The 144,179-nt window shown below is 42.2% G+C and overlaps 1 protein-coding gene across 1 annotated transcript; it reads left to right on the forward strand.

The window, feature by feature from the left end:
- The first annotated feature begins 5,983 nt into the window (after positions 1-5,983).
- Positions 5,984-103,544, forward strand: LOC124594970. The gene is made up of 5 exons (XM_047133491.1): positions 5,984-6,250; positions 57,536-57,827; positions 73,114-73,309; positions 80,480-80,622; positions 102,044-103,544. Exons 2-5 carry the CDS (start codon positions 57,630-57,632, stop codon positions 102,179-102,181), a joined length of 675 nt encoding a protein of 224 aa, XP_046989447.1. The 5' UTR covers positions 5,984-6,250; positions 57,536-57,629; the 3' UTR covers positions 102,182-103,544.
- Positions 103,545-144,179: the final 40,635 nt, after the last annotated feature.

Consider the following 144,179-nt stretch of genomic DNA (forward strand, 5'->3'; position numbering starts at 1 on the left):
ACTGTATTTAGTGTAGGTTACGGAGTGCTTGTTGCTCGCATATTTGACCTTCTTGAGGCTAATGGATTCTTAAACACTTGGTTTCTTACATCTCGAACCTTAACTGCCTATTAAACTGCGCCATTGTTCTCTTTCTTCGTTACGCTGTTCGAGAAGGCATACTAAAGAATTATGGGAGATCGTGGCTGTACTGGAAGTTTCCGACCATATTCCAGGAATCGTCTTATCACTGGTTCATCCTCAGGCACGTCGTAGAGATAGCAGGCTGGGAATTTGCTTGGTACGTAAGATGTGCGCCGCTGCGCCATATTTAGAATCCGCTGTAGTTTCCCAATGTGAGACTTTGCTGTATCGCAAACAGAGCAGGGCGGACAGAGGGAGGCCTTGTAAATTACCAGATCGCATTCAACGGAATAAACCTGTGTAATCGTACGGTGTGAGCTGTGTCGTCATTACATGTTGCAGAAAAATTTGTTGTCTGGCGTCCTGTTGACAAGGAGGCTATTAGAAACATAGCCCAAACTTGAATGGGAACCATCCCGACATTTATCTCCAACCATGAAAATCTAAATGAAAATTCGAAATGCTATCCTCGTGAATACGAGTCCTGTAAGAAGCTGTGGCTAGTATTCGTCATTCACTGAACAGTCACATCAATATTCAAGAAAGGCAGTAGAAGTAATCCACTAAATTACAGGCCCACATCGTTAACGTCAATATGCAGCAGGATTTTGGAACATATATTTTGTTCTAACATTATGAATTACCTCGAAGAAAACGGTCAATTGACTCACAGTCAACATGGGTTTAGAAAACATCCTTCCTGTGAAACACAACTAGCTCTTTATTCACATTAAGTGTTGAGTGCTATTGACAAGGGATTTCAGATCGATTCCGTATTTCTGGATTTCCGGAAGGCTTTTGACACCGTACCACACAAGCGGCTTGTAGTGAAATTGCCTGCTTATGAAATATCGTCTCAGTTATGTGACTGGATTTGTGATTTTCTGTCTGAGAGGTCACAGTTCATAGTAATTGACGGAAAGTCATCGAGTAAAACAGAAGTGATTTCTGGCGTTCCCCAAGGTAGTGTTGTAGGCCCTTTGCTGTTCCTTATCTATATAAACGATTTTGGAGACAATCTGAGCAGCCGTCTTCGGTTGTTTGCAGATGACGCTGTCGTTTATCGACTAATAAAGTCATGATAAAATTTAAAAAAACTGCAAAACGATTTAGAAGAAATGTCAAAATGCTGCGAAAAGTGGCAGTTGACCTTAAATAACGAAAAGTGAGAGGTCATCCACATGAGTTAAGTCCCATAGTGCTCAGAGCTCATCCACATGAGTGCTAAAACGAACTCTGTTAAACTTCGGTTACACGATAAATCAGTCTAATCTAAAAGCCGTAAATCCAACTAAATACCTAGGTATTACAATTACGAACAACTTAAATTGGAAGGAACACATAGAAAATGTTGTAGGGAAGGCTAACCAAAGACTGCGTTTTCTTGACAGGACACTTAGAAAATGGAACAGACCTACTAAGGAGACTGCCTACAATACGCTTGTCCGTCCTCTTTTAGAATACTTCTGCGTGGTGTTGGGTCCTTACCAGATAGGACTGACGGAGTACATCGAAACAGTTCAAAGAAAGGCAGCACGTTTTGTATCATCGCGAAATATGGGAGAGACTGTCACAGAAATGATACAGGATTTGGGCTGGAAATCATTAAAAGAGAGGCGTTTTTCGTTGCGACGGAATCTTCTCACGAAATTCCAATCACCAACTTTCTCCTCAGAATGCGAAAATATTTTGTTGATACCGACCTACATAGGGAGGAACGATCACCACGATAAAATAAGTGTAATCAGAGCTCGTACGGGAAGATATAGGTGTTCATTCTTTCCGCGCTCTATAGGAATAATTGAAAATTGTGAAGGTGGTTCGATGAACCCTCTGCCAGACACTTGAATGTGATTTGCAGGGCATCCGTGTAGACATGTTCAAGGTCAACGTGAAATAACCACTCACAGACCACAGGTGGCAGCTCTAGTATTGAAGTGTATGTAAAACGTGGCGGGGGAACGCGAAAAAAAGTGCAGTCATTGTCGTAATGCGGAAACGGAGCGATTTATCTGACGTCCAAAACGACACGGTCATTGACTTTTGGGCCAAGGATGGAAGCATTTCCGAAACTACTAAGTTTCCCGTGTCTTAGTGGTTAAAGTATATAGCGCATGGCAAAATGGCGCCATCCAAAACCGGCTCCGAGACAACTGTGGTGAACCATGGGCCACAGATGGACGAACGATTGCTGCGGAGATGTGTACGGGCGAATAGACGTGCCCAAATGAACCACGGGGCTAAGAACGGTATGATGTATCATGTAATAAGATTGCTATGCATGAATGTGACAGTACGATAGAGAGAGAGAGAGAGAGAGAGAGACAAAGATATTCTTTATTACTCTGTGGCGTAGTGCGCTTAGATAACTGTTCATTGATAATAAACTTTCGTTCTTGTTAAGATTTAATTTGATGAGAGAGAAGTCTGTCCATTATTGTGTTGTACAAATCGACGCCATTGTGATATTCCGAAGGAAATTTGTATATACACCTGCATATATGACAAAGAATCGCTAATTCACGTGCGAGAAGAATTTCATTGACACTAAGGTCAATAAAACTTCTTTCATTACAGAAAGGTACGTGTTATTTCCACAAACGACGTATACTCAAGTGTAATCTGTTAATGAATACCAGCTCGAGAACAATTGCGACGGGAGCGTTCAGTTCTAATTAAATAATATTATGCTTTCTTCGGAAAAGAGGTGATTTCACGGATCTTCTTTTTGCCCAAATGTTTCTAACTGAAGGCAAATCTGATTGCTATGCAACAGAGCCCCGACGAATATTTCTTCGCAACTTTCAGCTTAAATACAGCATCTGCAGCAGCTAGAGCAGATCGCAATAATAACGGAAGAGTATAGTGTGAAATCAGTTTCACCCATCGCTCTGGGTCCCACCAACGGTGTATGTATTTAGAACACACACACAGACAATCATCCATACATATAAAGCCACAACACAAGGTGGTGTGGGAAACATCTCAGTATAAAAGGCTCAGTATAGGCAAAATTGGTTCTATTGGCTCTGAGCACTATGGGACTTAACATCTGAGGTCATCAGTCCCCTAGAACTTAGAACTACTTAAACCTAACCAACCTAAGGACATCACACACATCCATGCCCGAGGCAGGATTCGAACCTGCGACCGTAGCGGTCGCGCGGTTCCAAGCTGAAGCGCCTCGAACCGCTTGGCCACAGCGGCCGGCATAGGCAAAATACAAATAACAGTAAGTGAAGATAGCTGAGTGATTTTATAACGGTGTCCCCTCGACTACTGTTCAGTGAACGGTGCTGCATATGGGCCGCCACAGTAGGTGCTGGTTCATGCGCCCATACTAACCGCTATTCATCAGCGACGAAGACTGAAATTTGCACGGCAGTACCGCTACCGGAAGTCCGCTGAGAGACGACAGGTCGCCAGAGAGGCGTTGGTGTGAACGGCGTGAAAGATGTGTAACCAAACATCCTGCAACAACCGTCGTTGCGGTCCAGCGCGGAGGAGGGAACGTCATGGTCTGGGGAATGTTTTCTTGGCATTCACAGGGTGATCTCGTCATTGTGGAAGGCGCAGTGGATCAACACAGGTATGTACCTATCCTTGGGGACCACGTCCACCGCCACGAGCACTTTATTTTTCCACAGCACGATAGCATCTACCAGCAGAACAATCAAGATGTCAAACAGCTTGCAGTGTACATCCGCGGTTCGAAGAGGGCCAGGATGAGTTTATCGTACTCCCCTGGCCATCAGAGTCCCCAGATTTTAACGCAGTCGAGGATCTGTGAGACCACCTCGACCGGGCTGTCCACGCCGTGGTTCCTCAACTGAGAGACCTAGCGCAACTGGCTACGGCACCAGGGTCTGCGTGTACTTTCGAGAACCTCACTGACTCTCTTCCTACACGTCTCGCAGCCGTCCATGCTGAAAAAGATGTTTTTTCAGTCTTTTGACGGGCGGTCACATTAACGTGATAGGACAGTGTATTTTCACTTGTTCAACATGTACCGCAACGGCCTTGCCGCAGTGGATCCACCGGTTCCCGTCAGATCACCGAAGTTAAGCGTTATCGGGCGTGGTCGGCACTTGGATGGGTGACCATCCGGGCCACCATGCCCTGTTGCCATTTTTCGGGATGCACTCAGCCTCATGATGCCAATTGAAGAGCTACTCGACCGAATAGTAGTGGTTCCGATCAAAGAAAACCATCATAACAGCGGGGAGAGCGGTGTGCTGACCACACGGCCCTCCTATCGGCACTCTCAGCTGAGGATGATGCGGCGGTCGGATGGTCCCAATCGGCCACTTGTGGCCTGAAGACGGAGTGCAACGTTTACTGGAAGTCTCTTCTGTTCTGGAGCATTGCTCCGCAACTTGTGATCCTTACCAGATAGAACTGACTGATTACATTGAAAAGTCTGGAACCGCGCGACCGCTACGATCGAAGGTTCGAATCCTGCCTCGGGCATGGATGTGTGTGATGTCCCTAGATTAGTTAGGTTTAAGTAGCTCTAAGTTCTAGGGGACTGATGACCTCATATGTTAAGTTCCATAGTGCTCAGAGCCATTTGAACCATGTTTACATTGTTACTATCACGAAGCAGCGTGAAGAGTGTCACAGACGTGATACGCGAGTTGAGGTGGCAGTCATTAAAACAATCGTGTTTTTCATTCCCGCGCGATTGTTCACGAAATTTAAAATACTAAATTACTCCTCCGATTAAGAAAATATTTTGTATCTTGTTGATTCCTACCTACATAGGCATAAATGGTCATCGCGATAAAATAAGAAGAATCAGAGCTCGCAGGCAAAGATTTGTGTGTTCATTTTTTCTACGAGCTATTCAAGAGTGGAACACTTGAGAAATACAGTAGTCTGAAAATGGTTCTATGAACCCTCAAGTACTTAAGAGTGAATTGCAGAGTAGATGTGTAAATATATTCTATAAATTCTAATGTAGCTGTTACGATAAAATATAACTAGCAATCGGTTTCCTCCTCTAGATGAGGCCTCAGAACACGAAATGTCGTAATGCACAAGTGGATAAAAGTGTAGTGACTGAGAGTTGCTTGTATATTAGTACACTTTCAATGTTTTCTACGAGTTGTATTCCGTTAGGTTAGGTTAGAAGTTTAATCGACAACTAACACGTTTCCCTTATGCAACATCTACGGAAATGGATTACTGGAGATGAAGTGCTGGAGTCTCAAGGTTAGACGTCACCAGAAATGAAGAAATCTCTCAAAGAATATGGTAGTGGAAGATGACGTAATGTGAGATTTAAGGATGTGCGATCGACGTCACAGAAGCTACGCTTCCAAGAAGTATCCAAGGGGGGCTGTGGGAAGGCCGTGAACTATGGAAGTTGAGACGTGAGAATCAGCCCTGGTTAAAAACAACTCGTAAACATACAAAAATACTTTCATTGTCCCACAAACTATCTTCAGCTGTCTTGATCCCGAAGTAGCAGGGAGCAGTGGACATGTGTTGGAACAGTATGTCCCAACATTTAGTCAAGTGTCTTCCATTTGGTTACTGAGTTACTTCTACATATAATTGCGGAACTTCTCCTGATTACATGAGTCCCTGGCCTTTTCACGATTGTCGCCCACTCAGTGTATTTTTCTGGTATTAACACAGACGGCAGTTACTGTTAGGACCCTCTGAACTTGTAGGGACGCCGTAGTTGTTTGTGTTTCGTTTTGGTTATGGAAGAAGCCGATCACCACGTGCCTGACCGGCACCTCTCATGAATGGCCGCAGAACGGCGCGCCGATTCGGCTTGCGTAGCCGCTGCGAAGAGGTCAAGAACACAGATATCGGCCGGCTGCGACGACAAAACAAACAAACTGTCCGCAGAGGTTTCACTTTTATGGCGGGGCCTTTCGTGTGCCGTCACAGGCGTCTTCATTCCATTTATGAGACTAGCTAGGACGCTCTGTGCGAAAAGACAGTCAGTGTGCACCATGGTCGCATCATCACATCACTCCCCTAACTAGTTCTCGCACGGGACGTTGAGAGTGGAGCTATTCTGTTTCTTGTGCTGGTGCAGTTTTCGCATTCTGTTTCTGTACAAAGTTTGCGTCACTAGTGCGTCCGCAGCTCGTTTCTCTACAGTCATTAGGTAAGTACAAAACTCCATATAAAGGGCAAAGGCGAGAAGTTCGACGGTGTCCTATTGTATTAGGGTGGTGCATAAGTTCGTAGCGTTATTGTTTTGCAAGTTGATATTCCAGTTGCTATGGGTTTATTTATCGATTGTCATTTTTTATTTTCACTGTTGCTATTTGAGTTTACATACTGTCATTCTGTTATTTGGGGGTAGTGAGTGGCTCTGTGGACGCTTGGAAACTGCGTGCCAAATGGAGAAATCGGAATATTTCCAACTTCTGTTTGAGTTCAGTAGAGGGGTGGCACCAGCGGAGACAGCCAGAAACATTTGTGCCGTGTTTGAGGATAATGGCATTGAACAGAGCAAGGCAAGTAAAGCGCTTTCTCGTTTCAAGGACGATCGTCTTGACATCAGTGGCCCTCCACTTTCAGGAAAACCTCCGGGGATTGATGAAGATCGTTTAAACCCATTAATCCACGAGGATTCACGTCAGGGTACTTGAGAACTGGCAGATGTGATGAACTGTGATCATTCCACCATCGTGCGACATTTGAGTGCACTGAGGGAGGTTCAAAAATCGGGTGTGCGGATACAGCATGCTCTAAGCCAAACCCACAAAAATCAGCAAGTGGCCGTATGTACATCTCCGCCTGTTCGTCATCAATTGACTCGTGAACGACACCGACCAGTCCTCCCATGTATCGTTACTGGTGGCGAGAAATGACATCTTTATAGTAACATAAGGAAAAGAAAGGAATGGTTGACCCTAACAAAGCAGCCATTCCCTGTGCGTATCGACAAAATAAAATCTTATGCATCTGGTGGAACAGCGATTGCGTGGTGTACTACGAATTGTTTCGCCGAGGTAGCCATCACTGCCGACATTTTTTGTCAACAGGTAAGCTGTCTTTCACACGCAGTCCAAGAATAACGACCAGGAAGACTGCGTGAAGTGATGCTATTCCACTAAAACGCCCGCGCGCTTTCTATTAGACTGAAAAAAAAACGCTATACAGGAGTTGGGTTGTCAAGTTATTCTGCACCCATCTTATTCGCCTGACCTTACGCCCTGAGATATTCACCTTTTCCCCCTCTCTTTCGAACAATCTTCTAGGAACATCCTTTCCGGATGAAAACGTACTCCAAACATGACTCGACGAGTTCTTCTCTTCAAAGCTACGTGATTTCTACAGTCACGGAATCGAAACTTACAACAGCATTGGCAGACTATTGTAAGCAGTGAAAGGATATATATTATTGATGACTGAAGTCTCTGTTATATATATATCTGTTGTCTTTATTTAACTTATTGGAAAACGCTATGACCTTACATTACATTTGGCATTAGGATGATTTAATGTAGATGTTCATCTTCCCTGCGAAAATTGTTTTAATCTGTCCTTTTGTCAACACGATGCACAAACATCTCTCACGGGGCAAGGGGAACACTGCTTAGGGCACTAGACTAGCATTTGGGAGGGGCTGGGTTTGAAGTCCCACACGGTCAACCAGATTTACCTCTTATTTCGTGAACCGTTCAAGATATCTAAACGAGATTTTTCGGATTTGGAACAGTACACTTTTTTTGACGGTATACGAAAGCTCTGTAAAAGGTGGTAATACCAATACGGACAATATTAGTAGCTTTAGATACAGGCTGTGGAATAATGGCTGGTTATTACAACATTAGTGTGACAGCAGTCAGCATGAAGAATGCAGATGTAAGCGAGGGAGATAGAATGAAAACGACGAAGACAGGATGTTAGTAAAATGTGGTCAATTAATTTGAAAGAGGCGGATAAAATAAGTAAGACAGACGTTAGAAAGAAAAAAGTAAACAGGGAAGAAACGAGGATTCCTTTGCTGAAAAAAGCCGTGTTTTTCATTGTTGTGACGGAGTTACTGGACACAGTGATGTAACAAGTTCGGTGATATAAGGTACGTTATCGCTGGCATTGCAAACATATGAAAAGTATCCGACAAATGAGGTAAAACTGTTTGTATTGGTTGCATGAGTTTACTGAACAGTTCTGCCAACAGCTTAGTACTTTGATAAAAAAACATCTATACCAATAGATAACAATATAAATTGTTTGAACTGTCCTTTATGATTATCCTACGCTACGCACACGGTGACAAAACATACCGTTAAATAATCTTGATATGATACCTATTGTGTAAAACAGAATATATAAAAGGAACCGAGATTGTGGAGCATGTACCTGAAGAGTAAAATGTCAGTGTAACCACAGACAGTATACACGTTATTAGCTAGCATCAAATCAGAAAGGGCTTAGTAACTTAAGTATTTTGATGACAAAGAAAACCAGAGCACTTGTTGGTTTTCAAAGGGCGTTGCAAAAGGTGATTTTGCTGTGTTTCTAAAAAACTACAGGAAAACAGATAGTTGTCTCAGTCTTCTTGATTTCATCTGAATGAGGCAGAAAGGATTATCCCTGATGCCCATATGACGCAAGTGGGAAGATAGGCCTTCATACTTAGGTAGTTATTTGCTTCCTGCTCACCTGAAATTTTCGGAATCAGGGGGAATTCTTAGTTACTGGTTCAATCGCAGCTTATGGCAGACTGAAGGCGCCGATCCTCTGGCCGTTCTTTCTCGGACAGTTTCCGTATTCATAACTTGAAATGCGAGCATATAACTTGTTGGAATACCTCTGCTAGGGAACAAGAAATGCACATCCTACTCCCCATTACGCTCAGGGTTGGGTTGTTTGGGGGAAGAGGCCAAACAGCTAGGTCATCGGTCTCATCGGATTAGGGAAGGAAGTCGACCGTGCCCTTTCAGGGGAACCATCCCAGCATTTGCCTGAAGCGATTTAGGGAAATCACGGAAAACCTAAATCAGGATGGCCGGACGCGGGATTGAACCGTCGTCCTCCCGAATGCGAGTCCAGTGTGCTAACCACTGCGCCACCTCGCTCGGTGCCATTAGGCTCAGAAAGCTTCCATATCAGTGTACTGAAATCGAAGAATAGTAGAAATACTGGTGTCCTTCACCAACTGGGGGAATTCTACGTAATGTGTGGACCATATCGAGGAGATTCGCACTCCTCTTCGTTTATTTTGGAGTGATTCTCTTATAATTTCCAGAATTTGGATGTTCATTTCAGTATGCCACTCCAGGTTTTCACTGAAATGAAATACACTTTTTAAGTCTGGTTCTTCTATACGTAGCTTTTGGAGCCCTGAATAACGACCACATTTTAGAGCTTGTCGGATGTGGGGACAGACGAAGTTGCTTGAAATATTTCTGATTGGGGACAAGGAATGTTCAGCCTATCACGTAAGTCACTTGATATCGACAGCCATCAGAAAACATATGAACAAAGTGCGAACAGTATGGAGTAAGACAGTTTTGGATTTTGAATGGTTTTCTGAATCGCTTGAGACGGATTCCGGAAACCTTCACACAGGACACGACCGATCTCCTTGCCCACCTTAGTCCAGAGCTCGTGTTCAGTATCAAATGACCTCATCAGGAAGGATACGTTAAGCGCTACTCCTCCTTCCTCCAAGTGTCTTACCACCATCTTACGGTGGAAGATATATTTGGTGGTGATCAGTCCGTTGGATGAAAGGAAGGAAGGAAGATCACAGTATATCATCCAATTATTTTTTTTTCCAAAGGGACCTCCTCTGAGTTCTCCTTGAGCAATTTAGGGAAACAGCGGGAAATGAATCCTTAACGACCCCAGACGGGGGGTTGCGCCCTGTCTCGCCAGTCTAAGGTCTGAACCACTGCGCTAGGTAGCTCGAGCCATCCACCAATCTGGGCCAATGTTGAGCTTCTCCTGAGTAGTAGGTAGCATTCCGACTGGCGTATTTCACAGTCAGTCTGCTTCCAGCACCGAACGCTGGATGGTATGTTCACACCAGAAGGACAATGATGGTTTATGGAGCATTTTAGTTTGCCATATCCATTCAGTGACGTAGCTGTCCCAACTGTGGACTCTACATTCAAAGACGATAATCTCTTAATTCACATTACTGGAAATGTTAAGATTGCTTCGATGCTAATGAGGGTGAAGTGATTTGTTCTTCTGAACTCTTTATTCCTCAGAATCGATTAGCATCGGGACATTGTGATAGGTATCTCCCACGGAATATGATATATTTGTTTGAGAGGAATGGTGTATAATTTTATTGGATGTATGCATTACTATTCTTGTTTACGTCGCCCTAAGGTCACGACGCTGTGCTGGCGCCTCAGTTTCAGATTTGGTGTGACTATCGACAACATCATTAATATCACGTCGTATCGCCAAGATTAGTTTCGTCGTATCTGATGATTTTTTAAATATACACTCCTGGAAATGGAAAAAAGAACACATTGACACCGGTATGTCAGACCCACCATACTTGCTCCGGACACTGCGAGAGGGCTGTACAAGCAATGAACACACGCACGGCACAGCGGACACACCAGGAACCGCGGTGTTGGCCGTCGAATGGCGCTAGCTGCGCAGCATTTGTGCACCGCCGCCGTCAGTGTCAGCCAGTTTGCCGTGGCATACGGAGCTCCATCGCAGTCTTTAACACTGGTAGCATGCCGCGACAGCGTGGACGTGAACAGTATGTGCAGTTGACGGACTTTGAGCGAGGGCGTATAGTGGGCATGCGGGAGGCCGGGTGGACGTACCGCCGAATTGCTCAACACGTGGGGCGTGAGGTCTCCACAGTACATCGATGTTGTCGCCAGTGGTCGGCGGAAGCTGCACGTGCCCGTCGACCTGGGACCGGACCGCAGCGACGCACGGATGCACGCCAAGACCGTAGGATCCTACGCAGTGCCGTAGGGGACCGCACCGCCACTTCCCAGCAAATTAGGGACACTGTTGCTCCTGGGGTATCGGCGAGGACCATTCGCAACCGTCTCCATGAAGCTGGGCTACGGTCCCGCACACCATTAGGCCGTCTTCCGCTCACGCCCCAACATCGTGCAGCCCGCCTCCAGTGGTGTCGCGACAGGCGTGAATGGAGGGACGAATGGAGACGTGTCGTCTTCAGCGATGAGAATCGCTTCTGCCTTGGTGCCAATTATGGTCGTATGCGTGTTTGGCGCCGTGCAGGTCAGAGCCACAATCAGGACTGCATACGACCGAGGCACACAGGGCCAACACCCGGCATCATGGTGTGGCGAGCGATCTCCTACACTGGCCGTACACCACTGGTGATCGTCGAGGGGACACTGAATAGTGCACGGTACATCCAAACCGTCATCGAACCCATCGTTCTACCATTCCTAGACCGGCAAGGGAACTTGCTGTTCCAACAGGACAATGCACGTCCGCATGTATCCCGTGCCACCCAACGTGCTCTAGAAGGTGTAAGTCAACTACCCTGGCCAGCAAGATCTCCGGATCTGTCCCCCATTGAGCATGTTTGGGACTGGATGAAGCGTCGTCTCACGCGGTCTGCACGTCCAGCACGAACGCTGGTCCAACTGAGGCGCCAGGTGGAAATGGCATGGCAAGCCGTTCCACAGGACTACATCCAGCATCTCTACGACCGTCTCCATGGGAGAATAGCAGCCTGCATTGCTGCGAAAGGTGGATATACACTGTACTAGTGCCGACATTGTGCATGCTCTGTTGCCTGTGTCTATGTGCCTGTGGTTCTGTCAGTGTGATCATGTGATGTATCTGACCCCAGGAATGTGTCAATAAAGTTTCCCCTTCCTGGGACAATGAATTCACGGTGTTCTTATTTCAATTTCCAGGAGTGTATTTTACCTTTAAATTTATGGTTTTTAGATACTCTGTTGTATTTAACTCAATGTAGTCTCTCTATATAAAAGGAATGCCCTGACTGACTGGTACACATCGCCCAGAGCAAACAGCTGAGGATAGAAACTTGAAATTACGAGGGGGTGTTTATCTTATACTGTAGGCATCGTTTAACAAGGAGTTTTTTTTTTAATTCCATCCCTATTTGGGTGAACTAGAGGATGAAAGGCTTTTTTTAAAAAATGTCACTATTAAAGGCTATTTTGAAGCCAGATCTACGAAAATTGGAATTTGGTTTCTCTGTCAGGAATAAAAAGTACATATTTCAGTATTTTTGGAAATTCAACTTCTGAGAAATGGAATAGGGGATGAAAGTATTTCTGAAAATAAATCATTGTTAAATAATTACTGAAGCGTTTTTAAAAGCTATAAATGCGAAAACTGATATGTGACTTCTCTGTTAAAAATTTAAAAAAATATGTGTTTCAGTGTTTTGGAAATTTAGGACCTAAGGTGGTGAAATAGAGGATGAAAATTATTTATGAAAATATTTCCTTATATTAAAACAATTTTAAAGCTAAATCAATGAAAACTTGTATTAGTCTTCCCAGTTAGAAATAAAGAAATGTGTGTTAGGGGATGAAAGCTTCTATGGGAATATGACCACTAGAACTAAAAGGCAGGATTAACATAAACCTCTGTCTCCATTAGCCTTAATTAGCTTGAAAGGTTTAGAAGGTATTGCAATTTCTGAACTCAATCAAAGAAAGTTATTTACCTGTCGTCACGACGAATCGGCTTTGTCAAAATTGCATATAAAAGAAACTCTTCTTTAATACATTATTTTTTCAGTAGGCCTAGTATTTGTTCACAAAATTATTTTTTCTGTGATTACTACGCAAACGCGAGCGAAGCAGTGGGCGCTAAGTTAGTATGGTATAAAAAGAGTGCAGCTCTCCTTAACCTGAAAGTTGTTTTGACTTCATCAGTCTCTTATTAGGCATAGATCTAATGGAAATAATATGTCCTTGCCTTCCTCTTAACTTTGAGCTGGCTGATCCAGCCAATTGTAGGCAGTCTACAGACTGAGATGGACTTACCGAAGGCAGTCATTAATATTTCATACATAAAAATTAAGAGAACAAGACTGAGTAAGTGACGAAAGGATAGCTTTCTATGAGTCCGGGCGTGGAATGTCAGAAGCCTGAACGTGGTAGGTAAGCTACATTATCTGAAAATGGAAATGCAAAAGCTCAATCTAGATATAACGGGTGTCAGCGAAATGAAATAGAAAGAAGACAAGGATTTCTCAGCAGATGAGTATAGGGTAATATCAACAGCAACAGAAAATGGTATTACGGGAGTAAGATTGGACCGAGCGAGGTGGCGCAGTGGTTAGCGTACTGGACTCGCATTCGGGAGGACGACGGTTCAAACCCGCGTCCGTTCATCCTGATTTAGGTTTTTCGCGATTTCCCTAAATCGCTTCAGACTAATGCCGGAACGATTCCTTCGAAAGGGCACGGCCGAATTCCTTTCCCATCCTTCCCTAATCCGATGGGACCGATGACGTCGCTGTCTGGTCCCTTCCCACAAATCGACCAACCAACTGGAATACGATTCGTTATGAATAGGAAGGTAGGAGAGAGAGTGTGTTACTGTAAGCAGTTCAGTGATAGAGTTGTTCTCATCAGAATCGACAGCAAACCAACACCGACAACAATAGTTCTGCCATACATGCCGACATCGCAAGCTGAAGATGAAGAGAGAAAGTATATGACGATATTGAACGAGTAATTCAGTACGTAAAGGGAGATCTAAATCAGTCATGGAGGCCTAGTAGGAGTAGAAGAAACGGGTACGGGAGAATATGGGCTTGGTGTAAGGAATGAGAGGGGAGAAAGACTAATTGAGTTTTGCAATAAATTTCAGCTAGTAATAGTGAATACTCTGTTCAAGAATGACAAGAGGAGGAGGTATACTTTGAAAATGCCGGGAGATAGAGAAGATTTCAGTTAGACTACATCATGATTAGGCAGAGATTCCGAAATAATATGCTGGACTGTAAGACGTACCCGGGAGCAGATATAGACTCGGATCGCAATTTAATAATGATAAAGAGTAAGCTGAAGTTTTAAGAGACTAGTCAGGAAGAATCAGTAGCAAAGAAGTGGGGGACGGAAGTACTGAGGAATGAAGAAGTACGCTTGACGTTCTCTAAGGCTATAGGTACTGCGATAAAGAATAGCTCAGTAGGCAGTTCAGTTGATAAGGAATGGACATCTCTAAAAAGAGCAATCACAGAAGTTGGAAAGAAAAAAATAGGTACAAAGAAGGTAACTGCGAAGAAACCTTGGATAACAGAAGAAATACTTCAAAAATTTTCAAGGAAATTCAGGAATACAGAAACACAAGTCACTGAGGAACGAAATAAATAAGAAGTAAAGGTAAGCAAAGGCGAAATGGTTGCAGGAAAAATATAAAGGAATCGAAAAAGAAATGATTGTCAGAAGGACCGACTCAGCATCCAGAAAAGCCAAAACAACCTTAGGTGACATTAAAAGCAAGGGTGGTAACACAGAGTGCAATGGGAATTTCACTGTTAAATGCGCAGGAGAGAGCGGATAGGTGGAAAGAGTACAATGAAGGTCTATATGAGGGGGAGACTTGTCTGATGTGGTTGAAGAACAAACAGGAATCGATGGGGAAGAGATATGAGATCCAATATTAGAATCAGAATTTAAAAGAGCGTTGGCAGACTTGAGATCAAATAAGGCAGAAGGGATAGATAACATTCCATCAGAATTTCTAAAATAACTGGAGGAACGGCAAAAAAATGACAATTCATGTTGGTGTGTAGAAATGTATGAGGCTAGTGATATACCCTCCGACTTTCGGAAAAAATATCGTCCGTACAATTCCGGAGACTGCAAGAACTGACAATCAGCTTAACACTCAAGCATCCAAAATGCTGACGAGAATAATATACAGAAGAGTGAAAAAGAAAATTTAGGATGTGTTAGATGACGATCAATTTAGCTTTAGGAAAGGTAAAGGCACCAGAAAGTCAATTCTGACGTTATTGTTGATAATGGAAGGAAGACTAATAGAATTTACCGACATGGAAAAAGCGTTCGACAACGTAAAATGGTGCAAGATGTTCGAAATTCTTTGGAAAGTAGGTGTAATCTATAAGGAGAGACGGGTAATACACAACATGTACAATAGCCAAGAGGTAATAATATAACTGGAAGATCAAGGACTAAGTGCTCGGATTAAAAAGGGTGTAATAGAGGGATGTAGTCTTTCTCCCCCCCCCCCCCCCCCCCACTCTGTTCAGTCCATACATCGAAGAAACAATGAAGGAAGTAAAAGAAAGGTTGAACAGCGGAATTAAAAATCAAGATGAAAGAATATCAATGATACGATTGACTGATGACATTGCTAACTTGAGTGAAAGTGAAGAAGAATTACAAGATCAGGTGAATGGAATGAACAGTCTACTGACTACATAATGTGGATTAACAATAAGTCGAAGAAAGACGAAAGTAAGGAGAAGAAGCAGAAATGAGAACAGCGAGAAACTTAACATTAGGATTGATGGTGACGAAGTAGACGAAGTTAAGGAATTCTGCTACCTGAGTAGTAAAACTACCCATGACGGACTGAGCAAGGAGGACATAAAAAGCGCTTTGGCACCGTAACCGGCATTCAAGCCAGTGTAACTCACGAGTTGAAGAACATTCCAAACAAGGACTTTTTTTAAAAAGTTTCACATGGTTGTACCAATATTCTGTGCGTTGTACTCAAGTTAGGGGGGACTATGTAGAACATCTAAAGCATTAAAACCACCATCTTAAGTTTTTTTTTTATTACTCTTGCCTCGAAATTTTTGGACTGACGCTGTAGGTTGAGGAGTATTGACTGGTTATAATAATGTGACAGCAGTGCGCACGAAAAATACAGAGGAAGAGAGCGAGTTGGAAGGATAAGAGAATCCAACGGTGAAGACGGAAAGAAAGCTAGTGAAATGGGGTTAACTGATTTGAAACGGAAGGACAAATAAATAAGGCAGACGATAAAATAGAAAAAAATAGCGAGAGAAGAAACGAGGATTCCTTCGCTGAAGAAAACCGTTTGTGGCAACATTGATACGTAGTTACTGAGAACGGAAATGCCAGAACTTTTTCTCAAATCAATTGTGCTGCTCGATCACACATATAAACTACGTCAAGTTTGTTTCGGAATCGTGGAGCAGCAACGGAAAAGTAACCAGATCGAATCTTTAATAGACAGACTGCTGAGATGATAGTAATTTGGTTTACGAGGCGAAGGCAGTGAGGAGAATACAAGACCTCGTAGAGAGAACACAGTGAATGGCAGACATGCTACTTGCCTGATTGCACCGAAAATAATTGACTATATGAGGCAGTAACGTGAGCAAAGAAATGAATATTGCCAACATTGTGGACACAAACACTCATGACTTTCCCAAAACGGCAGGAGCTTTCATTGCTCATGCCATGTTGATTTATGTAAATCAGTGTTAGCTACGAGTGGCATGTGACTGAACAAACCCTGTTTTAGTTCTGGTAATTATATCACCACTGAATATAAGAACTGTCTTATGTGTTGGAACCGTGCTTCCACACGACTAAAGAGTTATCTATGATGACAACGTTTTTTGACTTAACAAGACGTACCGTCCACAAAAAGGGGAGACGTACACTCGAGGATATGAATATTGACCAGCTCCCGGTGAAACAGTATGCACATTGAAAATATATGCTCGCACATAGTGGCGAACTGGGATGATGTAAACAACAGACGTAGATTGGAACTGAAATGGTGGTAACACTGCTGTGGAGACACTATGCCATGGAATCTACACGTTGTTGACATACCTACCGGCGTACGCACAATCGAGGGAAACACAGTCACTTGTGAGCGAGCGATCTAACGTAACGGTGTCACTATGTTTTCGAAACAGGGACAACGGAGTTGGATCAAGATGGAATGTGTCAGAGGTCGTACAGCACGACAGTATCACCTGCGACCAGCTTTGCGAAAAAGGCAGTGCGCGGGCGCATACAGCGCAAGCTGTGGCTGCTGTGTTCGGTCGATGGGACTGTGAAGTACTGTACCATCCACCATACTCCCCGGAGTTAAGTCCTTGTGACTTTGATTTGATTCCGAAGATGAAGGAACCGCTTCGTGGCATTCGCTTCAGAACTGTTCCAGAGATTCGACAGGCAGTAGGCCGCTCCATTCGCACCATCAACAGAACAAGTTCTGCTAACGGTATACTACGCCTTCCACATCGCTGGCAACGGGTTCTACACAACGCTGGTGAGTACTTTGAAGGACAGTAACAGGTGCAAACATGTAACTCTTTTGTATCGGTTGTAAATAAACAGTTTCCACTATTTACGTTCCAACTCTCGTACATATGTTCCAGTCTACTTTATTTAAGTGCACCAAAGTCTCGTTGAGCAATTAAAAGATTTCTGCTGCAATTTCATTCAGCACAATTTGAATACTTATTCCTTATCGTTTGGTCTCAGAGTTTTTTGACTAATCACAGGCTAAAGGTATTCCGTTACACGATTACTGATGGAGACTGCTTTTCTCGACAACGCTGGATTAACTCTAAAGCTGCTTGATGGTGTGGGTGAGATCGCTAAGGAAGGCTGGCACAGTGAGTTGCCTGCTTGAATTGCAGTTGTAGAAGAAAACACTAACGGCGAAGAAGTGAGAGATGGTAGCATACAGTTCCCAATCATCGGACTGTATTCCAATGTCCTGAATTCGATTTCAGACCTTTCCACTGTTTTATTTTTTTTAATTTTATTTATTTATTTCTTATTTATTGAAAAGGTACATAAGATTATGTTGTTGGCGATCCACCTGAACCTATCATCACTGATTTGTTGTTGCTATAGGCCACTACCGGATATCAACGTCATCTTTCGTTTCGTTTCAAAACTCATCCATAACAACGCAAAAATGAAATAGCAAGTCACATTCACCATAACTTTCCTCCGAGCGCAGTAAGATCGTTTCTGCGTTAAAATCACAGCGAGTACGGAAGTGATGTAAACTTTTCCTCAATCAAACACAAAAGGAAGGAAACCTGGAATATAACGTCCTGGCGACGCTAAAATCATTAGAGACAGATCACTAGTTCAGTTATTTGATGATGGGGAAGGAGAACAACTGTCGGTTTCAATGATTCAGGAAGAATGGAGAAAACGTAAATTAGTATAACCTGAACACAAATCTAGTACTGAACTATCTTCCTCAATTCGAAATAATATCCAGTGAAATTCTGGGTGAGTTGGTTTGGATTCTCACGAGTTATATGTACCCGTAGAACAACAGAAGCTTTAAAACGAACGAACTCTGCCGAAAGCGTTAGAGAGAAAAACTATTCATCGTTCTTATTTTATTACCAGAAGCAGCTTTTCACTCCCTTCTGGAGTGTGCACTGATTGGGAACTTCCTGGGAGATTAAAACTGTCAGGCAGGGAGAGGAAAATCCTCGCTTGTCTTCTATAGGCAACGTCATTACTTATTTCGAATCTGATGCCCATTCACCTGTCCTGGATTTGGTATTTACTTCTGCAGCCGGATATCCCTTCAGTTGCCAGAAAATCTTACTTGTCTTATGAGGGAGGAAGCCGTATAAACGGTAATGAAATCACCGCCCTGTATGCTTTCGTATCGAAACTTGTCCGCATAATTATGCACACGCGGTAGAAATGGGGAACCTTCCGACCATTCGATAAAATTTCTACGAAAGCTGGACATAAGATGGTGAATGTACCATGCTGGAGAAACTCAGTCTGCTTGTGAGTCGCTAACCACCATCGTTTAGCTATCGTTCTGTGTATTGCAACATGACAGATGACTGTTGATATCAATAGAGGCAAAATAAAACGAAACCTTTCGAAGTATTAGTATAAAGCTATAGTCTACATCACGAGCTATCCGTATGTATCGTGTTAATCCGAAAAAGCAAAGACCGCCTGTCAACAAGGATTTCTCAGTGTTGCCAAAGGAACTCGAATATGAGGGTTGTTCCGAACGCAAGGTCAGCACCGCCATAGCTAATTGTATGTCGCGCGAACATTGAAAGGCGCATGCACACCTGCTCCGGCATGCCTTGCTCGCCAAACGGCACCATTTGCAATGGTGTTGTCGCAGTGAGCTGTTTACAGTGTCAGTTCAAAATTTTTTAAACGATTGATCTGCACGGTGACTGCGAAATAGTGTTAGTGATTCGTTTTTTGACAGCAAGGAACTTTGCAGCTGCGGAACCTCATCGACAGGTAAGTGAGGCGTATGGTCCCAGTGCGATCAGCGACAGCAAAGTGCGTGAGTGAGAGCTTTTCAGGACGGAAGGGAAAATTTCAATGATGAACCACTGTCAGGTCGACCATCAGTGATCTCAGAGAATTTGGTTAAAGCCATGGACGATTAGATTCGTGAAATCCGACGATTCGCAATTTCAACTTTAGCACTGGAATTTCCGAATGTGTGTAGAACAACTCTGCATAAAATTGTCTGAAAAGTTGCATTTCGCAAACTGTATGTGCGCTAGGTTCACAGGCTACTTACCTAGAAATACAAAATGGAAAGCTAGCTCGTGCTCTTGATTTTTTTGGACCGATGGCGTAAGGAAGGCATCCAATTTTTAGAGAACGTTGTCACAGGGAACGAGACGTGGGTTGCTCACATGACCCCAGTGCCTAAGCGTCAGTCAATGGAACGGCGTCGTCACACGACATCCAATCAAAGTCAAGGCCAAGCAGACAACCTCAACATGCGAGGTTTTGTCAATCGTGTTTTAGGATAGACATAGAGTCTTGTTAGTCGAGTTTATGAAGCAAGGGACAACAATAAAAGCAACTACACTCCTGGAAATTGAAATAAGAACACCGTGAATTCATTGTCCCAGGAAAGGGAAACTTTATTGACACATTCCTGGGGTCAGATACATCACATGATCACACTGACAGAACCACAGGCACATAGACACAGGCAACAGAGCATGCACAATGTCGGCACTAGTACAGTGTATATCCACCTTTCGCAGCAATGCAGGCTGCTATTCTCCCATGGAGACGATCGTAGAGATGCTGGATGTAGTCCTGTGGAACGGCTTGCCATGCCATTTCCACCTGGCGCCTCAGTTGGACCAGCGTTCGTGCTGGACGTGCAGACCGCGTGAGACGACGCTTCATCCAGTCCCAAACATGCTCAATGGGGGACAGATCCGGAGATCTTGCTGGCCAGGGTAGTTGACTTACACCTTCTAGAGCACGTTGGGTGGCACGGGATACATGCGGACGTGCATTGTCCTGTTGGAACAGCAAGTTCCCTTGCCGGTCTAGGAATGGTAGAACGATGGGTTCGATGACGGTTTGGATGTACCGTGCACTATTCAGTGTCCCCTCGACGATCACCAGTGGTGTACGACCAGTGTAGGAGATCGCTCCCCACACCATGATGCCGAGTGTTGGCCCTGTGTGCCTCGGTCGTATGCAGTCCTGATTGTGGCGCTCACCTGCACGGCGCCAAACACGCATACGACCATCATTGGCACCAAGGTAGAAGCGACTCTCATCGCTGAAGACGACACGTCTCCATTCGTCCCTCCATTCACGCCTGTCGCGACACCACAGGAGGCGGGCTGCACGATGTTGGGGCGTGAGCGGAAGACGGCCTAACGGTGTGCGGGACCGTAGCCCAGCTTCATGGAGACGGTTGCGAATGGTCCTCGCCGATACCCCAGGAGCAACAGTGTCCCTAATTTGCTGGGAAGTGGCGGTGCGGTCCCCTACGGCACTGCGTAGGATCCTACGGTCTTGGCGTGCATCCGTGCGTCGCTGCGGTCCGGTCCCAGGTCGACGGGCACGTGCACCTTCCGCCGACCACTGGCGACAACATCGATGTACTGTGGAGACCTCACGCCCCACGTGTTGAGCAATTCGGCGGTACGTCCACCCGGCCTCCCGCATGCCCACTATACGCCCTCGCTCAAAGTCCGTCAACTGCACGTACGGTTCACGTCCACGCTGTCGCGGCATGCTACCAGTGTTAAAGACTGCGATGCAGCTCCGTATGCCACGGCAAACTGGCTGACACTGACGGCAGCGGTGCACTAATGCTGCGCAGCTAGCGCCATTCGACGGTCAACACCGCGGTTCCTGTGTGTCCGCTGTGCCGTGCGTGTGATCATTGCTTGTACAGCTCTCTCACAGTGTCCGGAGCAAGTATGGTGGGTCTGACACACCGGTGTCAATGTGTTCTTTTTTCCATTTCCAGGAGTGTATTTACTCAGGTACGCAGACCAAACTTCAACGTGCAATACAGAATAATCGACGTGCCCTTCTGACGTCTGTAGTGTTGTTGCTGTATGACAATGGGAGACCCCATTCTGCCATTCACACCCAAAATCTGATCAGATCTTTTGAATGACGGTATAGTCCACACTTGTCGCCGAGCGATTTTAACTTGTTCCGCTACTTAAAGGATGTTCTCGGCGGCAAGCGTTTCGCAACAGATGACGAGTTCAAGAAGCAGTTAAAAGACAGGTTATCTTCACAGGCCGCAGACGTCTATGACATAGGGATACAAAAGAATGTACAACTTTATGACAAATGTTTAAACAAGTATGGAAACTATGTAGATAAATAGTTAAACATGTAAGGAATTAAATAAAAATAATTTTTGAAAAATAATCTGTGATGGTTTGTGTTCCATAAAAGATCGGATCTTACTTTCCGAATAACCGTCGTATAACAGAAACTGTAAATAAACAAAGTGTTTCTATTACGACGGTGAGAGCTGTGCACAAATGATAAGAACTGTGAACAGCAGGCCAGTGTGGCCGTGCGGTTAAAGGCGCTGCAGTCTGGAGCCGCGCGACCGCTACGTCGCAGGTTCGAATCCTGCCTCGGGCATGGATGTGTGTGATGTCCTTAGGTTAGGACTGATGACCTTGGATGTTAAGTTCCATAGTGCTCAGAGCCATTTGAATCATTAAAACTGTTAACATGCCCAAACCTGTACGGGTTGAAATTGCGCAAAGTGTAATATGTCACATCAAGATGGTTTACAGGGCGTAACTTAAACACGAATTGTCCAGCCCTTCGCAAAATGAAATTTCATGACTGGCGTTTCTAATCGAATATACTGTACACAGAATTACTGTCAAGGCAACGCCGTGATGTGACTTCCTAATGTGCCGGATAGAGACTTAAATTGCTTCTTGTTCTTATGCAGAAAGTGTAAATCAGTAAGAGAAAAATTCACGCCACAACACGGTTTGTTAGATGTATATTTCGCAGAAAAAAATTTGGAATTGAGTCGAACACAATCAGGAATTTTTTACAGCACTTGTACCTAGAAGAGATGTTAATAGATGAATGTGTATGTAAATCTATAGTGTTAATTTGATATAAGACATCACACTGGAGAATCTGAAATGTAATAATATGGTTGTGAATTTTGGCTGACTGTCTGAGTGATGTTTGATTACGCTCTGAGAGCTTAAGACATTTTGTGAAATTCGTTTGAGGTGTAATAAATTCATTGCTGTATATCAATGCACAAACGTAATTATTGTAAGATCTCACTGAATCAAAGAACACTGTAATAAAAATTAATTATAGAAAAGGATGTTATCGATGCCTCTGGAATGCGATGATATTCACTTTTTACCAGACGGAGACGTGGACATCACGTGATATGCAGAAACCGAGCCATATACGCGACACGAGAAGGCCTTCCTTATCTCTTCCCGACCTTCAGCTGAACGCCTTAGCTGTCCCTCAGTACTGACCATAGGGCTATATACGACGACTATTTCACCTCTTTTTCTGAAGCCGTTATAAGATACACATTCGCTCATTACTTGCAACATTATGTGACTGAGATCTCTTTCGAAATCGTGGGGTGCGTAACATTAAATACGGCTAAACACGATTCATTTTAAACGTTTTAGCACGTTATTTATGTTTGCAGACTGTTGTTTGTTTCGTATTTTTTGATGAGGAACAGCCCTTATAATCAGCAGTTTAAAATGTAAGTTCAGAATATTTGGCTCTGTGATCTATTTCACTATATTGGCAAGTTACGAAGTTTTTTATGTTTCCATTCACCCTGACCTATGGAGTAAATACTGTGAAAAAAACAGCATAATCCTTTTAATTGCAGAAACTAGCAGCAAGACTGTTATGTTGAGTTAGTTATCGACGACTCGAAACAGAAATTCCCGGCACACAACGAATGAATATTCACATGTTTTTATTGACCAACAGTAATATTTTTCCGATTAGATTTCGCATCCACAACCACGGAATAACAGGAACGTTATTTTAGTAGAAATTGCGCTCGTCACACAAGAAATTAAAAACTTAGGAATAGTTTGTCTTACAGGCTACCTTCCATGATAATCACACATATAATGAAATTAATGATAACAACTGAAAGAATTTTGTATTAATATTTTCTGTGCTCTACAGACGTTCTAAGACCATAATGAAGTTTATTGATGTTCCTGTCGTCAGAAGAAGTTTGTCTCCACTTCTATTAAAAAGTCTTTGAACAGGAAATAACACACAGAATAAGTTAACAATACCCGTGCGAGTAGAATCTGATCGTAGGGTACCATTAAGCACATGAGGACTCCGTGATATAAATCTAAGAAATTTACATATGCATGCAAGATGCTTATAAGACCTTCCACAACGATACTTTGTCTCGAAACCTGGCAGAAAATCCAAAGAGATTGTGGTCGTATGTAAAGTATGCTAGTGGCAAGACACAATACCTTCTCTGGGCGATAGCAATGGAAATACTATCGATGACAGGGCTACTAAAGCAGAGTTACCGATCACAGCCTTCCGGAATTCCTTCACCAAAGAAGACGAAGTAAATATTCCAGAATTCGTATTAAGAAAAGTTGTCAACATGAGTAACTTAGAATTAGATATCCTCGGACTAGTAAAGCAACTTAAATCACTTAATGAAACCAAGTCTTCCGTTCCAGATGGTATACCAATTAGGTTCCTTCCGGAGCATGCTGATGCAATAGCTCCTTACTTGATAATCATATATAACCGCTCGCTCGACGAGGGATCCGTACCCAAAGACAGGAAAGGTACACAGACCACACCAATATTCGAGAAAGACAATAGGAGTAATTCACTAAATTACAGGCCCACATAATTAAAGTCGATATGCAGCAGGATTTTGGAACACATATTGCGATGGAACATTATGAATGTCTATTGGCACATAGTTAACACAGATTTAGAAAACATCGTTCTTGTAAAACGCAACTAGCTCTCTACTCACACGGAGTATTGAGTGCTATGACAATATATTTCAAATTGATTCCGTATTTATAGGTTTCCAGAAGGCTTTTGACACCGTACCTCACAATCGGTTTGTAATTATACTGCTTGCTGGTGGAATATCGTCTCAGTTATGCGACTGGATTCGTGATTTCCTGTCAGAGAGACCACTTTCGTAGTAATTGACGGAAAGTCATCGAGTAAAATACAAGTGATTTCTGGGGTTCTCCTAGGTAGTATTGTAGGACCTCTGCTGCTCCTTATCTATATAAACGATTTGGGAGACAACATGAGCAGCAGCCTTAGGTTGTTTGCAGATGATGCGGCCGTTTAACGTGTAGTAAAGTCATCAGAAGATCAAAACCAATTGCAAAACGATTTACGGAAAAATATCTGTACAGTGCGAAAATTGGCAGTTGCCTCTAAATAAATATGAAGTCATCCTCATGAGCGCTAAAAGGTACCCGTTAAACTTCGGTTATACGATAAATCAATCAACTCTAAAGGCTGTAAATTCAGCTAAATACCTAGGAACTACAACTGCAAAGAACATATAGAAAACGTTGCAAGGAAGGCGAACCAAAGACTGCGTTTTGTTGGTAGAACACTTAGAAGATTCAACACATCTACTAAAGTGACTGCCTACCTGCGCTTGTCCATTCTCTTTCGGAGTACTGCAATACGGTATGGGATCCTTACCAGGTAGAATTAACTTAATACATTGAGAAAGTTCAAAGAAAGACAGCACGTTTTGTATTATCGGGAAACGGGGGAAAGAGCGTCACGGACATGATACAGGATTTAGTGTGGACATCATTAAAACAAAGGCGTTTCTTGTCCTCGATGTGGTGGGATCTTCTCACGAAATTTCAATCACCAGATTTCTCCTCCGAATGCGAAAATAATTTGTTGACGGCGGCCTGTACAGTGGGAATCGATAATCATAACAAAATAAGGGAAATCAGAACTCACTTGGAAGGGTGTAGTTTTTCGTTTCTTCCGCGCGCTGTTGAGAGTGGACAAGTAGAGAATTGGTGCGAAGGTGCTTCGATGAACACTCTGCCAGGTATTTAAGTGTGATTTGCAGAGCAGCCATTTAGATGTAGATGTACTTATACAAAGTGAGCCACGAAGAAAGGTACGTACTTTGAGGGGTGATAGTATTTCTGAACAAAGAAACTGATAAGGGCATATGTTCTATTCCGAATAGATGCCGAGATATGAAACATTTAATGTCAAACGTTATTTATTTTTTGTGTTAATCAAACGTTATCATTATTTACAACGTATTGCAGCAGTGTAGAGGAAGTTGAGACGAGCGGTTTTCTGTGCTATCCCATTGGCATCTTCTCAAACCTACCCATTCTTCTTATACTGTATTCTTTTCCCCTTTTCTTGTCAATCATTCCCTAACGCTTTACCTATGGTAAAGGCAGATGCTGCCAACAGGAAAATTAAAGAACTCTTTGGAGACAAGAGAAGTACCTGTATGAATATCAAGAGCTTAGATGGAAAACCAGTCCTAAGGAAAGAAGGGAAAGCAAAAAATGGCTCTGAGCACTATGGGACTTAACATCTATGGTCATCAGTCCCCTAGAACTTAGAACTACTTAAACCTAACTAACCTAAGGACAGCACACAACACCCTGTCATCACGAGGCAGAGAAAACCCCTAACCCCGAAGGGGATTCGAACCCGGGAACCCGGGCGTGGGAAGCGAGAACGCTACCGCACGACCACGAGCAAGGGAAAGCAGAAAGGTGGAAGGAGTATATAGAGTCTCTATACAAGGGAGGTGTACTTAAGAGCAATAATATGGAAATGGAAGAGGACGTAAATGAAGATGAGATGGGAGATATGATACTGCGTGAAGAATTTTACAAAAGCACTGAAAGATCTAAGTCGAAACAAGGCCCCGGCAGTAGACAACATTCCATTAGAACTACTAATAGCCTTGGGAGAGCCAGCCTTGACAAAACTATTCCATCTGATGAGCAAGACGTATGGGACAGGCGAAATACCGTCAGACCTTAAGAAGAATGCAATAATTCCTATTCCAAAGAAAGCAGGTGTTGACAGATGTGAAAATTACCGAACTATCAGTTTAATATTCCATGGCTGGAAAACATTAACATGAATTCCTCACAGAAGAATGGGAAACATGGTGAAAGTTGCCCTTGGGGAAGTTAAGTTTGGACTCTGGAGAAATGTAGGAAAACGCGGGGCAATACTGGCTCTACGACTTCCCACAGCAGAAAGGTTAAGGAAAGGCAAACCTACGTTTGTAGCATTTGTAGACTTAAAGATATCTTTTGGCAATGTTGACTGGAATACTCTTTCAAATTCCAAAGGTGGCAATGATAAAACATAGGGAGCGAAAGGCTATTTACACTTTTTATATAAACTAGATGGCAGTTACAAGAGTCTAGGGGCATGAAAGAGAAGCAGTGGTTGAGAAGGAAGAGGAACTGAGGCAGGTTGTAGCCAGTGCCCGATGTTATTCAATCTGTATATTGAGCTAGCAGTAAAGGACACAAAAGAAAAATTTTGAGTATGAATTAAAATCCAGGAAGAAGAAATAAAAACTTTGAGGATTGCCGATGACATTGTAATTCTTTCAGAGACAGCAAAGGACTTGGAAGAACAGTTGAACGGAAGGGACAGTGTCTTGAAAGGAGGATATAAGACGAACATCAACAAGAAAACGAGGATAATGGAATGTGATCGAATTAAATCAGGTGATGCTGAGGGAATCAGATTAGTAAATGAGACACTTAAAGTAGTAGATGTGTTTTGCTATTTGGGCAGCAAAATAACTGACGATGGTCGAAGTAGTCAGGATATAAAATGTAGACTATCTACGGCAAGAAAAGCGTTTCTGAATAAGAGAAATTGTTAACATCGAGTATAGATTTAAGTGTCAGGAAGTCTTTTATGAAAGTGTTTGTATGGTGTGTAGCCGTGTATGGATCTGAAACATTTATTATAAACAGTTTAGACAAAAAGAAAATAAAAGCTTTTGAAACGTGGTGCTATAGAATGCTGAAGATTTGATAGGTAGATCACGTAACTAAGGAAGAAGTACTGAACAGAGTTCGGGAGATAAGAAATTTGTGGCACAACCTTACTAGAAGAAGGGATCGTTCGGTAAGCCACATTCTCATAAATCAAGGGATCACCAGTTTAGTACCAGATGGAAACATGGGTGGTGGGAGGGGGGAGGAGGATAAAAATTGTAGAGATGAATACAGTAAGCAGATTAAGAAGGATGTAGGTTACAGTAGTTACTCGGAGATGAGGAGGCTCGCATAGGATAGACTAGCATAGAGAGCTGCACCAATGCAGTCCTCAGACTGAAGACCACAACGACACCGATTCGTGTATCGAATGAGGGAGAAATATTTAAATGCCTCTGTATGTGCCTTAATCTTCTGAATTTATTCTCGTGATCTCAACGCGAAATATACTATGCTAGTAGCATAATTGTCGCACAGTATTCGTCGAATACAGGTTCTTCCAATTTATACGATAGTGCATCATCTCAAGGATTCCCATTAAAGGTCGCCAAACATTTCTGCTGCACTTTCATTTGGCCTGTATCGACCTGTTACAGTCCTGACAGCGCGTAACTGAGTTCGTTCGATGCCTTCTTGATAAGGCCGAAAAACACGGGGACAACACTCCATTTGATGGAGGAAGATTTAATACACGTAGTACTTTTGACATATGAGAAAATGCAGCGCAGTGTAAAAATTGCTTCTGTGTGTTTATTTGCAAAGATAAGCGCCTAGCTGGAAGAAACACATCCTAAGACAGAACTGAGTCATCGTTTCTCACAGGCATCAACTTCAGCTGTCATACGGCTGCATTTCTATGGGAAGCCTTCAAAATAGAAGTTACATGTGTCGTACCACGCTAAGACCATTGCGCAATAAGAGTGGCACATTGTACGCCGACCGGAGTGGCCATGCGGTTCTAGGCGCTACAGTCTGGAACCGAGCAACCGCTACGGTCGCAGGTTCGAATCCTGCTTGGGCATGGATGTGTGTGATGTCCTTAGGTTAGTTAGGTTTAATTAGTTCTAAGTTCTAGGCGACTGGTTACCTCAGAAGTTAAGCCGCATAGTGCTCAGAGCCATTTGAATCATTTTGGCACATTGTATGTGTTCTGGGTATCCTGCATGCAGAGTTCTGCTGCATTACGAATAACAGGTGCATTACAGTGTGGAATTGAAATGAAACGGCAACTAGGAACGTGCTTTAAAGATGATATGCAGTACAGCAGGGTTCTTGGGGCCAAACATCGAACTTGATACTAAATTGAAAGTGAGGGGTGAGAAAGGAAACGAATTACTGATGTCAGCTGCATCGGGACATTACACGGAATCAGCGGCGACGAGTTAAAATGTGTGCCAGACCGTGATTCGAATCAAGGATCTTCTGCTTACCTTTTATTTTAATCTCTTTTTTTCTCGTTATTGTTCATTGCGTCTTTTAGAGGTGGACGTCTCACGACAGCCGTTCAAGTTCATCGTTGATCTATTCAATCAGCTTTTTTATTACAGAGGGCAGATAACCCTCTGATCGCCCACGCTGAGATACCGTGCCGGCAAGACTAAACATGTGCGTTAACCAATGCGCCATCCGGGATACAGTGTTATCGTAACTGCGCGGATTACATCGGCACGCCTCGCGGCCGACATACTCTTACATTCCCACCGAGCACCACATATACGCAGTCCCTATCCATTTCCTCCAAGCTCGCTACTCTGAGATTCCTGCAGGACGTCGGACGTACTTGTGCATCCGCAGTGAAGATGATGATGATGATGATGATAGGTTTAAGGGGCACTCAACTCCGCGGTCATCAGCGCCCGTACAAAGTCCGACTTTTTATTTACACAGTCCAAACTAGCCATTGTCACGAATGATGGTGGTGGTGATGAAATGATGAGGACAACACAAACTCTTAGTCCCGGGGCAGAGAAAATCACCAACGAGGCCGGCACTCGAACTCGGGGTCCCGTGACCCAGAGGCTGCAACTCTAGCCATTAGACCACGAGCTGCGAGCGCAAGGAAGAAGGTCAATCCATTGACCATCTAGGGGAATCAGTTATGAGAATGCATGGAGTCTGTTCTTCCGGACATGTCCGAAAGAAAAGACACAACGCTTTCGTAAAACATCCAAATTGGACACAGATTCGCTGTGAAAGTGTGACGGTATGTGGACCAAATGCAATGTCGCCTCCAGCCGTTGTGAAATGGCGCCAACAATTTGAGCAAGGGCGCACAGACGTGGCTGATATTGAGCGCAAAGGAAGGCCATCGGATAGACCACAGACAACAATGTCCAGGCGTTCGAGGAACTCATAAGCAGCAATCGCAGATTTTCCGACGATGAGGATATCCACCCAGAACTTCTTGAACAGGGACGGATTTGTACCTTCGAGGAAGTGAAAGACTGACAGAAAGTTTCGACCAATGTTTACAGAGTCTGGCCGGCCGCTGTGGCCGAGCGGTTCTAGGCGCTTCAGTCTGGAACCGTGCGACCGCTACGGTCGCAGGTTCGAATCCTGCCTCGGGCATGGATGTGTGTGATGTCCTTAGGTTAGTTAGGTTTAGGTAGTTCTAAGTTCTAGGGGACTGATGGCATCAGATGTTAAGTCCCATAGTGCTCAGAGCCATTTGAACCATTAATTTTTTTACACAGTCTTGGTGACTATGCTGAAAAATAGTGCCATGTACCTGTGTCACTTTGATGTGTAATGCAGCATGCAATAAAAGTTACTTAGTCTGCCACAATAACTTGTAACTTACATTTTGAAGTTCTCTCGTGTATGCGGTTCTTTGGCACTGCACTTGAAGACTTGGTTTCACAGTTCTTTTTGCATGCGTTATTCCTTAAGAGTCAACTTTTTGATAGACGCGGTACGTGTGTGCGTAGTGTGAAGTATCAAGCAAAAGAATAATGGAAACTTTTATGTACAAAGATAGACCTGAGGCCTTTCAGCCAATAATGCCATACTTATGACTTCAGCAATCTCAGTTCCTCATTTTTTGAACTTTGATGAAGTGAAGCAGAACACAAATCCAATTGAATAGTTTATTGCAGAAACCAATCAAGCGCCAAATTCAGAAAAAATGAGTTAATGGCGCCGTATTTGACTTTGAGGGTAATTGCACATTTCAGTGCAGACAGCAGTCAATATCTCCAACTGTTGTTGTCTGGCATGACGTTTAATTTCGCGTTTACATCAGAAACCAGTCAAACGACTCCGTTTGTCTGGTTTCTGCAATAAAATGTGCGGACACTTATGTTTCTTTGTTGTCAGTTGGTACTCGTGTTCTGAATCAACAATAATCAGATATTCATTTGTTTTCATTGTCGTCACTGATCAGTTAGCTTGAGCTTTTCGAATAAGTCTGTTCTGTTTTCCAGTGCTCATAGGTTTGTGATAACAGTAAGTCTACATCAAAGTAAGATGTCTGCAAGTTCAGAAGACGAATGTCAACACAAAAGCAAGCGAGGAGTATTAAACGATGACTCATACAAACGTATTCGTATTCGGAATGCAAGGGTGAAAAGAGGTTATGCTTCTTCCTCTCACAAGGGAGTACCTACGAAAAAGAAGCCCTGCAGTATCTTTTGTAAGTGCAATGCAAATTATTTAAACATCAACCAGGACGTCATTAATGAAACGTGGAGATATTTTCATTCTCTTGAAAATAAAAACTGTCAAGATATCTATATTCATACTTTGATTGAGGTTAATGAAGTTAAGCGTCGATGGGAAAAACAAGGTCCAGAGAAAAGATCAAGCAGAGAAAGTGGTAGACATACTGAAGGCAGATCCATAAGATTTCTGGCGTGCAGCAGCACAACTTCGACTTCTTCTTCTTCTTTTTCTTCTAATACTTTGGCTGAATACCGTCCAGCCATCTTCAGAGATAGCCGAGGTGACTGACGCTCCAGCTTTATTTATTTATTTGGTACTTTTCATTCCCACCTCTGAAGGAGGGCATGCTGGCGTTCCTTTTCAGCCATAGGGTTTTTACACATTTATTTTTTTGATACAATTTATTTTCTCGCAAGTGCGTTGTTGCATATGGTTTACAATTTTGTTACAGCAGTTTTTTAGTTAAACAAAATCATAATAGAAATAAAATACATAATATACAAAATAAGAACAAACGGCATAATGTAACAAGACATGTTAAAAACAAAGGAAATAACTGTGTGTGTATATATACTGTTATCAGCAGTGTGCAAGTTGACTGAATGATTCTATCAATATGTGGCTTTACTGACACTTTTCCAGGCGTATTACTGTTGTAACATAATTGTTTGTGTGTGGATATCTTGAAATTCTCCTTTTGGTCTTTAGGAACACCTCCGCGAGATGTTTCGTCTGAGTTTGTAAGCTTTTTGCATGCATGAGGCTATCAATATGTGGCTTTACTGACACTTTTCCAGGCGTATTACTGTTGTAACATAATTGTTTGTGTGTGGATATCTTGAAATTCTCCTTTTGGTCTTTAGGAACACCTCCGCGAGATGTTTCGTCTGAGTTTGTAAGCTTTTTGCATGCATGAGGCCATCATGTTTTGAAACTTCTGATATCTTGGAAGGAAACTTTGTGTACAGTAAGAGGATTTGTTTTACTGGCTTTCAGTATAAGCACCATGTATTGCTCTGGTGTATAAATTCGATCCACTTTTTTCACGATAGCTTTATAGCCCCAAAGTCTGTGTCACACGGTGAATACGAGTGACCACGAACAGGGAAGCTGTGAGTGATATTGTCAAATCGCCGTTTGTCACAGATGTTTATCAAAAACGTAACAACTCACTAAAAAGAGTCAGTCTCTTTACTCTACTGCGTACTTCAGTCTCTATGTAATTCAATCAAAAAACTACGCACCTCATATGAAGACTTGTAACCTCCACCCTCATGATAAAGGTAGATTTTGGACTTACTGCTTTTCAAATTATGGATACTAAAAACGTTAACCCATAACTGCCGCATGTAAAAAATTTCCTGAACAGGAGTATTCGGGAGCGGCAAGTTTTGCATATAATCAAAACAAAGCGGCGGTTTCTTCGTCATCATTTTGAGACGCTTCTTTAATACTAGTATAAAACTTTTCGGACCTCCTCCTGTGTACAATGAGCTCTGCAGTTGCCGTACTTTCAGCATTAGCATTCAAGGATTTATCCTTGAATTTTGCGTTTAGGCTTTCACATTGACTGCATACATCAACCTGTGGTCGACCGAAGGAGTACCTAAGTTTTCATGAAAATAAGAGTAGTAAAAATGATACTTGACAGTATCTTTTAAGTCAGGGTTGTCATTAATGAACATCTCATGAAGTTTTGTGACATTTAAACGAGCATCCAAATACTTTTTGTGTTGCCCACCATAGTGGGTCTCTTCAAATTTTTCAATATGATCGTAGATACTTAAACAAATGTTGCCAGGAAGAGCATTGCCACTGCTGCTCTGGCTCCTTATGTCTTTAGGGGTATATTTTGAAAATAACTGGCAAATCCTCCCTAATCTGTTATTCGATATACCATGGATTTCGATAAACACATTCTTGCAAACATGTTTTAATACACTGCCGATCTTTACATTATGTCTGTAAGAGTGATTTCTGTTAAATCTGCCTTCAGTATGTGCACCTTCATATTTTCCCAGCGCAAAGACTGATCGACAAAATTTTGGGCGTGCAACCGCACAAATTCGACTTCTTCTTCGGCTGAATACTGTCCAGCCATCTTTAGAGATAGCCGAGTTGACTGACGCTCCAATAATTGCTCCGTACTTTTAAACCGGTGGACCACAAACATGCGAATGCGGCCACAGATATTGAAGGAAGCAATTGAAATTTGGTTGGCGAATAATTTAATTAATAGAGATAGCGATTCAGCTTGGACAAATCATGGACTCCAGCAATTTCTGCAACACAATCACAAAGAAGTCACGACGGTGCAGCTCACAGTGATACATCGATACCACCGTGTGGATGGACTGTGCAGCCACAGATCTAATTCCATGCCTATGTCAAACCCCTCTGCCGCCGATCAACGTCTCTGGCGCCTTGTATATCTGTGGCCGCATGCGCAGTGGTTCGGTCCACAGTTTTAAAGGAACGGAACAAATGCCCCCCACCAAAACACGAACAGTTATCTTCAAACACAGACATCTGACAAAAAAAGACAGCAAGAACACAACGATATCCAACTACCACTATGGAATACGCCCCTTTCACTGAACAACTCAGCTAGATACATTGGAGTACATCTAGACCGACACATTAACTGGAAAATACACTTGAATCACCTATTATAGAAAACACGACTAAGACAAAACTTAATAAGACACGTGCAAGGGCACTTCCACGACTGCAGCGATGAAACAGCCCTACATACGTATAAAACGTTCATAAGACCAATATTGGAGTATACAGTCGCCCCACTCGGGGGAATACAGGCCCACATAGCGGATAAACTATACAAACCAGAAAGAAGACTTATAAGCAGCATCACCAAGAAACCTCCCACAACCCCCGGCAATGAAGTGTGTACAATCTCAGGCATAGAACCACTACAAACAAGAATGGCCAAACTCAGGGCGAGATATGGAAAACACATACTCCACACCAGGCCGGACATGGAGGATATCCTCACCACAAATGGAAGAGAAAACAGGAAACCTAAGTACAAACACATACCACCCTCAACCACAATAGCCCAAAACACAGCCAAAGCATTCCGTGACCTCATCCCAATCCTGCAACCCCTAATTGAAAACACAACACTAATTTGGCTTACCCTTCAGGAAAAGTAAGTTTATAAATAATATAATACATTAGGCAACTTAAACAAAAGTTACTGTTAGATGTAACTATTTTATTTCATTCAAACGTTCACCTAAAATATTGTAGTGCAGTCTGAAATAATATATTTTTTGGCCATTCTTCATTAGTGTTTGGCCGGCCGGAGTAGCTGTGCGGTTCTAGGCGCTACAGTCTGGAACCGAGCGACCGCTACGCTCGCAGGTTCGAATCCTGCCTCGGGCATGGGTGTGTGTGATGTCCTTAGGTTAGTTAGGTTTAATTAGTTCTAAGTTCTAGGCTACTGATGACCTGAGAAATTAAGTCGCATAGTGCTCAGAGCCATTAGTGTTTAGGTCTGAACCCCAGTTCCTTCGTTATTGTTTTAGGTTCCTATCAATATCCAGAAGCTCGAGACCTAAATGCTCTAAGACCTTACTTAGTGTGGTATGAAACATTTTGTGTCAGCGTTTTACAATGGCCTACTACAGAGGCAGAATGTGCTGCGGAATTTGTATATGAGGACTGAGTAGCTTCTACTGTGATGATTGAAGTAGTTCATTATTTAATCTGTGTACTAGTAATATAGTCTCAATACCATTAAAAATTCTGTCCTTTTCCAAATATAGGAGTTTTATTTGTAAATCCTAAAAATATGGAGAATTATACCATGAAACTACGTTTGCTCTACTTGTTTACTGCAGAAACCAGTTAAGTAAAAGTTTTTTCGTTCCACTGACAGCAATGGTAATAAACCAAAATATTTTTTCTTTAATACAATGATTTGCAATATATACCACTTTCAGAAATAAATACCGAAGTCACTACTGAAACATATAGTATGATGGTAGCCAGTTTATTGTGTTCTCTCAAAATGTACAAACTTGGTGCTTGACTGGTTTCTGAAATAAGCGATTCAGTTGGGTCTTTCTGATTAAGCATCTCCTTTGTTTGCCGAAAACTCGGCCATTTCTTTAAAAATTGCCCCACAGCCTTTCTAGTGATTCCCAGACCTATTTTGTGATCCTTTTACTGGATGAGTGCATAGCATTGCCCAAGTACATATTCATTCCAGTCTTCTATTAGTCCTTCTCCTCCTCTCCTCCTTCCCTATCTCTCTGTCCATCTCCTCCTCCCCCTCTCTATCTCCTCTTTCTCTTTCCCTTTCTCTCTGTCCATCTCCTCCTAACCCCTCTCTATGTCCACTTTCTCTTTTCCTATCTCTCTGTCCGCTCCTCCTAACCCCACTCTATGTCCACTTTCTCTTTCCCTTTCTCTCTGTCCATCTCCTCCTAACCCCTCTCTATGTCCACTTTCTCTTTCCCTTTCTCTCTGTCCATCGCCTCATAACCCCTCTCTATGTCCACTTTCTCTTTCCCTTTCTCTCTGTCCATCTCCTCCTAACCCCTGTCTACATCCACTTCCTCCTTCCCTATCTCTCTGTCCCTCTCCTCCTCCCCCCTCTATGTTCTCTTCCTGCTTCCCTATCTTTCTGTCCATCTCCTCCTCTGCCCCTCTTTCTCCACTTCCTCCTTCCCTATCTGTCTGTCCATCTCCTCCTAACCCCTCTCTACGTCCACTTCCTCCTTCCCTATCTCTCTGTCCCTCTCCTCCTCCCCCCTCTATGTTCTCTTCCTGCTTCCCTATCTTTCTGTCCATCTCCTCCTCTGCCCCTCTTTCTCCACTTCCTCCTTCCCTATCTGTCTGTCCATCTCCTCCTAACCCCTCTCTATGTCCATTTCCTCCTTCCCTATCTCTCTGTCCATCTTCTCTTTCCCTCCTACATTCACTTTCTCCTCCCCCTATCTCTGATATGCTCCTCCCTCTCTACATCCATCTCCTCCTCCCTCCTCTCACTGTCCATCTCCTACACATACCCCTCTCTCTGTCCATCACCTCCTGACCGTCTCTCTATTCGACTCTTCCTCCCCTCTCTCTGCCCATCTCCATCTCTGCCCTTTCTCTGTGCAGTTCCTCCTTTTCCCCTTCTTTACCCATCTCCCCCTCTTCTCTTCCTCTGCCCATCTTTTCCTCTTTCCTTCCCCTGTTCATCTCCTCCTCCCCTTATCTCTTTCTGTTTCCACCCCTCCCCCCACACTCTGTCCATCTTCTCCCCCCCCCCCATCTGTGTGGATCTCCTCCTTCCACCTTTCTTCTCTCCACCTCCGCCTCCTCCAACTTTCTCTGTCCATCTCCCCCACCCCAATAGGATGTTGGTGGTTCTTACCTCCACAGTTTTTCTTTCCAGATAATAAGTAACATGTGTACCAAGTTTGGTTGAAATCGATCCAGAGGTTTAGGGGTAGCTTTTTACCCGTGGCTTCACCTGCAGACACAGATGTCACATGCATTTAACATGTTTCACACATGTCTGTACATGTATTTCACCTGTATCTTTAGCGAATATCTCTCAGCCTTTCGTTACGACGTCTAATATCTAAAACTATGTGTTGTACAATGACATACATTTGCAGTTACATTCAGCGGCATTTGTGAATAATGTCTGCGAAATGGGTTGGGAAAAGTGTTAGTGGCAACGAACTAATGAATTAAAAGTCGTGTGCGATGTGGTAGTTTTTCAGGCCTCTCAGTGCTTATGACAACATATCAACGCCATATCATCTGAAATATGTGCCGTATGATGATATAATTTCTCATATACATTTAGTGCTATATGTGAATACTGCCTGCAAAATGTGTCGCAAATAGAGTTAGTAATAACAAAGTAATAAATTGAAAAGCAATGACTGATGCTGTAGTTCTACTGGAGGAAAGGCGAAAATGTAGTAAGGGATAAGCTTTTTTTCTTTCGTCATTTCATGGGGAGTGTTAGCGAGAAAAAGTTTCTTGAAGGTTTGAAATTATGTGTAACGTTTGTTGCATATAACTAAGTGCTCTCATTCTCAAATACTGGATGAATAAAGTCCGCGAATTTGCGCCTTGGGGGCTACGCTTCTTTTTATCTCCACCCCTACCCCTTTGATAGGTAGGTGCCTCATAGCCTACAGCGCTTTTTTCCAGATAGTAAGCGATATATTTACGAAGTTTGATTCAAATCGATCCAGTAGTTTAGGATGAGGTGTGGAACGTATAATGTGTGTGGCTGTGGAAGAAATCGTAAATATTAATAAATGAAGTATTGTTTCATTGTCAATTAATATTTGCTTCAGTGCGTGATTATACACTTAAGTGCGCATCCGTGGTAAAGTGGTCAACGTAGAGGTTGCCATGCGGAGGACCCAGGTTTGATTCCGGATACTGCCAAGAAATTTTTCCTTGGTAGGTTGACTTGCAGGGATGCACTCAGCCTCGTGATGACATCACACACATCCATGCCCGAATCAGGATTCGAACCTGAGACTGTAGCAGCGCTGTTCCGGACTGAAGCGCCTAGAATCGCTCGGTCACAACAGCCGGCAGCATAATTTTATGTAAGAAATTCTACAACAGCAACATCAAATATTTGGTAAACGTTTCCAGTTTCCAATGGTGAGGGGGGGGGGGGGGGGGAAGAGGTTGATTTGGTGGAAGAGACCAGACAGAGAGGTCATTGGTCTCATCGGATTAGGGAAGGAAGTCAGCCGTGCCCTTCCAGAGGATCCATCACGGCATTTGTCTGAAGCGATTTAAGGAAATCGCGGAAAACCTGTCCGTCCCCGGTAGCTGAGTGGTCAGCGTGACAGAGTGTCAATCCTAAGAGCCCGGGTTCGATTCCCGGCTGGGTCGGAGATTTTCTCCGCTCGGGGACTGGGTGTTGTGTTGTCCTAATCATCATTTCATCCCCATCGACGCGCAAGTCGCCGAAGTGGCGTCAAACCGAAAGACTTGCACCCGGCGAACGGTCTACCCGACTGGAAGGCCTAGTCACACGACATTTATTTACGGAAAACCTAAATCAGGGTGGCAGGAGGCGGGATTGAGCCGTCGTGCTCCTAACCACTGCGTCACCTCGCTCGGTCGTTTCTAATGGTAAACAACATATTGACAATAGAAATTTTTGTCAAGGATTCTATGTTAGTGTGGCAGATTTCTTTTTCGTGTGACTCATGGACTATTAGTTTTACCTAAAGTATTTCGGTCACCAATTCTTAACCGTGTGATAAATGTAAATCTTTAAATTTCGACAAATAGTTTGTAGTTTTCTTTCTCTATTTAAGTAGTGATATATTGTTATTTCAAGATCTGACAATGATCATTACAATCGAAACCAGTCAACAGTTACTTATAACATGTAACTGAGGCAGTAAAAATAAAAATTTTTAAAACTACGCATTTGCAGCGTATCTCGCGTCGATTATTTAGTACAGTAGGGTGCCAGAAAACAAAATCTTCAACAAAGATCATTACCACGAAGTAAATAACCTCTGAGATAACGAAACGTTTAAATTAGCCGTGGAAAATGCCGTTGCATTACGTAATGCTTCTGTGACACTCGAGAAACTCGCGTTAATAACTAGCAGGCTAATTTCAAATGCAAAAACGCGTAAAGAACTCGATATCTTCTTAAGGTGTGCTTACTCTGCGTCAATACATTTCTCAACGCGAATATTACAATTCCAATAGATATAACTGAAATGAGTTCTGCTCCAGTCTCAGATAAAGACCATCTGAAAGTATAATTATTTTTGACACCTTTATACTATCAGGTAATTAAATAAGAACCATATTAATAAGCAGCATTTGCAGTGCCAATGAAAATACCGCGTAGGATTAATAGTTTGCATGTAGCGCCACTGTTGAATCTCAGAAACTAAATGCGTGTTATTACGGGGAGGCACTGTTATTCAGTTTACATGCCTATTCAATGTAGACGAAACGGTGCGGTATTATGTTCCGACAGAAATGACGCAATAAGAAGTGAAATTGCCTAACTGTGGAAGACAGAAATGCCACTTCTCTGTGTGTTTCAGAAACAGGTCCAGCAATATTACTGTGCAACTCACAGGGATTGGTACCTCTTAACGGATTGGCAATAAAGGGGTAAGCGAGAATGGCACTTCATAAGAAGAAAGGACTCCAGTTTACTAATAAGCTTTAGGAGGTGTTTAATAATTGAGTCTTATTTGAAAAATATTGACTGCTTATTAGGACCATACACTAGCATTATCAGCAGGAAAGAAGCAGTAGTAAATCTATTCAAAATGTACAACTTCTGGAACATGTACTGTATAGGAGTCTAGAAACTAGATGAGGCAATGCGAAACTGCTGAGGTAACTACACGATGCGTAGAGCTGTTTACAAGGCAGTCCCTTGAGTTTGATTATAGCTCCAGAGGTGTGCAAATCACTATGCAGGGTGATTCAGCTGCCCCTACCTAAAGGTTTTACGCAACCCGCAATGCCTTCAAATGCCACACTTAAATTTTCATATTCTCGAATAATCTATTAGTCATACAGAAAAAATGAACAGGACGTTTTTTTAAGAAATTTTACGTACTTACATTTGGTACTGAGATATGTTTTCGCTAGAGGCAATAGCTTTCAAATTATTCAGGAAGAACAAACAAAATCTACCATCAAACGCGTTTTTCTTCAATAACTAGAAAACTGTGGCCTCAAGCGAAAGCGTATCCCAGTACGAAATTTAACTACATTAAATTTATTACAAAGGTGTCATGTTCAGTTTTTCTGTAGGATTAATAATTTTCATGTACCGAACGAGAAAATATGAACATTTCACACATGTTTTTTGAAGTTGCTGCGGTGGAATAAAACCCGTGGGTAGGGGCAGCTCAATCACATCATACAGTCCCCAGCAAAAAGTCCTTGTTATTGCATAATGTCCTGAGGTTCCTTTTCACTGTAGTTTGTTCATTAGACCACTGAACTAAATTAAGTCGTTACGTGACAAATAAAGTGAAGTTACACATTTTGTCCCCTCTTACTTCCGTCAGATAATCAACTCTTTGACTTACTGTGTGACAGCTGGCATTGTGGTGATGAATGGTGAAGCGTTTTTGGACTTTTTCGTTATTTGATTGACCACTTATGGCAAACAAATTGATGTATATCATTCAGAATGAAATATTCTCCGATCTTCGTGAGATGTCCAGTGCAGTCAGCGAAACAAGCGACTATTTTTTTGAAGGTGCTTCGCTAGCAAACAACTCCTTTTAGGTTCAGTGCACCTTGGAACACAGAAATGGTTGATGGCTGCTTAGTTCTCAACACGTACGAATACGGGGTGTTCATAAAGTTCTGCTATCATTTAAAAAGTCATAGCTTGAAAAGTAGTAGAGAGAGAGAGAGAACATACTGGTTTATATAAACGTTCAGTAGCTCTCACAATTATTCTCTATTAGCTTTGCGCCCGCAGCTTCGCTCACGTAGACTGCATGGTTTGCAGAGTTTTTTTGTTCTCTTTAATCGAATTTTATGTTGTTCACAAATTGCAACATCTTCAAAACATTTCACTCTAATAAACGCCGTCCATAGAAGCATGGTCTTTTCCGAATGTACTTCTGGCCAAAAAGCGATTCTGGTAGTCGGAGTCCAAGATTTTTTGATAATCATGTCTCATTTATTCTTTTGGTGATATTTCCTTGGTAACTTTCATCTCTTAATATACACTCCTGGAAATGGAAAAAAGAACACATTGAGACCGGTGTGTCAGACCCACCATACTTGCCCCGGACACTGCGAGAGGGCTGTACAAGCAATGATCACACGCACGGCACAGCGGACACACCAGGAACCGCGGTGTTGGCCGTCGAATAGCGCTAGCTGCGCAGCATTTGTGCACCGCCGCCGTCAGTGTCAGCCAGTTTGCCGTGGCATACGGAGCTCCATCGCAGTCTTTAACACTGGTAGCATGCCGCGACAGCGTGGACGTGAACCGTATGTGCAGTTGACGGACTTTGAGCGAGGGCGTATAGTGGGCATGCGGGAGGCCGGGTGGACGTACCGCCGAATTGCCCAACACGTGGGGCGTGAGGTCTCCACAGTACATCGATGTTGTCGCCAGTGGTCGGCGGAAGGTGCACGTGCCCGTCGACCTGGGACCGGACCGCAGCGACGCACGGATGCACGCCAAGACCGTAGGATCCTACGCAGTGCCGTAGGGGACCGCACCGCCACTTCCCAGCAAATTAGGGACACTGTTGCTCCTGGGGTATCGGCGAGGACCATTCGCAACCGTCTCCATGAAGCTGGGCTACGGTCCCGCACACCGTTAGGCCGTCTTCCGCTCACGCCCCAACATCGTGCAGCCCGCCTCCAGTGGTGTCGCGACAGGCGTGAATGGAGGGACGAATGGAGACGTGTCGTCTTCAGCGATGAGAGTCGCTTCTGCCTTGGGGCCAATGATGGTCGTATGCGTGTTTGGCGCCGTGCAGGTGGGCGCCACAATCAGGACTGCATACGACCGAGGCACACAGGGCCAACACCCGGCATCATGGTGTGGGGAGCGATCTCCTACACTGGCCGTACACCACTGGTGATCGTCGAGGGGACACTGAATAGTGCACGGTACATCCAAACCGTCATCGAACCCATCGTTCTACCATTCCTAGACCGGCAAGGGAACTTGCTGTTCCAACAGGACAATGCACGTCCGCATGTATCCCGTGCCACCCAACGTGCTCTAGAAGGTGTAAGTCAACTACCCTGGCCAGCAAGATCTCCGGATCTGTCCCCCATTGAGCATGTTTGGGACTGGATGAAGCGTCGTCTCACGCGGTCTGCACGTCCAGCACGAACGCTGGTCCAACTGAGGCGCCAGGTGGAAATGGCACGGCAAGCCGTTCCACAGGACTACATCCAGCATCTCTACGATCGTCTCCATGGGAGAATAGCAGCCTGCATTGCTGCGAAAGGTGGATATACACTGTACTAGTGCCGACATTGTGCATGCTCTGTTGCCTGTGTCTATGTGCCTGTGGTTCTGTCAGTGTGATCATGTGATGAATCTGACCCCAGGAATGTGTCAATAAAGTTTCCCCTTCCTGGGACAATGAATTCACGGTGTTCTTATTTCAATTTCCAGGAGTGTATATTTCTTCGATCCTAACCGAGAAGTGAAATACCAGTTTTCATATATTTAGCTTTAAAAATTTTTTGTGTAATGAATTATTTTCTTTAAACTCTTGGTCTTCTATTTCACTCCCTCAGGGAGTCGAATTTCCAAAAACACTGAAACAAGGATTTTTTCCTTCTAAGCGGCAAGTCAAATACCAAATTTCATAGATTTACCTTCAAAAATCTGAGCATAATTAACTTTTTCCATAAAAACCCCATTTCCCCTATTTCACCTCTTTAGAGGTTAAATTTCCAAAAACAGTGAAAGACATTTTTTTTTAATTTCTAACCGAGAACTCAAATTCAAATTTTCAATTCTTACATAACGCAATATTTTCACCCACTATTGCACCCACATGGGAGCTAAATTTCCAAAGATGCTGAAACATTTATTTCTTTATTTCGTCTGAGAAATGAAATACCAATTTTCGTATGTCTAGCCTCAAATCTGCATTAATAGCGCCATATTTTCTAAAAACCTTTCATCTCATATCTCCTATTTAGAGGTTAAATTTCGAATTATCTCTTCTTAAGTGACGCTTATAGTATAAAGTCAATACACTCTCCAAATTTCCTGTACTTAGTGCATTGAGCTGCACGACGATGAGTCGATTAGTCAGGACACTATCTTTTATGTACGTAGATTATGATAGAATTTCAATGTGTGCCCCACTCGTCGCTTGTACAACATAATGGCGATATTCGAGTTCTGGTTATGTACGGGCCAACATTAAAGAAGTAAAAGTTCTAACAGCTTCATTGACTCGTGCACGCAGGGTAGAAATGTCATTGGCTGCTGCTGTCTCTACGCATTCTTTGAAGTAAACCCACAAAAATAATTTTAATGACGTGACCTCGGGAGAGAGCGGGGGGTCGTGCGAGGCCACTATCATGAGCTACTCACCTCTCAGGAAATGCGGCGTAACTCTCTCAACCCATGTTTAAGACACTGGCGGGCGTCTGCTTCGAGGAAAGTTTTTGATACGCTCTGGCTCTTTCCTGTTTTTGAACAAGCTGATTATGCTATTTTTTCCCAGTGGAGCCCTCCCTTAGCGGTGTCACACAGGTGACACACAGCGTCTCTATCTCTTTTCGTGTACTGTTACAATGTTGTATGTGGATTTTGAATTTTCTCCACGATACCAACTGACGCAAATCAGAAAGCGTCGGGAGAAGATGTTTTCACAGCTAAATGTTCCCGAAAATCGAATGTACTGCAGTCTTCGATATGGCTAACGATGCCGCTATCTCACGATAAGTCTCATGTCAACGCACTTCAGTCATGTTGAGAGCAGCATCGATATTTTTTGGGGCAACGACCGACGTTCACGAGATTCATCGCTGACTGAAATACGACTCAGTTCAATTCAGTTAAACATATTAGCATTATAAAGGGCGAGGCAACTAAGACATGACACCTGGATAACTAAGCCATTTTTAGTGATAGAAGAAAATCTTTCAAACAAAAGCTTCTTAGCTTGAAGGGGATCTAATGTTGTGTTCATAATTTTCTTCGCAGGTGGGAGAGTAGATGAGATATGGTAGTCAACTTTGTTGTTTTCAATGTTTTGGTATGTTACGTTACTTTAATAATACGTTTGAAAACGCGTACAAGGCGTTAGATTGTACAGTGATTATCTAACATCAGATAATGATGTTGACATTGAAAGGTAGTGGTTGGTTTAATCAGACCACTGGTAGTATAAATCATTGGCAATATCTAGGGCTTATCATTGATAAAGACTTGCAACTTAGCAACAGCTGATTGTTCCTGCCCTACAATAACACATTATCACCGTATCTACCCTGATATCTCACATTTTTTAATTTTGAATGGCCATCAACTATACGTTCACTGGTCATACTGGGTTCTATCCAAAATGAATCGTCTAAGCCCCGAAATTAAGGGAGAGAATTCTCAATCTAACCCTGTGCACAGTAGCTCTAACTCGGTACAGCCTTATGGAGACGGTTACTTGATCACTGGATGTCATTTGTACCTTTCTGATTTATACTACCGACTATGATTATGTTGGGACTAGGAAATTGGTAAATTAAAAAGGAACATTGCAAACTGACATTTATCAAAATTCTCTAGAACGGTTTCCTTGGATTGGACTGCAGAACTGTGGAAAATTACTACGCATTACGTAAGACACAATCGGGGAATGGCTAGTTACAGCACCGCTAATTAAAGCTTTGGTAGATAGCAGCAAGATGGACCATTCTTTCGTGAAAGAGCAAGCCGAACTTTTACACGAGCTGAAGGAAAACTCTAAATTTACTCATTATGTATGTGGATTCCTGGAGAGCAAAGGTGATATACTGACGAAGATATTAGTTACACTGAGGCTAAAATTCTACTCTAACTATGCTTACAACTACATCTACATCCATACTCCGCAAGCCACCTGACGGTGTGTGGCGGAGGGTACCTTGAGTACCTCTATCGCTTCTCCCTTATATTCCAGTCTCGTATGTTCGTGGAAAGAAGGATTATCGGTATGCCTCTGTGTGGGCTCTAATCTCTCTGATTTTAACCTCACGGTCTCTTCGCGAGATACACGTACGAGGGAGCAATATACTGGTTGACTCCTCGGTGAAGGTAAGTTCTCGAAACTTCAACAAAAGCCCGTACCGAGCTACTGAGCGTCTCTCCTACAGTCTTCCACTGGAGTTTATCTATCATCTCCGTAAGGCTTTCGCGATTACTAAATGATCCTGTAACGAAGCGCGCTGCTCTCCGCTGGATCTTCTCTCTCTCTCTTCTATCAACCCTATCTGGTATGGATCCCACACTGCTGAGTAGTATTCAAGCAGTGGGCGAAAAAGCGTACTGTAACCAGCTTCCTTTGTTTTCGGATTGCGTTTCCTTAGGATTCTTCCAATGAATCTCAGTCTGGCATCTACTTTACCGACGATCAACTTTATATGATCATTCCATTTTAAATCACTCCTAATGCGTACTCCCAGATAATTTATAGAATTAACTGCTTCCAGTTGCTGACCTGCTATATTGTAGCTAAATGATAAGGGATCTCTCTTTCTATGTATTCGCAGCACATTATATTTGTCTACATTGATATTCAATTGCCATTCCCTGCACCATGCGTCAATTCACTGCAGATCCTCCTGCATTACAGTACAGTTTTCCATTGTTACAACCTCTCGATATACCACAGCATCATCCGCAAAAAGCCTCAGTGAACTTCCATGTCATCCACAAGGTCATTTATGTATATTGTGAATAGCAACGGTCCTACGACACTCCCCTGCTGCACACCTGAAATCACTCTTACTTCGGAAGACTTCTCTCCATTGAGAATGACATGCTGCGTTCTGTTATCTAGGAACTCTTCAATCCAAGCACACAATTGGTCTGGAAGTCCATATGCTCTTACTTTGTTCATTAAACGACTGTGGGGAACTGAACTGAACGCCTTGCGGAAGTCAAGAAACACGGCATCTACCTATGAACCCGTGTCAATCTGTAATGAATGCGTACTGTCTGTTGTTTTAGACATTTCTGAAAGGATAGACACCACATATTCCTGTAACTGATTCGCCTCGATGGGCAATGAATCCACAACATTCAGTGCGGATCCGCGTTTACGTTCGACCTCCAGCGGAATCTAAAATTACCTAGCATGGAGAATATGGATGGGAACTGCGGATAGGTGGCGCTAGGTGGGAATATGACAGGCCAGGGGGGCGTGCCAAGATACTCTGCCCATATGCGATAACCACTGTGTCTGGGTGGCGCAGTGCCTAGTAAGCAGGAGATCCCAGTTCGAGTCCTGATCTGACACACATTTTTACTCGTCGCTGCCGATTCCGCATCAAGTCCCTACACACCTTATATCATTAGTTCCTTCCCTTTCATTTCTCCCCCCCCCCCCCCGCACCTTCAGTTTACATAATGATTGCATCTTTCTTACTATTTCAGCTTGCAGACTGAAGCAACTCCGCATGGCAGCAATGTCTGTTGTCATCCAACAGCCACTTGCTGCAGCCCACAAAAATCTGTTTTATGCAGCTCCCAATACCAGTCTGATAATCTCAGCATCGAAATCACACCCTATAAATTGCATTGTTATCTTACTGTACTCTGCATCAAAGTTATTCTTCATAATCTCTATTTCTCCCATAACACAATCTGACTGAACTTGATGCAACAACATACCTGTCTGACTGCACACTCTGAGATCGCATGGCTATCTGAATTCGCTCTCTCAAAGGCCCCAAAGGTATCTGGCTTCTAGCCAACGAAAAAGACAGCTCCATTCCTGCGTTTTTTGCTGTCCTAATTGACCAATCACCTGTCATGTTTTTCGGCGTGACGGTCTAGTCCAATCAGAGCTCGAGTAGAGCGCACATGAATGCATCCTTCTGGCGCCCTTGCTCATAGATAAATCTACCACTTGTTCCGAGTAGCTGCTCTCGAGAAATCTGCAGAGCTAGTGAAACCCCTCGCCTAAAAATGTATGGGGAACGACCGTTTCCCCATCCGTGCACGCACAGTGACTTAGGCCACACAGGACTGTGACGCTGTCCGTTCAAAAAAAATGGCTCTGAGCACAATGAGACTTAACTTCTGAGGTTATCAGTCCCCTAGAACTTAGAACTACTTAAACCTAACTAACCTAAGGACATCACACACATCCATGCCCGAGGCAAGATTCGAACCTGTGACCGTAGCGGTCGCGCAGTTCCAAACTGTAGCGCCTAGAACGTCTCTGCCGTCCGGCCGGCGCTGTCCGTTCCTCCTTTATTTTAGTGCGCCTATCCTGCCATTGTGTCACGAAATCTAACGGACACTCCAAGCCCTCCCCAACCAAGGCAGAGCATAAATACCTCCCAACACCTAGATAAACTTATATTGTCATGAAATGCAGTGAACAGACGCAGAGTATAAAATGCTGATCAGAAAGGGAACTTAAAATAAAATGTAGGTTATGCAGACACTTCCTCTGGGCATTAGAATCACACCATACAATTAAAAAACACAAAAATTAATATGATTCCTAGTTAAGTTAATTGATTCTACAATAAATAGCCAATGACACTGGTACACCTGCCTAATATCGTGTAGGGCCTTCGCGAGCACGCAGAAGTACCACAACACGACGTGGTATGGACTCGACTAGTCTGAAGTAATGCTGGAAGGAACTGACACAATGAATCCTGCAGGGTTGTCCGTAAATCCGTTAGAGTACGAGGGGAGGGGGTGGGGGGTGGGGGAAATCTCTTTTGAACACCACGTCTTGGGAGTTTGGTGACCAGCGGAAGTGTTTAAACTCAGAAGAAGATTCCTGGAGCCACTCTGTAGCAGTTCTGGGCGTGTGGGGCGTCGCATTGTCCTGCTGGAATTGCCCAAGTACGTCGGAATGCACAATGGACATGAATGGATGCAGGTGATCAGACAGGATACTTACGTACGTGTCACCTATCAGAGTCGTATCTAGACGTATCAGGGGCCCTGTTTCACCCGAACTACACACGCACCACACCATTACAGAGTTTTCACCAGCTTGAACAGTCCCTTGCTGATATGCAGGATCCATGGATTTCATACCCGAACACAATTTGCGGAAGGATTGCACTTCTGTCACGTTGAACGATTCTCTTCAGTCGTCGTTGTTCCCTTCTTGCAGGATCTTTTTCCGCTCGCAGCGATATCGGAGATTTGATGTTTCACCGGATTCATGATATTCACGGTACAAAAAAATGGTTCAAATGGCTCTAAGCACTATGGGACTTAACATCTGAGGTCATCAGTCCCCTAGACCTAGAACTACTTTAACCTAACTAACCTAAGGATATCACACACATCCAGGCCTGAGGCAGGATTCGAACCTGTAACCGTAGCAGCCGCGTGGTTCCGGACTGAAGCACCTAGAACCGATCGACCACAGCGGCCGGCATTCACGGTACACTCGTGTAATGGTCGTACAGGAAAATCGCCACTTCATCCCTACCGCGGAGATAGTGTGTCCCATCGCTCGTGCGCCGACTATAACACAACGTTCAAACTCACTTAAATCTTGAAACCTGCCATTGCAGCAGCAGTAACCGATCTAACACCTGCGCCAGACACTTGTCTTATACAGGGTTATTACAATTGAAGCGATTTCACAGCTCTACAATAACTTCATTATTTAAGATATTTTCACAATGCTTTGCACACACATACAAAAACTCAAAAAGTTTTTTTAGGCATTCACAAATGTTCGATATGTGCCCCTTTAGTGATTCGGCAGACATCAAGCCGATAATCAAGTTCCTCCCATACTCGGCGCAGCATGTCCCCATCAATGAGTTCGAAAGCATCGTTGATGCGAGCTCGCAGTTCTGGCACGTTTCTTGGTAGAGGACGTTTAAACACTGAATCTTTCACAAAACCCCACAGAAAGAAATCACATGGGGTTAAGTCGGGAGAGCGTGGAGGCCATGACATGAATTGCTGATCATGATCTCCACCACGACCGATCCATCGGTTTTCCAATCTTCTGTTTAAGAAATGCCGAACATCATGATGGAAGTGCGGTGGAGCACCATCCTATTGAAAGATGAAGTCGGCGCTGTCGGTCTCCAGTTGTGGAGATACACGTGTCCTGTAACGTTTTTTTCGCAGAAGAAAAAGGGGCCGTAAACTTTAAATCGTGAGATTGCACAAAACACGTTAACTTTTGGTGAATTACGAATTTGCTGCACGAATGCGTGAGGGTTCTCTACCGCCCAGATTCGCACATTGTGTTGTTCACTTCACCATGAACAAAAAATGTTGCTTCATCACTGAAAACAAGTTTCGCACTGAACGCATCCTCTTCCATCAGCTGTTGCAACCGCGCCGAAAATTCAAAGCGTTTGACTTTGTCATCGGGTGTCAGGGCTTGTAGCAATTGTAAACGGTAAGGCTTCTGCTTTAGCCTTTTCCGTAAGATTTTCCAAACCGTCGGCTGTGGTACGTTTAGCTCCCTGCTTGCTTTATTCGTCGACTTCCGCGGGCTACGCGTGAAACTTGCCCGCACGCGTTCAACCGTTTCTTCGCTCATTGCAGGCCGACCCGTTGATTTCCCCTTACAGAGGCATCCAGAAGCTTTAAACTGCGCATACCATCGCCGAATGGAGTTAGCAGTTGGTGGATCTTTGTTGAACTTCGTCCTGAAGTGTCGTTGCACTGTTATGACTGACTGATGTGAGTGCTTTTCAAGCACGACATACGCTTTCTGGGCTCCTGTCGCCATTTTGTCTCACTGCGCTCTCGAGCGCTCTGGCGACAGAAACCTGAAGTGCGGCTTCAGCCGAACAAAACTTTATGAGTTTTTCTACTTATCTGTAGTGTATCGTGACCATATGTCAATGAATGGAGCTACAGTGAACTTATGAAATCGCTTCAATCATTTGTAATAGCCCTGTATAGGCGTTGTCGGCCGCAGCCCCGTATTCTGCCTGTTTACATATCTCTGTATTTGAATACTCATGCCTGTACCAGCTTCTTTGGCGCTTCAGTGTATAATCAATGAACGAGGTACAAAAACAACATACGTCTTTCATAGCCGTCTTGCTCAGAGCAAATTTCCGCAGACAAATGTAGGCTCAAGAGACATAGAAACATCATCACATAAATAATGGCACTGAAGGGGACACTAACTCCAAACACATTGAAATCCCAAGTGATAAAAGAACAGTTGTGAGCATAAGTTTGTTAACGTAATCATATAGCCGCTCAGGAATCCAGATAACATAAGATTAGTGACTACAATTACAAGCGTACTGAGCATTAAGACGCTTTTAATATCATCCAAAGGGATGTCTAATAAGGTTAAGACGAGGGTGTTACTGAAGGCCATTTTCCATTACAACATGTTATTAATAATGGCTGAGTTGAAACACATATTACTAACAAAGAGTGTAAACAGTGTGACACAAAGTGAATCAAACTAGTGTAGATTGTTGCAACAGTTATACAGTGCACAATACAAGGATTCATAGCACTGTGTCGAAACTAATGTGGGTATATCACAGTGTGAACTATGTAAAACAATGATTAAATCACCACATGCAAGTTATCACAAACAAAACAGGAACTTGCAGAGCATGTAACATTATGTATTGACTCAAATCATGCAAATTAAAGTAAGAGTAACAGAGTGTAAACAGAAACAGTGTAAAAGTAAGAGTAAAATGAATATGTGTAGACTAACACAACAAAGATGGTATACAAGTATATGTCAGGTGGTACAAACAAACCAAGCTTAATCAAGAGAGAACAATTGACATAGAGCAGTACGCGGATGTTTACATTAAACTAACTCCTAAGACATGAGTAAAAAAGACAGATAAAGATACACAAATGAGGAGATGAAGAACACAGAGTGAGAGACGACACAGACGAAGTCGTTAAAGACAACATGGTCGGAAAGTATACTATAACATACGAATTAATAAAAAAATAGTAAACAGACATTTAAAATAAGCATTACAAAATTACAAGTCTATAAAAGGAACGGGTAACTTGTTGCTTTTCCGTGCACACACTAAATTGACCTTGTTTATTATGGGTAGCCATAAAGTATTTATTATCACTTCGAGAAATAAAGGTAATTAATTAATTTTGTTGTCTACAAGTGCATTTCTATACTTCTGGCACACACTGAAATCACCGCATCGCAGCACCATAATACGACGCTAGAGGGACGAAAACAAAATGGCCCATCCATAAAGCGAAGCGTCAACCGATGATTTGTATTCTGCTCTTGAACGAGAACAACGCTACAACAATCCATTCTGAGTTGTTGGAAGGGTACAGCAACAACGCTCCACCATATGACATGGTGGTTAGGTGGCGCAAACGCTTCCATTGTAGCCAAACCAGTCTGAGTGACGAAGAACCAAGTGACAGACCACCCTCATTGTGGTGATGGAATCGCAATAGAAGTGGAGTGCCTGCAGCTCGATCACATGTGTGTCATAGTTGCGGTGAAAGTATAAAAAGTGAAAATCAGTCAAAGATCAGTTGTCAATATTTAGCACATTTTGAACATGACAAATGATGTCGCTCTCTGGTTTCGTCAACTGCTCGGAAAAAACTTGCCAAACGGATGCCTCTTTAATGACTCCTCCTTTTCACGGATGAAAAAACCATTGCGTGGCTGATATTACCAGAGTCACGACGAGGTGTTTTCTGAGGTGAATACCAAAAATGCAGAGCTCTACAACCATGGCCAGCGCCATATCATCACTGTTTACATACAGTTGCGACTAGGCCTAATTTTTGTGAACGTGTTTTTCTTCTTTTTTCGGTAATCTAACTTACTGTCACTAAAGTAAGTTTGTTTACATACGATTGAGACTAGACCTAATCTTTCGTAAATGTGTTTTCTTGTTTTTCAGTAAGTTAATTTGACTTATTCTCGCCCAAGTAAGATTTTTACCATGAGCGAAAAGTGCCTGACGTGCCGTAGAATTGTTAGCTCCGGGGTTTGGTGTGATGGCTGCAGTAGTTTTTTCCATTGGGGTGACTGTAGCGGCTTGGGAAATGGGGAAGTGGATCAGACTCATCAGTGGTTCTGTAGGGTATTTAGTAGAGACAGGAAAAAAGGGGAAAATTGGTGCCCTTCAGGCACAGTTTGTAATGGACCCTCTCTGTTATGTTATTGTTGTTTTGTGTTATTGTAGTTGTAGATATGAAATTATTGTAGCGGTTTGCTTAGTCAGCCGTACTTCGAAATTTTTGACATTAAATGGAGCCTGAAACTTGCGTAATAAATACTTCGCGTGAAGTGCGATTTGCGGCATAAACAAAAATTAATTACGGAGATGCAGTCCACTGAATATTAACAGAAAAGTTTTAGAACAATGCGCACGACTGACTAGACACATTCAGAGGGTACGTACATTCCCGTGCGAGTGGTTGCGATCTGATGAGAAAGATCTACCTTAATTTTTTTTTCGTGAAATAATTACGTCGTAACACACTCGGAGATTGCGAACGTACAATCAGGGTAGAGGCACGTACGTTCTATCATTCCCCGAGGCCTGAATAAAAGAATTGCAATTATTTAAATTTAAGAATATTTCCTTTTCTATCGGACTCCTATTTTTATACGAAAAGGAAGATTGCAGGTTCTGAATGTCTCGGAAAAAAACACATCGGAATTAATGTTAGCGGCCACCAAAGGAAAGTAGTGAGCACAATCACGTACCTCTATTGTTGAGCAGCGCCGTCGTGAAGATCGTCGCCTCCATCTAAAATTCGCCTTCTCGAATTAACAGAATAATTTGTACTCCATTGGTATGGGATTTGGGCTTGATCTTGACACAAATTATAAAACACATTTTTAAGCATTTAACATCTTCATTTAACACACACATAGACAAGAAATTATACTGTACCTCTTTACGCCAGCACATCAGAACAAAAAGGTAGTTAATACTACAAGTAATAAACGAATCTCGAAATTAGTCCTTTGTCTATCAAGGATAAAACAGTTTTTCAGAGTATTCCTCTGGTATGACAGTCGAACAAATTTTCTTCTTGTATCTTTGAGATTAAATTACATCATTTTTTAATTCCTTTTCAAGTTAGAGTAAGCTAGGGAAGATCTGAACAGGATAAGGAGGGAAAAAGGTAAAGAGAAGTGGGAAGTGGCAACAGGTAACAGGAGGAACAGACCTAGAACTTTGTCAGACAGCTTTGTGGTGAAATGAGAAGAATAAGTTTGAGCTGTTCCTTCAGTTAGAAACTGATGAGCCTCAGACAGAGGTAGGTGTAGAGGGGGCACAACAAACTTTCATTAGAAAATTGAATAAGAATGTGGGGAAGTCAGCAGAGAAAGAAAGTTTTGTTAGGTAGTTCACATGCCAGAGGTGTAGGCCAACTTTTGCAGGACCAGTTAGGATCATAATACCAGGTCACATTTTTTTTTTTTTTAACCTAGTGTTGGTTTGAGTCAAGTGACAGGGGATTTCAGTTCTCTCTGTAAAGATTTTACCAAGGAAGACACCATGGTTATTGTGGGTGGGCCAAGCAATAGTATTGACAGAGATCCTGGGAACAATGTAGAGTGTGACCTGGCAAGATTGCATCAGCAACGAGACATACCAGTGTTGAATTTGTGTCTGTTCTGAGACCATGACCAACCACATCTAAACTCTTCTCTCGGAAGAGCTAATTTGGAGTTACAATGGTTACTTGGGTCGGGTGCGGCTTCACATATTCGTTTGGTTCCTGTTGATTCTCTCAGTAGGTGGGATTATACAAGACATGGCCTACATCTCAACAGGAAATGTAAGGGGGGGGGGGGGGGGGCACAGCCATGAGTGGTAATATACCAGTGGTCATACGTGTTGGAGCAACATCTTTTTTAGGAAAGGTGGGACAGAACGAAGTCAAGTTCTGAGAGAAGTAAATATTGAAACAAACCTTCAGTTTGAGAAAGAAATCATAAAGGATGTTCCTGGCACATTGGATCAGGGAATACAGCTGTTGGTTAAAAATTTACAGCAATCAGCAGAAATTTTATTTCCAGCCGATTTCATCTCAGTAAAAGTGAAATGCCAACTATCTTTAGTGCATCAAAATATTTGAGGGCTTAGAAGTAAAATTAATGAACTACTTATGTGCATTGATGAATTAGAGTCATGGAACCCAGTTGACATTATCTGCCTCTCTGAACATCATGTGACCACTGGTATAGATATGTTAAACCTTACAGAATTTAAGTTAGCCTCTTACTTCTGTAGACAAAATATGGAGAAAGGAGGCATTGCCACATTTGTTAAAAACAGTTTTAAATTTAAGGATACTGACATTAATAAATTTTTGCTTAGAGCAGCACTTAGAAGCGTGTGCAACAGACAGAATTTCATAATAGGTCCTTTCTAATAGTAGCCATCTACAGAGCACCTTCAGGAAATTTCAACCTGTTTATAAACGGTCTTGAAGATTTATTATCTCATCTAAAATTAAAAAACAAAGAACTAGTGGTTGCTGGTGATTTTTATATAGATGTCCAGAAAAACACTTTCAGTGAAGAGTTACTGAAATCAGTTACATTGTCATTCAATTTAATTTCTACTGTAAATTTCCCAACTAGGGTATACAAATATTCTAAGACTGCCATTGATAATTTCTTTATGGACAATTCTAGGCAACTAAGCCACATTACAAAACCAGTAGTAAATGGGCTATCTGACCATGACATGCAACACCTAACATTAAATTTTGAAAATTGTCAGGGTAAAACATCTATAAGAACTGAGTACAGAAGGCCAATAAAGCAGTAAAAAACTGAGAAATTTAGGAGATTCCTCAAAGAAATTAATTATATATCCAAGATACAAATGGAAAACACAAAACATTCATTAATAAATTTAGCACCTTATTTGAAAATTGTTTTCCCTTGAAGGTAACTCAAATTAAGCATAAGTCTAATAAGAAACCATGGATGACACAAGAGATAAAGATATCATGTGAGACAAAAAGGAAACTATCTGATATGTAGGGACACCTTTGATACTAGCATTACAGCTGATAACAAAAATTACTACAAAATATTGAAGAGGGTTATCCAGAAATCTAAACCCCTGCATTCTGAGAAGAAGATAAATACATCCAGCAATAAAATAAAAACAATATGGGATATAATTACGTCAGAAACAGGTAGGATCAGAAATGAGGAGGAACAAATACCTCTAAAAATAAATGAAACCTTGGTAACAAACGCATGTTGTGTTGCAAACCATTTAAACAACTATTTTGTCTCTGTTACTGATAGCATGGGGTTGTCAGGTTCAGTAAATAATGCAATGGAGTATCTGATACCAGTGCACACAAGCAATCTCAGTAAAATGGAATTAACACTTACTTCACCCTAAGAGATAGAATCCATAGTAAAGTCCCTGAAATGAAAGCATTCTAGTGGTTATGACAACATATCAACAAATTTAATAAAAGAATTTTCGGGTGAGCTTAGTCATATCTTAATTTATTTGTGTAATCAATCACTTATCACACGAACATTCCTGGACTGGCTTAAATATGCTGAAGCTATACCTATCCACAAGAAAGGGGACAAAGAAATGCCATCAAATTACCGACCGATCTCACTTCTGCCAGCTTTTTCAAAAATCTTTGAAAGTGTTATGTTCAAGCATCTACTTTATCATCTTAGTGAAAATAACATACTGTCAAAGTCACAGTTTGGGTTTCATAAGGGTTCTGATATTGAGAAGGCTATTTACACTTATATTGAAAATGTCCTTAATTCATTGGACAACAAATTAGAGGCAACTGGCATATTCTGTGACCTGTCAAAGGCGTTTGGCTGTGTGAATCACAGCATTCTTTTAAGTAAATTAAAATATTATGGTGTCACTGGTAGTGCTACAAAGTGGTTTCAGTTATATCTTACAAATAGAAAACAAAGGGTGTCATTATGTAACACCTCCACAGTAGGCAATCAGACATAATCTGACTGGGAAGAAATTACATGTGGTGTTCCCCAAGGTTCCATAATAGGTCCACTACTTTTTCTTGTGTATATTAATGATCTGTCATCTGTTACATTACCAGATGCCAAGTTTGTCTTATTTGCAGATGATACAAACATTGCAATAAATAGCAAATCAAATTTTTACTAACACTGATAAGTGGTTCATAGCCAATTCACCATCATTAAACTTTGAAAAAACCCGCTATATGCAGTTCAGAACTTCCAAGAGATTTCCTTCTAGTGTGTGTATAAAATATGATGAGATGTAAATAGGAGAAGTTTACAGTGTAAAATTCTTGGGATTACAACTTGATAATAAATTCAGTTGGGAGCGACATCCTATCGAAATGCTAAAGTGCCTAAACAAGTCTGTGTTTGCAATGTGAATTTGTCAGACAGAGGAGATATAAATATAAAAAACTGGCATATTTTGCTTATTTTCACTGCATTATGTCATTTGGTATCATATTTTGGGGTAGCTCCACAAACCGCAAAAAAATTTTTAAGAGTACAGAAGCATATAGTAAGAGTAACGTGTAGTGTAAATCCAAGATCATGTCGAAACCTATTCAAAGAATTGGGCATACTAACCACAGCTTCACAGTATATTTATTTCTTAATGAAGTTTGTTGTAAGTAATACATCTCTTTTTCCAACTAACTGCTTAGTACACAGTATCAGTACTAGGAATAAGAACAATATACATACAGATTTAATATCACTTACTCTTGCCCAGAAAGGAGTCCAATATTAAGCAACGCATATTTTGAATAAGTTACCAGCAACTATTAAGAGTTTACTTTCAGACAAGGCACTATTTAAACATAATTTTTTTAAAAAAAATTTAGTGGCCATCTCCTATTCCATCCATGAATTTCTCAACAAGTGCAGAAACCATTTTAATGAAAATTTTTTATACTTTAATTTTTGACAATACTTGGTTGTAAAATCCAAGTAACTATCTACTGTGTGAGTGATGGATGTATGGAAAGCAGATGTAAGTCTTATGTCTGTAAATAGACCAAGTTTAATTTTAAATCTTGTACATAATTAGACTGTTCTTAACTGAGGATCACTGAAACGAATAATTTACTTTAATTTTTGACAATACTTGGTTGTAATAGCCAAGTAACTAGCTTCTGTGTGAATGATGGATATAATGAAAGCGGATGTAAGTATTAAACCTGTAAATATTAGAAGTTTAATTTTAATTCATGTACATAATTTTACTGTTTATTGACTGAGGATCATTAAAATTAATGAAACTCAAGTTTTTCTAATTACATTTTTGCAATGTGTTTATCTGACATGTTCCACACCCAGAAGGATTCCCTCTTTTGTGGGTCTATGGAATGAATAACTAATCTAATCTCATCATCGTTGGAAAAAAATGTGGTGCACTGTAGCCTGACTGTGTACAGGACTATAGTAGCACCAAGTTTTATGGTTTGACTTTTTTCGAGGTGATAATCATAACTTTATGAATACCACCTGTACAGATATGTTGCCCCAGCAGCAAGTACATTGATGCAAACAAGGTACACTTTAATAGTGTTATAATATTAGTATGAAACTTAAACATACAGACATGTAAGACCCAACTAACACCGTAATATATTTTTACTTTGCATAAAAGAAATTTCTTGGCATAGGTAGTTCAACGTTTGTATCATGTGACGCCGGAAGAAGTATTTTTCGTAACTTTCAGGAGAAGAAACATTTCTTTCTGGGGAAAATACGCTGCTTTTGTTTTCTGTTAATTGATGAAAGTTTTAAGTTATCTGCTTTTTATAATGGATCGTTAGTAATCAATTTTATTTGTTCCGTGATACAGAAATCTGCTAAGAAGCATAAATAGTAGTGCCCCTCTGGGCCGTATTTCGTGCTGCCTGGCACAGAGAAGGAAGCCCTGTGTTCCTGCCAGCGCAATGACTGGTGACCAGGAGAAATCGCATGGCGGGAGTACAGCGGTTATCCGCCAGGTGGCGTTGGTGCTTGTAGCGCTGGCAGCTGTCCAGCCCTGGGCACCGGCTAACACCTTCGTCGTGCATCACCCACAGGACGACGGCGTGGACTGGATATCGAAGCTGGTGACACCCTACAGAAATACCACAGCACTTGATCAGGTACAACACTTTTGCAGAAATGCATTAGTCACTATTTTTACTTATAGTCATCTTTCAAAATTTATGGTAGTGCTACAGGAAGACATAAGAGAGACGAGTGAAAAGTACCTTGTTTGGAAGAATACTTTCTGATGAAAATCACTGAAGTGGTGCAATAGTTGAGACATTAAACTCCCACTGCCGATGAGTAGAGTTCAAATGCTCCTCCAGACTCGAGGCTTTCGTGGCTTCCCAAAATAGCTTAAGTTGTATGCTGACATGGCTCCATTAAATACAACACTCCCGAGTTTCTTCCACATCCTTGCCTAATCTGAGTTTCTTTCCTGGCTCTAATGACCGACAGCAAGTTATATACCCAAATTTCATACCTTTCTGATTGACATATGAACGCATCGAGCAGTGGAGGCAATCCGTCTGTTACTAGATATTCCTCTCAGGCAGCAACTAGAGCATAATGTTGTGTCTTGTGCCAAATACACAGCTGACGCCAATTGTGTAATAGGGTTGTCATACAGTCACCCCCTAGAAACGTTTTTTCCCACTACCTACTGTCAAATTTTAATCAGAAAACATTTTAATTGCAGTGTAGAAAAGAAAAATCGTTGATGTAGTAAATTCAAAGATATCCAAAGACGTTTACACAAAACGAAAATTCAACTAACTTCTGTACCGTTATCTAAAAGTTATGGTCATAAATGTCATATTTAAATTAGGTTTTCTTTTTTACACTTCACTCGGCAGACTGCGAAATAACTGTATATTTTGTGCCTGTCAGGAAACAGTTCATGAAATGTGAAGTAACTGGCATATTGGCAATACAAGCACAAATGCAGTTACGTACGGCAACATGAAATTCTAATAGGTGCTATATTTTCTCTGTACTTTCACATCAACGCAAAAGTAATTGTGTTACCTATATCCTTCCTAACATTATGATCAGTTTTCATTTAATTTAGTGATGGAGGATTACATGACTGCACGGTACCAGTTCTATGGCATCTGCAGTACTCCAGAGCAATAAATTTTCTCTATTAAATATGTGACTAACATTCTGTTTAGTGAGCGTATTTTGCCATGCTTTTCACTTCCACAACTTTCAAATTGACCTCTTCAACAAGGCTGAGTTTCTCCTCATTCCTGCTAACTGAAGCTCCACCTCATACGTCACTGTAGATAAGACACTGAACGAAACCATCTGTGGTTGTTATGGAAGGGTTGTTCAACCGATACGTCTACTCCAGACGCAAGTCATGGCAGAGAAGCGCTGTGTATATATTAGTCCATTGTATGGAATCAACACAGTAAGATGTGTCGACATGAAGATGTTACGTAATGGCAGAAAGGTACTATTGTGAATTGGGCGTGTCCATAACCACAACGTGAACGAAGTTGCACACTTTGTTGACGTATCAACACGGACTGCTCAATGTGAATACATTTTTAACTGGCGTTGCAGGAGGGCTGGGTGTGGTGGCGGTACTCTGTCAAAGATAGACGCAGATGGAGCAGGAGAATGTAGTTCGTAGATACAGTAACTTCTTTACTGCTGTTTGTTTTCAATCACTGGATTCTGATAACCCTAGTGGTGAGCGGGCACCTCTACCGCTGCTGCTGCATAAGGGAAGGCTCGCATTTCCTAGCCTGTGTAGTGTCGGCCAGATGCAGCTGCTCTGCACTGAGCACGTCAGACTTAACCACGCCCAGTGGTGCAGGACATGGAAGTCACTTGTTGATACCTCAGGAGGGGCGGGGATGGTTGGGCCCACACTTCGTACTCCCAAGACAGTGGCAAAGTGCTGAGGTGCCCGAGCGCTCAGATGCTCAGCAGATGGGCAGGGATTCGTGGCCTGAGGGTGGCAGATACGGCTGTGTCATCACCACAGTGCTCTCCGTCAGACTGGGCGTCACATGACTGCCCCACCTGTTCGATCACGACAAGCTGGTTAGGTCGAAATTAAATGCTGCTGCTGTTACTGACTGCGCGATGATGCCTGTGTTTGTTTGTCATGCCGAACGATCCGGAACAGAGTCAATGACCACTTGTCATAATTAGCAGTGGCCTGGGCTGTAGAAACTTCCTGAAGACTGGACTGGGTCGGAACAAAGAGGTCTGTTGACAGAAATGCGGTTACTTCTGGTGATCATGCAGTTCAGTGATCAGTGCTGGCTGTCTGTTGTTGTGGCCTGATTAATTATCTGGCCTCTGTCCGTTGCTTCAAGTTCTACCACAGTTTTATTCTCTTAGAACTCCTCCCTCCTAAGAAAAGAAATCCGCCCTCGGATTTTCGTTGAAAATTTTGCTGTAATACAGGCACTAATTTCTCCACAAGTATTTACATTTCACTTTTTTAACTTCACTCATGGTTACTTTTCTGACCACACTAGAACTTGGCTCTACAGGGTTTTTTATTCACTGTTGATTCTGTCCTTTGTCAGATTGTTTCTTGTCAGTACATAGCTTTTTGTACCACTATGTGGGTGGTAGCAGGTATCAGCGTTGCTTCCTAATGCTACAATTTGATTTGCTTCCATCTACTCCTCCCTGCATACAATCCACAAGTTTACTACTACCAGTCATTAACGGCTAACAAGGAGAGCACATACATTGTGATCTAAATCCTTTCTTAACTTATGAGAAACAAAATTGAACAATACAAACGGAATGGTTCGTGCATTACTGTATCGTTTGACGTTACTGGCCTCCATGATTCTGCAGTACACGCACTGTCCTTTTGCTCCATATTCTTAAATACGAGGGTTGTCCAGAAAGTAATTCCCAGTCCGTCGCTAAATGGAAACCACAGTGAAAATCAGAAACATTTAATTTGCAAGTGTTAGCTACACTTTCCAGATACTTCTCTACATAGTCGCCACTCTGACTTAGACATTTGTCGGAGCGTTATACCACTTTTCCAACACCATCGTCATATAAGGCAGCCACCCGTGCTTTCCAATAATTCTATACGCTGGTCTATAGCGCGTAGTCTGTGCCCAAGTGTTGTCTTCGTATCCAGCGTTTGTTGTGGGTGATCGAACACTTTCCATCGAAAAGGTTCCAGGGGCGTCTTCACTACCCCTGCAGAGTGCGGCTGAGAATTGCCATGAAGAAGGAAGTGCGTGGCAGTTGTGTTAGGTGGGCTGCATTCATTAAGGCGAAGCCTCTCAGTGGGCCCTCTTACTTGACGGGAGACACCGTTGTTCCAGGCACCTTTACTCGCTCACAACTGAAAAGAGCGTCTTGATGCAAAGCTTCATTGGGTTTTCACTGTGGTTTCCAATTCGTGACCAATTGGAACTTACTTTCTGGACATATCAGCAATTCGGGAAAGTTTATTTATAAGGGGTGATCAGAAACTTTCCGTTCAAAGGCTGTACAGTCCAGAGTCGGTATGCCAATTAGGCAAAATCGCTGTGAGTACTGAGGCCATCATTCCACTGACACACCTTGCTGGAGATACGCGTTTGGTGAAACACATGTTCTGCTGCCTGGAGAAGTCCGTAACTGCCTGTCACACACCCTTGGCCTACTGGATTCGTTGACCCATAAAGGCCTTTTTTAGAGAACTGAAGGCATGGTAATCGCATGTGGAGAGATCAAAAATATAGGGCTGGTGCTCGAGTGTCTCCAACTTGAGCTGACGAAACTTTTGCTTTACAACATTTGCAATATGGGGACGTTCTTTAACATGAAGCTGTAGCACACCTTGTCGTGCTGTATTCTGCTATGGTGTTTTTCAGACATGCTACCCCTTACACGTTCTTCACTATCCGATGGATGTCTGCCGGTGTTTGTCCTACGGCAGTCAAGAAACGAATAACAGCAAGATGCTCCAGTTTGTGCGCATCTGGTAATAACGTCGCCATAGTTCACGTTTCCGCATTTACCATAGGCACGTTGGAAAGACACTGTTGCCACACTGATCCCTTGCCCGTTGGTGCTTATATATCTGCTTCGGAGACGCTCTACGTTGCACATACGTTGCAGCAACACCTTCAAATGGAAATTTTTCGATCGCCGCATATACAATAGCAGGAGATTCATGGTAACTTAGCTTTGGTTGTGTTCTCGAGACATTGTGAGTCGTGACTGTATCCAAAATGCCATAATCTATTACTCCTTTCATTCTTTGTTAATGCATTAATAATTCCTCAAGCTCAGAGAGATTTATCTAGTGGTAACACTGACTTGGTACAAGACTATATCAACCCTACCTGTGCTGTACAATAATCCTACAATTTTCGTAACTACAGGCACTATACCAGTCCCAGTTTTGATGTATAGTAATCCTATAAACGTCCTTAGCTCAGGGACTGGGTGTTGTCTTCGTCATCATTTCATCCCCATCCAGCGCGCAGGTCGCTCAATGTGGCGTCGAATGTAATAAGACCTGCACCGAGGCGGCTGGACCTGCCTCGTAAGGGGCCTCCCAGCCAATGACGCCAAACACTCATTTCCATTTTTACCATAAAACATTTACACTATAGAATTCTTCTTCACAATACAAACCTTATGCCTGTTCTGGCTTATCGTTAAGAAATAACTGAAGTTTTTAGGATACGCAGGGTTTTCCATGCCTTAATCACGCACACACTCGGCGCTTACTGGCGTGATGCCCCTTCCCTCGATATCCCCAACAAACTACAGGATGAGTCTCTGTGCACGGAGCGGAACGCCCAGGAAAGGGGCATTGCATGCAAGTTGTGAAACGTAGGGTTCAGCCCTTGCTCAGTCACCGATCACTATAATGGTATCTAACACCAAGATTGTGGCAAAAGTAGTGTAAGGTGTCAGGCAAATCCAACACCTTCCATGAAAACCCTGACATGATAAGCAAATCCAATAGTATGTCACATAGCTCCGAATAAATCGTGACATTAAATTAACCAAAGTAATGCGAGTAACGAGCGAGCAAATGGAATACCACAGACTAACACAAGAATGCCTAAATGCATGTCATACCTTCCCACCGTGAGACAGACGCAGTTCCGAGGGGAGAAACGAGAACAGAAGCCGAGAGCACAAATGTGTTAAGCTGGAAGGCCCTACGATAAGGGACAGACACCCACGTTGCCAGCTAACCGCTAAGACCACCCCAGCTGCAAGTTTTAGCGTGAGACTTTTTCGCGCCTCTGTTACGTTGCAAACTTTAAAAACATTGCCCCACCACGAAAAGTATAACGTTTCTCATTGGATAGACAGAATTTTTGTAGGCGGAGCTTAAGGTTAACATTGAGACCCTGATTGGTCAGAAAAAACACAGCCAGATAGTTTTTTTAAGCCAACTTTGGCAAATTGTAGTAAGGAGAAGTTCAGGAGAGTTGCTTCCGAGACGGCGAGGAGAGCAGAGCTGTGCTGCCCGCCGCCCCCTGACGAACACCAACAAGGTAATGAACGCACGCGATGCCGCATTTTGAGCGCATAAGGCCTCACTCAGAACTGCAGAAGTCTCATCTGTTACACCCCCTTTTTGCGTAATACTAGTGTCGATCGTCAACTAAAGCTCATGGTGTTCACATTTGCCACTTGAAGTAAAAATCTGAAACGCGATGATTTTTCTGTTATATAGTTATTGAGAAACACATCAGCCACTGTAATTTACGACAAGTTAGATAAGTAATTAAAGATAATTGAGGGTCACTGTAGACCATTTTGATAGTTTTCTCTCTTGTGAACTTAATTTAAACCTAGATTAGAGATGTGATACGGCATAGGTCATCCTTCGATCCATTGTAGAACTTGGAAACCCATTCAGGGAATATTCGTTCACATTTTTGTTGAACGCAGTTGGTTTTTATCATCCTGTATTAAAACATTTCCTTTTATCAATAGTGGAATTTATAAACAATGTTTTGTGAGTAGAATAAAATTTCCAATGGTAAACTTAATTGCTTTTTCGACGTTATTTTACCAGCTAACTAAAAATAGGAAAGCCTTGAACCCCTTCCACCAAATTTAGTTAGTATTAAGATTCTTTTACAGGGAGTGCAGTGGACCTGACGCTGAAATCATTAAGTATTTGATTATATCATCGCTAGTCTCACTGAACTCTTCTGAACTCTACATGTCATGTGTGGTCTGGCGTCTCCTTACCAGCAACAGGTCCCAGGTTCAAACTAGTCAATTCCCTAAAAAACACGCTCAGAGCGTCGTTGCGCGAAAGTGGTAGGGAGACACGATATATAACAAACAGACACCACGCAGAATGTTAGAGTAGGGAAAGATCAAACCCAAAGATGTAGAGGAGCGCACGACTGACGATGTAAATCCAGACTGCTACTTACATATCTTGCTGTCCTAGATAATTCTTCAACACTCTGTCCAGCCACTCTCCTTCCCCCTTTGAAGTTGTGGTTAATACGGAACCTGATTGTTGACTTGATCTTCAGCAGTTTTTTGACATCAGTCATAATATGGGAAGACAGTTCTTAGATACAAGAAATTCTTTACTGCCATTTCCTTACAATTATTGGTCTCTGATGTTGCTAGTGTGGTTGGGCACCAAACTGAATATGTCAGCCAGTGTGCAGACATCCAACACGGTGCGAAGGAAAAGCACTGAGTCAGTAGCTTACTGTAGCTGCTAAGTAAGGGAAGGCTTGCATTTCCTGATCTGTGTCGTAGCGGCACAGCATAGCTAATCCACAGTGAACACTTCAGACAGCATGATGCCCACCGGCGCAGGACATGGAAGTCCATCATTGATATCATGGCTGGTACAGGGATGGCTGGGCACTCGCTTCGCATCCCCGAGACCCCAAGTGTCCAGATGCTCAGGCAATGGGCAGGAATTCAGGGCTCAGTTGTGGTAGAAATGGCTGCATTATTGACACAGCGCCCTCTGTCGCACACTGGGCCTCACACAACTGACTCAGCTCTTCAGTGAAGACAAGGTGGTTCAGTCAGGTTTAGGTGCTGCTGCTTGCTGACTTCACGGTAGTAGCTGTGTTTATATATCATGCCGAACGATCTGTACCAGAGTCGATGACTAAGTGTCATAATTTGCAGTTGTTCAAGCTGTAGAGGCTTTTTGGAGACTGGCTTGGTGTCGGCACATGGAGGTCTGTTCACACAGGGTGGTTGCTTCTCCTGATCACGTAACATGCACAAGAATTGCGATCGTAAAAAGATACTGATAGAGAATCATTTTCAAACCCAACAAAAATTGCTACTGTCAGTGAATGTACGTCCATCTCAAACAGTTTCTGAAAGAACACTGCAAAGGGAACTGCATGCTACGATCACTTGGGGTCGGAGGTCTCGCAACAGGCCATTGCTCACAGTGGCACAAAAAGCTGTACATTGTGATCTATCAGCCATAAATGACTCACAGTCTATGTCCCAAACACAGTAGCCCTCTGACACTAGAGCCAGCAAATACCTGAGTAGTTTCAAGCTGAGGAAAACCACGGGGCGTTTCCCAGATCTGTACTGTACGCTCGAACAAGACAAGTAACATACCGGTTATCGACACGAATCCTTACCATCAGGATAGAGAGCAGGTAGACGAACCCATAGTGTCAGGCTAGAGTGTAATCAGACTTTGCAGATGCAGTGGAGATTTTCCAGGTTAGAAATGACAAATGGATACATCCACATGGTGTGGGAGGTCAAAATTTAATGGACGAGACGGACTTGCTAAGCGAAGATATGTGTTCTAGGAATAAGATCATTGCTGATTGCGTGTTCTCTTTCTATTGTGGGAATTGTGGGTGGTCGGCAACAGTTAAGAGAATTGTTGAAAAATAATTTTATTGGCCAGAAGAAGAAAATGAGTTGCCTATTCAGGTGCACGTCCATCCTGAGAGAGGAGACTCTGCGCAGCACTAGGATGGAGATTTACACTAAAATGAAAAAAATCATGGGATAGTTACATGCACATATACAGGCGGCTGTAGTTTCGCGCACACAAGGTATAAAAGTTTCTGAAAGAACACCGTGAATGGAACTGCATGCTATTGTCATTTGGAGTCGGGTCTCTCGCCGGCCGGGGTGGCCGAGTGGTTCTAGGCGCTACAGTCTGGAATTGCGCGACCGTTACGGTCGCAGGTTCGAATCCTGCCTCGGGCATGGACGTGTGTGATGTCCTTAGGTTAGTTAGGTTTAAGTAGTTCTAAGTCTATGGGATTGATGACCTCAGAAGTTAAGTCCCATAGTGGTTGGTTGGTTGTTTTTGGGGAAGGAGACCAGACAGCGTGGTCATCGGTCTCATCGGATTAGGGAAGGATGGGGAAGGAAGTCGGGCGTGCCCTTTCAGAGGAACCATCCCGGCATTTGCCTGGAGTGATTTAGGGAAATCACGGAAAACCTAAATCAGGATGGCCGGACGCGGGATTGAACCGTCGTCCTCCCGAATGCGAGTCCAGTGTCTAACCACTGCGCCACCTCGCTCGGTAAGTCCCATAGTGCTCAGAGCCATTTGAACCATTTTCGGGTATCTCGCAACAGGCCATTTCCCACCGTAGCACAAAAAGCTGTACATTGTGATCTATCGGAGCTTTCATCTATACTCAGGTTATTCACGTGAAAAGGCTTCCGATATGATTATGACAGCACGACGGAAATTAACAGACTCTGCAACGGTAGTTGGAGCTAGACCCATGGGACGTTCCATTTCTGAAATTAAGTAGTGCGAGATCCGCAGTATCAAAAGCTTGTCCAGAATACCAAATTCCAGGCGTTACTTCTCACCACGGACAACATCCGAGGGCAGTGTCGTTTGCGTAGGGTAGTCAGTGCTAACAGACAAACAATACTGCGTGAAATAACTACAGAAATCAATGTCGAACACACGACGGACGTAACAGTTGGGATAGTGTGGCGAAAGTTGACGCTAACGGGCAATGGCAGTAGACGACTGCCGCGAGTGGCTTAGCTAAAAGCACGACATCGCCTGCAGCGCATCTCCTGAGCTCGTGCCCATATTGGTCGGCACATAAACGACTGGAAAGCGTTGGCCTGGCCAGATGCGTCCCGATTTCAGATGGTCAGAACTGATGGTAGGGTTAGATTGTGGCGCAGACCCCGCGAAACTACGGACCCAAGTTGTCAACAACGGACCGTGCAAGCCATTGGCGGCTCCATAATGGTGTTGGCTGTGCATACGTGGAACTGAGTAGGTCCTCTGGTCCAACTGAACCGAAGATTGAGAGGAAACTGTTATATTCAGGTACATGGAGACCTTCTGCAAACAATGTTGGAATTTTTATGGATGACTATGCGCGGTGCAATTGGGCCACAGTTGTTCTCGAGTGGTTTGAAGAACATTCTGAGCAATTCGAGCGAATGATTTGGCCAGCCAGATCACCCGACGTAAATGCCATTGAACATTAATCGGACATAATCGAGAGGTCAGTTCGTGCACACAATCCTGCACCGGCAACACTTTCGCGATTATGGACAGCTGTAAAGGCAGCACGGCTCAGCACTTCTGCAGAGAACTTGCAACGACTTGTTGAGCCCATGTCACGTCGATCTGCTGCACTACACCAGGCAAAAGGAGGTCAGACACGATATTAAGAGGCATCCCATGACTTGTCAACGCAGTGTATAGTGAGTAGACTGAAGTACTGCGAAGGTTACACTTTCTGGTGAGACTATACAGTAGGGACCTTACATGGAGATGCCAGAGCAGGAACATCGACGATTACCTTGATGAGAGTCGTTTTCCGAGCGTCACTGCCACTAACGCCAGAACGCCGGACATCCAACTCTACCCATTGCCTAACGATCTCGCACCGTCTTCCACATCCAGCCAGCCTCGAGATCTGCCAGCCGACTGCACTGTGCATTCAACCGTGCTTCCAGCAGCCCGCCCATCCCTCGTTAAATGATTTCCACAACAGCAGTAGTATCAAAGTCTGACTGCTAATTCCGTTTGTCTCTTAGTCACCACGATTTAACACCCTGGCAACGACCCTGAAAATCTTTTTATTGTTAATTGGCATATTATTGTTGTACAGGGTGTCCATAAATGTTCACCGTGATTTCAGGATTAAATTTTAATTATATTTATAATTGTTTTTTATTACGCGTGTATTAACTTTATTATTATATGTTCAAAACTTAATGACTAGAGGCATATGTCGTGTAACGTATCTTTCATTTGCTATATCCAATAAAGAGTTACATCGTTATGCTAGCCGGCCGGGGTGGCCGAGCGGTTCTAGGCGCTACAGTCTGGAACCGCGTGACCGCTACGGTCGCAGGTTCGAATCCTGCCTCGGGCATGGATGTGTGTGATGTCCTTAGGTTAGTTAGGTTTAAGTAGTTCTAGGTTCTAGGGGACTGATGACCTAAGATGTTAAGTCCCATAGTGCTCAGAACCATTTGAACCATTCGTTATTTCGTTATGCTATCAGTGTAAACATTTATGCACACCCTATATTCCATTGACAGTATGGAAAGAGATGAAGTATTTATATATGAATCTGTTAACCACGGCCGGCCGGAGTGGCCGTGCGGTTCTAGGCGCTGCAGTCTGGAGCCGAGCGACCGCTACGGGCGCAGGTTCGAATCCTGCCTCGGGCATGGATGTGTGTGATGTCCTTAGGTTAGTTAGGTTTAATTAGTTCTAAGTTCTAGGCGACTGATGACCTCAGAAGTTAAGTCGCATAGTGCTCAGAGCCATCTGTTAACCACGTAGCCACTTCAGAAAGTAAGTACATATGTCGTTCCACGGTAAGACCATTGGGCATCATGAGTGGGACATTGTCAGAAAAGAGCACATGTTCTGGGTCTCCTGAAAATACAGTTTTTCTTTGGTACAGGTAACAGGTGTATCACAGTGTGGAAGTGAAATGATGTGGGAACTCCAAAGTTGAAGTACGTGGCACAATACGATTCTTGTGAGCAAAGCCGCGCAGGATTAGCCGAGCGGTCTGAGGCGCTGCAGTCATGGACTGTGCGGCTGGTCCCGGCGGAGGTTCGAGTCCTCCCTCGGGCATGGATGTGTGTGTTTGTCCTTAGGATAATAGTAGTGTGTAAGCTTAGGGACTGATGACCTTAGCAGTTAAGTCCCATAAGATTTCACACACATTTGAACATTTTGTGAGCAAAACATGTAAATTCCACAAAGACTCATCATGAAATTCTGGTGGTATACGGACCAAATGCAATGTTGCGTCCTGCCGTAGTGAAATGGTGCCAACAACGAGGTTGCACAGACGTGGGTGATGCTGATGAAAAATCCACATCTTGCACCATGTAATTTACGTTAAACTGTATTTCGCAAAATTAACTAAGATTTCTCCAATACTAGTGAAGTTAATAATTGAGAGGACAGTTTTTAGGGCATAATTTTTAAAATTATTTTGCACACTAATAATAAGATAAATTCTTCCGTAAGAAAATCGCAGAAACGTTGAATTCTGGTTACTATTTTATCATGGATTTGAAGATTGGATAACTGATTAACTGAATATGACAATATTAATTTTTAGAATGTGCAGTTCTGTTCATTGAATTTCTTTACACATTCGTGGAAAGTAAGCAATCCACTCATGGGCCAGAATAGCTCTCTCAATGGAAACTGGGTGGGAGCTGTCGTCGTGTCGTACCAAATATGAAAATACCGACGAAGGACATAAACCTCCAAACAATTCTGTTATGAGATTGCAAAAATGGTTCAAATGGCTCTGAGCACTATGGGACTTAACATCTGAGGTCATCAGTTCCCTAGAACTTAGAACTACTTAAACTTAACTAACCTAAGGACATCACACACATCCATGCCCGAGGCAGGATTTGAACCTGCGACCGTAGCGGTCGCGTGGTTCCAGACTGAAGCGCCCAGAACCGCTCGGCCACACCGGCCGGCATGAGATTGTAGGTTATGTCTACGAGTATCCAACCTACGCTGGTCCTTACGATCCAAGAGCAGCCCACTTTATATATATGGGAATTTATTACCCTAAATACGTACAGTGGAAAACATAACATGAAATTAATAGAATATATTTTCCACATTAGCAGCACATACGGACTTAAATTGCATAATCAAATACAGTTGCGTAGTTTCGTTGTATAACAATTACCATCTTAGACATAGAATTACGAACTGATTATCCTTAGGCTCGTGTAGAACAAGAACTGTCTAAATCATTTCTTCTTCGTATGGTTCTCATTACACCGAGTACAAGTTTCGTTCATTCCTAAGAGCGCCTCGTACTCCTAACCGTAGTCTGTGGCGCTTAAATACACTGAAGCTCCAGAGAAACTGGTGTAGGCATGGGTATTCAAGTACAGAGGTACGTAAACAGACACAATACGATGCTGCGGGCGGCAACGCCTATATAAGACAACAAGTCTCGGACGTAGTTGTTAGATCGGTTACTGCTACTACAATGCAGGTTATCAAAATTTAAGTAAGTTTGAACGTGGTGTTACAGTCGGCGCACGAGCGATGAGACACAGCACCTCCGAGGTACCGATGACGCGGGGATTTTTCCGTACGACCATTTCACGAGTGCACCGTGAATATCAGGAACCTGGTAAAACATCAAATCTCCGACATCGCTGTGGCAGGAAAAATGTCCTGCAAGAGCGGGACCAACGACGATTGAAGAGAATCGTTCAACGTGACAGAAGTGCAACCCTCCCGCAGATTGCTACAGATTTCAATGCTGGGCCATCAACAAGTGTCAGCGTGCGAACCATTTAACGAAACATCATCGGTATGGGCTATTGGAGCCGAAGCCCCACCCGTGTACTCTTGATGACTGCGCAACACAATGCTTGACGCCTCTCCGGGGCAGTCAAACCGACTTTGGACTGTTGTTGACTGGAAACGTGTTGCCTAGTCGGACGAGTCTCGTTTCAGATTGTATCGTGCTGATGGATGTGTACGGGTATGGATTGCAACCTTGTGCATTCATGGACCCTGCAAGTCAGAAGATTACAACCTTGTGCATTCATGGACCCTGCAAGTCAGAAGCGGTCTGTTCAAGCTGGTGGAGCTCTGTAATGGTGTGGGTCGTGTGCAGTTGGAGTGACACGGGACCCCTGATACGTCGAGATACGACTCTGACAGGTGACACGTGCATAAGCATCCTGTTTGATCAACCGCATCGAATTAAGTCCATTGAGAATTCCGACGGACTTGGGCAATTCCAGCAGGACGATGTGACACCCCACGTCCAGGAACGCTACAGAGTGGCTCCAGGAACACTCTTCTGGGTTTGAACACTCCCGATGCCCTCCAAACTTCCAGACAAATGTTACTGAACAAATGTTACTGAACTTGGCCTCACGTAAAAACGTGTAACTTACTTTTTGAAACTCCCTCGTATTTATATGTGTGGTCCAAAACACTTTCTTGCAGCTGGCACCCCTTGTCCCTTCATCTATTATCAAAACAATTATAATTCAACCACTAAAACGCCTTCCGTGGGTAAAACGACATAAAAACTGGACAATAGCGGAGAGGAGGCGTGTAATATGGTGCATCATAGCGCGATTTTGTCTCATTTTTCAGACATGCGAGGTGAAGAGTGAACCGATGGCCTAGTGAGGCGTTCAATCCTCGATACGTGGAGGATGTAGTTTTGTAGCTTAGACCGGAGGGGATCCCGTGATATTTTGGGGGTATTTTTCGTACAATAAGTAAATGTCGCGGTACTAGGACCTCCCGTCGGTTAGACCGTTGGCCGTGTGCAAGTCTTTCGCTTTGACATCGGTTCGGCGACTTGCACGTCGATGGGGATGAAATGATGATGATCAGGACAATACAACACCCAGTCCCTGAGCGGAGAATATCTCAGACCCAGCCGGGAATCGAACCCGGGCCCTTAGAATTGACCTTCTGTAGCACTGACCACTCAGCTACCGGCGAACTCGAACCAGGACATTTATTTCAACTTTGTCGATGATCAAGTATTGCTCTTTCTTCTCTGAGGACTATTCGAAAAGTAAGGTCCGATAGGTCGCGAAATGGAAAACACAGTGAAAATCCGATGAAATTTTGCAAAGATGCCTGTATATCGCGTCACGTCGCTATTTTCAGTTCTAAGCACACAGTTAGCACGTAAACCTGTCTAGAACAATAGTGTCTCCTTCCAAGTATGGGGACCCGCTGCAATGTTTCGCCTAATTTCGTGCAACCGCACATAAAGTACCTGTCATATATTTCTTCATGACAACTCTCTGCCGCGCACATTGCAGTGGCAATGAGGATGTCCCTGCAGCGTTTTCGATTGGAAGTGTCTGATCACCCACCGTACAGCACGTACTTGGCTCCCCCTGATGTTCATCTCTACTCACGTGAACCATTACCTATGAAGACAACATTTTGGCACAGACAACGAACTGCAGACCAGCGTAGAGAAGTGGCGGAAAGCACAGGCGGCTGCCTTATGTGACGAGAGTATTGGAAATTTGGTACGACTTTACAACAAATGTCTTTAAGCCGGAGAGGCAGCAAACTGTTGCAAGTAAAAAATTTTTGATTTTCACTTCGCGACCTGTCGGCCTTTATTTATCGAATAGCCCTCGTACATGTTCATGAAGTTTCTATAGACTCTCTCGTCTTCCACGATGGCAACAGTCATATTCACAGGGCAGCACCTAGACATTTTCTCTCTGACCATCCATCGACTGGCCAACTAAATCGCCTGCTCGTGACTAGACAGAAAATTTCTGATACGATTTGAAACTGCGGGAGATGTAGAAATCATCTTTACGACAATTTGGTGGCTCTACGCAAGGTATTCGTCAATGAGTGGCTTTAGCTGGCCGCGCGGGATTAGCCGAGCGGTCATGGCGCTGCAGTCAAGGACTGTGCGGCTGATCCCAGCGGAGGTTCGAGTCCTCCCTCGGGCATGGGTGTGTGTGTTTGTCCTTAGGATAATTTAGGTTAAGTAGTGTGTAAGCTTAGGGACTGATAACCTCAGCAGTTAAGTCCCATAAGATTTCACACAGATTTGAACATTTTTTTGGCTTTAACTGGATAAGGCTTACTCGAATAATTTGTAGAATTTTTTCCTCGCCGAACTGGGACAATTTCTCCTGAGAGTGACAAATGCTTTTGTCCGATGTACGTAGTACTCCCAATACTTTTGTGTTTACAGCTATGTGGGAGCTGGTACATAGCTATACGTGCAAACTAGGTTGACACTCGGCGCGGTGACTGCTGGGAGCGACTATAAATTGGAGATGCCTTTACCGTCGCTTTTGTGAGCCACCGCATCGAATGTCAGCATAATTTGCACGTACAGTACTGTTCCTGGTGTTTTACTACTCGCATCTATCGTGTGAGTTTCATGTGTTGCTGGTGTTTTTCTCTGCTAACAGCTATCTGGCCGGTGGTATGTGGTGGAGGTGGTGTTCCCGATGCCGATGTGGGGCGCGGACACGTGCGTGTGGCTGGACTTCTGGCAGCACGAAAACGGCTCCACGCTGTTCCACGTCGAGTACTACAGGAGCAGCGCCAACAAGTCTGTGCGATCCGCCGACGGAGTTCTCGACAGGGGCGTCTGGCACCAGCACGGTCAGTAGCGCCACCTGCCAGCCACGCTCTTAGCTCCAGAGTACCGCACCGCAATCGATAAGCCGCGCTCGAAACTCTGCAGCAGCTGCATGGGTTGGCAGTACGAAATAAATCGAGGTACGCCAGGGGCCACAGCTGCCAGCCCATGGGTATCACGTGTGTGGATAGTGATTGGTCGATGCCTCGACGAATACCGGAGCACTGAGCTACGGCGGATAGTTCTCAGAGTCGTGTACGGTCTCCAGTAACTGCCGAGCCTACAAGCTGCAGAGTTCATCCCTCGACTCCAAGACTAGGCCGTATGCATCGTAGGCCCGGATGCAGTCGTCCACCCTGTTCCAGAGGAAGCTTCTCCGCCCACAAGCTCTGGGATTCACAGAGGGTGGGTTTGCTGGTAGTTGGGAGCTCCAACGTTAGGCGCATAATGGGGCCCCTTAGGAACATGGCTGCTAAGGAGGGGAAGGGAGCCAGTGTGCACTCCGTGTGCATACCGGGGGGAAAGGATGTGGAAAGGGTGCTTCCGGATGCCATGAAGAGTACAGGCTGCAGCCAACTGCAGGTGGTAGCACATGTCGGTGCCAATGATGTGTGTCGCTTTGGATCGGAGGAGATTCTCTCTGGTTTCGAGCGGCTAGCGGAAATGGTAAAGATTGCCAGTCCTGCTTGACAGATTAAGGCGGTGCTCACCATCTGCAGCATTGTTGATAGAACCGACTGTGGTCCTTTTGTGCAAAGCCAAGTGGAGGGTCTGAATCGGAGGCTCAGGCGGTTCTGTGACCGTGTAGGCTACAGATTCCTTGACTTGCGCCATCGGGTGGTGGGTTTCCGGCTTCTGCTTAATAGGTCAGGAGTCCCTGTTACACACAGGAAGCGGCTACTCGAGTAGCGGGGGCTATGTGGAAGGGTGTGGGCGATTTTTAGGTTAGAGGGTCTCAGGGAACCACAGAAAGGGCGTTCTTCTAAAAGGGGACAGGTAAAACACAGTAAGTTAGTTGTAGAAATGATCGGTATTATAGTTGTAAATTGTCGTAGCTGTGTTGGGAAAGAAACAGAGCTACAAGCCCTAATAGAAACCACTGAAGTTCTAATAGTTATAGGTACAGAAAGCTGGCTAAAGCCGGAAATAAGTCCCGCCGAAATTTTTCAAACGATCTAACAGTGTTCAGAAAGGATAGATTAAATACAGGTGGTGGTGGTTGAGTATTTATTGCTGTCAGAAGGAGTTTGCCTTGTAGTGAAATTGAAGTACACTGCTGGCCACCGTAAATGCAACACCATGAAAGACAAGAGGTAGCACAACAAAATTTATTTTGTAGATAACATGTTGACAAAGTATCAAATGATTACGTTTACAGACGTCTGTGACATGTGGTTCCTGCCAGAATCAGTAGCCAGAGTAGACGCCATTGTTGGAGATCACCACTGCCACACGTCTCGGCATTGAGTCAAAGAGACGTTGGATGTGTTCCTGGGGTACAGCAGCCCAAGCATCTTCCACACGTTGCCAAAGATCATCTGGTGTGGCAGCTGGGGATGTAATCTGGGTCACTCGTTGAGCAACCATGGACCACATGTTTTCTATCGGCGAAAGATCCGGAGAGCGAGCCGGCCAGGGAAGCAATTCAATCTGGTTATTGACGAAGAACCTTTGGACAATGCGTGCCACGTGTGGTCGCGCATTATCCTGTTGAAATATGGCTGTGGCCGAGCCCTGAAGGTAAGGAAGGACAACTGGCTTCAGCACCTCGGATATGTAGCGCCGGCTATTTAAAGTACCGGCAATGCGTACTAGAGGCGTGCGAGAGTAATATCCAATACCGCCCCATACCATAATACCCGGTGCAAGACCAGTGTGGCGGTGCATAATGCAGCTGTCCAGCATCCTCTCTCCACGGTGTCTCCACACTCGAATCCGACCATCGTGGTGCTGCAGACAGAAGCGTGCGTCGTCAGTAAAGACAACGTCATTCCATTCTGCCGTCCACATCCGTCTGTCATCACACCATTGGCGACGGAGACGTCTGTGGTTCTGCGTCAATAGTAGACGAAGCAATGGACGTCTTGCGGACAGACCACTCTCTGTAAACGGCGTCGAATGGTACGCGCAGACACTGGATGATGCGTTACAGACGCAATGTGCTGTGCTATGGTTCGGGATGTCACTGAGCGATCCGTCACTGCCATGCGCACAATTTTCCTATCAGCACGTGCAGTGGTGCACCGAGGTGAATGCGATCGACCACGTCGGTCCGTCGTACCCTCCTGCATCCAACGGTCATATATCCGCATTACAGTTGTTTGATTTCGTCCAACACGACTAGCGATTTCTCTGTATGATAATCCACAATCTCGGTAAGCCACTATCCTTCCTCTGTCGATCTCGGATACTTGATCAAACGATGTTCGCTGTTGTCTACGAGGCATAACTGATCGTCTTGTGAAACAACCACAAGGTAAACACACGTGCCGAACGTACACTCGTCGAAATCGCCAAGCCTTAAATGGCGCTATGAGGTGGCGCCACAGGCGTGCGTGATGTGCGTCTGCGCTGAAATTCTAATCAGTTGCATATCTCATCGCTGCAAACTCATGGTGTAAATTTCACTTGATTCGGATGCTTCCTTCAGGGTGTTGCATTTACGGTGGCCAGCAGTGTAGATTGTTCCTGTGAAATAGTATGGGTAGAGGTTATACTTGACAAACGGACTAAACTATTAATTGGATCGTTTTACCGCCCCGCCCCCCCCCCCCCCCCCCCGACTGTGAAGATATACAGTATTGCTGAACAGTTCAAAGAAAACTTGAGTCTCATTTCAAATAGGTACCCCACTCACACAGTTATAGTCGGTGGTGACTTCAATCTACCCTCGATATGCTGAAAAAATTATACCTTTAAAGTCGGCGGCAGGCATAAAACGTCATCCGCAATTGTACCGAATGCTTTCTCAGAAAATTATTTTGAACCATTAGTTCATGAGCCCACTCGAAGCGTAAATGGTTGCGAAAGCATACTTGACCTCTTAGCAACAAATAATCCTGGACAAATACGGAGTATCGTGTCGGAAACAGGGATTAGCGACCACATGGCAGCTGCTGCTAGGCTGAATCCCGTAACGCCAACAACCATCAAAAAGAAACGCAAAGTATGTCTGTTAAAAAAAGCTGATAAAATGCTCTTAACGCCATTTTAAGAGACAGACTTCACTCCTTCCGATCAGGTCATGTAAGCGTAGAAGAGTTGTGGAATGATTTGAAAGAGATAGTATCGACAGCAATTGAGAAATACATACCACATAAATTAATAAGTGCCAGGCACTTTATTGTCAATAGCAGAGTAATCATGAAGATGTAGATGGACACCACGTAGCCATCGTTCACAGGCACATTGACAGGACTTTAATATTTTAGAGTACTTGTAATAACCTACGTTGAAATTTGGCTCTGAGCACTATGGGACTTAACATCTGAGGTCATCAATCCCCTAGAACTTAGAACTATTTAAACCTAACTAACCTAGGGATTTCACACACATCCATGCCCGAGGCAGGATTTGAACCTGCGACCGTAGCGGTCGCGCGGTTCCAGACTGAAGCGCCTAGAACCGCTCAGCCACAGCGGCCGGCTGTTGAAATTTGTTAAGCACTTACACCAACGGACCCAATTCGAGTTTTACGCTACGTTTTGTATCAACACCACTTGTTCCTCCAATAGGAACTTGTTTTTTAGGTCAGTTCTGGTAGGGGCCGACGAGTTCACATTGTACCATCCGACCACTTGTTCTTTCTCTACCGGCGACACCGTTTGCAAATCAGTATGGAGGGACACAAGGTCTTTTATTTTCCTACTAGAGATGTTTATTATCCATAAATTTACTGTATAAATAAAGGGATGCCTTATACAGGGTGTAAAAGACAACTGTTGACAATGTATCACAGAGATGAAGGGGCAGTCGTGACGAAAAACTTGTTAAAGACGCTTGTGTTCTATCGACCTAGGAAAAGACCTCGAACTGGCCAACAAACGCCATCTAACCAACAAGCGTATGCACGCGAAGTGAGATTTTTAATTTCCTATCGCCCACTTACGCCATCAGGTTAGTAGTGCAGTCATAAATTATGAAACTGACATGTGTAAACTGCACCTTAACATTTTGTGAATTTCAACAGCGTAAAATTGATCATTACGTCAACTTGTTTCTAAAGCCTTACGACGCACTCGTACTTCCTATAGTCAACTGATAAAGTTTTAAAGGGTTCAAGTTGTTGTATCCCGAGTGGCGGGTTGGTTCTTTCGGAGAATTGCCAAACAAGTTGGACGTGCTGCGTCAGTAGTGCTACGATGCTGGTATCAGTGGTCACGTGACCTTTCTCACACCCATAGAAGAGGTTCTGGACGTCCACGCAGCACAGACGCCCACCAGGATCGTCGTACAGTAAGGGGAACAGTGCCAGATCGTACACCTTCCACAGCACAGATAAGAGAGTTTGTGAGACGCGATTTGTCAACAGGAAATACTGCAAATCCGTTATTATCAGTGGGACTAAGAGCATGCATATCTCTAGCCCGTCTTCCACTCACACTACAACGCCGTGGTCTTCAGTAGAGAAAGCAGAATGTGCCCACATGCAAATGATGGCAGTTTGTAAGTACGACGTAGACGTGGTGATCGCTGTCTCGTAGAGTGCATTCGTCCGAGACACAATGGTCTCACCTCAGGCCTTATGGTCTGGGGTGCGATAAGCTACAACTCTCGTTCGTCTTTGGTGCTTCCGTAGCAGACGCTAACCAGCGATCGGTACACGCAGAATGTTGCTGGATCCTTTCCTTTGCCATTTTGTTGTTCCAACAGGATACTGCTCGTCCACACACTGCCCGTGAAACTCAATTTCCCTGGCCAGCAGAGTCTCCGGACTTCTCTGTAATCGAGTACGCGTGGGATATGAAATTATTCGTGCGACTCGTCAACCAACAACTGATACAGAAATACGTGAAATGGTCGAGCAGACGTGACATAACGTATCCCAGGACAGTAGTCGCCATCTGTACGATCAATTGGATGCCAGAGTGAGCACCTACATTGCCGCCCATGGAGGCAACATCTCATACTAATATGGGTGTTTCAGTATGGATCGAAACCTGGTACCTCAGAACTGCTTGTGCTATTGATCTGTATACGTAATCATTTCATGTTCTCCATATGCACTGTTGCAACAAAATATTTTTGAGTGAACTGGAAACGTCTAAATGGGTGTACTATTTTTTCCGGTGCTGTATCTCATTGCACATAAAAGCTTTATTTCTATTAAAATTAAAGGATGTAGGGCATAAAATTCCATATATATGTGGAAATTAAATGCTGCCGTACATATATTTGTAACGTTGTGTTACAAACAGCCTAACACATTCATAAAGTTGCCCACTTTCACAGTAGCAGAGACACACCCAGTTCAGTTGAACACAAGAATTTAACCTCTTCCTTCGCTAGAGTACTAACCACTATACACGTTTCAGCGGTGGAACTGATGGCTCTGGCCTTCCGAGCACTATTTATAGGTACTACATATTGCGATTACAACGCCATCTGTTAGCAGCTTGTAACTACTTCTTCGAAACTGCAACATAAAATTCTCACAGCCTTCACAATAAACCTGCCGTTTGTTGCATTCTTCTGTCGATCTTTGTTTTCATGTAATTTAATTTTAAAATCTGCTGGGCTCCATGCATTTCTGAACATGATCCCGTCAATTCTCCAGTGCTGTCGGCTCTGCGTGCTGTGAAACCACCCCTGTGCATCACAACCATTTCCAAAAATGTGTGAGAGTTTGTGGCGGTTTTCGTGTATCATCAACATGGACAAGTGCAATGAATATGGATGATACGATACTCTACGGTATTCTGCGATTTGAATTCACTCTGTTTTTTTAGCTTTTGCATTGATTTGATTTTGTAAATTATAGTGACAATATTATACACATGTATAATGCATTATTCAAACTACAACTTCTCCCGGATAATTATTTTGTTCAAATTGCACAAGAATTCCACCTGACATAGTGTAATAATGTTAACCGTAAGCAGTGTTCATATAACTAAAATTACAGATCGTACATCAGAGCTTTTATAATTTTTTGTCTTCGATGGATTTAATTATTCTTAGCAAATTGATCATGAAAAGGAACCACAGAATACCACCCGCACACAACACTGACGTTGCTACCAAACAATATTTTTCTCCGTGATTCGTCCGTAGTTTAATTTTGGCCTCATACATCAGCAATGAAATCTTGTTCAACAATAAATACCATCAGCACAGTTCTTAGAAAATGCACTTTGAATTGATTAATTTTTTTTCTTTTATAAATAGAATTCAGTACCACCGGTGCACATTTATTTCTTACACATCGTAATATTGTTTGCAGTTTCAAGTAATTTAAATTTGCCGCTGTAATAAAAGTTAAGATGGCGGCCAACAGAAGATAGAGGATTTCTTTTTTAATTAAGATTTTCCTTTTCCCAATAAATAGTTAATCATTTAAATTGATGCCACCAAAAAAATTATTAAATTGTTTTGAAAATTAGTTTAACACAAACCCATGCTATTTTCAACTAGAAGTACAGACGAAGTTGCTATATAATTGCAACTAACAATGGCTGCGCTTCTTGCAGCTATGATAAAACAATCAATACAAAATTATAATTAAAAGAGGAAGTGAATTTTCAATAATTAATCATAAATTGTTTTAACGCATTTGGCTCTATTTGTTTTTACCAGCAAATGAACATAAAAGTACAATAATTTTACATTAAATGTTTTTCATTTAACAGACCTCAAATCGATTCGCGTCTTGCGTCGTCGATGTACATCAGAAGAAGACCACAAAAGGGTACAAAACAAAAGAAAAGAATGACATAAATTAACAAAGAATGTGAGACAAATATTGTCTCTGTTTTACATAATTATCATCTTTTGCAGAAATAATTACATAATTGAATGAATATTATACACACGTTCATATTCCACTCGTAATAAAAAATATATGTATCGTGGATGTTATAAGTTGTGTAATGAATAAAATGTCTGTAGCGCAGATTCCAGGAGAGGGCAAGCGCCGCCCTTGCAGGTGCCTATGTGTTGACGCCTTTCTGAGTATTCTCTGTTGTGGTGCGCAGGAACCGGGGGCGGCGAGCTGGCAGTGCTGGACCTGGAGCACGACGTGATGTCGCTGGCTGTCTGCCCGCGCAGCTACATGTGCTTCGGTTACGTGCTCTCCAGGGACCTGCTGGCGTGCGACCGCCGCTCCGAGATGTTGCAGGTTGGCTATTCTGATTTGTTCACAAACTCCTGAACCAGGACTCTCTATTTCTGTATCTTCAGAATCTGGTTTAAGTCGGTCAACTTTGGCCCGCTAATGTTTGTCTCCGGCCGCTGTCAACACTGCCGATCTTCCCTGTGGTCACAAAAGTCACGGGATACTTGCCAATGTCGTGTCGGACCTCCTTTGGCCCGGCGTTGCTCAGCAACTCTACGTGGCATGGACTCAACAAGTCGTTGGAAGTCCACTGCAGAAATATTGAGCCATGTTGCCTCTACAGCCGTCCATAATTGTGAGAGTCTCGACTGTTAGGATATGGTGCAGGAATTGACCTCTCGATTCTGTCTCATAAATGTTCGATGGGATTAACTTCGGTAGATTTAGCTCGAATTGTCCAGAATGTTCTTCATACCAACAACGTACAACTGTGACTCCCTGACATGGTCATCCATACAAATTACATCGTTGTTTGGAGACAAAGTCCATGAATGGCTGAAAACGGTCTCTAAGTAACCGAAAGTAACCACTTCCAGTCAATGATCGTTCAATTCCCAGAGGACCCAGCCCATTCCATGGAAACACAGCCCACTACATTATGCAACCACAGCTTGCACAGTGCCTTGATGTCAACTAGGGTTCATAGCTTCGTGGGTCTGCGCCCCACGATCCCAGGAGAGGCGCCGCAGTCGATATGGTGCTGTTAACAAAGGCACTCGCGTCGATCGTTTGCTACCATAGCCCACTAACGCCAAATTTCGCCGCACTATCCTAACGGATACGTTCTCGTACATCCCACATTGATTTCTGTGGTTATTTCACGCAGTATTGCTAGTATCTTAGCACTGGCAACTATGTGTAAACACCGCTGCTCACAGTCGTTAAGCGAAGACCGTTGGCGAGTGAGTTGTCAGTGGTGACAGGTAATGTCTGAAATTTCGTATTCTCGACACACTCCTGACGCTGTCCGTGTCAAAACATTGAATTCCCTAACGATTTCCGAAGTGAAATGGCCCATGTTTCTAGCTCCAACTACCATTCCGCGTGCAAAGACTGTTAACTCCCGTCTTGCGGCCATAATCACCCCAGAAACCTATTCACATGAATCACTTGCGTATAAATGACAGTTCCACCGATGTACTGCCCTTCGAAACCTTGTGCGCGCGATGTTGGCGCCATCTGTATATGTGCATATAGCTATCCTGTGACTTTTGTCACGTCACTTTATAGCACAAAACCTTGCGCGGTTGTTGTGCCTTATTGTGTTGTCGTAAGTTAATACATCTCTTAGTGAGTGACGAATTATTAACATTAAGCACTATCTTTCAAGATGAACCAGACAGTTTTGATTTCACAAGTCTGGTAAGCTTTAGCTAGGCCCCGCATCAATTTTTACTTTCTATACCATCACAAGAGAATAATGACTAGAACTTTATACTTTTTTTGTAAACAGAATGTAAGTCACGTGGCAAGAAGCTAATCTGACTTGAATGCAAACTAAATATCTCCATTTCTGCATAAATAAATTCCAAGAAATTCTCTCTCACATGGAATTAAAATAATAACTTGAAGTTCCGGTGGCGTGGTTGTATTTTCAGAAGAACAGAAAAATTCGTTTATTTGATATTCTGCGTGCCGAAGAATCTGGTGGAGGTCTCCGATGAAGCTACAGACCTCGATCACCCTGAAACCTTAAATCGTCTTTACCCTTCTAGCATTGGACCCACTGGAGTCTGCCCTTGTGCAGTCACAGCATCTTCCTGACAAGCTACTGGTAGTCCAACGATTTCGTAATTTCAAACAACAGAGCAAAATTCTTCTTGTTATAGTCGTGATCGCGTGCCAGTTCGTCCACCAAATCAGTTGGCATTAACCCGGTAAACATAAGCGACACCATATTGTTGCTCATATGAAATTCAAGAAATCCTTGAAAATGATAAACGCACGTACTTTAATATTCATAAACTTCTGACGTGTTCTCTGTACAATAGTTTCCTACTACAAAGTTTCAGAAATAAATAATTATCTTGTCAGTTTTCTGACTTAAACTTCCATAAAGTAACATTTCGTCCAATGGCGGCCTTCCGTAATACACCGCAATACAAAGACTTCCTCTTTTCAGATAAGATTACAAGTCAATGCTAATTATCTGCATAAGGTTATCATTGTTACATTCAAAAGGTATTTATGAGCGTATCAGAGGGCTGAAGGCGCTCACAGGCGAATATAGCTGTTTCGTGTTCATCATAGATTAACGGTTATCTTCAGTGAAGTCAATATTTTGTCGCACAGCGAGACAATCGAACCACGTTACACAATTATCATTGCTATTATGTTACACTTCGTAGACGCACGATACGAAGCAGCAAGCTCAAGTGCAGTTCTAGCACTGCGTGACGAAAGCGCGGCTTGTCCCCCCGAAGACCACCCCTCCCCTTCACCTCAGGGCCACCCACGTGCTGGGAGTGTGCGGGTGGGAGCTTGCTTCCTGTTTCCCGCACCACCCTGAGCATTAATTCAGAACTTTGCTAGCAAACTACTGGTCAGCCAGTACATTGTGACCATCGACCTACTATCGATATAAATCCATCCGGACGATAGCAGCGTCACCTGGGGCGAGGAACGACTGCTAATTAGATATACGCACGGTGCATGCAGTATCAGTGAGCGTGCTGTCTGTGTGTGGAATGGGAAGGCGCGCGATCTATCTTGAGTTTGACAGAGGCCAGATTGTGATGGTCCAGAGGCTCAGCACGGGCGTTTCGAAAACTGCGCAGCTCGTCGGGTGTTCGAGGAAGGCTGTGGTGAGTGTCTTCAACACGTGGCGAAGCAATCAAGTGAAACCACATCCAGACTTCGTGGGGTTGGGCTGACACTCCTCCTTACAGACGTCGGACGTCGCAGGCTGAGCAGATTGGTAAAACAGGACAGGCGGCGAACTGTGGCGGAACTAACATCAGACTTTAATGCCGGGCAGAGTAAAAGTGTGTCTGAACACACAGTGCACCGAACACTCCTAACGATGGGCCTCTGCAGCCGATGACAAAATGGTTCAGATGGCTCTGAGCACTATGAGACTTAACATCTGGGATCATCAGTCCCCTATACTTAGAACTACTTAAACCTAACTAACCTAAGGACATCACACACATCCATGCCCGAGGCAGGATTCGAACCTGCAACCGTAGCAGTCGCGTGGTTCCGGACTGGAGCGCCTAGAACCGCTCGGCCATAGTGGCCGGCGCAGCCGGTGACCCATGCATGTGCCAATGTTAACACGACAGAGTCTGCAACTACGACTGAAGTCGGCATGCGACCTTCAACACTGGACGTTGGCGCAGCGGCAGAGTGTTGCATGGTCTGATGAATCCTGATACCTTCATTAGGCCGATGGGACGTCGCGCATTCGCCGTCTTCCTGAGGAACAGCTCCTTGATTCCTGTACTGCAGGACGGATACAAGCTGGTGACGGCTCCATTACGCTCTAGGGAACAATCATGGAACATTCAGGTGGGCATCCATGGGTCCAGTGAAGCTCCTGCAAGGCACCATGACGCCCAAGGAGTATCGTACACTGGTTGCAGATCACGTACACCACTTCATGACGACGGCAGTGGCATTTTTCGACAAGATAATGTGCTACGTCACAAGGCCAGGAGTGAGGTGAAGTCGCTCGAGGAACACAATGGCGAGTTCCAGTTTATGTGCTGGCCCCCACACTAGCCACATCTGAACCCAGTCGAACACATCTGGGCTGTGACAATGTGACGTCAGAGCTCATCGCCCCCCTCCCTGAAATTTACAGGAATTAGGTGACTTGTGTGTGTGGGTTTGGTGCCAACTTCTTCCAGAAACCTACCAAGGCTTCATTGCTTCCACGCCACGACGCTTCGCCGCTGTTATCTGTGTCAAAGGTGGGCATGCCGGAATGTTCTGGCTGATCAGTGTATATTTGCCACACTTTCAGTAAACAAACTTCTGTATTCTGGTCATGGTCACGTTAACATTGTGTTATCTCTTTGCAGCTGACCATCCAATACGAAGCTTCACTTCGAAACTTTCATTTCTTATCGCTCTCCCATTTGCTATCTTGGTCTTCATTCTCTGTAAAGACCAAAATTTCCCAAATTGACGACAGCCAGAATCTTTCATATTCCGAAAATCACACATCCAACTACCCAACAAGTAACACTAATGACCCTACCATAAAGTCATTTACATAACCGCAATAATTGGTAAAATGTATGAATCTAGATCGATGCGATCCAACGAGGCAAACAGGGGTCCCAAACTCATTCGCCGAGATCACTTTATGCCGAAGCGACATAGTGTGAAATGGGTGATGCCTCTCGCTGTATAAGAACGGCTGTAGCCACAGTCAAGTTACTAAATTCACGCACACGAAGATGCAATAAATAAATAGAAGTGATAAACGAGTAATTTCTTCACATTACATATTATAATAAATGACTTCGCGTGAATACTGCCCTAACCCCTGTACAAGAAGAAGATAGTGTACGGCAGCCAAGTCACTTCGCTGTAATCTGTTAAGCTGTTCGCTTCGCCGAATTTATTGCGTGTTACATTGACTTTGCTGCTGTATTTTTGAGTCCTCTCTCACTAGCTCACGACCTCTTAGATATTGTCACACTTCCCTGAAATACAAGAGCAATAATTTGATTTTCTCATGTTCTCTGTCGAAATACGAGATTCAGTCGTTGTCATTCTCACAATTCCTACGAAGTAAGATGTTCCGACATTGTTGTCTCTCTGACGTTATGTGAAAGAGGTAGGTTGTGAACTTATCGCTGCTTTGCTGCACTTCTTTGTATCGGTCGCACACTTTGAACCGAGAACACTGATGAACAATATATGGACATCTGTTAGTAGATCTAATATGGGGTGTATTCACCCTTCGCCTGCTGAGACCCTTTCAGTGACATCTGATTTTCTGTGGTGGAATTGCAGCCCATTAGGAAAGGTAGTAGGCCTTGAACACTGTCTGGGGCGCAGTTGACATTCTGACTCATCCAAAACGTGTTCCACTGAGTTAAGGTCGGGACTCTGGACAGGCTAGTCCATTTAAGGAATAGCCTCACAGACCCTGTTTTATGATCGAGTCCATTGTTGATACAAACCGTCTTCGAACTGCTCCTCCGCTATAGGAAGTAAACAATCTTTTAAAATGTCTTCATATCCTTCCGGATTTAGAGTTTTCTTAAGCGCAATTACGAGACCACACGCTAATCACCAAAGACCCCCCACACTGTAACATCACCTCCTTCACACTTTGCTGTTGGCACTACGCATGATGGCTGGCAAAGCTCTCCACGTATTCGTTAAAATCAAACACTTCAATTGGACTGCCAAAGGGTACAGCGTGATTCATCCTCCAAATCACTCGTTTCCAGTCGCTCTTTACACCAACTCAAGCGTCGCTTAGGACATACTACAGAAATGGGAGGCTTTTGAGGAATTGATCGACCATTGTGTCCCATTCTTTCTGAGTCCCTACGCGCAGTCATTGTGCTAGCTGGAGTGGTGATAGCACTTCGAAACTCACGAGTGATTCCATCCGCTGATTTCATGTGATTTTTTTCATAATCAGCGTTTGCAATGGTCCCTGTCCGTTAGTATATGGGGACTCAATGGTCTTGGTTTGGCTGTGGTTTTTCATTTGCGTTTCCATCTTACAATCACTATACCAACAGTTTCGGCAGTTTTATAAGTGTTGAAATGTTGTTGCTCACATCCAATGACAAGCACACATTCGAAGTCACTGAGCTCTCCTAACCGAGCCATTCGGCTGTTACTGTTTCTATACTGACGACACAGTACTTGCTGGCACCTTTCATACTCGGGCGTCTGCCTCTGTGACAGCTACTGATCAATTCTGCATGAACTAAGGCAGTCTGGATACTTATGATCAGTCAGTACCTATTTTGAATCAACGCGCCATTATTTCTTCGTCGGCTGCGTCTTCACAATGTATCTGTAGGGATACGAAAGAAGCATGTACAAAAGTATTTTACAGAGTAATGAATGAGCATAAACCGCAGAGTAATGAATGAGCATAAACCGTCTGGATCACTATTTCTTTTATTAATCATTACCGGTTTCAGACTGCCCAGAGGGTTATGTTCAGATCTGCATCGCAAGGTGTGGTGCCAATGTGAAGATGATCTGCTGGGCGCATCGAAACCTGTAATCCTTAATGAAAGAAACAGTGATTCCGGTGACATCATAGTTGCTAAAAGAAGGCGTCAGTTATGGAAGGGCGATAATGATGTTTTGAAAAATGTTTGATTTGGCCTGAAGTTTTGAGGGATTTTGTCAACCTTTGTATTTGTGTACAGTTCTCTGTTCTGATGGTACCAGATAGCACTCATGGCGATTGTCGTATATCTGTTTTCAATTCGCTGAACCTTGGTGGTGTTAGTGTCAGAGACCATCGCCCAAATTTCGTAACCATATGCAATCGTTGGTAGGAGGATCATTTTGAAAATTCTCTTTTTTGTCGTGCCATCGATTCCTGTGTTGCTACTTTGGTGGTCAGTGTGTTCATTTCCTCGACACTAGCAGCGGATAGTACGAAAGCTTCTATGTCTCTGATGATAGAAAGGTACTGTGAAATTGACAGTATGAAGGGTAAATAAAACACTTCACAATATACTTCACATGCCGTGGCCAAGAGTAATGGGAATCTTTAGTACCTACGCGTTGCGTACATCTAAGCTCAGGCAGCGTGTCAGAGGCTTTACTATTGTCCTGTGAAGTTACTTCCAAGCTGACTTTCTTGAAGCGCTCTAAGCGAGTGAATGGGTCTGGCTACTAGCTCAGCGTGCCAAATGCATTGACGGAAATGGAAAGTACTGGACCATGAACACCTTGACCGCATGCTGAAAAACGTATACTCCAATATTCCCTTGCCTGTGGAATGTGTTAAAATTTCACCCTTATACGAACTTATTTTCAGTACAGACAAAACAACCATCCCTACAAACGAAGAATTGTGTGTGTGCTGGCTACTGGGTTTGGAACTTTTCAGATGGACATTAGAGAGGAAAGGAGAATATGGACTGGTCCATCCAGAATGTCTATACCATGAGAAGATCATAGGATTACGTAAATCTGCAGGCTTTCATTGCCGTTGTCATTGAAGGTAAAATCTTCTAGGATATTAGCCCGCGTCATGTTACAATTCAGTTATGTCTTCTACATGATCGACGTTTCGACTCCTCTGCCGGGTTTCTCTTCAGGGCCTTCTGGTGTTCGCGGTCAGCTGGCGTGAGAAACTGTTGGATACGCGCATACATAGGAAAAGAAATCCGCTACTGTACAGCTACACTATTGATGACATACATCTGGAGACAGTGTCTGCCGTAGAATATCTAGGCATAACTACCCAGAGCGACCTTAAGTGGTATGACCATATAAAACAGATAGTGGGAAAAGCACATACCAGACTCAGATTCATCGCAAGAATCTTAAGGAAATGTAACTCATCCACGAAAGAAGTGGCTTATAAAGCGCATGTTCGCCCGATTCTTGAGTATTGTTGTTCTGTCTGGGATCACTATCAGGTAGGACTGATAGAGGACATAGTGAAGATCCAACGAAGAGCAGCGCGTTTCGCCACGGGTTCTTTTAGCTGGCGAGAGTGCGTTAAGGAGATGCTAAACTAACTCCACTGGCAGAGGTAACAAGAGAGACGTTGTGCATCATGGACAGATTTACTACTGAAATTTTGGGACAGCACTTTTCAGGAGGAGTCGGACAACATATTACTTCCCCCCACATACATTTCGCGTAGTGACCACGGGGAGAAAATTCGAGAAATTAGAGCCTATACAGAGACTACCGACAACCATTCTTGCCAAGCACTATTCGCGAGTGGAACAGGGGTGGAGGGACCAGATAGTGGAACCGAAAGTACCCTCGGCCACACACCATGATGTGGCTTGCGGAGTATGATGTAGATGTAGGTGCCAGCATGACTGATTTGGTAATTCTTCAAGGGAGGCTGAATAATTGACAAGTATGCAGCAAGAGTGTTAAGCCCTTTCGTTACAGCACAGAATAGTAAGGGGTAGAAATTAGAAAAAAAATATTAAATCTCACTGACATTGCCACAGGCAAACTCAAGCAGGAGGCGAGTCACTATGTCGCAAATGGGTCAGGTCGACAACACGTTATGGCACTGTCTGCTGAGTGAGGATACACATTCAGCAGAATGGACACTGTGACAGGAAACAAAAGTGAGACAAGCATATTCTTTAGCTCGTGAAACATTTTGCGAGGGAGACTGTCTCTTTCATAAGGGCACACAGTGAAGGATCGACACAACAGTTAACAACCTGTTAAGTGAATATAACAGAATAACGAGGACACATTCGGTCATTGGGAACCGAACCTTGCGTCGTAGCCTCGTGCTAGCTCTCCAGATCTCGTCATGAATTGATCATCGCGATCGATGCCATTCACAGCAATACCACCCGATTTCATAATTACGATGCTGTAGTGAATAAATGTCCTAGACGCTCCAGCGCAGATGTAATCAAGGTGATGGTCTTCACCTGCTGAACTTCACGCTGCTCACCGCCTACCACTACGGACGGAGGAACTGACTGCCTCCTGACAACACCACATCGCCGAGTGCTAGCATTACTGGAATTCAATGCGAAGCCAGCAACAAGACTTCTTGGAATCCACGTTCATGTTCAACAATCAGGCACCTCCATGTGCTGGCACCTATCAGGGATAAGGTGGATATCAACCGATCACACAACTACTGACACAAGGTACAGCGCGGATTGTTCATTAACAGCCACTGTAAAATTTGGAGTGTGACCGAGTACACTCAAGCAGACAGTTTGAGAATCACTTCGCACTGGGCAATGGCTGCGCCTACTCGCCGACAGTCCACCGTGGCACGGGGGTCGCTGACATCTTCTCCTGGGCACGCAACCACTGAACTGACTCGACGGACATAAGCTAGAATCCAACACACAGCCGAATGAGCAACGGCCGAGGCTGGCGCAAAAGATCTACAGTTAGCAAACATTGTGAATAAATGACTAAATTATAATAATGTTTTACCAGCCTCGTTGATGCTTCACAGGTTGCCAACAGCTATCATGACTTCGCACGGAGGTGTCTCCAATCGGACGTCTGTACTTTTATCATACCTTTATGAGCGTGGTACCAAATGGCATGATACAGCAAAATAACGGTAAACCTCACAGAGCAGTTCATACCAAAAATGCCTTGAGGAATGTGTGGATCCTTCTCCAGCGTGCCCAGCCCAATGATTTTGCACTTGCAGAGCAAGTCGGGGATCGGATGAAAAAATGTATACCTCCGGCAAGCTGTCTTCATGAAGTGCCACACCATATGTTTAAGGGAATGCAAGAAATTGCTCAAGATGTCATTTGAATACTGCCTGTTTCCATGTCACAGTGAATACAACACTGTATTCGTGTCTGTGGGCCTCATACATCACAGTGATGTTGAAGTTGCATATCAGTTCCCAATGGAATTTAAGTTCAGTCCTTTAATACCCGTTATGTGATGAACACCTTCACAAAGTCTGATAAATACCTGACCGGTGCTCCCTGGCGTAACACTTCCCACTTCCGTCAATGCGAATACGGGAGTGACACTGGAAAGACTCACTATCGTGTAATGCAAGAAGCTATTCGTTACACGCCTTCGTATCATCTCCTTACTGACCTTATTACTCTGTCTGCTTTTTGATTTCAATGATTCTGGTATACAACGCTTTTGTCTTTACCCACTGTATCTAGTTTGCCTCGCTCTTCACGACGTGAATTCGTTCAGATTAGTCTCCTGTTTATACGGTTAATGAGGAAGTTTGCAACTCCATTGCTCTGAGCAGTGACTATAAGCTTAACCTATCACTATCGTGTCGGATAGTAAAATACTGATACAGGATTGTCTGTTGTGGTTTTAGTCCGAAGACTGGTTTGATGCATCCCTCCAAGCTACTCTATCCTGTGCAAAACTCTTCGTCTCCGAATAACTACTGCAACCTACATCCATTTGAACCTGATTACTACATTCATCTCTTGGTTTTTCTATATGATTTTCACCCTGTACACACCCCTCCTGCACTTAATTTATGGTTCCTTGAAGCCTCAGAAGATGTCCTACCAACCGATCCCATCTTTTAATCATGTGTAAGGTGTCAGGCAAATCCAACACCTTCCATGAAAACCCTGACATGATAAGCAAATCCAGTAGTATGTCACATATCTCCGAATAAATCGTGACATTAAATTAACCAAAGTAATACGAGTAACGAGTGAGCAAATGGAATACCACAGGCTAACACAAGAATGCCTAATTGCATGTCATATCTTCCCATCGTGGGACAGACGCAGTTCCGAGGGGAGAAACGAGAAGCCGAGAGCAGAACCGTGTCAAGCGAGAAGGCCCTACGATAAGGGACGGACACCCACGTCGCCAGCTAACCGCTACGACTACACCACCTGCAAGTTTTTAGTGTGAGACTTTTTCGCGTCTCTGTTACGTTAGGACCACCCCCCCCCCCCCCCCCTCCCCAGCCCATGTTAAAGGATAGAGCCCTCCACAAGAACAGTATAGATCTTACGATAACGCTAAAAGGACCACACCAGCTGCAAGTTTTAGCGTGAGACTTTTTCGCGTCTCTGTTACGTTGCAAACTTTAAAAACATTGCCCCACCACGAAAAGTCTAACGTTTCTCATTGGATAGACAGAATTTTTGTAGGCGGAGCTTAAGGTTAACATTAAGACCCTGATTGGTCAGATGGAAACACAGCCAGATAGTTTTTTTTTTTAAACCAACTTCGGTAAATTGTAGTAAGGAGAAGTTAGGAGAGAGTTGCTTCCGAGAGGGCGAGCTGGACGGAGCTGCGCCGGCCGCCGCCCCCTGACGAACACCAACAAGGTAATGAACGCACGCGATGCCGCATTTTGAGCGCATAAGGCCTCACTCAGAACTGCAGAAGTCTCATCTGTTACACCCCCTTTTTGCGTAATACTAGTGTCGATCGTCAACTAAAGCTCATGGTGTTCACATTTGCCACTTGAAGTAAAAATCTGAAACGCGATGATTTTTTTGTTATATAGTTATTGAGAAGCCACATCAGCCACTGTAATTTACGACAAGTTAGATAAGTAATTAATGATAATTGAGGGTCACTGCAGACCATTTTTATAGTTTTCTCTCTTGTGAAACTTAATTTAAACCTAGATTATAGATGTGATATGGCATAGGTCATCCCATTCAGGGAATATTCGTTCACATTTTTGTTGAATGCAGTTGGTTTTTACCATCCCGTATTAAAACATTTCCTTTTATCAATAGTGCAATTTATAAACGATGTTTTGTGAGTAGAATAAAATTTCCAATGGTAAACTTAACTGCTTTTTCGACGTTATTTTACCAGCTAACTAAAAATAGGAAAGCCTTGAACCCCATCCACTAAATTTAGTTAGTATTAAGATTCTTTTACAGGGAGTGCAGTGGAGCTGACGCTGAAATCATTAAGTATTTGGTTATATCATCGCTAGTCTCGCTGAACTCTTCTGAATTCTACATGTCATGTGTGGTCTGACGTCTCCTTACCAGCAACAGGTCCCAGGTTCAAACTAGTCAATTCCCTAAAAAACACGCTCAGAGCGTCGTTGCGCGAAAGTGGTAGGGAGACACGATATAGAACAAACAGACACCACGTCGAATGTTTAGACATGTTATGTCACAAATTTCTTTCCTCCCCAATTCAGTTGAGCACTTCCTCACTGCTTACGTAGTCTATTCATCTAACCTTCAACATTCTCCTGTAGCACCATATCTCTTCTTCTATGAACTGTGTACCGTCTACGTTTCAATTCTGCACAAGGCTACACTGCAGACAAATATCTTCAGAGAGGACTTCCTAACACTTAAATTTATATCAGATATTACCAAATTTCTCTTCTTTATAAACGCTTTTCTTCCTATTGTCAATTTACATTTCGTGTGCTCTCTACTTCTGTCATCATCAGTTATTCTAATGCCCGAATGGCAAAACACATCTATTACTTTTAGTGTCTCGTTTCATAATCTAATCCCCTCAGCATTGGTTGATTTAATATTCTACATTAGATTACCCTTGTTTTGCCTTTTTTAATATTTATCTTATATCCTCATTTTAAGACGCTATCCATTCTACGTAAGTCCATCTGATACAGATGGTTGCGGGGCTTCAGCTGTTCAGTATAAAATGTCGAATCAAAGCACCTTTCAGCCCTCTAAATTTCCTATTCTTATTATATTTAAGCAACCAGTTTCGGCGCTACATTACGTGATCTTCAGGCCCCCCGGACCGATGTGTATGAAGATTCCCACCAGTCAAAATAGGGGCTAGCATTCAATGACTGGTATCGGTAGATTTTTGACACAGCGATCCCTTAGATCATCACTTGCTGACTGTGGTGATAGAAGGGATCACTGTGTCAAAAATCTACGGATGCCTCTCACTGAATGGTGGCCCCCATTATGACTGGATCAGAGGTGGGAACCTTCCTACAGGTTGGTCAGAGGGCCTGAAGATGGCGTAATGTAGCGCCGAATAAAATAACAATTGGAAAATTAAGGCGGCTGAAAGGTGTTTTGATTCAACGTATTACTATTCATTCCGTTCAACTGCTGTTCCAGATCCTTTGCCGTCTCTGACAGAATTACAACATTCTGGGCAAACCTCAGTTTTTATTTCTTCTCCCTGAACTTTAATTCCCTTTCCAAACTTCTCCTTGGTTTCCTTCACAACTTGCTGAATGTACAGACTGAATAATATCGAGCTTAAACTACAACCGTCTCACTGCCTTCTCAACCAATCTTCCCTTTCATGCTCTTTGTCTCTTACAACGCTGTCTGGTTTCTGTACAAGTTGTAAACCACCTTTCCCTCCCTGTATTTTAGCCTTGCTACCGTCAGAATTTCAAAGAGTATATTCAAGTCAAAATCTTTCTCTAAGTCTACAAATGCTGTATACTTATGTCTGCCTTTCTTAACCCATATTCTAAGAGGGATCGTAGGGCTAATATTGGCTCGCTTGTTCCTACATTTTTCTAGAACCCAAACTGGTCTTCCCCGACGTGGCTTCTATCAGTTTTTCTATTCTTCTGTAAATATTTTGTTTACTAAACCATGACTCGCTTGTTCCTACATTTTTCTAGAACCCAAACTGGTCTTCCCCGACGTGGCTTCTATCAGTTTTTCTATTCTTCTGTAAATATTTTGTTTACTAAACCATGACTTATTAAACTAGTAGTTCATTAATATACACCTCGGCACTTGCAATTCCTATATTTTTCCTAAAGTCTCAGGGAATTTCCCTTGTCTTAGACTTCTTGCACACCAGATGGAATAGTTTTGTCATGACTGGCTCTCCCAAGGATATCAGTGCTTGTAAGGAAATGTCGTCTATTCCATGAGCCTTGTTTCAGACTTAGGTCTTTCAGTGCTGTCAAAATCTTCTAATAGTATCACATTTGTACTTCATCTTCATCTCTTTTCTCTTCCCTTTCTATAATATTGCCTTCAAGTTCATCTCCTTTGTGTAGACACACTATGTACTCCTTTCACCCTCCAACTTTCCCTTTTTTACTTAATGCTGGTTTCCCATGTAAGCTCTTAATATTAGTATAACTGTTTCCAGTTTCTTCAAATGACTCTTTAGGCTTGCTGTCTTCGACACACTCCTTAACCATTTTGCAATTTCTGTCTACTTTCCGTTTCGCCAGCTCCATTTGCTGCATTTTTATATGTTCCTCTTTGATCAATTTAATTCAGTGTCTCCAAGGATTTCTACTAGGTCTTGCCTTTTTACCTATATGATCCTGTGCTGCCTTTACTATTTCATCTCTCAAAGCTACTCATTCGTCTTCTACGGTATTCCCTTCCCCTGCTCCAGTCAATCATTGCCTAATATTCCCTTTGAAACTGTCAACAAACTCTCGTTCTTACGACTTATCCAAGTCCCCTCTCCTTAATTTCCTACACTTTTGGAATTTCTTCAGTTTTAATCTACAGTTCGTAACCAATAAATTGTGGTCAGAGTTCACATCTGCACCAAGAAATGTCTTACAATTTAAAATCTGATTCCGAAATCTCTGTCTTACTATTATATAAGCAATCTGAAGTCTTCCAGGGTATACAGGCCTCTTCCATATATACAACCTCCTTTCGTGATTGTTAAGCCATGTGTGAGCCATGATTGAATTACACTCTGTGCAGAATTATACCAAGGGGCTTCGTCTTTCATTTCTTTCCCTCCCTCAATCTGTATTCACCTACTGTTTTTCCTTCTCTTCCTTTTCCTACTTTTGGATTCCAGTAGCAGTCACAACTACATTTTCCTCTTTCTTAAGTATCTGAATAGTTTCTTTTACTTCTTCATACATTTGCTCAACTTCATCAAGATCTGCAAAGCTAGCTGGCACATAAATTTGTACTACTGTGATGAGTGTTGACTTTGTGTCTCTCTTGGCTACGTTAGTGCGTTCACTATGTTGATCATAGCAGCTCACACGAATTCCTATTTTCTTATTCGTTATTAGAGTTACTCCTGCATTACCCTTATTTGATTTTCTAAGAGAGTCATTCGGAAAGTAAAGAACATTTTGATTTGATTCGTGACCGGAGTCCCCCTCCCCCCCCACAACTACCGCCGACCGGTCACTGATATTGGCACTGATCCGCTTCAGTTTGCTGGCAGCTACGCCCCAATACGTTTCATTATGCTTAGCTGTGCGACATTAAAGTATGTGACAAAACTGACGATCCCACCAAGTGTGTGGTGCGCAGTGTTATCTGCATTTTAAATGCGCAAAAAGTTCGAACCATTGAAATTTATACACTGATTCCTGAGGTATACTGTAATATGATGAACGAAGTGTCAATTCGGACGCGGTGTATCATGTTTAAAGGTGGACGAAGAATGGCTCTGAGCACTATGGGACTTAACATCTGTGGTCATCAGTCCCCTAGAACTTAGAACTACTTAAACCTAACTAACCTTACGGATATCACACACACCCATGCCCGAGGCAGGATTCGAACCTGCGACCGTAGCAGTCCCGCGGTTCCGGACTGAGCGCCTGAACCGCTAGACCACCGCGGCCGGCGGACGAAGAATGTTCATGGCGAAGATCACCCGGGCCGGTCCCTCATTGGTGACGGACGAACAAGAATTGAAACAAAAATCAAAAAATATAGGCGTTTCACAATTAGCGGACCGCATCAGCCTACTGTCGGAAGCTTTAACGACTTCACAGCACCATTTCAAACAGACGGCACGGAATGCTAACCAGTGGAGCCATCCTCCTCCACGATAAACCATGCCCGCATGAAGAGGGCGTGACACAGGACTTGCTTCAGTGGGAAGTGTTTCAACACCTGCCATACAGTCCGGACTTAGCCCCAAGTGATATTCCCCAAATTGAAAAATTTCCTGAGCGGACAACGCTACAGAAGTGATGATGAACTTAAAAAACCCGTTAAGAGCTTTGTAACATCTCAGGTTGCAGAAGGCATAGAAAAACTGGTGAAATAGTACAATAATTTCTGTAGAAAAAAACATTTCTTACATTCCGAATGAGCCTCACATTGTTACCCTTGCTCTCAACTGACCAGAAATCCTGTTCATCCTGCCACCGACTTCACTAATCCCCCACTATATCTAACTTCAACCTATTAATTTCCCTTTTAGAAATTTTCTAACCTACTTACCTGATTAAGGAATGGAACATTCCACTCTCCAAGCCGTAGAACCTCAACTTTATTTTTCCTGTTGATGACATCCCAGTGAGTAGTCCCCGTCCGGAGATCTGAATGGTGGACATTTTACTTCCAGAATATTTTACACAAGAGGATGACCTCATCATTTAACCATACGGCAGAGCTGCATGTCGTCGTGAAAAGTGACGGGTGCTTTCAGCTGTTCGAAGCACAAGAACGCTATGTTGACTGGTGTACAAGGCCAGATCATTCAATCATCCGGAATGTTACAGCCGCAATTACTGAAAAGGCTCTTCTGACGCCAAAGGTTTGTCTTATCTCTCCTGTGATCTGGTTGCAGCAACGGTACGGCTATCTTTGTCGTTAAGGCATGCGAGCCTGCTTACCAGTATTGATCACACTACTTCAGATGAGAATATGATGAGGTGGCAGCTTTGAAATAGTAGTAAACTGTTTTGGGCGTCATTCAGTTGTGCAAACTAAACAACCACTGTACGAGGTGCATTCAAGTTCTAAGGCCTCCGATTTTTTTTCTAATTAACTACTCACCCGAAATCGATGAAACTGGCGTTACTTCTCGACGTAATCGCCCTGCAGAAGTACACATTTTTCACAACGCTGACGCCATGATTCCATGGCAGCGGCGAAGGCTTCTTTAGGAGTCTGTTTTGACCACTGGAAAATCGCTGAGGCAATAGCAGCACGGCTGGTGAATGTGCGGCCACGGAGAGTGTCTTTCATTGTTGGAAAAGGTCAAAAGTCACTAGGAGCCAGGTCAGGTGAGTAGAGAGCATGAGGAATCACTTCAAAGTTGTTATCACGAAGAAACTGTTGCGTAACGTTAGCTCGATGTGCGGGTGCGTTGTCTTGGTGAAACAGCACACGCGCAGCCCTTCCCGGACGTTTTTGTTGCAGTGCAGGAAGGAATTTGTTCTTCAAAACATTTTAGTAGGATGCACCTGTTACCGTAGTGCCCTTTGGAACGCAATGGGTAACGATTACGCCCTCGCTGTCCCAGAACATGGACACCATCATTTTTTCAGCACTGGCGGTTACCCGAAATTTTTTTGGTGGCGGTGAATCTGTGTGCTTCCATTGAGCTGACTGGCGCTTTGTTTCTGGATTGAAAAATGGCATCCACGTCTCATCCATTGTCACAACCGACGAAAAGAAAGTCCCATTCAAGCTGTCGTTGCGCGTCAACATTGCTTGGCAACATGCCACACGGGCAGCCATGTGGTCGTCCGTCAGCATTCGTGGCACCCACCTGGATGACACTTCTCGCATTTTCAGGTCGTCATGCAGGATTGTGTGCACAGAACCCACAGAAATGCCAACTCTGGAGGCGATCTGTTCAACAGTCATTCGGCGATCTCCCAAAACAATTCTCTCCACTTTCTCGATCATGTTGTCAGACCGGATTGTGCGAGCCCGAGGTTGTTTCGGTTTGTTGTCACACGATGTTCTGCCTTCATTAAACTGTCGCACCCACGAACGCACTTTCGACACATCCATAACTCCATCACCACATGTCTCTTTCAACTGTTCTGCTAGATCTTTCTAATACATTACAAGAAATGTTGCTGCATATATTCCTCCTGCTCGAACCAGGGTACGTTAGTGTTAGTCTTAGACACTAATAGACACTGGGATTTGTTTAAATATCTTTTCATAGTTGGTATGCCGCCCCACCCCCATGAATCATGGACCTTGCCGTTGGTGGGAAGGCTTGCGTGCCTCAGCGACACAGATAGCCGCACCGTAGGTGCAACCACAACGGAGGGGTATCTGTTGAGTGGCCAGACAAACGCGTGGTTCCTAAACAGGGGCAGCACCCTTTTCAGTAGTTGCAGGGGCAACAGTCTGGATGATTGACTATCTGGCCTTTTAACACTAACCAAAACGGCCTTGCTGCGCTGGTACTGCGAACAGCTGAAAAAACTACAGCCGTAATTTTTCCCGAGGGCATGCAGCTTTACTGTATGGTTAAATGATGATGGCGTCCTCTTGGGTAAAATATTCCGGAGGTAAAATATTCCCCCATTCGGATCTCCGGGCGGGGACTACTCAAGAGGACGTCGTTATCAGGAGAAAGAAAACTGGGGTTCTACGGACCAGAACTCAGAATGTCAGATCCCTTAATTGGGTAGGTAGGTTAGAAAATTTAAAAATGGAAATGGATAGGTTAAAGTTAGATGTAGTGGAAATCAGTGAAGTTCGGTGGTAGGAGGAACAAGACTTCTGGTCAAGTGAATTGAGGGTTATAAATACAAAATCAAATAGGGGTAATGCAGGATAGGTTTAATAATGAGGGAAAAAAATAGGAGTGCGGGTAAGCTACTACAAACAGCATAGTGAACGCATTATTGTGGCCAAAATAGACACGAAGCCCACGCCTACTACAGTAGTACAGTGCTAACTAGCTCTGCAGATGACGAAGAAATTGAAGAAATGTAAGATTAAATTAAAGAAATTATTCAGATAGTGAAGGGAGACGAAAATTTAATAGTCATGGGTGACTGGAATTCGTCAGTAGGAAAAGGGAGAGAAGGAAACATAGTAGGTGAATATGGAATGGGGCTAAAGAATGAAAGAGGAAGCCGCCTGGTAGAATTTTGCACGGAGTATAATTTAATCATAGCTAACACTTGGTTCAAGAATCATAAAAGAAGGCTGTATACATGGAAGAATTTTGGAGATACTGACAGGTTTCAGATAGATTATATAATGGTAAGACAGAGATTTAAGAACCAGGTTTTAAATTGTAAGACTTTTCCAGGGGCAGATGTGGACTCTGACCACAATCTATTGGTTATGAACTGTAGATTAAATCTGAAGAAACTCCAAAAAGGAGGGAATTTAAGGAGATGCGACCTGGATAAACTGACTAAACTAGAGGTAGTACAGAGTTTCAGGGTGAGCATAAGGGAACAATTGACAGGAATGGGGGAAAGAAATACAGTAGAAGAAGAATGGTTAGCTTTGAGGGATGAAGTAGTGAAGGCAGCAGAGGACCAAGTAGGTAAAAAGACGAGGGATAGTAGAAATCCTTGGGTAACAGAAGAAATATTGAATTTAATTGATGAAAGGAGAAAATATAAAAATGCAGTAAATGAAGCAGGCAAAAAGGAATACAAACGTCTCAAAAATGAGATCGACAGGAAGTGCAAAATGGCTAAGCAGGGATGGCTAGAGGACAAATGTAAGGACGTAGAGGCTTATCTCACTAGGGGTAAGATAGATACTGCCTACAGGAAAATTAAAGAGACCTTTGGAGAAAAGAGAACGACTTGTATGAATATCAAGAGCTCAGATGGAAACCTAGTTCTAAGCAAAGAAGGGAAAGCAGAAAGGTGGAAGGAGTATATAGAGGGTCTATACAAGGGCGATGTACTTGAGGACAATATTATGGAAATGGAAGAGGATGTAGATGAAGATGAAATGGGAGATATGATACTGCGTGAAGAGTTTGACAGACAACATTCCGTTAGAACAACTGACAGCCTTGGGAGAGCCAATCCTGACAAAACTCTACCATCTGGTGAGCAAGATGTATGAGACACGCGAAATACCCTCAGACTTCAAGAAGAATATAATAATTCCAATCCCAAAGAAAGCAGGTGTTGACAGATGTCAAAATCATCGAATATCAGTTTAATAAGTCACTGCTGCAAAATATTAATGCGAAATCTTTACAGACGAATGGAAAAACTGATAGAAGCCGACCTCGGGGAAGATCAGTTTGGATTCCGTAGAAATATTGGAACATGTGAGGCAATACTGACCATACGACTTATCTTAGAAGCTAGATTAAGGAAAGGCAATCCTACGTTTCCAGCATTTGTAGACGTAGAGAAAGCTTTTGACAATGTTGACTGGAATACTGTCTTTCAAATTCTGAAGGTGGCAGGGGTAAAACACAGGGAGCGAAAGGCTATTTACAATTTGTACAGAAACCAGATGGCAGTTATAAGAGTCGAGGGACATGAAAGGGAAACAGTGGTTGGGAAAGGAGTTAGACGGGGTTGTAGCCTTTCCCCGATGTTATTCAATCTGTATATTGAGCAAGCAGTGAAGGAAACAAAAGAAAAATTCGATGTAGGTATTAAAATCCATGGAGAACAAATAAAAACTTTGAGGTTTGCTGATGACATTGTAATTCTGTCAGAGACAGCAAAGGACTTGGAAGAGCAGTTGAACGGAATGGATAATGTCTTGGAAGGAGGATATAAGATGAACATCAACAAAAGCAAAACGAGGATAATGGAATGTAGTTGAATTAAGTCGGGTGATGCTGAGGGAATTAGATTAGGAAATGAGATACTTAAAGTAGTAAAGGAGTTTTGCTATTTGGGGAGCAAAGTAACTGATGATGGTCGAAGTAGAGAGGATATAAAATGTAGACTGGCAATGGCAAGGAAAGCGTTTCTGAAGAAGAGAACATCGAGTATAGATTTAAGTGTCAGGAAGTCGTTTCTGAAAGTATTTGTATGGAGTGTAGCCATGTATGGAAGTGAAACATGGACAGTAAATAGTTTGGACAAGAAGAGAATAGAAGTTTTCGAAATGTGGTGCTACAGAAGAATGCTGAAGATTTGATGGGTAGATCACATAACTAATGAGGAGGTATTGAATAGGATTGGGGAGAAGAGAAGTTTGTGGCACAACTTGACTAGACGAAGGGATCGGTTGGTAGGACATGTACTGAGGGATCAAGGGATCAACAATTTAGCATTGGAGGGCAGCGTGGAGAGTAAAAATCGTAGAGAGAGACCAAGAGATGAATACACTAAGCAGGTTCAGAAGGATGTAGGTTGCAGTAGGTACTGGGAGATGAAGAAGCATGCACAGGATAGAGTAGCATGGAGAGCTGCAACAAACCAGACTCTGGACTGAAGACCATAACAACAACAACTGTTGGTATGGCATTTCTATTTTGATGGCTTTGATTTAATTGCCTCTCAGATACTTCAACTTCTAGTTTTGTCTTTTTCTCATTATTTACCAGTCGATGTTCGTTGTGGAATGAGATCCGCAGTCTGTCCTTTGCTAATTTCATCCGAAGATGCTAGTAATTTGAAAAAGTTGCACGATCATCTGCGAAGCTAAACATGTCAGTTTCGTTCCGATTTTGCCTTATGTGACTCATTTCTGCACACACACTGCCTAGTTAATTCTTCACGCCATTTGCAGATAACTTTTCTCCAGAGCATAGTTAAAGAGCAGAGGTAAAAATCATTTTCCTTCCCTCACCCTAACACTAATATCAAATCTGTCTAGAAGTTGTCTTCCAGCTGCGCTTTGGAATCTATGTTCAACTGTATCTGTTGAGTGATTCCTTTGGTCTTATTGGAGAAACTTGGTTCCTTCATAATGTGGACAAAGAATATCTCGATCAGTCGAGTCGTAGGTCATCTGTAAGTCAACAAAAATTACAATAAATTTCTTATTTCTGAGTTTCAAATAAGAAAGAGGCATGTTACTATCATTATCGCTGCCATTATTATGACACATTGTTTTGCAATATAGGTTTGTAAAAATGGTATACTGTGAGATCTTTTTTGTAAGTACAAAACTTGGAACAAGAGCTTCCAGATCTGGACAAGACGATATAAATATTTGATAACTTGTTGCAGGTGCACAGACGGATGAGGGAGGCTGGTCTGAATCACACCCGCTGGGGGATCCCAGTAGACCCAGAGGTCTGTAATACGGGGCACAGGGTGCCCGACTATGTACCACAGCGGCCTCCGGTCAATGACTACGAAGCCTAAACGGGGTCCCAAGCCCTTGCCAGTTCTGCCTATTTCCTAACGGTTGACGAACATCGATCCCACCGGCAGCATCACCTGGATCATTCAACAGCAGCATCTCAATCCTCTCTCATCGCTGATAAATGTGTTACAAAAATGTCGATACTATACAGACACCCAAATAGCTTCATCAGCTTATATTGCTGCATCTCTTAGAAATAAAACAGAAAACCAAGTCTTAAATTTGGTACAACTATGTTTAGATAGCTTTTTCAGTGAAAGTATCTGGGATGGTAGTGACATCTCCATCAGTCCACCATTGGAGGCAAAGCATCGTGTAGATTCCAAACACACGTTTGTAAATAATTTAGCTGTTCCTTTTCAGACTTAAATATAGACCTAATACCCAAATTTACTGTCAGGGTACAGTCCATGTGAAACTTACAGGAGAATTCAGTAACTGGTGGGAACATTTGGAAGTATTCTGTACACCCTTTGAGAGAAGGTGCAGTAAGGGAACGGTGCATACATTTGCAGGCTAATGTCACTGGCTTATCAAAGTGCTTCCTTGTATCCAAATTAAAAGCAGGTGGTCATGATAAGCTACGATTAAGTGCCAGAAGAGTAACTCTATCCTAGTGTCAAACATTGAACCCTCCTATACGAACATAAATGAAATAAGACTTTCCAGAGCATAATATGATCAGCTATCTAATCTTCTTCATGGGACTTCCCATTATGTAAAGCTCAAGCGTCTTCCAGGAATAAAGAGCAAACAATGTGAAACATTGAGTACATTACTGCTAACACGTTTTGTTTTACATTATCTTGCACAGTTCACGAAGTTGAAATACTGCGATATCTTTCTGATGTTCAGATCCTAGAACAATATAAGAGACCATCTTAACACAGTAAAAGTATCATCACTTGGTACTCATACCCATATGAGCATCCAGTCATTTAATCAAAATGTTGAGTATTTTTTCATTTCTCGCAGAATCATTTACGAAATATCTTTCATTACCCCCGTTAACTTTTCTGTAGCAGTTTAATACCTGAATGACTCACTGTACTGCCTTTAAACTTAATGGACAACAGTATTTAATTCTGCATATAGAGCAACAGAACAAAACAAACAAAAATTTTTCTCATAACTCAGCAGCTACTATGGATTCGTATCTACCTCGTGCTATTATCAATTTTTATGTTAACTATTTCACTCAGTGTACTATGTAGTATTAAGAAAAAAGAAAACAACATACCATTTTATATGTGCTTCATCTATGTTTTACGTGATGTTTTGTAACCTTTTGATGCTATTTGCTATCAGTACAACTGAAAAATCTGATGTCAAACCTAGTGTTCAATGTACTTTCTGTGCTGTATTTCTTAATTTAATAAAAAAACTATATACTGTAGATGTTACTCTTAATTTCATTACTTTTCAACCATACTACCAAAATGCACACAATACACATTTTTTCCAGTCTCTCGTAATTTAGATCCTGTTTTAATTTCTAGCATCCATTTACATCAACAATGAAACAAGAAGCTGATACCAGTATGGTACTGACTCATCTTGCTGAGAGATCAGCGGATTTCTACAGACAAAGTAACATTTTTCTTAAGTTGTTAAAAGAAGAATTTCTCTACTATTTATGGATACCCGAATGAAATTTAGACCATTTGGATACTATACGAAGACCTCAGCTGTAATCACTCGCAAGTGGCAGTCAATGAGGAACAGAGTTATTGCATGTAAATATTGTACAGCACTTTATCTCACGTGTTTTGTTCAAATTAATTGATAGCTACACAACAAAGTGAGAAGCGGTAGCTGTACCTTTAGTCTGAAGACCTTGGCTGTAAACAGTAGTAAGGCATGATCAACAAGGAGCAGAGTTATTATGTTAAACTATGGTTCTTAGTTGATGTGCTTTCTTCAAATTACTTGATTGTGCCTTGATAAACCGAGAAATCACAATTCTGTTTCCAGATTTCCACTTACTAGCCTCAGATCTACGGTATTTCCAAACTGGGGCAAAAACATTATAGTGGCGACCCCTCCTTCCTCGAGCGTTTGAGATGAAGTCAAAAATTTTAAAAAATCAATTTTTCAAAAATATGTTCGTTTTGCAGCGCACATCTTTCTAAAGAATTTGATATATAAAATATATATGTTCAAGAAAATGTAAGACATGTTATTTGGTCTTAAGTGTGCCAAAGTGCATGTCCTGCTCTGTGGAATTCAAATGCATAATGGAAGCCATCAAACCCATATTCAGGACAATGGCAAGTAAAATGTCCTGTAATGCCCCTCGTTCTCCCATTCGGTCGGTTTGACATTCTACCCCCCTTTAAACACAATTAATTCCGAATGGGATTATTTGTAACCGGGAGAATAAGAACTTTTCAGGAAATTTGCACTCTTTGTTGCCTATTACCTAATAACTTTCTCTTCTGTGTGACATAAAATTAAATATAGGAAACATAAAACCAGAAAGGCAAGAGACAAGCAAGACAGTACACATTTCTTCCATCCTTAGGTCCCAACATTTTTCTCTCTCTAATCTCTCTACAGCTTTACACATTGTGCTTTCTTTTCTCATGAAAGAACCTATTACCTCATCAAAGCTAGTCAAACGTTTTGCTACATAAAAAAATCAAGACGTCGTTGTCTAATACGAATAGTACACAAGACTTCTGTGGTTTCTCGATTTCATTACATCTATTTTGTCACTGTTGTTGTTGTTGTGGTCTTCAGTCCTGAGACTGGTTTGATGCAGCTCTCCATGCTATTCTATCCTGTGCAAGCTTCTTCATCTCCCAGTACCTACTGCAACCTACATCCTTCTGAATCTTTGTCACTGTCTGTTGGATAAAATGAAATAGGCATTTCTAATATTGCAGCAATGTAACACACGCCAAATAAACGAGACTGTTTCGGAAAAAAATGGCCATTTTAATGCACCTGATTTACATAAATAACATGACAGTATATAATTCACAAAGTACCAATATCAAATGCCTATTAAGCCTACTACAAGGAAAAAGTTTTATGTTAGAAAAGTGTTTCACATTTCATTCATACGCTCCAGTTTCTCATGCATGAGATCGAAAAGCAGAAGTACGAAAATTTTATATAAATTTGCAGTCTTCATATTTGTGTGCTGTCCCCATTTCTTCTCCTTCCTCATTCTAACAAACAATCTTGTCATCACTAATTCTGTCACCGGTTTAATTATCCCACGTTCGTACAACGCGTTTTCCGCGCTGTTCCTAGATCTGAACTTAAGCCGCTGCAAACCAGGGACTGTACAGCTTGCCCTCAGTAGTGCAGCAATCTGGTCAAAATTCCATTTCTTGGGTACACCAAGAAGATAATACGTAATCTTCCTTACCTGTTATTCCTGTTAGCCGTTTATTTCCACTCTGGTAGACCGAATGTATGGATTTCGCTAAAAATTATAACAATGCTTATCATTCGCACAGCCGGCCGGTGTGGCGGAACGGTTGTAGGCGCTACAGTCCGGAACCACGCGACCGCTACGGTCGCAGGTTCGAATCCTGCCTCGGGCATGGATGTGTGTGATGGTCTTAGGTTAGTTAGGTTTAAGTAGTTCTAAGTTCTAGGGGACTGATGACCTCAGAAGTTAAGTCCCACAGCGCTCAGAGCCAATCATTCGCACACCCAGTCAACCACATAAACAAACAGCAATTAGCATCCTACCATCCGGGTTTATTCGGCTCAGCTCGTATAGCCCAGTCCCCTTTTGTCTGCAGGAAAGTTTTTTATTTCTAGATGCCTCCCCTGGCATAGATATCAAGTACATTATGCATTCAAAAATCAACTTACGATTCGTTCAGAAATAAACTTAGAATGTGTTCAAAACCATTGGCGATGCGTTTTGCTATCATATGAATAACACAGGCAAACGATGGAAAAACATTTTTGCTGAAAATACCTTATTCTTATGTTTCTTAAAGTGGGAAATCCAAACATGATACTTAAAAAACTGTATCACCCACCATTTCTTCATATTTTACAGTTAAATTTATTAAATTAAGTGGTTTTTTTATAGAATTGAACAGCTTTTATATGGTTAAAATGATTTTAAAATGGAGGTGTAATGAATGTTGATGACGTTGGTAGCATTGCTGAAAAACATTTGCTGGCAAAAAAAGGACGATTCTATTTTTGTGTTACAGACGGTGTTTTGTTTACTGTCAACCTAACCTCACTTTCCCATTTGCTGACAATGTCTAATCGTGGTTGTAAGAACTCTGACAGTTTTTGTTATATTTGTGGTGAATCTGTGATTAAAAAACACCAAAGAAACATTAGAAACTTCGTTAAAAAGGTTTACCTATCATACTTTGGATCTAAACTTGGTGATCAAGATAATTCTTGGGCGCCGCGTAATGTACGTTATGTGTGTGTTGAAGATCTGAGAAAATGATCCAGAAAGGAGAAAAAAAGTCTTTAGATTTGCTGTCCCTATAACATGGAGGGAGCGAAGAAATCATTCCAATGATTGCTACTTTTGCAGTGTTGATATTACTGGTCATAATCCGAAAAACAAGAAGGTAATAAGCTACCCTAACATTCCGTCCATCATCCAACCAGTAGCGCATGGTGTAGATTTGCTGGTTCCTGAACCACCAGACGATTTAAATTCTATACTAACAGAAGTATTTTCTGATGTAGAATCTGATTTACATGAACCAGATGATGATGAATTCCATTGTAATGCAGAGAGTCTAGAGCCCAAATTGTTTACTCAGACCGAGTTTTACGATTTGGTTAGGGATCTGGGCTTAACAAAAGAAAAAGCTGAATTGCTTGGCTCTAGATTAAAAGAAAAGAACTTATTGGCAGTTGGAACCAGCATATATATGAATAGAAAGAGAGAGCAGCAGTTTTCCAAGTTTTTTCAACAGGAAAGTGATTTACTGTACTGCTCAGACATTCGCAATCTGATGAATGAGTTTGGTATATAATACAAAAAGGAAGACTGGAGGCCGTTTATTATTCATCCAAAACTAGTTTAAAGGCTGTTTTATTACACCATGGTAACATGTATGCATCTATTCCTCTTGGACAAACTGTACATACGAAAGAAAGATAAGAAAACCTAGAAATAGTGCTAAATAAAATAGGCTATTCTGCTCAAGGTTGGATGATATGTGGCGATCTAAAAGTAACATGCATGGTACTTGGTCAGCAAGGTGGCTTTAAAAATTTCCATGCTTCTTGTGTGAATGGGACAGTAGGGCTAGCGATCAACGCTGGTGCAGGAATAACTCATAACTGGTCTGTAAGGGAGCCTTTAAAACCTGTTGAGAAGAGCGTTCTACATAAAAATCCTCTAGATCCAAAAAACGTACTCCTACCATCTCTGCATAGAAAGTTAGGTTTAATGAAACAGTTTGTAAAGGTTTTGCCTAAAGATGGACCATGTTTTAAGTATCTCTGCCAAAAGTTTCCACGCCTTTCAGAAGCTAAACTAAAAGGTGTCTTTGTCGGACCTGACGTTAGAAAATTGATGTTAACTTTGAATCCACTATGACCTTTAATGAGAAAGAAACATGGGCATCATTCAAGCAAGTCGTTACAAAGCTCTTAGGACATGAAAACGACCCAGAATATATTTCTATTGTAGCTACAATGTTATACAACGTTAAAACATTAGGAGGTTTAATGAGCCTGAAAATTCACTTTTTGAACAGTCAACTTGATTACTCCCCAGACCATATGGGAAGTTTTAGTGAGGGGCAAGGAGAGCGTTTTCACCAGGACATTAAAGTGATGGAAAACAGCTGGAACGCCAACATGATGGGGGACTACTGTTGGTCACTTCTCTCAGAAGTTCAGCAAGTGACTCATCTTAGGAAAAGCCACACAAGAAGCTTCAAAGGAAAAAGAGAAATAAAATACAAACCAATTCCAGCTGTCAAGTGAATCCTCTATTAACACATATCGTTGTTTCAAGTAGCTTACTGTAAATACAAACCATGCTTACATTGTAACAAAGCATTTAATTAATTTCCCAGTTTACGGTATAGCATTGGATTTTTATACTATATAATAAAAAGCATATTGCTAGAAAACTATGGGTGATACAGAAAAACTAAGGCTAGATTTGGACTCAGCTCACAAAAATCTATAAAGATCAGCTATCAAAGTAAAAAAAGTTAAAAAAATTTTTTTCCTTGGCCTGTGTAATCGATAGACCAATGTGCGCTGGATACTAGGCACTTTGTGAAACAAGGTTTTTTTATTCAAGAGTATGAATTTATCGCCCCACTGAAATTGCTGCCCAGGGCAGATAACCCCGTTTGCCACCCTCGCCCGATCCCTCCCCCCTCCCACCCCAGATCAGGGCCTACCACTAATGGCAACTTTGGATGTGTGCACATTAACCACAGTGAGTGCCAAAAACATGGCTGCCAGTAGTAGTTAAGTTATTTTTTGTACTGGGAAAATGCATTTCAGGGATTATTTGTACAAATCCGAGGATGATGTCGGTACCTATGGCTCGGGTGAAGATCCTGAATGTTCCTGAATGCAAGTGAGCTACAAAAGTTTTTGCTAATATCCTAACTGTCGATAATTATTTGAGCAAGTAAAAAATGTTATGGCCTTTACCATTGTTCACATGATTTCACATCACAGTGTGATGGCACGAATTTTAAGAGGCACCGTTAACAATGTTTACATGTGTTGTGCCACGAAATAATGTATTGGTGCTGCCAAGCAAAAATGCAGACACCGTCCCTGAAAAAGCAAGAGCAAAAGGGAGACAGGTCAAGCCATAAGAGCCAAACGGAGTTTCAAGATGGGTAGACAATTGATACTGTAGATATTATGGCCACACTTTTAAGCCAACTGCTACACACTGCATGAGCTGAGTAGTCAGAGCTGCGAACGCAGCAAAACAGTATCACAGGATGAGAGGTAGCACCATTATGGAGACCATGCATGATTCAGTAAGTTCTCTGATGCTGCAAAATACACCAGCCAGAGCACCTGCAAAAAAAAATGGTTCAAATGGCTCTGAGCACTATGGGACTCAACATCTTAGGTCATAAGTCCCCTAGAACTTAGAACTACTTAAACCTAACTAACCTAATGACATCACACACACCCATGCCCGAGGCATGATTCGAACCTGCGACCGTAGCAGTCCCGCGGTTCCGGACTGCAGCGCCAGAACCGCTAGACCACCGCGGCCGGCCAGAGCACCTGCAGTGTAAACTGGGGACCTCATGGGGTTTTCAGGAAAGCTGATCAGACAGGAAATACGGGTGAGGTGATGTCATTGCTGCCTCACAGTAGCATAACGAATGCATGTCAGTCCAATATAGATATTGGTCATTTCCAGTGGAAGTATTTTAGTCTACAGCCGACTGGCCTGAAGGAGAAACCTATGTCGGTCTGTTATCTGTTCATCTAGCTGTCTATGAGCTATGGAACAGGAAGTGCCACGCTGGGGACTTTGAAACTGTTAGCCACAGCACTGTCATCCATGCTGAGCCCAATGAGAAGAATTTAGGAGCCTTCAATCTGTGGTCCACTTGAAGGCCCTATTACGACTGCTGCCACCTTCCACCCTCTGCTCTTCCATCATTGTGGGGACATGTAGTCTCAGCTACCCACCTCCTGCTTCTTAGAGACTCTGCAGTGGCTTCCTTCAGCGTGTGCATTCTACAGTGTGATCATGCATCCTCTGGTCACCCAACTCTGAAGCTGAAAGCCACATCTTGGCTTTGTGAGCCTGATGGCCCCCTGACCTCACTGCAGCTGACGCCATTGTCTGTGGGATCGTCCAAGCATCCGCTCAACAAGCCACCATTCGCTCACATTCTGCAGATGTGGCCCACAGCATCTTGACCTCGGCCTGCCCTTAATTTCCATGCAACATAATGTCCCACTAACCTGGTCATTATATCTGATATCAGAAGTATTAGCAGGGACATCGACTACCACCAGCTCTGAAAAAAGTGGTTCGACTACTACAGACGGTTGCAATGTGTCTTATTGCAGGTGTTTAACTGTAATTATAACTGCATGTATTGCACGAAGGGAGTGAACACAAATGATGTTCTGGGATTATGCATGTTATTTTGTGGAATTTTGGAATGGACTACTCATTTTCGTTTGAACAAATGGTATGGCTCATAGTATTTAAATGTGGGGTAGTGGGAGACATGAGCAGAGATTCAGACGAAAGTTATACTGTAGTCATTATTTTGCTAGCAGTATATTTAGGTGCCCATAATGTCATTTTATTTTCTTCTATTTTTGCTTGTTGAAAGTTATGTAATTATTAGAGGCTCAACCGTTTTCGAAACCTCAGGAGGCTATTATGAATGAGGTATTGAAAATTGTACCAGTTGGACTAGGTAAGACATGAGCACACAGTGTAAAGTCCTTTAAGAGACAAGAAGCACTCCAGGCTAGGAAGAAGGAAATAGCTTTTCGCAATTCTCCAGGCTGTGAGGAGGATTTGCGAAAGAAATTGAAGTAGCAAGGAATGAGGTAAGAAGGGGAAGAATAAAAAGAAAGGGAGCTGAGAGGAGGGAGAAGGAAAAAGTTGAAACACAGAGGAACAGTATAAATGTGGTATTTGTTCTTTCGGACACATGCCAAAGAAGAGACATCATTTTGACACAGCAATCACTATTACATTACATTTATCATTTTCCATGGATCCCTTGGAGCCTCTGGGATGTGAAAAGAGTCAAAGTTTTTTCTTTCAGTTACATGGATATTGTACAATTCTAATGCAGAAACAGTTATGAGCTATAGTCCTTGTGAAGATATTCATCGATGGGGTAGGAGTTGGCCAACATGGAATTCTTTAATTCACTCTGAAACCGATCTTTATCACTTACAAGACCTCTGATATGCTCTGGTAAGTTACTGAATATATGAGTACCCATGTATTTGACTCCTTTTTGTACTAATTTTAAGCTTTTATAGTCCTTATACAGATTGTTTTTGGTTCTGGTATTAGAATCATGTTTTGGACTATTTTGCGTAAAAAGAGATATGTTGGAAATGACAAAGGACATCAATGTTTATATGTACTGAGAAGTAGTAGTTAGAATACCAAGTTTATTAAAGAGATCTCTGCATTATGATCTAGGACTGATACCAGATATAATTCTAATGACTCATTTCTTAATTTTGAAAATGTTCTCTTTGTGAGAGTAGTTTTCCCCAAAACATGATTCCACAACTCATTAGTGAATGGAAGTAGGCCAAATAAGCTAACTTCTTCATTTTTAAATCACCTATTTCTGGTATCATGCGTACTGCAAATGTAGCTGAACTAAGGCCTTTCGATAAGTCTAGAGTGTGATTTTCCCAATTTAGGTTGTGGTCAATTTGTAGCACAAAAAATTTGACACAGTCAACATCTTTAATTTCTTTGTTTGAATATATTATACTTATAGGGTCAGCTATTCTTTGTGAGGTTATAAACTGTATGTACTGGGTCTTGTCAAAATCCAGTGACAATCCATTTGCTATGAACCACCCATTAATACTTACAAATATTTCATTAGCTGATTGCTTAGTGAGATCATGGGTACTGTTTTCTGTACCAATACTTGTATCATCTGCAAATAAGACAAAATTTGCATTTTGTGACACTGCATATGGAAGGTCATTTATATATAATAGGAACAATGAGGGACCTAAAATAGAGCCCTGGTGCACCCCTTGTCTGATGGCTTCATATTTTGAATGACTATTGTTATGTGATAAGCCTGATACAGACACACACTGTTTTCTATTAAAAAGGCAGGATGAGAACCATGAGCCTGCTACTCCTGTTATCCCATGATATTTTAACTTTTGTATAAGGATATCATGCTTAACACAATCAAAAGCTTTAGCCAGATCACAGAATATTCCAAGTGGTAATAACTTTTTATCTATTGATTCTAATACAACATCTGTAAAAGTGAACATAGCTTGATCAGATGACAATCCTTTCCAAAATCCAAACTGATTGCAAATGAGAATATTTTTCTGTACTAAGTGTTTATAAAGTCTATTGTACAAAACCCTTTCAAACACTTTCGAAAATATTACAAATAATGAAATGGGGTGGAAGTTTTCCATTGATGATTTGTCTCCTCTTTTGTTTAATGGTTTGACAATAGTATATTTAAGCCTATCTGGAAAAGTGCCACTGTGGAGGGATTCATTACACAAGCAACTCAGTATGCCACAAAGTTCTGAGGAGTATCATTTAATTATGGTAGTGCTGATTTCATCACAACCACTGGAACATTTGTTTTTAAAAGAGTTAATAATATTAGAAATCTCTTTTGGTGAGTTAGGATATAGTTGAATTTTGTCAAACTTCCGTGAAAATGCATATTTTAAATATTTTAAGCTGTCTTCTGAGGAACTACACAAACCTAAGTTGTCTGCTACTGAAAGGAAAAAGTTGTTTAAAGTGTCTGCAATTTTGGAGGTATCTCTAATCAACTCATTATTTACATTTAACATAATTTCCTCATTTGCCTGATTAGTTTCTCTTGTTTCACTTTTTACTATGTTCCTGATAGTTTTTATCTTGTTGTTAGAGGCATTTATTTTTTCTTGAAAATAAATACATTTTGAGGTTCTGATTACTTTGTTTAGAATTTTACAATATAATCTATAATGTGATTCAGTTCTGTAGTCATTGTTTTCCCTTGACATTAATTACAGTCTTCTTTTTGTTTTGCAAGATACTTTTATTCCATTTGTAATCCAAGGTTTTGAAACATTTAATCTATTTGCTTTGATTACTTTCTTAGGGCAGCAGTTTTCAATGTGACCTATGACCATATCAGAGAAACAGTTATATTTTTCATTTATCCCAGGTGAATTGTATATGTCTTTCCAGTCTGTATTCCTCAAACTTTTTTTTATACCTTCAGTTCCTGTTTCATTTATTATATGTATAGTTTCCCACTTCCTGTTATCAGTTGAATCAGACCTTACTACATTAAATGTAAGCAACTGGGCATCAACAGTGCCATTAAATATTACATTTATACTATGATTTGCTAGTGTGGTAGTATCTATGAAAATTTTTTCAATAGCAGTGCTGCTGGTACCCGTACACCCTGGTTGGGAACTGTACTAAGGGAATGAGATAATAAGAAGTGGTAAGAGACTCTAGTATCGATTAGAGTAACAATCCTCCATAAAATTTAAATTAAAATCTCCACTTAGTATGAGTTCATTATTTTTAGAAATTAAGAAATTTAATACTGTATCAAGCTGTTTAGTAAATAGCTGGAAATTACCAGTTTGAGCCCTGTATATTGTGACTATAATTTTGTGTGTGTGTGTGTGTGTATTTCTACTTGTGTAGCACATACTTCAATATGCTGACCACTACAGTATTTAAGAATGTCAATGTTTTTATAATTGTGATCCTTTCTAATGTAAGTGGCAGCTCCTCCTTTCTCCATCTCTTTTCTACAGTACTTTGAAGCTAAGGTATACCCTTCCATATTGAGCATTTCAATTTCACTACCTAAATGATGTTCAGAAATACAAATAATATCAACAAGATTTGTAGACTGTAGCTCATCTAAACAGATCTGAAATTCTCTCATTTTGTTTTTTAAACCTCTGATATTTTGGTGTAGTAAATTTACTGTTACTTTTTTGTCTTCACAAGTATTATGCTTAACATTTTCAGATATATCTTGTTTCAATACTGAATGCGTACATAAAGAGCTTAACCTAAAAAAGAACTACTTCCATGAGTAGCTGTGTCCCCCCTTATAGAATTTGTTATCATCCTAGCCAGTATATCCTTCCCTATTCTACTGAGATGCAGGCCATGAGAAGTAAAGCCCCACCTACCAATGGTGTCAACAGGAACCAAACCAATACCTGAGACAACACCAGCCCGAAGCAGTTGATCCAACTCCATACTTACCCTCTTCACAGAGCTGTTCAACTGGGGTAGATCATACCACTTGAAAACAGGCACAAACTCAACAGTAGTATGATTCGTAGCTGATGCTATTTTTACCAGATCACTCTCAATACTGTAGCCCTGGTCCCTATCGATACTGTTCCCTGCTCTACCCACTATTACAACATGATTCTCCTTGGTGAAACCTTTACACAACGATCCTATGCCCTCTATCACTTGGCTGAGAGATGTACTAGCCTTGAAAAAGTTCGTGACCTGGTAGCTATCAACTACTTTTCCCTGCAGAAGTTGGCCCACACCTCTTCCATGACTGCTACCTAACAGCAGAAATTTCTTCCTATTTTTTCTGAAGCAACAGGCTTCCAAACTGAATTCTGTTGTGCATCAGCTACACCTACATCTACATGAGGCTCTTCATTACGTAACTGTGGCAGCAGGGCAAATCTATTTTTTGTGCCAACAATGAAACTGTCAGATACTGTCCTCATTCTGCAGCCCCTGTTCCCTGCTACCACTTGCCACTTCTCTTCACCCTTCTCCCCACCTAACCTAATTAGTTCCTCCCTGGCTTTATGTAATTCAGCCTGAAGGGCTATAATCTTCCCCTCCTGTTCTGCTATTTTCATATCCCGTGAACACACTCTACAGTACGTAGGAAGAGTCTCATTTTTTCCCCAATTTCCATGTCCCTACATTTCCCCCAGTGAAACGATCTGTCACAACAGCTGCATAGCACCCCAGAACTAACTTTCCTGCAGCAGCTAAATCACTTCACACTCATGATTGTTTACAATATAGGCCTACTTTTTAAGCTTTCGCTAAATACGGATAATTTCCTCTTTAAATATGCTCTATAGTGCTCTAATATAAATATAGCATTAATACACTTTCTTAATTACACTTCGAATTACTTAACTTTCGCGCAAAAAACTTAGGCCTAAAAACGGCTGTTAAGTGGTAACAGTTTTACGCTATTTTCTTTAAAAATAAGACACAGAACTTAAAATCTTCACTTCCCCAAACAGTTATTACACTACTGAACGCAATTAAATCTAATAAAATCTAGACACTGCACTTAACACTTACTAAAGCTTCAAAAATAGGCGCACACGAAATATCAACACAACCGGGCGGTCCAAAGAATTAAGACACGAAGGACAGACACAGAAGAACAGACCTGTTCCTGCAATACTTCCAGCTACTGTTAGTGCAGTTAAACCTGTCAAGCCTGTGAGAATAGGACAAAATTTGATGACTGGTGGGATAATCTCATGAATGGGAAAATTAAGGTAATTTCTGAAGAGAGTAATGTTATTGTGCAAGTGCCTGTGAGGTTACTCACTGCACAGAGTACTGACATTCCTAGCATCAATGGGAGTAATGTAGAATTATCAGTTCCAACATCCTGTAAAAATGTGGACTCTGCAGTAGGTGTAGTACCAAAGTAAGTATGGGCTGCGTTGAAGTAAGTGAGTGTGTGGGTATCAACATGGATGAAAATGAAACTTCCTGGCAGATTAAATCTGTGTGCCCGACCGAGACTCGAACTCGGGACCTTTGCCTTTCACAGGCAAGTGCTCTACCAACTTTTTTTTTTTTTTTTAGTTCATTTTGTTCGTTATAGTTCGTTGCAATTGTTCGTGGCGGACGTCCCCTGACGCCCGTTGAAGTTCGTTATTGATCCATTCACTCAGTTTTTTTATTACAGAGGGCAGCTAAGCCTCTGACCGAACACGCTGAGCTACCGTGCCGGCGACCAACTGAGCTACCGAAGCACGACTCACGCCCGGTACCCACAGCTTTACTTCTGCCAGTAACTCGTCTCCTACCTTCCAAACTTTACAGAAGCTCTCCTGCGAACCTTGCAGAACTAGCACTCCTGAAAGAAAGGATATTGCGGAGACATGGCTTAGCCACAGCCTGGGGGATGTTTCCAGAATGAGATTTTCACTCTGCAGCGGAGTGTGCGCTGATATGAAACTTCCTGGCAGATTAAAACTGTGTGTCCGACCGAGACTCGAACTCGGGACCTCTGCCTTTCGCGGGCAAGTGCTCTGCCAACTGAGCTACCGAAGCACGAAGGTAGGAGTCGAGGTACTGGCAGAAGTAAAGCTGTGGGTACCAGGCGTGAGTCGTGCTTCGGTAGCTCAGTTGGTAGAGCACTTGCCCGCGAAAGGCAGAGGTCCCGAGTTCGAGTCTCGGTCGGGCACACAGTTTTAATCTTCCAGGAAGTTTCATGTCAGCGCACACTGCGCTGCAGAATGAAAATCTCATTATGGATGATAAAGATGCCATTGGGTGAAAATGGTTGTTAGTTTGTGGCCAAGGAGCATTGGCCAGATGTACACAGAAGTACATGTGCCACTTTTTTTGTGCAGTGTAGATGGTAATTTCATTATGGATACTACAGAGAGTGCACAGAAATGCTATCAATAATATTAACTGTGTTGCAAATATTGCGGATAATGGAGTAGGAGAGATACATTTATTTCTGTAGGATGCAGATTCGTCACGAGTTGGGGGTGTAGCTGCCTACTCCTAAGGAAAGTGAGAAGAAAAGAAAGAAGAGTAAAAATGTTTGTAATGTTAATGATCAAACTGACAAGTCACGATCTTTTCAGGATGTGTGCCTGAGGATCCAAGTAAAGTCGATGATACTTGCAATGTTATAGAAAGGGTTCAGAAAAGTACGTATTAACAATAACAAAATATGTACATATAATATGGGCTTCAAAATATAAACAGTGGAAAAAATAGAGGCAAAAAAGTACTACTTTCAAATAAACTGCGCTTTATTATACCAAAAACAAACAATTTTATGCTTCTCCTGTACCTAGTTCAATTTTTGCTTGAAGAACTCAGCAACAGGTCCCCCTGCTTTGCTAATTTTCACTTTTATGCCTTCGATAATCTTTACATCGTTTTTCAATGGCGTTGAAGGGCTTTCCAGTTCCTTAATCTGACGCGATGAAAAACATTAATTGCTTTTGATGTACACTAATTCATTCTGTAGAGTATCATTTTCAAAAAGTTCTTTTGAATTCAAAATACAAGCAGACTCACCTTCAAATTGAGAAATTATTGTTTTTACGTCACCGAAATGCTCAACGTAGCATTCAACTGCTTATAGCCATGTACCCCAACATGTCAGCACTGGTTCTGGTGGCAAAATAATGTCGGAATACATCTCTTTAAATTTTTAAGATCCTGCTGGGAGCTTTCAAAAATATTTTTGTCATATTTGATATTAGACTCAACATTTTTGTAATTTACCCTTCTTCATTCAGCTAATCCATCTATTCCGTGTGCCACACATCATTTTAGGATATAAAACATTGAGGACATCTGCAGCTTTAACCATCTACCTGACGGGAGGCCCTAGTCACACGACATTTTATTTACCATATAAGAAGCAGCATCGGTAACTAACAAGAAAACTTGGTTGTGTTTTACACTGTTATGCCATTAAACACTCATAGCATCATTAAAGAGCTTTGCTGATAGTTGGTGGTTACATTTAGGAAGTTCTTCACACGTCAACAGAAAGGATTTGCTCCATTTATCTTCAAACTGTCTTCCAAATGGAAATGATCGTATGGCATTGTTGGCTGGGAGGCTCCATTCGTGGTAGTTCGGCCAATTATTACATTACCAATGCACCGCCCTTGGGTTCCCGCAGTCTCGTCGACTGAATTACGTCTGGAATCGGTGCCAAAGAATCCTTGTCAGTGCTGCAGACATAGTTTCTTTCTAGATTCCTAAGGAATATATTTGCCTGAATACTTCTCTAGGAGGCTTTTAAACACTGTATTATTTAATTTCCATAAAGCTGTATCTGCACAAATCATGATAACAAAAAACTTTCGAGAAGGTAGAACTTTGGGAGACACTGGCTGTTAGATAATAATAAAATGTTGTTTGATTTTATTCCCCCTTATAATATTTACCTCATCTTTTGTGGTAGATATGTTTGTGGTATTAGAAACCGTTGCTCAGTTGACACGGATTTTTCACTAGCATTACAAAACAGTACTTTACCATCTGTAGTCAAAGACTGATTTGGAAAACCTTCAATATATTTTTGCAATTTGAAACACAATGGTAGCTTATCCTTCGGCATTTTTATGTATATACGTAAAAAACCACACGCACATAGACTGAGATACGCAACTTTTATACTTGAAAGGACGTAGATGTATAAATAACACAACGGCACGTAGCAGCAAACTGCATCCTTATCAACCGTGAATGACATGGATGCGAAGCTATACGTACGGCTCTAGCGTCCTACTTGTGGAGGTGCGCATCAGAGGTTGCACGTTGATCGAAACACTCGAGTATAACAATGAGGAAACGTTTAATGCTGCAGCCTTATTGTTCGCATAGCTGGCATGAACTAGCCCACTTGATTGTAAGGCCTAATTGCTTTGCGTTCCACACGAAAGATAATCGAATGACAAAACAGTAACCGTGCAGGAACAGAAATCAAGTAACATACCAGCGACGAAGACGGCCTATAAGCTACTGTCTGTGAACTTCTTAGTGAGCCCTTGCAGCTTAGTTTCGACTGGTAGATCTCAAGGACGGCGAGGGTACCGACAATCTTAGCTATCGAAAGAAATTGCGTTCTAGCTGCCTCAATTAATATCATGTTCATTACTGCAAACAAGTACCACATTTGATAACAGCGTGTTTATAAATGTGCTTTCACGCAAGATTGTAACTTTGGTGAGACATTCTCACTAGAGTAGATGACTGGTATGGAAGGGTATGTTGACAACAGTGGACAAGAAGTCAGAAACTGCTCCGCCCCACTCCGAAATCATCATTTCAATGGTTCACACCCCGGAAGAGATTTTGCTTCTTTCCCTCTTCCCATAACCCCTGGGAAGCAACACAGGCTTTCGGGCAATCTGCAGTGTCACGGAATGGTAAAGAGTTGTAAACGTGGAATATAGTCAAAGTTTCGTTGCTTATACCGAGAGCCAGAGGCAGTAGGTTAGCCAAGAGATAAGAGAATTGCACATGTATCGGATTTGTCGTCACGCTGGGGCAGTAACCTGGTTACACACAACAGGCGAGAGAGAATTGCTTAGCACGCGGGTTTGTGTTAGACGGAGACTTTCGTAGATTGTAAAGGTACGTTGTCCAAGACGCGACGCACACTAGCGACTGCGACGGGTCGCTACGTGACGTCAGAAGTTGCCTGCTGGCGCATGCGCAGTTCGAGTTTGGGATGTGACGCACGACTGTTGCGGCAGCTGCCGCAGCACTGCACCAGTGAGCACTGAGCAGTGTTGCGACGGAAGTCGGACGACATAAAGACGTACGGCTGCCAGAAAGATATCGAGCCAGTCAAGGAAAACTGAAATGCGCCACTCACAGGATGTGATGCTCTGTGAGCTGGTCTCGCAACATCCTTGCCTTTACGATTTGAAGAACCCTAAATATAGGAACACTTTGTTCAGAGACAATTTGGGAAGAAATTGGTGCACAGTTGAAACTGACAGGTGAGTGAAATTATTTTCCCATTAATGCAAATTTTTCAGTCCTGTTATGAAAATCAGTATAATCCGTGCAGATGTAGAATCAGAATGATGAAAATGAACTTGCAGGTCAATTTTCGCATTACCCTTTTTTTGTGACGATAAAAACTGAAAAAGGCAAGTACATTATAAAGTGAACAATCTAAAGTACAACGAGAAAGTTACATTTTACAATACCTTCACTTTGAAAGTAAACGGTAGATTGGTGTCTTGATGATACCTTCCGGTTGTGAAAAACCACCACCAGATTGTTGCACAGCTTTCTGTAATCAATAGGTGTTCGTTTTTGAGGAAGGCGTTTCTCAACAGATTGCGCAAACAGTATGCTGCAATAAGTAATTTGTCACATTCACTTCAATTCATTGGTAGAAGATGGTGCTAAAAAAACTTGTGCCAAAAGTGCACAACTGTTTTACAAGGCCCTTCTGGTCTGACACAGTTCACAATTGAAATTCGTCTTTTGTAAATCCTGGAGTCATCTTTTGAGTGCAGCTTGGCAAGATTAAATGTTCATGTCATCTATAACGATGTATGCTGTCAGAATATAAGAATATGGAAGGTCATTTGGATGGGAATAAAGAGTCAGTCGGCTATGAAAGTTGCCTTAGCATGTTCCAAAAGTTTCTGCATGGGAGAAACTGACAAGTATAATTTGGGGAAATTTTGTGAACAGGCACGGACATTATTCCTTCCACATTTGTGCCAGTATATACTGTAGACGTTCAGAATGACAACTGGGAAACACGAGCCGCTACTGACAAGTGAAGGTCAAATACAGCTCAGCGACAGATGACATTCCTATCCGTACTTATCGCATGATGTACTGTGAAGCGACAATGTGATACTCACGGGAAGTAATACTCAAACCCAGTGTCGCTATGATTTACCTACCACATCATATAAAAAATATAATTGATGGCAAGGCGATATTAAACTAATATGAACGTTTTTTCGCTCTGTTGAAAAACGTAAATTTTTGACATTTGTTGGTTTTGTTAGGACGTCTACTTCTACTTGGGTATTCTCGTCCAGGTTCAGAAGAAAATACTAGAGGTGAGTAATTTATCCTCTTCCCAAGAATGAGAAGAAAATATATTGAAGGCAGCATGTCTTTACTTTTAAGAAACCTACATTTCGTGGCATTTTAAATGAAATTGTCAAGAGCATATGGAGAAATATTAGTAACTCATACCGGAGAAATATATGACATAAAATGGTTTCATTAGGTCCAAATGTGTCAGCGAAACAAAACAAATGCATTCTCTATCGTGTGATGACTACATGATTCACGTTGCGCGTCGACGGAACTGGCGGCTAGTCGCGACGCTCCCGGAGATATATCAGCCCAAATCTCGGAAACGGAGATCGATATCATTCTGATCTCAACTTTAAAAATAATTTCGATATGTTAGCTTCTTTTCTTCGGCAACGATGTATGACCTAACGTGAACCATACGCAAAGTAGCCAGCGACCACATTTTTCACTGTACACAATTCAAATTTTATGCAGTAGGTTATTTGTAATTAAGTATCGGAATAACTGTGACGTATATCGGAAAAATAGACTCCTCATTATCAAGCTGTGATGTGAAACTGTAAGATACCCAAATTTCAATTTTTTGTGCCTTTTACTTTCCTCACAATCGATAGAGAAGTAATATACAGCGAAAAAAACACGCAAAACCGGAAGAGATACAAAAGAGGAATCTGTATCGAAGAACTAATTCTGGGAGCCGATGTAACTTTGTTCCGTTAACATATAGTATTTTTTACAGCAAGAAAATCGGAATTCTTATTTTTCTTATGTATTTGAATCCGCCGCCGCCGACCAGAGCTTGGGAAACAGCGACGACTCCTGTCGTGTTGCGGCCTTGTCGCCTACTGCCAGCGGGAAAGAGGAGGGGGCAGCGTCGCAGTCGCAGCCAACTGTCGCGCCTTGCACAACGTAGCTTAAGACAGCGGTATAGCGTCAGCTGTACTGCATTTCAGGAAAGAGGAGGGGGCAGCGTCGCAGTCGCAGCCAACTGTCGCGCCTTGCACAACGTAGCTTAAGACAGCGGTATAGCGTCAGCTGTACTGCATTTCATAACTTCGCGTAAGTCTGCCGTAACAACACGTGTCACAAGAACACCTAAGGGGCGAGTACGACAGATGAATCAGCAGTATAAGTGGAACGAATGGGTCCATTAAAAACGAGCATGACGTCAGGACGTCGCTCGTGCTTCCTTTAAATACGCCAGCTTTGATAGCAACAAGGCACTCGCTGTTAGACTTGCAGGTAGATGTGTACTGGGTCGCTGCGTAGCGCTCAGCTCGGTGATTGACATGTTAATCTTTATTAAGGAGATCTTGCAGTAAGGGCGGCCCATCCAGCAGCAGACGTGAGGGGACGGTACCAGCTCTGGTCCTCTCTGCTGACACTGTCAATCATCAAGCCAGGATTAGCAGACATCGCGGCAGACTCGCTCGCCACCAATGCTGGCCACATCAGTGAGCCGTCGTCGAGATCGTGCGGGGCCTAGGTCCTGTGCATCCGCCGTCACAACCAGGTGAGCCGACGACGCTGGGGGATTGCAGCCCGTTCCGCCCGTCCACCACGGACGAGCCACCAGGAGGAGCAGGGAAGAAGACGGGGTGGGATAGAGTACACTCCGCACTATGAGAACGCCTCTCGTGCCGATAGCGCCGGGACTCCAACCCGGAGCCTCCTACGCGCAAACGACCTGCTGTCCGCCGCCAAGCCGGGTGCCGCCAGCCACGCGCTGCCGAAGTAGAGCATTCCACCGCTACGTCACCACACGCGGCGCTGCGCTAGCAAGACTGGTGCGGCCCGGAGCTGGTGTCATCGCTCCGAGTCAGCGAGGACTCGGGGAAGGTCGTTGGTATCACCAAGCTCAGCCAACCTGTGTTACGCGGGTCACATTGTACTCGGCAGGAATAAAGTTGTCATGAATTAATAATGTTTCTTTGGCGCTTCTGACGCGTCCACACTCATTTCCTAGCATCCTGACAACTGGAGAGGTCACCGCTCGGCTTCCAGTCCACCGTAGGCGACCGGAACCACCGGGGCGCCTACATATCTAAAAGACAAGGCTGCTCCAGATGGAGCGATTTGTTTTCGGCTTGTCCATTCCGAAGTCAGATACCGCGCTTTGAATGGTCATTTTTTTCATGCTGTTAAGCTTTAAAAAGATCAGTTTTATATAATGTAACGTTGCAAATATGTACTTATGGAATTTTTATACAAAGCCGGCCGCGGTGGTCGTGCGGTTCTAGGCGCTGCAGTCCGGAACCGCGGGACTGCTAAGGTCGCAGGTTCGAATCTTGCCTCGGGCATGGATGTGTGTGATGTCATTAGGTTAGTTAGGTTTAAGTATTTCTAAGTTCTAGGGGACTCATGACCTAAGATCTTAAGTCCCATAGTGCTCAGAGCCATTTGAACCATTTTTTATACAAAATATGGACAAACTATGAAATACGGAAAAATATTGAAAATGGAAGTTACATTTTCAGACTCCAAATGTCATGATTTATATAGAAAACTACAAAGAGAATGAAAACTACTTAAAACGAAAATATGTATTTACATATTAATCTGGGCCGATGGTAAAGAAAATGTTATGTAATTGTTCTTAACTGCACAGTCAAACTCAGGGATATAGTTTCTCATGTAAAAGAGACAGCTACATGTATTACATCACCAATAGGGTCTATTATCATGAAAGTAGAATTACCTAAACTATGTATGGCATCTCTAAAATTCGATGCACACGTTGAAGGGCACAAGAAAAGTAGTTTGTAGAAAGGAAAGGCAGGAGAAAGCATAGTATAGCAAGGCATAGACAATTTGTAACAATCTGTAGAGTAATGGAAATAATGTAACTACCGACCAGTGTGTTGAATGTGATTGTACTGTAAATAGTTGTTGTGTAAGCATACTTCTAAGGATGCATGTTCTGAGAAAACTTAATGGAAACCTCTGTTTCAGAGACAAAGTTCCAGATGATTTACTGAAACAATAAGCCTCTTGATAAACAAAGGAAGATGTTGAACACAGGAAATTACTAAATTGAATCATTTTTTTCTTGAATGAATTGCCAGTGAGGTAGAGTTTTTGTAATTTTAAGGTACTGGTTTTTTACACGATGATTTAATAGGGTAATGGAGTAAAGATTAGTAAAGTGAGAATTAGAATAACAGACTGCCTGGCAACGACGTAGCTATGGGGGGAAGGGGCGCCCAGGGTGCCACCCATGTGGGGGTGATACCTATATACATACGAGTAACTAAACTGATCAAAATTCTGTTCATGACCTCGAACCTAGGTATAATACTGACACAAGTATATAGTCTGCTTATCTATAATGAGCTCACAACTGTGAACCGCCATTTGACTATGTTTCACTATGTTTATCTTCTGCATTATCTACAGTTGAGCTTTTATTCCATTATCAAGTAGAACGCTAAGAGTTGCTAGAACATGTCTTTTAAGGCATGTAATACACAGTTATCCGCCAGCTTACTCTTAAAAAATATTGCATGACAGTGAATCGACACCGTCGAAAACTATTCACCCGGATGAAGTTTGTGGAGAGATGGGAAAGAATACTTCACAGCGAGGATTAGCACACAGACAGCGTCTCGTACAGTACTGACAACTCAATGTTTGTGGTGATTATCTGGTATTGTAGAAACATCTCACGGAACTAGAACAATCATGTAAGCGCAATTTAAGGACTCTCACGCTTAAATGTGGTGCAATATGGCAGCAGTAGCAGACACACACAGCACACGGGTAATACATCGTACTACAGTTATTGGAATGCAGTAGTAGTGTGTGGGGGTGTTGCACAACTCCTCATAATTTTACACTTCTGTGTGTGTGTTTTAGTAAGCCTAATACGTACTATGAAATGTTACCTTTGATCGTCCTACGCTCTATTGCCTGGTAACAGACCAAAAACGCAGCTGGGCTCGAAGGAAACTTAAGGGACTTGAAGTCTTACAGCATCTCTCTGACCCATTTAACATGGAAAAGAGTCGAGTACAGACCTGCCAGTAGTATGTGGTAGCTCTGCGACGGCTTCGTTGGGTGTTGTAGTCGACTAGAAACATTTCTAAATGCTCCGCGAGGTAGCACCACTCTATGGCCCGTTTCATAGTATTGACACTGATTACGGTCGCCAGTGACGGTCACTGGTAATTGTGGTGAACACTCCTGGATCACCGATGTCCGGCACCACAGTTATTGCCAACTGATTAGTTAGTGAAATGGACTCGAGCGAGGAGGAACTTTTGTTGGTACTTCTAAGGAGGAGTAGAAGGCGGAGGAGAATGAGGACAAAACGTTTATTACGCGTACATCCACTGCTACGTGACCGGCTGGAGAAAGGATTGTTTCATGCTCTTTATGTCGTATGAGTATATGTTACCTATTCAGAGATTGCAGGACATGTCACCTTGTTTAGTCCGTGGAGGAAATATTGCGAACGATATCGGAGATGACTTTGCAAACTACTTCGTTAGCCCTGAAGGTGAAGTGCCTTGGCAGCTGCGAAAAATGAAATTGCTAGAAATGCTACGTGAACGATAATATGATTCGGCCTCATTGTTTATCTGGCACTGTACTTGTTTTGTGCATTGTGCAATTATTACTATGTTAACTGTAAGAAGTTGCATCATTGTTTTCACAGAACTGATTGGAACTTACAATTAAAATCACAGTGTCAGGAACTTGCACCTCAATAATATTATAATAAGTAAATAAAATTCATTGTTGTAGTAGCCAGATATGCGTAAATAATTGTAATTAAGAATATTCTCCAAGTATTAAGAACTTCTCCTAGCATTCTCTCCTCCCTCAATGTTAATTTGTTATCCTAGCCTCTAGGATACGCCACCCAGAATATAACCAATATAGATATTTCGGTAGCAATCGTAACATTTTTGCTTCATTCACATATTTGTTTTGAGAGAAAAAATTCGGAGGAAATGTCTTCTCATTAGCATTACTGCATTTTATATTTTTGCTGGTCGTGAATAAAGAACGTCGGCAACCCAGGCGCCAAGATAAGAAATTTTCTCCCTTGTAAGCGTCTCGAAAATGCACCCTTGAAATTTCAGTGCGACATCCAATTTCAAATACCACCGGCCGCTACTGTTGGAATGCATTCCAGTAACTGTGCTTCGGACCAAACAACAGATCGCTAGTATTCGCAATAGAAGGCACGAAGTACATCGATTTCTACGGTGTTCAGCTTCAGCCTTTGAGCTCACTATGCATTTGATGAACTGTTTTTAGACCCACCTGTTGTTTTTATTTTAATGGCTCTGCGGCTCTATCGGGTTTCCCCGAAAATCATCGTTGCTTGTCCGCTGTTTCATTTCTCGTTTCTTCCGTGTTGTGAACTCTGTTTGACGTGAAGTGACTCATTGCTATTTCAACAGTGTGTTCTAAAACAGCTGAAAGATATCTTGTAAAAAACTAAAACCAAGGTAAGTGGATAGGACGGTTTAATAATTTGTAACATAATATATCAATATTGCATACATGACCCCATCGCTTCAGGAACTGTGATATAATTCAGGATGCAAAATACAACCACCAATTCCGTTTGGAAATGAATTTATTTTTGGCTGGTTTCGATTAGCATAAGCTACCTATTTTCAAAAGTTGCATCAGAAATGCTGCATGTGTACAGCATGCCACATACATAAGTAATAACAGAAGTGGTAATAATCACTTGTCAGTTAACCATAGTGTGATCAGCTCGTTCTTGCTGACAGTACCATTTCTGATAAGTTTATATGTGCGACTTGCGCTTGCAAACATGCATAGCAAAAAGTAGTTCATTTCATTCTATGGAAATAAGCTGTATGGGAGCCACTATTCTGTTGGACTAAATGCAGTAGAGAGTCGATTATCCGGACTAGTAAGGGACAATGGATGTTCAGAAAATTAGTTTATGCGGACAATCGAACCATATCCAGTAGAACCTCATTTATACGTTTTTGAAAGGGGGGGGGGGGGGTGGTGATAAAATAAACGTGCAACTGAAATTAAAGTTAAAGTGAAACTTCTTAGTACTTTAAAGGCATGCAAATGGAAGATACATATATAGGAAGCATCAATGACGCATCACGCCAATACTTTTCTTGAAACTAAAAAATACTGAATAGTATCTGTTTGTCACTGTGCTTTCACCACTTTTTTTTTCACACAGTAAAATATATATGAGATCAGCTATACTAGCTGAGAATACTTCTTTTAGGTAAGTGTACCAAAGACCTAATAAAATAAACATGCCTCGAGGAGTTCATACATCTAAAAGAAAAAGTGGATTTCAGCAGAGAAAAGCAAAACAGATTAAAATTGATGCAGTTCAGAGCATGTCGGCGCCATTTTCAAATATGTTACAAAAACTGATGATAGCCGAAGTTCATCAAAAGAAAATGATTCACACATTGATGCAAGGGCAGATTTGTATAATATCAGCCCAGCTTCGGAAGACAACAGGGACAATACATATATGCTGATAAGCCATGAAGAAGACGAAAAGGAAAAAAAATTCTGAAAATGACTGTGATCATACTGAGAACGTTATTACTATCAAAGTCTGTAATAATATAAGTGGATCACTACAGGATCGAGAGAAGTCTCTCAATGGAGTGTACCTGTACCTGATAATGTTTGCACCTCGATCAAAAAAAACTAAGTGAACATTTTCATAACAGAGAAGGGCCATTTGGCACTGTATCCAGGCACGGATCAAAACCAAAGGGTGATGTGCGGTATCTTTCAAAGGAATAGTTTTACAGGGTGATGCTTACTGGTGAAAAAATTCTATGGAATTTGGTGGTTTCCTCTCCAACAACTAATAACCTCTACTGCTTTAGCTACCGCTTGTTCGCTATCACCAATAGTACTAATGCAAGATCTACTTTTGTAACTGGATTTCACAAGTGGTGGAAACTGAATCCTAAAGTGGCCGATCATGAAGTTACAAGGGAACACCTGCAAAATCTTTAAAGGTGGAAAACTTTGGAAAAGAGACAAAAACTGAATAAAATTGTAGATTACGCAGCCTTGCAACTAATGGATCCTGAAAAATTGAAGTGGAAGCATATTTCATCAAGGTTGTTGGATATAATTTTGTTTCTGACTGAACAAAATGTAGAGTTTCGTGCACATGATGAAGGACAAGGCTCTACAAATAAAGGCAATTTCTTAGAACCGGTAAAACTATTGTCAAAGTATGACGTAGTTTTGAACGGACACCTCTTGAACTTGGAACATTGCAAATCTCATTAAGTGTCAGATTTGTCGCCAGAAGTAGAGAATGAATTTATAAATGTTTCAGCGAACCTCGTAAAATCTAAGCTTGTCAGCGAAATTACATCGACTAAACGTTTTGGTATTATGTTTGATAGCACAGTTGACATTTCACATATTGATCAGATGTCTGAAGTGATTCGTTTCGTGCTGATTGATAACAGAAATGTTCAAGTAAAAGAAGTATTCCTAGGATTTTTTTCCTCCAAAATGTGAAAAAGGCGCTGACCTAAGTGATGAAATTCTTAAGAAGCTGAAAATGACGGTCTAGACGTTATGACGTGTCGTCCCCAAGGTTATGACAATGAACCTATTATGAGCGGCGTATCTAGAGAAGTACAAGCCATTATTAAAGCAAACAACAATGAAGCTGTTTTTGTTGGCTGCATTGATCATTCAATTAATTTATGTGGCCAACATTCCTCTAGGCAAAACATACCTTGTGAAACATTTTTCGGAAGAGTACAGAGCATTTTTACATTTTTTTCTGCTTTCACTAACCGATAGGATGTTCTTATTAAACACAAGCATCTGCTAAAAGACTCAACAATGTGTCAGAGTCCTCGTTGTGCTGCAGTAAAAGCACCGGCAGAGAATTTCTATGAGGTTGTCGCTGCAATTGATTAATTATGTGATCCACAAGAAAATTTGGACACCAGAGATACTGCGCCAAATTTTAGCCTACTGTGCGTAATTTCACATTTCTTTGCTATCTTTATTTTTTGAATGATGTATTGAGAGAAGTAAATCGTGCTCAGGTTGCATTGCAAAGTAAAGGCTTGAGTTGTGATCAGTTAATTATAACAATAGAGGCACTTCGTCTTTATACTGAACAAAAGCGAGGTCATATTATAGAAGACCCAATACGTCTTGCTGTGAAAAAAATCAGAGGAATACGACATCCCAATAGAAAGAAAAATTCGTCGTAAAAAAGGAATGGCTGGTGAACTTGCCCCCGACACAGGACTCACACCGAGAACAGAATATCAAAAGGATATGTTGCAATGTCTTGACTGATTCAGTATTGAACTCCGAGGCAGATAAAAGTCCATTCAAGATGTTGCCTCATTATTCGAGGTTGCGCAGCCAAATATTTTGCTTTTGGCAAACAATGAGGAGTTGAAATCAGTTGTTCAAAATTCACTGATTTTATAATGAAGTATCAGAAGGAGAGCTTTTCGAAGAGATTCCAAGGCTGAGAAGACAATTAAAAGCGGCAGGTGTTACCGTTTCTGTTTGGGTACGTCTTGACTTTTTTAAATTTATCGTGGAATGGGATTTTAAGACTCCTTTCCAAACCTTATGCTCGCACTAAAGTTACTTACGACGATCTGCATTTCAGTTGCTTCACGTGAGAGGAACTTAAGTAAATTAAAATTAATTAAAAATTATTTACGACCAACAATGGGCAACAAGAGGCTAAATAATCTTGCCATGTTAACTATCGAACATGAGACAACACAAAATATTAATTTTGAAGATGTCATATCAGAGTTTGCGGCCTTTATAGCAAGAAAGTAATTGTAAGCGTTTTTGTCTCTCTTTAGCAAATATTTTTCTGAAGAATGCATATTAATGTATAGAGTATAATACTATATAGTAATGTATAGTGTATGAAACTATATACTAATGTATAATGAATAATAAAAGAATATCATTACATATTGCAGTCTGATGATTAATGACTAGGCCTTTAACTGTCTTTTTCAAACTCATACCTGACACGAATCCAGTTTTGTTGAATTTAAGAGTTTTTATTGGAAGGGAAAGACTGCGGATATCCGACCGGAGTGCCGCTGCTACCTGGTCTGTAATGAGTGAGTGAAATTGGCCATTGTGAAATATTTATGAATTGTGTTGTGAGAAAAACAGTTGTCTTATTTTCTAAGTAATGACATAGAAAAAACAGTTCTGTAGAAATACGAGTTCAGTAGACTGAACAGAGAAAATAAGGGTTTAGAGTTAAGACCACAGCTAATGAACCATGTGGGTCATACTACTGGAGTAAAAAAGAAACCATGAACATTGTATACAGGGTGAATATCAGTAACACCGAACGAACTGCAAGGATGGGATTCTGATGGGAAATGGAGGAAAAAAGATCCTACGAACATGGTCTAGAAATGCATCATAGCCATGATAGATGGCACTGACGAATGGTAGTCCTCTGACCATTTGCTGTATGTTCCTTTGTGTTGCAGGCTGTGTGATTGACGCAGCATACTGGAAGCAGCAGAATGGTCCGGTATTCATGTCAGAAACAAGCTGAGATGGTGTTTGTGTATGGCCAAACAGATGGAAACGGTCAAGAGGCAGTTTGGCTAGCAAAACAAGTACCCCAATCACACCACACAACATTTCGATACCTGAATCATAGTTATACTTTTGAGGTTGTATTCTTTATTATTGCAGAAACTGGTAGTGCAAATCTTAGTATCAGAAATCAAAACAAGTCAGTCATTTTAAATTCGTATTATTATGAGGTTCTACAGTGATGTTTTATTAACTCTTCCAGCAAGTAAAGAGCTGTAAGTCAATGCTAGGCCATGTTAAGAGCATTGAGTTTGCACGTAAACAATGTTAAGTGTCCACTGACATATTTTTAATAACAAAATTTTGGGTAGCATTTACAATTTTAAAAATATGTCGTTACTCTAGAAATATTTGAAAACAGTGACTTATCTAAATAAAAAAACACAACGATTCATTTGAAAGATCTTATATGTAGGATTTTATTGAAACTTTACTGAAAAATTTCTCAAAACAACAAACTTGTCCCTTATCACTGTTTACAGCCGAGTTCTTTATACAGTTAATTACTTTCTGTACAATGCACAAATCTTATCTGAATCATTTTGCAATTAGTTTTGGTCTTATTATGTCTCTATTGCATGGTAAACAATAATACATCATCAAGCAATCTGAGAGGGCTTCTCAGATTGTCTCTTAAATTGTTTATATAATGAATAACAGCAGAGGGCCTATGAAACTTCGTATTGAAATAATATACATCACTTCAAGATTCACTGGATGACTTCCAATTAGTTACTATGGCCTGTGAATTTTCTGACAGAAAATCATGAATTCAGTCATATAACTGAGATGATACATCATTTCCACGCCACGTGATTAGAAGCTGCTTCTGATATATAATGTCAAAAGCCTTCTGGAAATCTAGAAATGTGGAATAAATTTGAAATTCTCAATCACTCCCATTCATTATTTCATGTGAGCAGCAAGTTTCACAAGAACAATATTTTTTGAATCTTTGCAGATTATTATGCCAACATGTTGTTTTCTGCAAGGTATTTCATAATTTTCAAACACGGTATATGTTCCCATTGCAGATGAATGTCAGTAATTTGGGTCTATAATTCATCAATTTTGTCTATTGAATGAATATTTCATGAGCAAATAGTTGTATATAATTGCTGAAAATTGAGCAATTTCATCAACATACTACAAAAGGAACCTTACTGGGCTACAGTCTGTATCAGAAGACTTACCTTAATTAAGTGACTTACACTGAGGGTTTGATGCTTCTGAAACACTTATTTTTGTAGTTGTCCTTGATTTGAATTCTGGGATATCTGCTGCATCTTCTTTGGAAAAGGAATTTCGAAAAATCGTGTTTAGTAAGGTCATCAGTAACATTACCATTCTTATTGCACACTGAAGGGATTTATTGTGCATTGCCATTGTTGTACTTTAGATCCAACCAGGATCTCTCTGGATTATCTGCCAGACTTTGAGACAGAGTTTCATTGTGGAAATCATTAACCTTCCATCAGATGTGGTGTCTTGTACATCGAGATTGGACACAGTGTATCAAATTGATCATGTTACTTATTCAACTGTTCATGAAATTTCACTAGTTAAATATGTTGCGGGTAGCGGGTAATGATATTATGGCAACCACCACAGAGCTCCCCCTGGAAGTGTGGAGCATGGTGTAGGAGCAAAAGGAGAGGGGAATTGTATCGGGGAGGCGATCAGGGAAGACACAACATAATCTTTCACCCACGTCGATTGGCGTAGAGGACGACTGATGCGGGAGAGTGGGATCTGAATAGGAGGGGAAGGCAGGGACTGTGGACAGTCGCATAGAATGACAATTGACAATACGCCATCCGCATCAATAAAAGCTCTAAGGGAGCTGTTGGCAAAATCTTCAGGTAAGTGAACAGCTCGGACAAGCATGAGGTCAACGTACTTAGATTCACCTGCATGAGAAGGTGTACAAAAAACAAACAAGTAGTCATTATGACGTTGCACTGAGATATCGTCCATTGGAAATATCGAGACTTCGACAGCAAATGTGGTCACAGTTGAGCGTGGTGTTGGTAGTGAGAAGAAGGGTACGGGAAGTTCGTCACATGCATCACTGTCACTGGGGAAGACACGATCACTAACAAGAGTTTCACAAGATGTAAAGGAGAGTGGGAGGGAAGTGCCTGCTGAACACTCACTGGAAACCAGATCACTTGCTGCGTTGACAGTTGGAGGAAGCTCTGAGGCCTCATCATTCGAGACGTGTTCAATGAATGTCCATACCGGTTTAACTCAATGTAGAGAGACAATTTGTAGTATGCTATTTAGCAGGATGATCATAGTGTTTGCAGCATGGTTGAGAACCTGGCGAGATCCTGAATAGGGTGAAGTAAGAGCCGGACAAACAGTGTCATCTCACAACATAATAAAGTCACAGTCTGTGAGTTCCTTGCGTAAAAAGACCGGTGGACGAGTATCTGCTCGCGTTTATAATATGCACGTACGTGAGATATGAGAGTGAACTTGCTCGACTAAGGAGGATAGCTGCTCTTCATGAACAGAAGTAGTGTCCTTGACTAATTCTGCTAGGAGTACCAGGGGTTCGCTGTAAAGGATCTCTGGCAGATCTTTATATGCCGTGCGAATGTCTAGCAGTACCCATAGTAGTGCATCCGACCAAGAATCGGAGTGACACATTAATGCTGCCTTTAGTGTGCAGTGCCAGCACTCCACTAACCCTCTACTCTGGGAGTGGCAGGCTGTTGTATGGAAATGCTTGGCTCCGCAATGGAAACACAGTCATTTGAAAAGAGGAGATTCGAATTGCTTGCAACGATTTGTGGTGATGGACGTAGGGTAGCTGAAACGGGAGAGCCAGCAGGTAATGAACGCTTGAGCCATGGTATCTGCTGAGATATCGTTCCAAGGAACCACTTCTACCCCCCATGTCGTGCGGTCAATGACTGACAAAAGGTTACGATGGCCGTTAGAAGGGGGTAGGTGGCCGACAAGGTCCATATGAACGTGTTTCAAGCGTTCCTTTGGTATTTCAAGGTAGTGTGTGCACTTTGTTGAGCTTGTTGTAACAATGCCCATGAAAATTGGTCACAGTTTCCTATTTTCACACGATTCGAAGCACAATGGTGGCAAATTGAAGCAGAAGACATATGTGTAGGCGTAGAACCGGTGGACAGAGCCGGTCGCTGCGTCGTAACAGTTGTTGATATTGTAGGCCACATTGTCCTGTGGTATTTCGATCACGGAAATTGTGCAAATCGCTGAATTCACAGAAAACGTGTAATATGGGGTCACAAGTGTGGTGGGTAATGATATTATGGCGAAATAATAACATTTAGCATCACTTTATTGTAATGATATACTTTATTCGCTTCGTGCTCACAAAATGTAACAACACAGAACAAAACTGACGTCAAGTGAGTTCAGAGATCATCATAAAGATAGATCACATGGACTGATGTATCTAATCACCACAGACACATTATAAATGGCAAGTAACTTTACAGAAACACAATGAAGACATCAGAGCACAATAACAACAGAAATATTGATCAATGAATTGATCATTGTTACTACTGGATTGTAGTAACAAATTAGGAATTTTGCTGCAGTGAGCAGTCAGAGTATTTCCTGCTTATATTTTTAATGATTTGTTGAATGTAGGATATGTAGGCTTTTGTAACACGAAACCGGGAAACAGTTGTAGATCTTGTTCTCAGAATGTATTACGCATACAATAGATGTGTTAATACTGTATTGAGTTTATAAACAGCTTCCTCTATTAATTAGGTCATGCAAAAATCAACATGAGAATGTGAGAACAAAATATTATGCGAAAGACATGGCTGTGACTTACAATTTGCTACTTCTGCAAAGATTTTTGAAAAGATTATATAGACCTTTACTTATAAGCCATTTCATTAACTTGATTTTTTCAAACATATAGTGATGCACCAAAACATTATGCTTACCTGCTTAGTAGCATGTTGGTCCACTTTGGAAATTTAATACAGCAATGGTTCTCTTTGGCAGTGGCTTGAGAAGTGCTTCGTAGGTATGCAGGGGTACACAATTACAATATGTCCTAGTGATTTAGTATTGTGGGAATTACCTGTGATTAATTTCTGCACTGGAATGACCCCTGTTCATGTTGTATATTAATGATTTTGAAGACAATATTAACAGTAACCTCAGACTTTTTGCAGATTATAGAGTTATCTATAGTGAAGTACTATCTCAAAGCAGCTGCATAAAAATTCATTCAGATCTTCATAAGACTTCAAAGGGGTGCAAAGATTGGCAACTTGCTTTAAATGTTCATAAATGTAAAATTTTGTGCTGTGTTGTCTGAATAAGACACAGCCAGGGCAAAAGCACCACTAGCGCAAAGATGCGAGCTGGTGCATGTGCCATAGCGACTTGCCACTTGCATGAATTCCACCATTGTCACGGGCAGTGCTGAGGATGAAGATATCAACTTCGCCTCAGCCAATGGCCAGCTGTACAATCCATCAATCAGTGGACAACAACAGAGTGAAGCCTACTAAGAAGATAGAAGAGCAGCTCTTCCAGATTTGGTTATAGATCATCATTCAGGGCTCACTTAGACAGAGAACATCATTTAGTGAACTATTAGAATTGAACAGACAATTGTTGTAATTGCATCTGCTATGTACTGTGAAGCTTACTTATGATTATTTGCACTTAGCTACTGAGGGCCTTTTCTGTGTTTGTTACAAACAGAGTTGCAGCTTCAATATTCAACTAGTCACAAAGATAAGTTAGCCTTTTAACTCACTTGTGTGACTTTGATACGAACTTGTTCAGTGTTACAGAATCTTCATTCTCTGTCCTGGGGTCCCCACCTCGTGGTCTAGTGGCTAGTGTTGCTGCCTCTGGGTCACGGGGTCCCAGGTTCGATTCCCAGCCGAGTTGGGGATTTTCTCTGCCCGGGGACTGGGTGTTTGTGTTATCCTCATCATCACCACCACCACCACCACCACCACCACCACTCCTGACCGTGGCTAGATTGGACTGTAAAGAAAATTGGACTGTGTGCAAATTGGGACTTTGTATGGGTGCTGCTGCCGCACAGTTGAGCGCCCCACAAACCAAACATCATCATCATCCTATCCTGGAACCTGACCCTGGGTAATGACTGTGTAACAGTGTCAGGGAGAAATTGTCTTAGAAGTGTACTGCACCGGAAGTCATTCCACAAACGCATAAACTTGGCCTACCATAAAAACAGTGACAACTTGGCTACCATAGCAATAGCAATGAGGCATTTACAAAACTGGCGTCGAGTGTTTACAAAATTGTGCGCTTCACAAAACGAAAAAGCGTAGGGAGAACCAGCTTTAAATTATGACTCAAGGAGTATACTACAAACCCCTACTTATCCCTCACATAGGAATCAGGAGGATAAGATTAGAATAATTACTGCATGCACAGAGGCATTCGAACAATCATTCTTCCCATGCTCCATAAGTGAATGGAATGGGAAGAAACCCTAATAATTGATACAGTGGAATGTACCCTCTGTCATGCAGCACAAGTGGTTTGCAAATTATAGATGTAGTTGTAGACACAGAACCATTTGTAAGAACCACTACTAAAATCTGTGTGCAACAGGCTATCTGGATCTATGTTCATATTGTGGAGCTCTAGTTGTGAACCCCAAGTTGGCAACTTGTGATGAAACAATAAAAAATGAATTAGCCCACAAACAGAAGCAGAATTATTAAATAAATAAGGAATCTTCTTTAGTTAAATGAGATAGGTTATTCATTGAAACAATTGACTTATTGAAGTAGAAATGTGCATGGGGTATGATGTCCGAACATAATGATCCCAATGAAACACCTATAAATAACAATTATGTCAATAGTAATGGCTGGTTGGCAAAGTTGACGTGAAATATTGGACTTCTCTATGTCATGTATCCCTCTATGGGTATTGAATTAATACTGTCTGAACCAGTAAACTGGAAGTTTGTGCTGTTGAAAGTCGAAAGAACACACCAATGAGGGGTAACGCAACATTGAAACTCCCCTGTGTACCGAAGCTGCAAATAGGCTCACCACACGGTTCTAGGCGCTACAGTCTGGAACCGCGAGGCCGCTACGGTTGCAGGTTCGAATCCTGCCTCGGGCATGGACGTGTGCGATGTCCTTAGGTTAGTTAGGTTTAAGTAGTTCTAAGGGACTGATGACCTCAGATGTTAAGTCCCATAGTGCTGAGAGCCATTTTTTAGGCGCATCACAAACACCTGCCATCATGAGTAAACCTTATGCTCAGTGCTGCAAGAACCTACAAGTTTGCTATCAGGGTGCCCACCCTCAGACTCGAAAGTTGGACTCAGCCTCGATCTCCACTCTGTGATGCGTACACGACACTGTACCTGTACAAATTCCTCTAGACTAGCATTCCTGCACAAAAGCAAAAAACACTGTGTGGAGCACCTTGAAAAAACTCAGTCTGACAACTACACGTGGGGCAGATTTTCTCCACACCAGTTGCGTAATAAAAAGTCCACACACAGTCCCCCTACAGGAGATGGGCAAAAATCCCTCCCTCACTGGAGTTGCTTGCTGTCAAATGTTACTGACACCATCGGTATGCCTTCTAATGTTAGCGTCTGACTTCCATTCATGATGCTTATTTTCAGCATGCGTGGGAAATCATTTGGTGTAGGAACCAAAATGTCTAAAAAAAAAAAGTACAGCAGCTGCACTGGCAAGTTAGGCACCCTGCAATGCGGGATTATCTCTGACTGAGGAGAAGAATTTTACAATGCTACCACATACTCATAAAATGGTTGTCAGCCATCTGGTCTGCAAGCACATGTAGATTTAACGGAAGTTATCTCTCCTGTCAGGAACCAATTTTGGAGGTACTGGCACGTCATTCAAGAGGGCTTCAGAGTTGTAAAAAGTACTCTGGCTAACATTGGTAACAATACACTGTCCTGTTGTATAGGTACATAAGGAAAAGCCCCAAAAACCCACGACAACAATTTAAAACCAATGATAATAATCATTAGCGCGGCCGCTGTCAGCGCCGATAAAGATATATTATGCTACGCCGGAAGGCGGATAACAAATGATAAAAAATTACTTTCTTTTTTTTTTTGTTAATAGAGAGACTGTCTTTAGTTCTCGAGTGGAGAAGTATTTTTGTTAGGTGTGTGTGGCAGCCATTTGTGTTGTTTGAATAATAATTATTATTTGTCCAAAACCACGAAAGTTTTCTTTTCTTCCGCGGATCATCTCAACGTCAGGTCCCCAAACAGCCTGCATTCGGAAGTAGTAGTCCGATTAAGAACTGTTATAGACAAGGTCAGCATATATACAGGGTGCTTCATTGATAGTGACCGGGCCAAATATCTCACGAAATAAGCATCAAACGAAGAAACTACAAAGAGCGAAGCTCGTCTAGCTTGAAAGGGGAAACCAGATGGCGCTATGGTTGGCCCGCTAGATGGCGCTGCCATATGTCAAGCGGTTATCAACTTCGTTTTTTTTTAAATAGTAACCCCCATTATTTATTACATATTCCTGTAGTACGTAAAGAAATATGAATGTTTTAGTTGGACCACTTTTTCGCTTTGTGATAGATGACGCAGCAATAGTCACAAACATATGGCTCACAATTTTAGACGAACAGTTGGTAATTCTAATATATAATATATTCATGGCGCAAGAAGACGAATATAACTACGGACATCAGAAGTAAGTTCACGTTAAACGGACTCACAGGAAAGAACGATAAAAATTCAAGATGCGGGCATTAATTGAAAATAACTGATTTCTATTAATCTCTTTATTTATGTAACCTTTATTATTATAAATTTGCACAACTGGCGACCTGGTGACATGACATTGAGAAAGCCATGAAACCAGTTGTGTAAATTATTCAAAATAATTTATTACATTGTATGAGATTTTTTTGCATGTACTAATTATTTTCAAATTTTCATGTGCAACGTCAGGACTAGGAGCTAAATAACCAGAACCAAAAATTCTTGTGGAGAAGACCAATTCAAAAGGGGATCAAGAGTGCAACCGGAATTTACGGAAAATTTTAGAAATACGCTGTTTCTTTCATCGCAGCAGAGGTAGGACCGCTACGCAACCGCTTGCTTAGCTATGCATGGTAGCGTCTCCTGCGTAATAATTAGAAGTACCTTTCCTAAATGCATTGTAGTGAATTTTTTAGAAATTTTTCGTAATGAATAACGAGAGAAAAGTTTGAAGTTTTTTTGTGTTACAGCATTTCGTGCGTCATAAAAGTAGACAAATAACGCTTGACAACACGTAAATCGTAAGTTTAAATTCACAAAATAATATATTTCAGTTTCTGTTTTCCACAAATTTTAATTGCAATATTCAAACAAAATGGCACAAAAATCAGTTTCCATTATTGTTGACAATGGCGAAAGCATAATGAGCCAAGATGGCGTACAATTGCAGGATAGAACATCTAAACTACCAGCTCCATGTCTTCCACAATTAGTCGTATTAAATAGTTCAGAGGTGAACATGGCCGAAATGACAAGTGCTAGTGGGCTTTCACAGAGCTCTAACTTTGATGTGTTGATGACAATAGGTGAAACTACATCACGTATGTCCGCGAGCAACATTCTGTTCGCACAGGAAAACAGTAAGCGCAGATAACATGATTTTTGACGACACTTAACCGTTACTCATCACATGAAATTCAAATGTTGATTTGCAGAGTACATTTGTCAACAACCAAAGTACATTAAATAGCAACCAAAATGACGCACTTGCGGTAATATTTCAAAAACTGGATAGTATGAACACCAATTACATCAATTTGCGTGCAGACATACAAAATACAAATACCAGTTTGCGTGCAGAAATAAATATAAACACCAATTTGCGAACGGACATAAATACAAAATTTGACAGTTTGTCGCAAAACCTTACCTTAGAACAAGGCATAAACCACATAAAACAAGAACAAAAACAAGTTTTAAGAGATTTTCAGGATACAGTCACACAACAGATCAGTGATTTGACTAAGAATTTTCACGAGGAGATCAATGTAAAATTTAAAGACATGGAAAAACATCTAAAACAAGATGTACTTTCCGAAGTAAACAATGACATTACGGGTATAAAACAGAAATTAGACACTCTTAACGAGCAGAATGATACAGTAGAACAGCAAATAAAAGCGATGAACGACACACACACGAACCTGGAAGCTACACAAACATAATTAACTTCCACAGTAAAGAACATCTCTACCGTAGTAAACAAACTGCACAAGGATTACGAAAATATACCAGTAGCTATTGATTAACTCATTTTAAAAGTAGCATCACTTGAAATCGAATCAGTCTGAACCAGAAAGTAAAGAGACAAAATTAGCCTAATGAAAATTTATCGGACATAATTTCACAAGCTGAAGCAGGTACTTTAGACAAAACCAGTACCGCAGCGGAAAAGGTAGTGAAGGAATGTAAATTAATCAATGACTTAGTTGAAAGGGTTATCCAACAAAAGGAAAATGACATTATCGACAAAGTGAACACCAATTTGCAGGCTACAGAGTACAGGATACGCAACTACTTATGTGAAACTGATACAGAGACACAAGTTGTACACATAAATAAAGTGCCAGCCACAACAAACCAAAGTAATGCATGCACACAGATCGTTGCAAACCCTATAAGCAATGCCAATAGTAATGACAGAACGCAGAGTGTAAGTTTGCAGGGCAACACCAGAACCAGTAACTACGAGAAATGTAAACAACTGTGGCAGCTATGTAAACACAGCACAAAACGCAACCAGCTTGTCCTCTATATTTGCTGACGAAGGACTATTAAGACACCGTCAATTTCCAACATTTACGAGTGAAGGTAAGAAGATGAATCCTGTTGTGTTTATCAGTGGTTTTCGACATGTTTTTCCTAGACATTGGACGGAAGCACAAAAGATTATGTTGTTTGTTGGGTACACGCAAGGCGATGTACTTCTGTGGGCGACCGAGGTAGCTGAGCGTTGTACCACATATTTACAATTTGAACGGGCATTTCTTGACAAATACTGGTCAGAAGCCGCACAAGAGAGACTTAGGAGAGGTTTTTAACCCCACCCCTTTCAATAGCAAATATGGTATCTCAACAAAACACGTTATTGGACGAATCCTATTTCTCATGTGGATGTTTTAAAAATTTTAAAAAATCGTTTGCCATCACACATTCGTGAAAAATTAATTACTACACCCCCGCAATCTCAAGGATACATTGACCGTGGTAATGGATACGGGAATGGAAGTGGTAGGAACAAGAGATTTAAACAAAACATTCCGTATAACAGGAACAACCACAAACTAATTTCAATCCCTCCTCTCAAAATTATGCACCGCCTGTAAATGAAAACAGTCAGCCGCATCGGTGGCCGGCGCGCAGCAACAACAATAACATACAACACGCCTTACCGCAGCCAACCTTTGCGGAGCAAAATCACATTACGACAACATTTCACAACAGCCATATGAACACACGAGAAAGCATGTTGCGAACTGGAAATGATACACACTGGAGAAACAATCACACAGTACAACTGACAGAAGTTGTCCCCTGTACCGAAGTAGACCAGACTACACCGCAGGAAAACCCGAATCGGTCATAGTTGAGCCCCATACTACAGACCTTATGAGCGATAGGGGCAAACCAGATTTGCAAACATGTTTCGTACGATTCGATGAACAAGGAGACATAAAGGACGATCTTTACCAACATGAACTAAAATCGGCGAAAAATACACTGAAGAACAAGTGCAAGCAGTAATCAGAGTGAAAATTTTTGGTACAGACACACAGTTAATACTTGATACAGGGTCCACGACTAATTTAATGTCTGAAGCACTTTTCACTGAATTAAAAAGACGGAATTTCCTGTTCTGCCAGTGCGAAACTACAAAGTGCAAACTGCTACAGGCGGCAAAACCAAATTAGTAAAACACCAAGCTCTTCTCACCGTGAACATCGAACAATTTTCTGTGCAGTGTGATTTTTTAATAGTAGACAAACTTATAGTCAACTGCTTGATAGGTATGGACACATTTAGAACATACAAAACACAAACATACATAGGTAATGGTAAGTGCCATTTCTCTGTGAAGGACCAAAGATTTTCTATCAGCCTGATTACCACACCGGAGAGGTATGACAAAGTAAACCCTGAACCCCATGTCACTGTACAGTATTTCACATCCCACCGTGTATTTTGTGAACAAATGTGATAACGAACACGAGACCGACGCTAAAGTTAACCAGGAATTAGTAGAACAAAAATTGAACGAATCAAATATCCTAGATGCTACACAAGGACAAGAGCTTTCTGACTTACTTTTTAAATATGCAAATGTTTTTAATAAGACTCCAGGAGTAATCAAAGATTATGAACATAAACTTTATGTCTATCCTCACGAAAGATGTTGTGTTATGTCTTACCCTATACCGTGGGCAAAGCGTGAAGCAGTTGAACAGGAAATCAATCGAATGTGCGAATGGGGAATCATACAGCCATCATTTTCTCCATACTGCAGCCCAATACTACCAGTTAGCAAACCTGATGGATCAGTACGACTAGTTTCAGATGCTAGAGGCATAAACAAAATCCTAGTACCGGTAAGAACAAAACCAGATAATTTAGATGAAGAATTGCTAAAATTTCGTAACACCAAATATTTCAGCACCCTTGACCTTAAAAAATCTTACTGGCAAATAAAGTTACATGAGGAGAGTAGAAAATACACAGCATTTGTCTGCAATGGCAGGAGTTATGAATTTCAAGTTCTACCCTTTGCTTAAACATTAGCGTAGGCGTATTTGTATCAGCCTTTGGCAAGGTCTTCGGACCTGAATTGCTCAGTTAAGTTACCATTTATGTTGACGATATGTTAATAGCCGCATCAACTTGCGCAGAACACATCAGCATAATAGAGAAGGTATTTCAGAGATTCACGAAGTACGGAGTAACAGCAAATGTAAAGAAATGTAACTTTGGCAAATAACAAGTGAAATTTTTAGCACATATCTATCAGAGCAGGGTATATTACCAGACCCAAAGAAACTAGATGCCATGCGTAATTCCCCACCCCCAAGGAACAGAAAACAATTGAAAACATATCTAGGACTAAATTCCTTTTTCCGAAAATTTGTACTACAGCAGCTTATAAATAGCGATGCCCTACTTAACCTGTTGAGGAAGAATAAGCCTTGGTTATGGGATAAGAGATGCCAGGAGGACTTAACCAAAATTAAAAATGCATTAATATCAGCAAACATTTTGAGTCATGCTGACATGTCCAGAGACTTGTTTAAGCATGGACGCCTTGTTCGAGATACAAAAAGAAGAAGGAAAAACAGTACGCAAAGTCATCAGCTTTGCTAACAGATCATTATCAGAGGCAGATAGATCATGTTCCGTATCAAAACTGGAAAGTTTAGCAGTAATTTGGGCGTTTAAGAAATTCGAATATTTTCTTTGGGGTAAAAACGCTAAAGTCTGTTGTGATCACCAATCATTATCTTTTCTCTTAACACGTAAACTGTTAAACCGAAGACTAGCGAGGCGGTGTTTGTAACTGCAGGAATTCAATTTTGAAATAATATACATAAAGGGCAATCAGAATGTTTTGCAGATGCATTATCCAGATTACCGCAGGGACTAGAAGAACTCAGTGAACTGTCAAAGTAGTACACAAAAATCAGACTACAAAAAATTTTGTAAACAGATGGGAATGATACAACACCGAGACAACAGGTGGAAGAAGGTAATACAAAATCTTAACCGGAATGCAAACCACAAGGTAAGTAAATGGTATCAGTTATACAAAGGCGTTTTGTTTCACCGGAAGCACAAAAGTTCTAACCACTGGTGTGTATGCCTTCCAGAGGAATATATCGACGAATTTATCAACACACACACGAAGTATGGGGACACTACGGAGTAACAAAATGCACAGACAAGACTTCCACACTTTGTTACTTTCCTAATTTACAACGACGTGTTTCACAAATATTGAAAGAATGTGCTATTTGCCAATAAACAAAAGCATCCAATATGTGGCACTTATGCAGTTTAGGGGGTACATGCGCTGATCACGAGCAAAGTACCTATTTTTGAAGGAAACGCGTATTTCTGAAGATATAAGCATACATCCTAAACTGTATAAGTGCCCCATTTTCACACACCATATCGTTCTTCGAAAGACCTTGTTGCCTAGCCCATTGTATAGAGCTTTGGGTGTTCTCTGTGACATGGTATAAATCTTCCATTACAAAGTCACTCAAATCTGGAAAGTTTCTCGCAATTTTGGCACACACAGTAATATACGATACTTCAAAACAGACAGCCTCAACAGAAAAATATAGGTTGTTGGGCGCACTGATCAAGATGCATAACTGTGAGCAACAGGGACATCTACCATATGCAACAATATGCAAAGCCAACAATAGCTATCATGGTTAGGATGTATGAAACTGTAAACGTTACCCATGGGTAAAGAACTCTGTGAAGAAATATATTAAAGTGTCTGCAGCATATTGGCATCGCAACATGAATAAGTTGGTGAAAGCAGACAGTTAATTGATTTTTTTTTACATCCATATGAAAATAAGTACCTTTTTGGTATTCCGTGCATATATATGCTTATATCTTCAGAAATAAGCGTTTCCTTCAAAAATAGATACTTTTCTCGTGATCAGCGCATGTACCCCCTAAACTGCATAAATGCCTAATATGTCGAAGTTTACAGAACTACACCCCATACTAACCAAAGCTCCACTGGAAATGGTTTCTCTGGATATCGCAGGGCCATATCCTAGAGCAAAAGGTGGTGCCAAAT

The sequence above is a fragment of the Schistocerca americana genome, chromosome 2, assembly GCF_021461395.2.
Source record: "Schistocerca americana isolate TAMUIC-IGC-003095 chromosome 2, iqSchAmer2.1, whole genome shotgun sequence".
Lineage (NCBI taxonomy): Eukaryota > Metazoa > Arthropoda > Insecta > Orthoptera > Acrididae > Schistocerca > Schistocerca americana.

Bases quoted from the DNA above. Each gene is read 5' to 3' on its own strand.
- LOC124594970 (XM_047133491.1), top strand. From the start codon at position 57,630: ATGACTGGTGACCAGGAGAAATCGCATGGCGGGAGTACAGCGGTTATC. The intron at 57,828-73,113 runs GTACAACACTTT...CTCTGCTAACAG, and splicing joins ATACCACAGCACTTGATCAG to CTATCTGGCCGGTGGTATGT. The intron at 80,623-102,043 runs GTTGGCTATTCT...AACTTGTTGCAG, and splicing joins GCCGCTCCGAGATGTTGCAG to GTGCACAGACGGATGAGGGA.